At 44.1% G+C, this 144,179-nt stretch overlaps 2 protein-coding genes across 5 annotated transcripts in view; both read left to right on the top strand.

Moving 5' to 3' along the window:
- The window catches only part of CDC34 (cell division cycle 34, ubiqiutin conjugating enzyme), a 17,670-nt gene extending 2,838 nt beyond the window's left edge, over positions 1 to 14,832 (top strand). Inside the window, exons 3-5 of one of the 2 annotated variants that reach the window (XM_068234063.1) lie at positions 5,346 to 5,443; positions 6,891 to 7,025; positions 14,548 to 14,832. In XM_068234063.1, coding sequence (XP_068090164.1) covers positions 5,346 to 5,443; positions 6,891 to 7,025; positions 14,548 to 14,758 — 444 coding nt within the window. In that variant the 3' untranslated portion in view covers positions 14,759 to 14,832. The remainder of the gene's footprint in view (positions 1 to 5,345; positions 5,444 to 6,890; positions 7,026 to 14,547) is intronic. The other variant, XM_068234064.1, reaches the window with a different exon arrangement.
- A 45,384-nt stretch (positions 14,833 to 60,216) lies between these two features.
- BSG (basigin (Ok blood group)) lies at positions 60,217 to 116,345 on the top strand. 3 transcript variants are annotated; one of them, XM_068234061.1, is made up of 10 exons: positions 60,217 to 60,426; positions 85,531 to 85,878; positions 89,166 to 89,319; positions 93,743 to 93,837; positions 95,968 to 96,104; positions 105,065 to 105,350; positions 105,574 to 105,591; positions 105,748 to 105,772; positions 107,039 to 107,100; positions 115,627 to 116,345. In XM_068234061.1, exons 1-9 carry the CDS (start codon positions 60,354 to 60,356, stop codon positions 107,091 to 107,093), a joined length of 1,191 nt encoding a protein of 396 aa, XP_068090162.1. In that variant the 5' UTR covers positions 60,217 to 60,353; the 3' UTR covers positions 107,094 to 107,100; positions 115,627 to 116,345. The 3 variants fall into 3 exon arrangements, with proteins under 3 accessions (XP_068090162.1, XP_068090161.1, XP_068090163.1); XM_068234060.1 differs by having other exon boundaries at positions 105,568 to 105,591; XM_068234062.1 differs by lacking the exon at positions 105,574 to 105,591.
- The last annotated feature ends 27,834 nt before the right edge of the window (positions 116,346 to 144,179 follow it).

Raw genomic sequence — 144,179 nt, 5'->3', positions numbered from 1 at the left:
AGGAGCTGCGCATCAAAATGAAACTAGGGAGCTGTAGGGAACCGGAGGATCGTTTGGTGAGGGTGCTGGCACAGGGCAGCTGCAGGGGGCTGGTAGAAGCCCCAGGTAAATTATTTATTTTTTTGTTTAGGTTCACTTTAACTCTAACTTTTTTTGATAATTTTTTCTTTAACTTGTAAGAATTATTTACAAAAACACTAATGAACTCTTCTTCACCATGCAGGCTGGCCTGTGAGCAGGGGGTACCTAGGAGTATGGGGGTACCTTTCTGGGAGGGTGAAAATCTTCCCTCTCTATACAAATCGGCCTTGTACAATATAAAAAACAGGGGTCTCTTCCTCATGTCTAATTCCCAGGAGGAGGTAGAGGCAATAGTTTTGAAAGATTTATTTAACATTAATCGGGCCCCTAGATATATGCCACCTCCTGGGGAAATGAGTAAGGATGGTCTATGTCTATGAGATGCATATAATTCCGTGTTGATGCAGAATTATGCAACTTTCTAAGGCAAATTTATGTAGCTTGCAAAATGGACCAATCAAATTATGTTATTGGAAAACAGAGTTATAAATACACTATCAGTTTAAAGATTGTAGTGCAGACTGAGGCCTGTTACAGACTACATGCGATTCCGATTAGAGATTTTGACGTGATTTTACATGCGATTTGCGATTTTTAATCGGTACTGCATTTTTCTGCATTTTTCTTCTTGTGTTGATAGCACAAAGAGAAAATAGGAAATCGGACTTGCGGTTTGCAGTGTGCAAGAGGCCTCAGGCCATGGGCATACCAATAGGGGATGCAGCCCATGCGCCCCCTCACCTCGGGCTTTCCCCTCTGTGCTTTCCTCCAGCTTCAATAGCTATACAAGTGCAGCGGAGCTGCAGGCAGCGGCAGGCGTCAGTCACTAGAGCGAGAAGCGTCCGGACGCACGGAAGGTATGTTTGCCTGCCGCTGCCCGCCGCTCCGCTGCACTTGTATAGCTATTGAAGCTGGAGAGGAGCGCAGAGGGGAAAGCCCGAGGTGAGGGAGGGGGGGACCTTCCCCCCCCCCCCCTCCCCGCCCAGTGTGGCCATAGCTTTCCCCTCATGCTGCGACCCCTCCAGCCCCCCAAAACAGCCACGAGTGGGCCCCGGGGGGAGGGGGGCCCGCTCACAACTTCTGCAGGGGGGCCCGGGGGCTCTTAGTTACGCCCCTGCCTCAAGCTGATTGCACCAGCATGCAACTACGTGCGCCCACTGACAGGATACTTTGGACAGACGTTCTTTGATAAAAACTTGATCTACCAAGACAGTCTTTCAGGATAGCATTGTGTTTCTATTACTTTCACTGCTGCATTGGCAGACTTGCTACCTTGTGCACAAGGACATGTCCACAGGATAAATAAGGACCTGTAGGGCTTATGTATAAAAGGCCAAAGTTTTACACATTCTTGGGTTATTTTTCACCACTGCTTGGCCCAATTTGTAAACTTAGCAAATGCTAAATATTCCTTATTACGTCAACTTTGCAATAGTCATAAAATGTGTTTTTCATGAGAACATTTGTAGAAAATAAGTTGAATTATCCATTTTGAGCTACTGAGGAACAAGGTCTGTTATATGATCAGTTCACACTAATTTTCCCCCAAATGGGATCGATACACTGAACCAAACATAGAGATTTTGGAAGGCACATTGTGCTTCTCTGGTGTTGTAGGGCTGGAAACACAAGATTTGCAGAAAAATGTAAGTTAGATCCGTTACTATATTGGGTAATGTTGGAATCCAGCAAGGGATTCTGGGTCCCCTTGAAAATTGCAGTCAAATTTGGGTGCAGTTCTGGAGTGTTTTCTTGCACTTATTACCTATTTACATAGTTACATGGTTAGTTTGGTTAAAATGTATCCATCAAGTTGCACCAAAAAAAATAAAAAATGTAAATGATCTTTACAACACTGACCTGCACACTCGCATATCAGGGTTTAACCAGAAGAAAGCGAAACCCCCTACAAGGCTTTGGCCAATTAGCCTTAAAAAGAAAAAAAAATGTCTTCCTGACTCCAGATGGCAGTCCTTGGATCAACACTGCCCATAATTGCCTATTAATTTTGCCCTATCGTCTTCTGTGTCGCTGTACAGAGTACAATACAGACAATAGTGCTCAACATAATTACATAAATGGTTCACATACTGTACAACATCAGGAAACACAGGCACAAAATGCAAACCGTTCATGTGTGTAATGATAAAATCCAGCAATACTGGTACAAGTTCATCTGATAGAATAAGTTGCACAAAAGTCATCTTAGACTTGGCTCAAAATACTGTGAGTGAATCATGTGATCCCCAGCTTGGCTGAGGTGAAGGTCCATAGGTTTAAGATTACCCTAACAAACCCCTCAGGAAAATGCAGGCTCTTTTGCCTGTCTGCTTTTTCTCTACTTTTTTTTCACTTCTGTTGATAGTTTTCTTCACTTGTCCCTCTGGTTTTCTTTTCTCTGCTCTAGTAATCTTTCTCTTTTGTGTCTACAGTGTTCAACATACCGTACTTTGTGCACATAATTATACCCTTAAGCTAGCCATACATCTAGCAATTCTGATTCAATCGAGAAAGCGTGCGACTTTATTAAGGAATCAACTTCAGTATGGTTGATCTAAAGTCGATCGACTAGTGACCCACACACTACAAACGATATCCTATGTGATTCACCTTCACATTTGATCTGACCAATGTTCTGTCTCAATGCTCTGAATGCAAAAAACAATTCAGTGTCTGTTGAGTGACATGTGAACAGTAGCCGATTCCTGTGCGATTGACTGATATCTTGCATCCTGCTCAATCGTCTAAGCTGGTCGATTCTACATGAAATCAGCCGCTTTTCATCAATTGTTAATTCTGGAACACACTCGATTCTCTCTCAATTCTATAAAATAATCGAATGGTCAATCGTACAGCCAAATCGCTAGATGTATGGTCACCTTTCGTGAAGTGCTGATAACCTCTTTAGAGGGAACCTCAAGTGAACTAAAGGCATTCACTTTAACTTACCCAGGGCTTATTCCAGCCTCCTGTAGTACTGTAGTTCCCTCGCTGTCCTCCCGGTCTGCTGCATTCCACTGCTGTGCCCTCTGAAAGCTGTCTGACTCCTGAGTCCTGTCACAGGCTACTGCGCATGTGCAGCCGCAATCGGGCCCCCGTGGCCGTGAGCGTTCTGTGCATGTGCAGTGGCATGCTCTTGGAACTGTGGGGGAGATTTATCAACACATTACCAACAGTTTTTTCTTCTTAATCTGTTCTAACCAGCAGGGAGAACAGTTCTGCATGATAAGAACCTTCTTAAATCCTAGGTAATAGTGGCAATTTAGTTAAGAAATGAGCAAATCCATCCCTATACTGGCGCAGATTAAGAAGTGCTTGATAGCAGTTCTACAGATGTAGAACTGCAGGCTAGACATGATTGCAGAGTGCAGGATAGATATTTGTGTGGTGCTCCTCCCCCCTGCTGAATTCCTCCTCAGAGCCTGCTGCTATCAATACAGCAGGTGTGTGGGTTACCTCAGCAACAGCAATTCCCCCTCACACAATGCACTGTCTGAGAGACCTTCCTATCTCCTCCTATTTTACAACAGTTTTAGAAGGAATCTGCACTATCTAATGATTTCTTAAGATGCCTGAGACAGTTCGGCATGGATTTCTAAAAACCTACCAATATTTTGTCTCAGACACTCTTGATAAATCTGGCCCTCTGTATGTACAGAACGCTCCTGGCCACAGGAGTGCGATTGAGGCCGTGGCCATGCTTGTACAGTACCCCACAAAAGGGCTTGGTCAGCCAGTTTTCAGAGGGGCACAGCAGCAGAACTTAGTGAATCGGGAGGACAGCGAGGTACCTGGAGGACTATAGAGGGCTGGAAGAAGCCCCGGGTAAGTTAAACTGCATTTGATTCACGTAAGGTTCTCTTTAAACACTGTGTACAGAGAACAGGCTGCTGCTAAGTTTAGCAGCTAAGCATTTCTGCAGTATCAACAGAAGCAGCAGAATAAGTTGTATGTTGGGGTAGAAACAAAATCAGTACTGTAATAATTCATGCATAAAGAAAAAGGACACAATACTGCACCAATTTGACATTAATATTACATCTTAATGAAGAACTAGCCAATAAAGGTAAATAAAACTATTTAAAAACAATTGCTAAGCTTCAAACAATGCCTCTAATTGTAATTACTAGAAAAGTCACAAGGTAACCCAGTATCATCGGCCCCCACACAATTCTATGTCATGCAGAACGAGGATGAGCCCTATAAACATAAAAGAGAATACTTCATTATGATATTTACAATCATTGTTTGGGGCAGTATTGAGTCCTTTTTCATTATGTGTAAAGTTATCCCATATAAGCATAATTGTACAGGTTGGTGCCCTTTTACGTTAAGACAAAATCAGTAGTTGATGTACACTGCATTATTGATCTGGGCCTTATATGTTCAGATTGATTATTTATTTATTGTATTTATAAAGCGCCAACATATTACGCAGCGCTGGACTTTAGTTTAGGTTACAGACAATATTTAGGGGTAACATACAGCAATAAGACAAAACATGAATACATGCAAACCAGATCATGCAGCACAGTATGAGTACAAGGTAATGCTTAGTCAGTCACTGGATGGGAGCATGGAGATTAGGCAAGTTAGGTTCACTCAGATCCATAGGATGGGTATACGGTAATGGAGGTGCGTGATAAGATAGGAGAAATGGACCCATATACAATTCACTTTTTCTCCTGAGTTTTCTCCAAGGTGACATTTTTTAACTTGCCAACAAAATGCCTTTCAAGCCACCAGAAAGCAAAAAAATACTCAGAATGAACTTGATAGTACTTTTTTTTTTTAGCTACTTTTTGGTAGTTTTCTGCTGAAAGTGATGGAAAGTTAATTGAACTAGAAGGTGAAAAAATATCTCATAGGAGAAAACTCAGGTGCAAAAGTGAATTGCATATGGGCCATAAGGAGGAGGACCATGCCTGAAGGCTTCCAATCTAGAGGGAGAGGTGGGGACACGAAAGGTAGGGGACCAGAGTCCAGCTGCCGGTTTAGAGCACGAGGGGGGATAGGCCAGAGTAAAAAGGTGAGTTTTGAAGGCCTTCTTGAAGATGTTGACGGAGGGGAAACCCTAATGGGGTGCAGGGGGGGGAGGTAATTGATCAATGTAAGTATGTGGCTGGTTTATTACAGAAAGGTGTTGTAATAGTTTACAGTTCTATCAAAGCACATAAAGATGTTTTTCTTACTTGACTTGACTTTTGACTTCTTAGAGAGATATGTGTTACTAGTTTAATGGGGCAATATTTCTTTCTGAATAGAATGGAGATGTGTGTATTTCGATTTTGCATCCTCCAATAGATGACCCCCAAAGTGGAGAACTTCCTTCTGAGCGTTGGAACCCTACTCAGAATGTGCGGTAAGACATTAACATTCTTTCTAGCGCTGAAATGTTGGTGGTGCTGACTCTACTCACCAGGTTGTCTGGTATTTTGGCTTTGACTTTCTTTTTACTGAGCTTCTCTTGAGCTGGAGAACATTGGAGAACATACACCGTCCTTCAAATCTGGCCTGGAATTATTCAAACATATCAGTTTATTAGGTTGTCACAGTCTACAACCATCACCTGGGTCATAATGACCATAGCAGGGTTTGTTGAAAGGTTAACGGATTGGTGTGGGAAATGTAGCAAGTACTTATTGTGAATGAATCCTGCTGCCCTACATTATTATTTATTTATTTTTTTAAGTTCTGGCTGTGAATGGGTGAGCTCAGCTGCAATTCCACAAAGGCTAATTCATCAGTAACCTTTCATCAGTCCTTCTTATGATGCAATATGACAAGCTGAGGGTTACACAGGCTTTTAAAGCCTCAGTTAAGGTATATATTGTTATATACATTTTATAGAAATATTTTTAATTCATTCATAAAAAGTAGTTTTTGCTAAATAAAAAAGTATCTTCTGCACCATTTCATGGGCCCTCATCTCCTCTTTAGCAACTTCCAGCTGCCTGCTCAATTCCATTCTTTGCATGGAAGCGGAGAGGATTGTCAGAATACTTCTGTTCAAAAATGGGTGATATCCAGTAGAGAAAAGTTCCAGATGTACTTCAGCTGTGAGAAATATGCATAGTGTGTGGCTGAAGAGGCTGTCAAACCAACACAGTGCAAATACAGTATAAAATAATAAACTGTCTGTAAAACTTCATCATGGTGGTATACAGGCCTCCTATATTCTTGTAGTCACCATCACCCAAAGGGATAAAAGAGACTTACCAGCTCCAAACAACCCACATTATAAGGTTGGGGGGGGATGTGGAGAAACGGAGCGGAAGCGGCTGCGGCAATGGAGTGGTGTGAACAGGCCCAACAGAACGGTAGGGGAACGAAAACTGATCTGTTTCCACGGATCCGTTTACCTCAAAACGCAAGTGTGAACTGGGCCTTATGCATATTGCTTATATTGACTGTTTTATATACCAGTGGAATATCTAAAAGGTTTCTCAATTTGATTACTTTATAAACATTGCTAGCTGGAAGTTATGGTATATAACAGCTATTTTATTTATTTATGCAGACGCTTGATTCGTGGTATTTGGTAGAACTTAAGAGAGTAACTGACTGATTTAAACAATTTTTTTAAGTACATTTAGGTGTCTTTCTTTGTCTCCTTTTATAAATGATATTTAGTTTTATTTTGTTCTTTGGGAAAGAAGAACTAAATTGCAGAAGTCCTATTGTGCTGCAAGCTTCATTTATGTTGTAAAATTAGAAATGAATTGTTTCTATTTACAGTTGTTTTGTACTGGTCTCGTATTGCTTTATATAGAGAGCAGAATTCATCTTGTGCTCCTATATTTTCACAGTACAATCCTACTCAGCGTGATATCTCTATTGAATGAACCAAACACTTTCTCTCCGGCTAACGTGGATGCCTCTGTTATGTACCGAAGATGGAAAGAAAGCAAGGGGCATGATAAAGAGTACACAGACATTATTCGGTGAGGCAACACAGCCTATGCACAGATTTTGTGTATTATAATTTTATCTCAAATCTGTTTTTCAAGGTTTTATATTCAGATATGAAAAACATAAAATAATTACAGGGTTAATTAACACAGTGAATATAAACATCTGCGTAACATACATCTTTTCTATACAGATCTCTTTGTAACTGAATGACATTCAGTTTTATCTTGAAAAGTTCAGTCAGCATTTTTTGGCAGCTTTCTGGAGACAGTGGAAAGAGTGTACAGTTAGGTGGTAAAGATGCCCAGAATTCTCTATTCTCTGTTTGATTGGCTCCTACGTTTTTACAGACCTGTAAGTAAAATGTATTGCTCAGCCTCCCTGGTTTGCTATCATGACACATTTACACCAAATGATGGAGGGATCACATCTGTGGGGTTGTTGGCATACCTAGGCATTATTTGAAAACAGTTACTCGCATCTCAATAACAACTGAGCCATGCAAGCCAACTTTCTCATTCATTCACTGTGAAGCACTTAAAGGACAACCGAAGTGACATGATGAGATAGACTTGTATGTACAGTGCCAGAGTTAAATATCAGGTATGTTAGTAACAGTTTCTGTCCGGTGCATCACAGAATTGTATTTGCTTTAGCCCAAGTGAATGGGCAGCGCCTTAACCATAGTTTGCTGTTTGCGCAAATGGCGCATTCAGACCCTAATTTTTCATGTTGTTTCAGCAGACCCAGGGAGCAGCATGCTGCTTCCAGGGTCGCTTACCGCCATATCTCCATGTTCCCCTGCGAGGAGTAAAGCTGCTGGAAGATGTCAAATGCTTTGTTACATGCTAACACGCTGGCAGATGCCCATGTGAACGTAATATCCGGGAGCGGATACCATCTGGGCCAGGTGCCTTGTCTATTTTGATCTTATTTAATCGTTCCTGCACACCTTCCTGTGTTAGGCAAATAATGCTGAATGAGGTAGATTGGGAACAACCCAGGGCCATATCATGAGCTAAAGGCATCACCTTGGTAAAGACAGAAGCAAAACAAGCATTTAAAATTTCTGCTTTAGCTCGGTCCTTGACAATTAACTTTCCCATCTGATTTTGTAAAAGTCCTATAATCTCTACCTTCTTTCTTTTCAAGGTTATATATTGGTATAACTTTTTTCGAGATTTGACTTTATATAACTAGTCACTTTTTTACGCTTCCAGTTTCTCAAGCCTGATTTTTTTTTTTTTTTTTTTTTTTTTTTTTTGCCATTTTTGTTACATTCCCTATAATTCTTTAGAGCAGATGCAGTCCCCTCATTCTTTAGGGCACTAAAGGCATTCCTTTTACACTTAATCATGTTCAAATCAGTATTATTTATCTACACTGGCCTTTTTTACATTTTTACTTCCATAAGGTATGTACATTCAACAATAGTCATTAAGAATCTATTTGAAAGTTTACCATTTTCTAATATGCAGCGTCGCACCGCGTTACTCATCCTCACTGCAAGGGCCATGCAAGTCTTTAGAGATTTGCACACTTCATGCAATGCAATGGCATGCGCAACGCCAGTATACAAATTGCCTCATTGCCGACACAAAGGCTGCAGTGCTTTACCGCATGATCCGTGCCTACCGCACGGATTATGCAGTAATGCAAGTCAGTGGGCAAAGCAGTAAGTGTGCACGATGGGAGTGCGTTGCAACGCGGCGTAAGGAATGCTGGAGACGTACTTCCTGCCCAGCAGGGAGTATGTCAGTAGCCGGGGGTTGGCGCTGTGCATATGACACACTACCGTGCATGGTCATATGAAAAAAAAAGTCCTAGTTTAAAAACTTCCACTATTTTTGTCATTGGTATCAATGTGTACAAAGACATCTGGGTCCTCACCAGTCCCACCCATCAATTTGCCTATGCAATCTGCCATTCAAGCAAACTGGAGACAACATACAGTACGGCATGCTTGTCTCTTAGAGTCCCCTACCACTAACACCTGCCTGGCCTTAGCTGCACTCCTATTCTCATTCTCCTTGCAGTAGTCAGTCCCCTGGTTGCTAGTGGACATATACTGCTGCAGTCTTGCTATCAGGCTCGGATTTACCTCAGAGGAGCCTATAGGCACAGATGTCCTGGCACCTTAGACTTTGCCTTCTAGGAATCTACAAACTCCCACTGAACCGCACCGTAAGTATGCTGGCTGTCCCAGCTGTCACTTGTCCCTTCCTCCCTAGGTATCTACAGGTGCTACTTAGTATTAGGCAGCCAGACATACCCTCAACATTAAGTAGCTAGAGTTGCCCCAAAGAATTAAGTAGCTAAAGGAACACCGATATTAAGGAGCTAGAGGTGTCCCCAAGTATTAGGTGGCTAGAGGTGCCCCTGACTGAAGGGAGATCTCATCAGTTGAATGCCGAGAGCAGGTTGAGTAATTTCTTATTTACTATCTCATCAGGATTCTGCATAGGGAAGGAGGGAGGCACTCGGGGAGGGGAGTGGGACTACCTTTCCATCATCAGGTGCCTGTAGGCACGTGCCTACCGTGCCTTATGGTAAATCCGGCCCTGCTTGCTACTCCAAAATAAGCATCCCCAGCATCATGCAACATACATATTTGTTAGGATGTGCCAACTCAGGACTAGCCTCCCTTAATCTTTTTACCCTTCTGCTTCTTACTGTGACCCAGGAACCAACTTTGCTATTCTGTCCACGCTGCACTCCATCCTCCTCTTCACTGATCCCTGCCAATACCTGTTCAGGGATAACAAGGCTCATCTCCATGTTGTCAATGGATCTCAGTCTTTTAAGCTGCTCATTTAGCTCCCTGGTCAGGGTTTCTAATTCAACAACTCGCACACATCGAGGACAACAGTACACACCCTTGTTTGTTCTAGGTATGTGTACATTGCACAAGATGTATGCTGACCTGCAAGATGGGGCCATGCTAAAACCTAAAGCGATTTGATTGAAAAAAATGTAAATAAAATGTTGCTGTAAAATAACCAAAGAGGCAAGGGCACTTACCTATTGCAGGTCTTTCAATGCCTGTTTTTAAACACCTATGTACAGTATCTTGCCACTTAATGAGCAAGCTCAGAGACTGAGTCCTAAAGCTGACTACATGGCTCCTGGTTCAGGTAATCCCTCCCCCCTGGTTATTCCCTGTCTGCTAATCAAACGAGAGAAAAAAAAAATCAACAAGGAAAAACATATATGTAAAATCACTTGCAGCTCTTGCTGTATTAGATGTCAGGTAAACGGCCAGACGCAATTCACCAGATATCACAAACCGCAGTACACAATTTAGCAGCAATATATAATCAGTGCTCATAGCTCACCAGAGGTCAAGTGAAACCAGCCTTCCACCAGAATAAAGCATGTTAGGGCACATTTAATTGTATTTTCAGTTGTAATAACAATCAATTCTTGATTGGATATGTGGGTTATCAATGCAAATCTCCTTCTTCGCCCCCCTCCATGTACAAGCGTGGATGCACTGCACCTGCGCCAGTAGGGTTTGCGCCTGCACAGTAGGATGAAGCTGCTTGTGCACAGCGTTATACTTCATGCTACTGTGCAGGGGCAAGCCCTACTGCCATACACGTGGCCATGAGCAACATATTCAACAGTATTGTTGAATATGCTCAAAGCGCCCCAGCACAAAAGCTGAGGGGTGCGAGAAGATACAGGAACCTCTGGACTATACAGAGGCTTCCCTCTACTGAGATAAGTTTGTTCTTTTTTCGTTCATATATGCTTTAACTTTATCAACCCTGGCTGGTGGATGCTGAAGTATATGATCAATGTTTACGCAGCCTCATCTTGCACTGTGCAGGTGAAATTAGCCACTTCATGCCATGGGCTGAAGGGTTCAAATGCACGTGCTTTGGCTCTCCCATGCCGCACATGCACTTTAGCGGAATAGCATGACTTTTAGAAATGTCCTATTTGCACTAAATTTTCAAGTGGAAATTACCACGAAACACTCATTAGACAGCTAAGACAACGTCTACTTGCAATGTGCAAGAGGCATGCACCGAACAAAACATTGGATCGAACCATAGCCATCAACCCTAGTGTGAACACTGCCATGGGTTTTTGCTGTTGTCCCCCCAACATTAGTATTGCTAGATAAGGGACAGGAACAACAGCGTGGGTGTTCCATGCCAGCATCAGCCTCTAACTGCAGTATGAACCTAGCCTAAAGGTTTTATCAGTTTTAAAAGTACCATAGAGGCAAATTTATCACAGTATATGCATGAGAGCTAGAATGACATGTGACATTATTATTAAGCATTGATATAGTACTGGAAACTTCTGCAGCACTTTATAAAGTGCATAGTGATAAGACTAGCTGTCTTTCAGAGGAGAATACAATCTAATCCTTACCATATTTATTATCTAATGTTTCTACCATGGTGTAAGCACAGAGAAAACCCACACTAACATTGGGAGAACTTACAAGCTCCATGCAGATAGTGTCCTGGCCGATATCCAGGCTATAATGATTAATTCAGTAATGAAAGCTTTTCAGGGAAAACAACCAAAAGCCCTACAAAAACATGTCATTACATACAGCTTAGCATATAGACTACTTAAATTGGTTCTTCGATAAATAAAATATCATTTCACTGAAGAGGACTCTAAACAGCCATAAAAGCTTGAAATAGGATCTAAAAATGTTTGTACGTATTTCATAATGTGGTTATTTTCTTGTTTCCTTTAAAGGATGCATGAGGCCTTTTAAAGGCTTAACCCTTGATATAAAAAAGATCTGCACGGCAGCCAGTTATTTGGCATTGTTTTATAGGAAATAAACATGGCATCCACCATGTTCCTCTCACTACATAGTCACTTAAATTCCCTGCATGTCAGGGATTTTTGTGGTAATGTACTTTGACGTTAAGAGATCTTGAAAGAGATGTGTCCATTTTCTGTCTGTCTTCTGTGGCCATTTGAAAAGCTTTTCTATTTCAAAAAGCTCAGCTGCTAGATGGCTAAGAGACACCATTCATCAGAGTTAAAGCTGGCCATACACTGGCCCGATTTGCCGCCGTTTCGACAGCAGATTCGATCACTGGGATCGAATCTGCTGCCAATCGTTCGCGCTACACGCCGAATTTCGATCCATTTCGTCCGATCCCGTCGATCGCTCCGTGCGGAAAATTACCGTTGATCGCCCGCGGGTAGAGCGCGTCGCTAGCGGCGTTCGAGTGCCCGATGACGCAATAGAGCGGCAATACATTACCTGCTCCGCCGGAGCGACTACCCCCGGTCACCGCTGCTCCGTGTCCGCGCTGGTCTCCGGCATGCTTCAGTTCCTCCTGCCCGGCAGGAATTTTAAACAGTAGAGGGCGCTCTACTGTTTAAACTTCCTGCCGGGCAGGAAGAAGTAAAGCATGCTGGACCTGGAGACCAGAGCGGAGAAGACAGCGGAGACCTGGGGACTGGAGTCGTGCCGGCGGAGCAGGTAATGTATGCGGGCGGGGGGAGCGGCGGCAGCACCACCACCACAACAGATTGTGATCGGTTTCAGGCTGAAATCTGTTTGCAGTAAAGGTAGCCATACGATCCTTCTCTGATCAGATTCGATCAGAGAAGGATCTATCTGTTGGTCGAATCTGATGGCAAATGGACCAGTGTATAGCTACCTTAAGAGTCTGTTTTTACTCTGAATTCACTTTGTGGAATCCTTCCCCACTGCTATGTCACTGGGAAAGGCTGTCCAGTTAAATGTCCATGTAATAGAGACACAGAGGGCAGCCTTATACAAGCTTACCCCTTCTCTATACTCTCCAAAGCTGAAGAATGCTGCAGTTGCACAGTACAATTACACTGTAGACAAGGTAATTAGTGGACTGATTCTTATGAATTGATGACACGTATGTGTTCTCTTTGGCTGTGCTGTCCGTTTTCTTTAACTCCCATATGCAGCTGCCGGTATTTTATGTGGAGGGCTGGAGCACACGTTGCTATTGTCTCCAGCCTCTAGAGAAGCCCAGCCATTAGATAGCTGAAGAGGTGTTTCAGTTCACACACAAAACTCCATTTTGCACTCAGCTAGCTGGATGGAATAGCAGGAGAGGACATTATTTGTGATTTTTCTTACAGCCCAGCTACTCTGTGAAAGTTTTGAGGTTTGCATTCTGCCTCCTTTTAAATATTATAATAATAATAATAATAATAATAATGAAAGACTGCCTTAAAGGATACATGAGCCAAATTAAATGGAAGCACAACTGCAGGTGGCGTATGTGTGTGCTTGCACATGCATAGAAGCTACTGAAGGGACCACAGAAGAGTGGCTGACGGCGGAAATGCGGCAAGAGACACAAAGGCTTCTAGGGGCTGGAGGAAGCCCCAGGTAAGTAAATCTGTAGTATTTAATTTGCCTCATGTATCCTTATTAGTAAACCTGAACTGAGAGAGATATGGAGGCTGCGATATGTATTTCCTTTTAAACAATGTACATTGCCTAGCTGTCCTACTAATCCTCTGCCTCTTAATACTCATAGCCACAGCCCCTGAACAAGCATGCAGATCAGGTGTTTCTGACTGAAGTTTGACTGGATTAGCCACATGCTTCTTTCAGGTGTGTGATTCAGACACTACTGGTGCCAAAGAAATAAGCAGGGCTGCCAGACAACTGGTATTATTTAAAGTGAACCCGAGGTGAGAGTTATATGGAGGCTGCCATATTTATTTCCTTACCAGTTGCCTGGCTGTCCTGCTGATCGTCTGCCTCTAATACTTTTAGCTATAGCAAGCATGCAGCAGATCAGGTGTTTCTGACAATATTGTCAGAACTGGCGAGATTCGCTGCATGCTTGTTTCTGATGTTATTTAGACACTACTGCAACCAAACAGATCAGCAGGGCTGCCAGACAACTGGAATTCTTTAACCACTTGAGGACCACAGTGGTAAACCCCCCTAAAGACCAGGCTGTATTTTTCATAATTGGCCACTGCAGCTTTATGGCCAAGCTGCAGGGCCGCACAACACAGCATAGGAGTGAATTCCCCCCCCCCCCCCCCCCCCCCCCCTTTTCTCCCCACCAACAGAGCTCTCTTGTGTTTATTTTTTTTAAATAAATATTTATGTTCATATTTTTTAAATATTTTTTACTATTTGTTTCCTCCTCCCCCCCAGGGGGACAGCCGTGCCACATGGCCGCCCCCAGTGTCACACGGCTGATCGCAGCGCTGTACTGTGTAAATAGACTGCGTTCACGCTCGGAGACTGAAAACGGGGTGGAGCGGAGGTCCGAGCCCGAGAAGGAGATTCACGCTCCAGGACTTGATGCCAATTGGTGTAATGCGGGCCTGGGGCTGCCTCGGCGGCCATGCTCATTGGCGTGGCGCGGTCTTGGAGTAGTTAAAAAGAAATAAATATGTCAGCCTCCATATCCCTCTCACTTCAGATGCCCATTAACAATGCACTTCCTGCAGTGTTATAATTGTTTGCCTCAAGTTTCTAATGAGTGCCTCTTACTAAATGTAAAGTGCTGCATAACTTGTTGGTAAGAGATAACTATACTGTAATAATGTCATTGACAGGAAGCAAGTTCTCAATACAAAAGCAGACGCAGAGATGGATGGTGTAAAGGTTCCTACTACTCTGGCGGAATACTGTGTGAAAACAAAGGTAGCAGCTCCAGATGAGGGATCTGACCTTTTATATGATGACTACTATGAGGATGATGATATGGAGGAAGAGGCTGATAGTTGTTATGAAGACCAGGATGATTCTGGCAATGAAGAATCTTGACCCTTTCCTACTGGTTCTTCAGTGCCTATCTCTACTTCCCCCTTTCCTTACCAATAAAATGGACAGTAAACATTCTTCAGTCTTTTCTGCTACCAGATTGGAAGAATTTCATGGAAGTGACCTTTCTAGCCAACAGTCAGCTGATGTGTGTGGTGCTTGAGAAAGGAGGGACTCCTGAAGTGCCAGGAATGAATGATGTCCTTGTATTTGCAGTGCAGGTTTTTGCCATTTGAGGGCACCAGAGTGCTTTGCAAGTCATGCTGCTAAACTAACCCTTCCACATTACTCATGCTGTTTTAGTTTGAAGTGTAGGGCTGCAGTGGGGTCATAAGGGAGGGTGTGGGATTTGCTTACACTGAGTTACTTATTGTTTTCATTTTGGGGGCTGGTATAAGGGCAAGATTTTTGTTTGAAGATGATTTTACTGATCTAGATTAGTCACACGCACTGTTTTTACCTTTTTTAGTTGAGTTGCATTTGTTAGACTCGTTTATACCTTTGATTTACTATTGTTTGTGAGGGGGGGGTTGTTTTTCCAACTTTCCTGCTTCATTTAAAAAATAAATATTTAATAAAAGAAAACAAAACTATCTATGGGCTAGACTATATTCTCCTTCCAATAGTTATGGTGCAGAAATTGATTCTGCTAGTGAGGGTGTCTGATGCTACTTGCCCTTATAGGACTAAAACTGCGTATTTCACACTGTGACTGATCCAGTCATAGAATCTGTCACTGATCCAGCACATGTCATGATATCTTTATAGAAATGGCGACATATGTAGATTTGCACACCCAAAAGTTGAAGAAAATAAAGAGTGCAGTGTAGATCTTCTTGTTTTAACACAGTACGATAGAGTGAATGAGCCCGAGTTTAAGCAAAGGAGGGTCACATGTATGGGGTTGATTCCAGAGAGCAGGGCCTAATAACATGTTTCCAAAAGTCACCTGAGTACTCCACAGGGCAAGTTTGGATAACTCTCTGGAGCCAGGTAACTGTAGTGCCTGAAAGATCAGCTGATTCTGAACATTTAAGTCCTTCTCCGACACTTAAAATAGTCCTACTAGCTACTACATTGAACACTCTGGCTTCTGAATAAAGATTGATGCACCTTTGGGAGTTGGTGTTGGTGTTTGAGGCTACTTACACACCGAGATGTTGCGTTTCAGGGGACGTTATGGTCGCATAACGTGCCTCTAACGCAAGGTATGGTGGTGTTGAAGTTGGACCTCAGATTGAGCTGCATTATGCAGCTCTCAAAGCAGCCGCTCCAGGTTAGTGATAGGAAGTCCGGATCTTTTTAAGGATTCGGATCATTTGAATCGGATCATTGAAAAGATCCGGATCTTTGAACCGAATCATTTGAATCATTTTACTAGGGAAGCAGACTGGTTGAAATGACTAGCAGGACAGGACTTTCCCTGCACTGTACATTCTGTATGTTCCTGTTTCTTCCAGACAGACATCCACTGTGAACCGAATCTTTCATTGTGATGATCCGGATGATTCGACTCACAAAAAAGATCCGGATCAAATGATCCTGACAACACTACAGTCCTACCACAAGTCTCTGCAGTGCAGTGAATATTAATTAGCCATGTGGCTGGCTGCGGAGGAGGAGGGGAGACCTCCTCCTCCAACATTACTGAGCATGTGCAAGCAGTCTAACGCTGCTTAGCCTAGTATAACGTACAGCATGCAGCACTTTGTTTAAACGTGCTGCGTTACTATATAACGCAAAGTGGGCACTGTGAACAGCAAAATTGATTTTACAGTGCTGTGAGTTAGGCTGCGTTACTGGCTGCTGTAACATGGGACTTTAATGTCCCACTGTGAAACCAGCCTGAAAGAACAAATGCTAGCATGCAGCATGCTTTTGTGGTGCAGGTCTGACTCAATAGGCATGCAAGTCATGGGTTTCCAATGATAGTAAATCAATGTTTGTCAGTTCCTGTACTTATTGCTTGCAGAAGTTAGGGCATTGGCCCTTTATAGCTGGACTGACAACGGCAGCTGGATAAAGCACAAATTGCCAAATCAAGATCCCAGTGTAGATCTAGCCAAAGATCAGGAAACATTTCATAAATCAGCAAAATTTCATAAGCCATATACAAACCTATGGTCAGGGCAAAGAAGAAAGGTTCATATGTCCACAAATGGGGCAATAGCAATGTGCAGTCAGCACACCAGAGAATGAGTTACAGTCCACAGATTTACTACATAGTGCAAAAATTCAAAGAACTTGCCAATTGTTTCCAAGCCAAGGCAGGTTCCTTTTGATTTATTTTGGTGTGCTGGCTGCACTAGCTTTTGCTGACTGGCATTTGGATGAGCCTAGATCCAGTAGCCCAGAATCCATGCAGAGTTGTGTAGTTCACCCTCTGCATTTGTTCTGCTTCTAATGCTGTATGGAGCAAATAGAAAAATAGTTCAGCGACCCCTCCAGGAGCTTATCAACGATGTTCAAAAATCTAGGAAATGGCAGTATCAGAGACTTAGGAAATTGCACTGAAAGCACTAAGTAACATACCTATTACGGAAAACTGAGGTGGTGTGCACATCCTGTAACTGGCAGTGAGAGAGCCGGAATAAGACTAGGTTACAGGTTACACATGAGCTTCCCTGTAAAACCGTATAGTGAAGCAGAGGAGGGAGATCTGTGACACTTGTAGCTACTTCTCATTGCTAGATCTTTTTACACACTGCTCTGCTTTTTGTTAATGCTGTAATAGTTATCATCCGGAAACTCTGTTGTTGTGCCACTTCCTAAGCCCCTCTCCTATGTTTGGAAATTATTTTGATAAGTATTCTTAATAACAAATACAGAAGCTCAGACTAGGACATGACAGCACCTGACTTTCCAGGGAAAAGTTGCATTTTAAAGTGCTTTGGGTTTTGGGGTTCTCACAAAGTTCTAAGAGAGAGCTGCAGGTACTTGCACAATTATGAAGTTTATAAGATTCTATATAAGTATAGGTCTGCATACTAAGGGGACAACCATTTGACTTAAAGAGGAGCTGTCAGCCATACTATCTCAGAAAAAAACCCATATATACGTAGATAAATACTTGCTCTACTTACATAATGTATGTATTGCACTGTCCACATTTTGATTTTAGTGAAAAGAGAAAATACTTCTTAGCATTTCCCATTTTAAGTGTGGCTATTTTGAAGCCAATCCTGGAGTCCTTTCCTCCCTTACTATCCTCTGCCTGATTGTGTATGCATTGCCCGCCCTTCACTATAGAAAGTGGATTGTCTTAGCATGAGAAATATTGGCCAATCAGAGAGGAACAGATGTGTGGGAGGGGAAAACAGGAGGGAAAGAGGCTTCAGCCAATCAGGCTGCATTAGCTAAGTTTGAAGGGAAGTAGAGCAGCAAAAAAGGACAACCCAGCATGCCCTGCAACTTCCTTTGTGTACCAAATTTTGTGTGTACCAAATAAGAGTAAGGTAAACTGGGAAATGATCATTTTATCAACAAAAAAAAGTAATAAAGATTTTAACTTTTGGATTGCCTGGTTAGCATCCTTATTACTTGTTTACCAGATAAAAATAAAGAATTGATTTTTGATTTTATGCCCGACAGTTACACTTTAAAGTGGATCTGTGGTGATGTGTGACATGATGAGATAAACATGTATATGTACAATGCCAAGCATACAAATAAATAGGCTGTGTTCCTTTTTTTTCAGCCTGAAAGTGTTACACATTCAGGTATGCAACTGACAATAAGGACTTACAGCCATATAACTCTTTACTGGCAGAGAACAACTTCTGAGTGCAGTAGATAGATAAAAATAGGTCAGTAGTTCATATTTTTACTATGGGACATGGAAAGTCTGTGTCATTGAGCAGAGACAATAAACAGTTATGTCTACTTTTTACGTTCTTAAAGAGACTTCGTAACAAAAATTGCATCCTGTTTTTTATCATCCTACACGTTCCAAAAGCTATTCTAATGTGTTCTGGCTAACTGCAGCACTTTCTACTAACACAGTCTCTGTAATAAATCAATGTATCTTTCCCCTGTCAGACTTGTCGGCCTGTGTCTGGAAGGCTGCCAAGTTCTTCAGTGTTGTGGTTCTGCTATGAACTCCCCTTTATGCACACTGCCTGTGTGTTATTTAGGATTAGAGCAGCTTCTCTCTTCTCTCTCTTATCTTTTACAAGCTGGATAAATCGTCCTCTGAGCTGGCTGGGCTTTCACATACTGAGGAATTACAAGCAAGGGCAAAGCTGTTTGCAGGAAGAAAAGAGCAGCCTGAAACTTCAGTGCATGGGGGAAAGAAACACACAAATGATCTCTTGAGATTCAAAAGGAAGGCTGTATACAGCCTGCTTGTGTATGGATGTATTTTCTATGTGTGGACATGCTGTACATCAACCTACTTCCTGTTTTGGTGGCCATTTTGTTTGTGTACAAACAAACTTTTAAAAACTGTTTTAAACCACTTTTAATGCGGCGAGGAGCGGCGAAATTGTGACAGAGGGTAATAGGAGATGTCCCCTAACGCACTGGTATGTTTACTTTTGAGCGATTTTTAACAATACAGATTCTCTTTAAAGATAAAACTTTGGGATTTCTAAAACAAAAAGTCATTTTTTTAGGTGTAGGATGATATATACAGTTGTTGAGCTCATCAGTTTTGTTTTACCTCCATTCCCTTTAAAGAGAATCTGTACTCTAAAATTCTTACAATTAAAAGCATACCATTCTATTCATTATGTTCTCCTGGGCCCCTTTGTGCTGTTTCTGCCACTCCCTGCTGCGATCCTGGCTTGTAATTGCCAGTTTTAGGTAGTGTTTACAAACAAAAGACATTGCTGTTACCAGAATGTGGAATGTGATAGGCTCAGATGAGCTCAGTCTGTGACTCGCACAGAGCCTGCAGGGGGTGTGGAGAGGGTGTATAGCTCCTATCCTATCACAAGCAGAGCTGCACATTCCAGCCTGAGTGCCTGAGCCCGACAAAGCCGTCAGAAGAAAGAAGATTAGATTATATAACAGAGATAATACAGCCACTGTGCAACTAGGAAAGGCTGCAGTAAGACAGAACACATTAGAAAAGGTATAGGAACTTATAGGATAGAAGAAATAAGGCTGAAAATTTTGTTACAGAGTCTCTTTAAATGTGTGGTTGTCAGCTGCACAATGTAAATTACACTTTTATAAAAATGTACTTTCATTACATATTTTATGCATACTGACAGTGCTTACTTACTATGCCTGCCAAGTGTAAATGCTTTCACTCCCTACGGTACACGGGGCCTGTTCACACTATGCATTGCGTTTTACATTTGTAATTAATGCCTACCAATGCACAACCCATAGCTTTGAACATGACCGTTCATACTAATACAATTTTGACACTGCGTGCTTGCTTTGTGTGTACTCGGTACAACAGTGACTTAAGGTATATTATAAAACATGCACTTGATAAGACATGCATGTGTTTTGCAACATGCATAATGTGAGTGGACCATCAGATACAGATCTAAATCTTTGCATAAATTGTAAGATTTTTCAGAATGTTGGAAAGTAAGATGGCAATGATGAGCTGAGCAGGTTGGTATGGGCAGGACCTTTATTTCAGAAAACAGAACATTTTCCGAAATGACATCATGGGCACATTGCTTATCCACAAATATCTGGCCTCTGGCTATTAACATAAAAATCCTATCTACAGTTTGTAGCAACCAGGCTTTTCTTTGTTTAGACAAAGAAAGCATCTGGAATATTGTAACGTCAAAACAGAACAGCACACACCTAATAATTTCACTGTATTTGATGGGTAAAGTGCAAGGCTTTATGAAATACAGCATGCCATTACTTTTTCGTACCAGAGTCCATAAGTTGTTCTTGGAAATTCTACCACTGATTTTAGAATGTCCAGCAATAGTCGTCCAGCAAGTCTTCCACAGTGCCAATTACTAACCGCTGATGACAAGTCACATAATCATTCAAAGTGACCTCTCCTGCACTTGTTGGTAAATGTTACAATGATTCTCTCTAATGCTGAAATGTATGATTACACTGCACAGATGTCCTGCTGTAGCTTAACCAAGCATGTATCTTACTAGTCCAAATACTAAAGTACACCTTTCGCTAAAGAAAAACTTTTTTCTTTTTTTAAAATAAGACAGAAGACTGAATACATAAGGGTCTAGCTTGCTATTGCTGAAAACCATGCGCCAAAAGTACTAGCTGATTGGAGAGTTACGTCCACTTCCTCTTTATTGTGGTTTCATCATATTAAAGCAAAAATCATCTTGATAGAGTTCTGCCTCAGCACTGAAAGTCCATGCATGTTTGGCTTCGTACAGCTGTATGTATTTTCTTATGTAGAGGGGAAGCAGGAGGCTCCCCATAGAACCTAGGGAACAAAGCAACTGACTAAAATATCCACTGTGGCCAATAGCTTGTTGCATGTGTTTCCATGGTCTTTCACACTGGGGATCACAAAATTCTATCGATTATCACCAGCGATTTTTTTTTTTCCGTGGTAAACGCATATTTTTAACTGTACACTTTCGTGATTTTTGAGTGATCGCAATTCACAATTTTTTTACATTGTGATCGCTCAAAAATCATGAAAATGCGATGCATGCACCACGTTTGCATTTAGAGATCACGGTCATATATTTTACATTACCACTTTTTTTATATTTTAACATAGTTTCATCTATCATTGGGCGCCTCTCCCTCCCCCCCCCCCCCCCCCGCTTCCCTGTGCTTTTCACCCTCCTTTGGAGGAGTGTACCTTTGTACCCAGTGGCTCTGCCACTGACAGGTCCAAGAGTGCGACCAGATCCAGTTCCAGCTGGTCCCCCGAGTGGTGTCGTGTTTATAAATCTCTACTTGCATACAATGGTTGGTTGCCCCCTGTGCAACCTTCCTTTGTGAGTACCACAACCTTTTTGTACATTTGCCATTGAACTTGTGACGTACTGCATCATATGGGCTCCCGTTGTTTCTGTCTTCTTCTTTTTTTAGGGTGTGTCGATCACCCCCTACCACAGTTTCCTCAACTTACAAATTCAATATACAAGCAATCTCACTGAAACGGCATGAAAGTTGGGGACGCCTGTCTGTGTAATCAAACAAATTGGCTAATCTGGCAGATGTGTTTAATTTCCACAGATCTAAAATAAAGACATGTATAGTGTTCTCCTCAGATTTTTTTGCCAGCAGGGTGGCAAGAAAAAGTAGCCGGGTGAGGCACAATGAGAGAATGAAGGGCTGGCCCTTGTTTGCGCAACTCCAAAACTAGCTGGAGCACCTGGCTAAAAGAGCCTGGGGAGAACTCAGGTGTAAAATATGAACTTCCTCTACATTCTAAAACTCTTAGCAATGAATAGGTGCTAACATGAAGATCATAACTGCATGAAATTCCAATTTATAGGGACAAAGCTTTCAGGATACAAAAGAGTAAATGTAAATGTTGAGCAACCATTTTAGGGATCATCATCCTGGTATGTTTTAACATTTAAACATATTAAAAATTGACTTGGGGCAAGAATAACTGTGTGAAAATCCAAACCGTTTTGCTGCGTACAGTTGATGTAAACAGACATTGCATAAGTTGAAGTCGGCTCTGCTCATGAGTCAGCATGTTAATCATATGCATGTGCTTATCATCACCAAACAGTAGTGTAGATATGTATCCACAATGCCTATTGTGTACAGAATTACCTAGCACCCTAGCCTGTAGCTACATACACTTCCACACTACAGTGTAGCCAAACTGCACAGTCTTCTCAAACATCTAACCAGGGGTAAAGGAAGTTTATAGAAAATGTATAGTTCTGTGTTTGAATCTAGCAAATCGATTTTCTAAGGGTCTATTGAGGTGGAGAACATTGGCTATCATAAGAATTCCAGCAAACCTAGTCAAGTTTTTTTTTTATGTATTATCTGCTACTATTTTCTTAAAATATCTGCCATTAACCACTTGCCGACCGCACGCTTATACCGTGCGTCGGCAAAGTGGCAGCTGCAGGACCAGCGACGCAGTACTGCGTCGCCAGCTGCAGGCTGATTAATCAGGAAGCAGCCGCTCGCGTGAGCGGCTGCTTCCTGTCAAATCACGGCGGGGGGCTCCGTGAATAGCCTGCGGGCCGCCGATGGCGGCTCGCAGGCTAAATGTAAACACAAGCGGAAATAATCCGCTTTGTTTACATTTGTACGGCGCTGCTGCGCAGCAGCGCCGTAAGGCAGATCGGCGATCCCCGGCCAATCAGCGGCCGGGGATCGCCGCCATGTGACAGGGGACGTCCTGTCACTGGCTGCACAGGACGGATAGCGTCCTGTGCAGCCCCGATCTCCGGGGGGGAGCAGGTAGGAGAGGGAGGGGGGAATTTCGCCGCGGAGGGGGGCTTTGAGGTGCCCCCCCCCCCCGCCAGCCACACGCAGGCAGAAGAGATCAGACCCCCCCTGCACATCATCCCCATAGGGGGGAAAAAAGGGGGGCAATCTGATCTCTCTGCCTGCACCCTGATCTGTGCTGGGGGCTGTAGAGCCCACCCAGCACAGATCACTAAAAACAGCGCTGGTCCTTAAAGAGAAACTCCAACCAAGAATTGAACTTTATCACAATCAGTAGCTGATACCCCCTTTTACATGAGAAATAGAATGATTTTCACAAACAGACCATCAGGGGGCGCTGTGTGACTAATTTTGTGCTGAAACCCCTCCCACAAGAGGCTCTGAATACCGCGGTACTCTGGGCAAACTGCCACAATGTAACAATGTTCACAGACAGGAAATGGCTGTTTAAAGCTGTCTGTAACAGCCAGAGCAGCTAGAAACAGCTACATAACTTGCCCACAGTAACAATGTCACCATGTAATACATGTCAGAATGTGAATCTGGGAGAGGAAAGATTTTACAATGAGCAAACACTGACTAAATCATTTATACATAATTATTGTAAAAATGAAGCACATTTTTTTAGTACATTATTTTCACTGGAGTTCCTCTTTAAGGGGGGGTAAAGGGTGGGTCATCAAGTGGTTAAAGCCCTAGCTCACCCTCATTTTTGATGCAATTAATAAAAAAAAAATGGAAAAGCATTTCATTTTGCAGTACAAATATCCTAAGTTGAGGCAGCCTGCTGTCAGTTGTGGCCATGGAGACCACTGGCAGCCCGCAGCTCCCAGACAATAGTGCATGCATGATGAGACAGAGGAGATGGTGAGTGTGAGGGTAAAGCAAATGGAGCACGAAGACAGAGAAACCTGAAATAGAGATAAGAGGCCAGACAAAGCAGAGAAAGACAGGAGGAGGAGATGAGGTGAAGGCTAAGCAGATAAAGTAGTGAGAGTGCTAAAGAGGTGTGACTGAGGGAAATGGAGATGGAGTAGAGAGCATGAGACAGAGAGACGTATGGTATATGCAAGCCCGGATTTACATCACAGGATGTCTTGGCACCCTAGACTTCGCCCTCCATGAACCTACAAACCTCAGCAAAAAAAACGCACTGCAAATGTGCTGGCTGCCCCAGCTGTTACTTCTCCCTTACTTTCTTTGCCCATCATAGGTAGTTACAGGTACCCCTAAGTATTAGGTAGCTAGAGGTGCCCCTGACTGAAGGGACAGGGCTGCAGAGAGACCATTAGTGGGGGGAGGCTGGGGTGGGGCCCAGAGAATTCTAGGGCCCTGACGGGGGTTCTACGTTGAAGGACATGAAGGCACCTATCCGACACTTGGCCAGAGCTGCAAGCTCTGAGGGGATGCTTGCTGATATAATCATGTTATTCAATAGCAGCACTGTATTTCTGTTTGTCACATAGAGTCCTCTTGACCACCCCTCCTTGTGAATGCATCTTCTCATAATTATTCACTTCAGTCTTCACCCTCCTGGAAACAGTGCTGACTGCAAGAGTAATGCTGCATACACACTTGAGATAAAAGTCTTTGGAAAAGGCAAGATCACAGACCAATTTTACCCCATTCCATGTAGTATGAGAGCCATACTCTACACAGTCTATTCTATGGAACTGCACTCCCCATCAGATAAAATCTTTGCAGGATGCTGCACACAAAGATGCCCGTACACATTCAAAAGATCATTATCTGCAAAAGATTTTTTCCTGCAATAGATCCATTCCTGCAAAATGCATTCATAGTCTATGAGATCTGCAGATCCTCATACACACCTTGTTTAACAGACTTCATCTGCATATCTGGCAATCATCTGCAGATCTGAAAATCCATCCTGGTGGATCTGATCTGCAGATGATTGCCTGTTAAACAAGGTGTGTATGAGGATCTGCAGATCTCATAGACTATGAATGCATTTTGCAGGAATGGATCTATTGCAGGAAAAGATCTTTTGCAGATAATTATCTCTTGCATGTGTACGGGCATCTTTGTGTGCAGCATCCTGCAAAGATTTTATCTGATGGGGAGTTCAGCTCAATAGAATAGACTGTGTAGAGTATGGCTCTCATACTACATGGAATGGGGTATAATTGGTCTGTGATCTTGCCTTTTCCAAAGACTTTTATCTCAAGTGTGTATGCAGCATAAGTTACCATCTTGGAACTCCTGTTCACATTTGTTCATAAGTTTATCTTAGTATGGAGTTTTTTGGTCGCTTTCAGCCACTTACACACTCCTAGGAGTTCTGGTTCACCATAACCTTGCTGGGCAATCTGTAACATTTGTACATGTGATTCTAGTATTGTGTAGAAATTGACAATAGAATGGTGACCAAGCTATCCAGAGCAGAGAAAGCTGTAACCGATCTCCTTGCTGTTTACAGCTCTGAACCAAGCTGATAACCAGAGTTTTGCTACAAGAAATTCATCAGGACAGGGAGACAGTGAGGAATAATGCCTGTGTGTGAGGTATGCATGTAGTATGTCTTTGTATTTAGTGTGCTCTAGTCTAGACAGTATGTACAGATGGCTGTGTTGGTTTTGGATCTGAGAGCTCATGCACACTTATAATGCACATATGAATGCATTGTTCCTCAGGTATTTTGTCACTGTCCCAGCTCCTCAGCCCAGAAACACAAGAGATTAGCATGTCATCTGTAAAAATGCATCCTGTAATGTAGTTTATATGAAAGCTTCATATACCCATGCACATCACAGAGCATGTGAAGTACATGACAGTTAGCTGGTGTGTGTGTGTGCAATATACACACACACTCTATTTCCAGTGCATGGACACGCTCATTTTATACCACGGTCATCAGCTACACTGGAAGTTGGTCTGACACCTGCATAGCACCCTCAATAAAAAAAATCCTGGAGCCATCCCTGGTGTAAACACTTTGTAGGTGATTGCAGCTGCATTTTCCAGTGATTACGCTAGGTCATATACTATGTATATGAGTGCAAACACTCACAAAATGCTGCATGTCCTGCGATTACGATTTCCAAAATTGCAAATGCTCTAGTGGGCTCAACACCATAGCCTGGTATTAGCAAAGCTTTTTTTACAAAGGCCGGCGAGTCTCAAAACTCTAAAATCGTTCCAAAAAGCATTTTAGCATGCTCAAGGCCTTACAGATTAAAGATGAAAAGTGGGCACAAGAGTGCCCATGTGTTTAGGCATTTAACCACTTGAGGACCACAGTGCTAAACCCCCCCTTAAGACCAGGCTATTTTTTTCAAAATAGGCCATTGCAGCTTAAAGGCCAAGCCGCAGGGCCGGACAACACAGCACACTAGTGATTCCCCCCTTTCTCCCCACCAACAGAGCTTTCTGTTGGTGGGATCTGATCGCCCCCCAGTTGTTTCTTTTTTTTTTTTTTTTTTTTTTTTACAAATATTTATTGTATTTTTTTAAAAAATACATTTACGTTTTTTCCCCCCCTCCCTCTGCCTTTCTCCCAACCCCCGCCAGCCAATCATAGCGATCAGCTGTGATAGGCTTCAGCCTATGAGAGCCGATCACTCTCCTGTGCCCCAGGGGGACAGCCGTGTCACATGGCTGTCCCCAGTACAGCGCTGCTGCAGATCGCAGCGCTGTACTAACTAAAAAGCCGTCTAACAGTTTCCGAGCGGCTATCACTACTGGGAGACTGAAGATGCACGCACAGCCTGTGTGCGATCTCCTGCTAACTGAAGCCCCAGGACTTTACACCAATCGGCTTTAGGCGGTGCTGAGGCTGCCGCTGCGGCCAAGCCCATCGCCCTGGACGCGGTCGGCAAGCAGTTAAAGAGCAGTTTTCTGCAGACTGCGATCTGGCATAAGGGGGCCCAGTAGGTTTTCCCAGTATGGGGCCCAGAAATTTTTGAAGGCGGCCCTGTGAAGGGAGATTTGGTCAGTGGGGAATGCCAAGAACAGAGTGAGCACATTGTGATAGGGACTTAATTTAAATGGTGTAATTACCGGGACAAATGGGCAAATAAACTACGTGGGTTTTAACTAGGGTAGCATGTATTGTTTTAAAGCTGTAATGGCCAAAAACTGAGAAATAATGAATTTTTTTCACAAAAAAAATGTAAATTCCCATTAAAATGCATTTAGAAAAAAATATTTTTTAGCAAAGTGTACCACCCAAAGAAAACCTAATTGGTGGCGAAAAAACCAAGATATAAATCAATTAATTGTGATAAGTAGTAATAAAGTTATTGGCGAGTGAATGGGAGGTGAAAGGTGCATAAGGTGAAAAATGACTGAAGGCTGAAGTGGTTAATTTAAGTTTTGTGATAAACGGTAATAAATAGCCAAACAAAATTTGTGTTTTTTATTACGTTAGTGCTTTTTATTTTTTGTTCTTCCCCAAAAAAATTTTATTCAGAATAAAGCATAGAAAAATGTTAGAGTGCTTTTTATTTTTAAACTGGAATCTGTAAAACTGAGAAATAATGTTTTGTTTTTTTCAATTTTCCCCTCTTTTTTTCATTAAAAAACATAGAGAACAAAATTGTTCAAGGGAAAAAGTGCCATAGGATGAAAGCCTAGTTAGTCTTGAAAAAAAGATATATACAGGATCTTCTCAAAAAATTAGCATATTGTGATAAAGTTCATTATTTTCTGTAATGTACTGATAAACATTAGACTTTCATATATTTTAGATTTATTACACACAACTGAAGTAGTTCAAGCCTTTTATTGTTTTAATATTGATGATTTTGGCATACAGCTCATGAAAACCCAAAATTCCTATCTAAAAAATTTAGCATATTTCATCCGACCAATAAAAGAAAAGTGTTTTTAAAACAAAAAAAGTCAACCTTCAAATAATTATGTTCAGTTATGCACTCTATACTTGGTAGGGAATCCTTTTGTATAAATGACTGCGTCAATGCGGTGTGGCATGGGGGCAATCAGCCTGTGGCACTGCTCAGGTGTTATGGAGGCCCAGGATGCTTCGATAGCAGCCTTAAGCTCATCCAGAGTGTTGGGTCTTGCGTCTCTCAACTTTCTCTTCACAATATCACACAGATCTATGGGGTTCAGGTCAGGAGAGTTGGCAGGCCAATTGAGCACAGTAATAGCATGGTCAGTAAACCATTTACCAGTGGTTTGGGCACTGTGAGCAGGTGCCAGGTCATGCTGAAAAATAAAATCTTCATCTCTATAAAGCCCTGAAGGCTGCCTCAACTGAGAGACATATATAGACAGAGAAAGGTGGTAAATAAAGCTGAAGGATTGGCAGTAAGATGACTTGCAGATTGAATAGTCTGTGTGGATCTATGTGGGGCCCAAAAGAAGTGTGTTAAACACCAGGTTTGTATGAACTGTGATCTATAAATGTTACATAAACATTTCTGGCTCACAAATGTAAGCCTCAGACCTTGACTGCTTGTTCAGGTCTCAGGTGGTTGGAGGTTATATATTTGGTACTCATTACAGCAGCCAGACACCAAAATGCACAGTCGGCCAGTGAGTTCTGCAGCAGGGACTGCAGACATTCCATTTGTAGAGCATGTCAAGCTAGCAATGTTTGTATGAGATTTGACCCATAAATCCCTTTCACTCAAGGTGAAAGAGGTAAAAGCTTTACAGGGTATATATATCATACACAATTGTCCTAAAGGTAGCCATACACTGGTCGATTTGCCATCAGATCGACCAACCGATAGATCCCTCTCTGATCGCATCTGATCAGAGAGGGATCATATGGCTGCCTGGCTGCCTTTACTGCAAACAGATTGTGAATTGATTTCAGCATGAAATCGATTCACCATCTGTGAAGCTGCCGCTGTCGCCCCCCCCCCCCCCCAGCTATACATTACCTGCTCCGCCGGCGCGAGCCACTCGGTCTCCGCTGTCTTCTTCTCCGCGCTGGGCTACAAGTCCGGCTGGCTTCACTGAACTTCCTGTCCCAGCAGGAAGCTATGATTAAGGAGCCGTTGCTCCAATACGCGTGAGCTTTTCTTGGTCTTTTTGATATATCCCACCATCTGGTGTAGCGGGATTTTCCTGGACTCTCTGGACATTTTGGCTTCAACTTCCCTGCTCCCATATGGGTTACATACGTGAGTGTAGCAGCCTGTTTACCAGCTCTATTTGAGTACCCCCTACTCCTACTGTCTGCATAGGTGGTCAATCTGACAGGTATACAGGGCAGGCTGCACTTGATTCAGCCCTGTATCACACCACAATATGTATATAGGATGTATATTCAGCCCTGTATCTGACCCCTATATGTATATAGGATAGGCATTTATATGTGTACCCAGAGACAGCTACACCACACTCATATCTGACGTTTAGAGTTATGGAGGATGAGCAAAGACCCCAGAAGTGTTACATACTGCCCTTATTTTGATAAGTTTTTTATTATTTATTTTTTGCTGACAGAGGAGTCTGCACAGAGACCATCCATTATTTTAGCTGTATCTGTACCGATAGGGCCTGTCTTGCTTAGGACAATTGTATATGGCATTTTTTTCCCTTGTACCTCTTCGGAAAGTTCATAATCGGTATATATATATTAACTTTTCAGTTTTCGCCTTCTTTCACTAGTAATGTGATTTAAATTTGGTTTTGTATGATGGTTCCTTTTGTGGTAATTATGTTTATGAATGCACGTAGCTACATTTTTCCCTTTCATCCTTTGTATGCTTGCAGTGAGTACAAGTCATCTGGGATTCACAAACAGATCCTCTTCTGTGTGACAGTATGGGTCAGTTCCCTGCACTGGCCAGGAGCCAATTAGGAGGCCTCATAAAAGCACACAAGTATGCCCTATTTGCACTGGAGGGAAGAGAGGGGTTTCTGATTCAAGTAAAATATTTAGGTTATAAACTGGAAGCAAAGGGCTTGTTAAAAATTACACAGGGAGTTGATCAGTGATCACAAGTCTAAAGTGATGATAAAACAACGTGAAGACTACAGAACCTGTTTATAAAGAGGTCAAGTTGAAATTTAACAGATTTCCCATCTTTATTTTAGCCCTCTTTAGCTATTTTAGTGCTTTAAAAATGGTATGAATATTTACTTAAGGTTTTTGATGGTTTATCTAACCAGTGTTACAGGATTATATCTGTTCTCCAGATTGTATGGTTTCCTGTCATTTTTCTCAGGGAAACCATCTAAACCAAGCATGAAGCAGTAGACGTTACAGTTTAGAAGATGAACATCCAACTAGCAGTAAGGCTGACTTTATTGCATTTAAATTTTAAGTTTGCTTCGGTAGTTCAGTCTTCTTATTCAAGGAACTATTGTGTTTTACCTAAAATCAAGCTAATGTAATTGTCCAAATACAAACGGGAGGTGTGAAAAGTGGTCTCCTTGCTAATTTAAAGCTCAGCTTATTCCTTTGAGTACTGACAGGCTCCGACCCCAAATCGTTTTGTTTTTGGCGGGAATTCTGCTGTGATCCCTGTGATTGGCTCAGAGTGATCACAGAGTCAGGAGCTAAATGAAATCGGTTCCTGACTGGTGTACAGAGCTCAGCTGAGCGAGTGAACTGCAGCAGCGGCAAAGTGATGGAAACGGCGAGAGCGTTTGAAATCTTCACCCTGGAAGGAATAAAGGGCAGTAAACGGTGTAGATTTCAATTACCTCGGTCTGGAAGCAGTTACAGAGGAACTTTCCTGAATATAACTTAATGAATACAATTGCTTAATTTTTACAGTATGACTTTATAAATTGTAATATGAAAGAGAAGAGTGAGTCCAGCACTACGGTGCAATTGAAGCATTTAATTGGCAGTGGCACAAGTGCAAGTATAAATGCAAAAATGTAAGCTGTGCTAACAGTGAAAGTATCCTACCAGTAAGAGTAAGGTGAATGGCAGTGGGTGTTGGGCACAAATCGGCAGCCTAATGGCCATTTAGCATGACGGTGCTTCTTCTGAGGCTTTCCCACCACTTTCATTTGCACTTGCCCCGCATCGTTCCTTAGTTATGGGGTGTTGAATGAGGGGTGTCCACTCCGTTTAAGTGATATTCCCCACTCAGGGCCGGGCCGAGGAAGAGGCGAGAGTGTAGGAGGGGGGCGCACAACTCACTCAGATATCATTCCCCTATTGTGTTTGAAGCAAATAAATATACGAAAAGGGGATTCATGGCAGTGACTGCTAGTCAGATAACAAGAAATTAAGGTGTTGAGAGCCCTGGGGCGCCTCTTAGTCTAACAATTTGTGTGTGATGACTGGGGTGGGAGGGATGGAGGGGCGCACTTTGGTGTCTCAGCCTTGGGTGGCGGAGGACCTTGTCCCGTCTCTTTACTGGAATCATTGTCCCCTTACTCGCTCGCTTGACAGCAGGCTTGGTCCCTTGCCTCAACTTCTTTTTATTCTAACTCTATATCTCTATATCCACTTGGATAGTGTATTGTACACCAGGACCCTCACCTGCTTGCTGGGCTTCGGGCTGGAAACTATGGTTGCCAGATTAGTGCTGCTGTCAGCCAGGCACAGCAGACACCCCTTGTTCAAAACCCACCCATTTCAGGAACAGTGGCACAGGGCATAGTGCAGATGAAAGCCAAGATTCTCGTCCTTCCAACAGTTTAAATTTCCAAAAGGGATTAAATATATTTTAAACGAGTGACAATTAAATTCAGTATACGGTATAATACCTAAGTACCAATCTTTCCTCACTGTGATTTACATTCTTAAATTTGCCTGGCCTCCACATGAACCAAGTGCCTATATGCAAAACAGCCATTGTGACCAGCCACTAATTCCTCACATTCTTTATCACAGGTAGTGACATGTTTACTGCTAGCAAGGAGCATCATTGTGGGATGATTGTTTATTATTAAGCAGCAGAAGCACACCCAGGGACCTCTGGGGCAGAATGTTGTGACATCATCGCCTATGCTATAACATACATACAGGAAGTGTTTCTGATGCTAAAACCAGGACATTTAACATAAAACTGGGTATCTTGAATAATATATTACATTTTACTATATGTCATTGCAGTGCCTTTTTAAAAATTGATAAGTAAATATAAACATGGCATAGAAACTGAGCACTGGACAAAATACCCTTTTCATAAGTAAAATCTGGTTAAAGCTGCAGTACAGCTTGGGGTCTTGAATCTGTATGGATATGTGTACAGCTGCTGGGATGTGCAGCTACAAACCTGATTTCTATATGTGAAAATGTAAAGTAATACTAATAATTTGCACTAAAGAACATCCACCACCAAAACATAACAACTTCAATTTTGTGTTTAGTAGCGCTTTAACTTAATTACTAATTACATTGCCAGGGTGCCAGGAAACTCGATGATGCAGTTGTTCATTGTTAGCATTTCCAGTCTGAAGTTGTGAATTGTTCCAAAAGCACGTGTACTGTTAATGTGAAAAGTAGTATTGATGAACAGAGGCCTATCTAGAGGGGTGCATGTCTGCTCCTGTGCCACCATGTTTTCCCTTGTGCTGCATCGCCACACATAGATGTGTGAGCAGGTCAACACACCATACAATAGCTAAGATGAAACAGGGCAGCATCGCTACAACCACTCCAGTCCTTGGTCGGGAGCAAGCCATATGTATCGTAGAAGAGAAGAATCCTGCTGCACTGGCCATGGATTAAAAGTCCAATTTTTATTAAGCAATGTAGAGAAACAGCATAAAACAGCTCACATGTATCAGAGCTAACTCATGGCTCCTTAATCATAGCTCAAATCATAGCATTGGTTAAGGAGCCATGAGTTAGCTTTGATACGCGTGAGCTGTTTTATGCTGTTTGTCTACATTGCTTAAAGAAAACCTGAACTGAAAATGAAAAGTCAAAATAAGCATACACAAGTCATACTTACCTCCCATGTAGTCTACTCCTCGGTGTCTTTCTCCTCTCCTGTGTCCTGTTTGTTCACTGTGATCAAGGGAATTTTCCGTCCTCCATTTTGAAAATGGCCATTACCCCATAACAGCTTCCTGGTCAGCACACAGTTAAACTGTAACATCGCCCACTTGAGCCATAGGGAAACATGGACATTACCTGGTACATCAGTTTTCCTCTCAGCTATAACTGACAGCAACTGATATTTTACTGACAGCAACTGATATATTTCAGATCTGACAAAATATTGTCAGAACTGGAAGGGATCATTGTCAGAAGAAAATGGAGCGCTTCTGAGAGGAACTGATGGCAAGGTAACTATGTAATGTTCATATGAAGTTACCTCATGTGTTTATTTTAAATATTTTTACTCAGTACAGGTTCTCTTTAATAAAAAATTGGACTTTTAATCCACGGCCGGTGCGGCAGGATTCTTCTCTTCTACGACACCATACAATCATGACATCCAACAATAAAAGTACAAATACATACAGTTGATGTGTACTGGTACATGTTGATGAAATAAAATACAACAGAAACAGGAAACACTAGAGGGAAGTCCATCCTTGCAAGTTTACAATCTAGAGGCTAGTTTTTTTGGCAGATAGAGGGCTCGATAGAAAATATTTAATCTGATTTCAATCGTTTTTCTGATCAATTTTCTCATAGAAGTGAATGGAAATCGATCAGAAAAACGATCGGAAAATCGATCGGCCAGTAAATCTGCCAAAAAAACTCATTGTGTATTCCCAGCATAAGGGATGAAATGAAGGGGCTAGCAGTTAAGGCGGTGAGCCTCAAATTCTAGCTATAACAAAGCTGAAGAAGGGTGCGTTTGAAGAATTCCAGGCTTGGAGCATATGGAGAGACTGTAGAAGCTAGTTCTGAATATGAGGAGTGGAAGGGGGAACCAAGCTAGGAAGTGCAGCATCGCCATGTAGGAGCCTGGAGTCCTGGAGCAGAGCGCCAGAGCTGTGTTAGCAAGTGGGGGAAGTGCTGCGACAGACCCACGGTCAGCAGTATGGGAAGCGCCACATTGGCGTGCAGGAGCCTGGAGCCCTATAGCCAGAGTAGTGCATTGGAGCCGTGATCAGCAGATGCAGGAAGTTCAGCAACGGAGCAATGATCAACATGGTGAAGCAGGCAATTCAGTTCAAAGTGGAAGCAGGCAATTTTGTGCGACAAAAGGTCCTGGTTTCAAATTTTTTCAGGTGGACTGTGGGGGATGACCAATTTATTACATACTTATGAGGCTGTGGAAGGTGGGGTGTAGGTGCAAATCTTTCAGATACCCACAGCCTGAATTGTGAAGATATTTGAATGTTATTACGCCAGCCTGGAAGAGAATTCTCCATTATATGGGTTACCAGTGGAGTAATTGGAAAAATTGGGAGACCAAAAACCATATCCTCAATAGTGTGCCAGAACACCAATAATATGACCATATAAGTACAAGGATATATAGTAAAGAAATATTTTTGAAGAGACAAAAAAGTTTCAAGATGATCTTACATTTTAATGTATCAAAAAGCTCTTTTGCAAAAACAGAGTTCACAAATCTTCAAACAAATTCATCTTTGTAAACAACATCCCATTATCAAGTACCAAAAACATATGTTGAAATATGTAATAGTTTAAAAAGGCGACAACGTCGACTTGTTTAGGAGTAACCTTCTTCAGGCCTTCACAAACAATTGTAATCTGTAATATACAGGACAAAAATTGGGACGGGTACCATCTGGACAAAATCAAGCCAGGAAACACCACTTAGACTAACATTGGACACAGCACACAGGCAAGATGTACCAGGATGTACTCCTGGTACATCTTGCCTGTGTGCTGTGTCCAATGTTAGTCTAAGTGGTGTTTCCTGGCTTGATTTTGTACATATTGCCTGTGTGCTGTGTCCAATGTTAGTCTAAGTGGTGTTTCCTGGCTTGATTTTGTCCAGATGGTACCCGTCCCAATTTTTGTCCTGTATTATATATTACAGATTACAATTGTTTGGGAAGGCCTGAAGAAAGTTACTCCTAAACAAGTCGACGTTGTCGCCTTTTTAAACAATTGCATATTTCAACATATGTTTTTGGTACTTGATAATGGGATGTTGTTTACAAAGATGAATTTGTTTGAAGATTTGTGAACTCTGTTTTTACAAAAGAGCTTTTTGATACATTAAAATGTAAGATCATCTTAAAACTTTTTTGTCTCTTCAAAAATATTTCTTTACTATATATCCTTGTACTTATATGGTTACCAGTGGAGAAAGCAAAGAATCCATGTTATGTGGCAATGGTGGGGTTAGTTGCCTGGCAACAGTGTTATGTACTGCAGGTGTTGCAGGTCTTTATTTGGAAGACCTACCTAAAGATTATTGTAATAGCTCAGCCGTAATATGGTGAAATTGTGAATTAGCGTTGGCAGATTTTGTGGGGGACGACGTACTAAATTTTTGCAATGTTTTTAGGTGACAGCTGGACAATTTCACAATAGCAGACATTTGATTTCCGAAGTTTATTTTCCAATCAATTACGAGTAATACAGCTATCTTGCACACATAACCTGTCTAGATCTCAGCTCCCTATCATTAGTGGTGCTAACAGATAGAGGGGCTGTTTTGCTTGGTACAAACCTCCAGTGACAAGAAGTTCAGCATTGTCAGCACTTTGTTTCAACCAGTTATTATTTATCCACTCCTGCAGCTCAACTAAGCAAGATAGAAACTCACCAGTCATGGAAAGAAAATGGAGAACACAAAACTGCTCAAAGTGGCTATTACAGAATACAGTAAAGCTGCACTTTGTGGAAAATCCTGTCAGCCTTGACAGAGCTCTGTGCTGCACATGAAATGGCTGTTGACATGGGCTTCTTTTAAGTCTGTTTCTGTGTGGTGGTTTGTTGGTGAAATAAAGCTACCACAACAGCTTTGAGCGATTAATGTTCTTCCTTTCATTAGTGGAATACTGTGGCACACTGTTTCCATTGCGTGAGAATCTGACATTCTTTTAAATGGCAGAAATCCCAATTATTTGTAGTCTTTCTTATTTCTGGGCTGACTCAGCAGATTGTGTGGTTGGGTAAGTCCTCATCTGAGGCCTAGTTTACAAGCACTGTTTTGAGAACAGAAAATTGTGATGTTTAAAGTGAATCTGAACTGGCCAGGGAACAAAACGTTAGATACTTACCTGGTTAGAGGGAATAGTCCAGAGCAGTTATTCTCAACAGGGGTCTCCGCGAGAACCCTTCAGGGGTTTGGTTTTAAATTGACACTTCTGTTGGACACAACAGTCCCACTTTCCCATTGTCCCGCATATGTCTGCAGCAGTGGAAGGATTACATCATGCTGCTACGAGTGATGCGGCGGATGGATCGGTAAAGAGCCGCATCAGCTGAAGCTAGGTCTATAGTTATGGTACGTGCGGGAGTTCAAGGAGAATCCCAGCTTCAAGGAGGAGGAAAGGACTTCAGATGGTAAGTATGGGTTGTTTTTTTCCATGCACTGACACCAATGACCAAAGCAGCCACAGAAAGGGGGGACAAAGCAGCACACAAACGGACAAAGCAGCCACAGAAAGGGGGGACAAAGCAGCACACAAACGGACAAAGCAGCCACAGAAAGGGGGGAGAAAGTAGCACACAAATGGACAAAACAGCCACAGAAAGGGGGGGGGCAAAGCAGCACCAAACGGACAAAGCAGCTACAGAAACGGGGGACGAAGCAGCCACAGAAAGGGGGGACAAAGCAGCACACAAATAGACAAAGCAGCACACAATCAGACAAAGCAGCACACAATCAGACAAAGCAACACACAAACAGGACAAAGAAGCCACACAAATGCGGGGGACATAGTAGCCACAACAATTGGGTACATAGTAGCCACAGAAACGGAGGGCAAAGCAGTCCCACAAACTAGGGGGACATAGCAGCCAAACAAACAGAGGGGACAAAGCAGCCACACAAATGGGGGCCACACTTGTTAATGAGAGGGCACATGGGAGCCATAACTGCTAACAAGGGGGACAAAGTGTTGCATACTGTTGGCACTGTATCGGTACAGTTTTTAAGAGTCTTCACTGATTTGACGCTGCAATCATGATAACTGTATTTTAATGTATTTATTTTTTGCTGGTCTTTTGGCTCCAGTAGGGGACTGTGCACCACAACCTACTAGTGCTGAACCAAGATATGTTCTTGTGGCTGCGTGCGCTACTTGCATGTCCTCAAGACGGCTCCATGCTACTAAGCAGGCATGAGTGTATTCAAACAGGCACAGTACAGCCGCGCCCGTTCTCAAAGGGAAGCACAGCCACAAACCGGTCAGTGGCAGTGGTGTGGAGGATGCACTATCGAGTGGCTTCCCTCTACCTAGGAAAGCATCTAACTTTTTGTTACCCGGCCAGTGCATATTTGCTATAACAGAAATCACCAGGATCTGTTATGGGGTTCACTCCATATGGTGGCATAAGACCTTATTTAGTCTCCTCATGACCACTGACAGATGGCTTGCAAATAATTTCAAGGCATTTTAAAAACTGTCTGTTTCCTTAAAGAGAACCCGAGGCAGCGTGGTGGGGAAGGGGGGGGAGGGGCAGATGGGACACAGAGGCATGTTCCCTGCCTCATGATATGTCTCTGTGTCCCTCCCCCTCCGCAGATCTCTGCGTCCCCCCCCCCCACCACCGTGCTATAACCCCCCTCCGAAATTGGTGGCAATAATTGTTGCTAATCTCGAGGGAAAGGAGGAAAGGGATTCCCTGCTCAAAACACCCACTGGGGGCAGTCTTGCAGGCTTTCCACAGCTGCCATTGGGCATCTGTCTCTTCCTGGCCATGCCCCCTGCCGCTCCTCTGCCTCACTGCACACTGGGAGAGAATCTCTCTCTCCTCCAGCGTCGTGACCCCAGAGGTCATGAAAGTGAAAGTGACTGCATGCAGGCCAACGGAGCTACCTGATCCGCCCAGCCCCCCAGATCAGGTAGCATAGTCTTTTTTTTCTCAGGCTCTCTTTAAAGTGAAATTCCACAGTCATTAATTAAAACTATCTTTCTAAGTTATTTGAGTTGTGGCAACAGCTATCCATTCCTACAGCAGCAGATTTGTCACTAAAAAGGATGAGATTGTTGTTACCACAATTCTAAACTTTTCAAGCTGCTTCCAGTACCACATTATCAACTCCTGTGCTAGAGAGTTATAAAAGATATGTTGCTGCTATTAAAATCTATGTGTGTGACCTTGCAATTATTATTATTTTGTATTATTATTATTTTTTTAAGTTTATGATTTGTGCCTTGCTGATTACGGCCTCTTTCACACCAAGACGTTGCGTTTTAGGGGACGTTAAGGTCGCATAACGTGCCCCTAACGCAACGCGTGGTGGTGTTGAAGTTGGACATCAGATTGAACCGCGTTATGCGGCTCTCAAAGCAGCCGCTGCAGGATAGTGATGGGAAGTCCAGATCTTTTTAAGGATTCGGATCATTCGAATCGGATCATTGAAAAAAATCCGGATCTTTGAACCGAATCATTTGAATCATTTTACTAGGGAAGCAGACTGGGGGTGAAATGACTAGCAGGACAAGACTTTCCCTGCACTGTACATTCTGTATGTTCCTGTTTCTTCCAGACAGACATCTACTGGGAACAGAATCTTTTATTGTGATGATCCGGATGATTTGACTCACAAAAAAGATCCGGATCAAATTAACGATTTGTTCATGATACGGACAACACTACGAGTCCCACCACGAGTCACCACAGTGCAGTAAATATTAATTAGCCATGTGGCTAGTCACTGAGCATGTGCAAACAATCTAACCCAGCTCTATAGGGGTATAACGTACAGCATGCTGCACTTTCATTTAACGTGTAGCGTTATAACCTAACGCAACGTGTGCACTGTGAACAGCACATTGATTTTACAGTGCTGTGAGTTAGTCTGCGTTACTGGCTGATGCAACGTGGGACTTTTACATCCCACTGTGAAACCAGCCTAAAGCTACTATCCAGACAATACAACTACGGAGTTTAGGAACAGGACCTCTTTCCTAAAAATGTTCTATGTATAAAAACCTTGTAAGCCAATAAACAAACATAAAATTCCTTATACATTGTCTGTACTGTAAAGCATTTCCTTCTACAGTCACTCACAGTGGTGTTCGGTTCACTTGTTAAAGCCTCCTACGGCCCTGCTATTCATAACAAAATGTAACTGCTCGTGAGTCTGTATTTCAATCCCTTGTTGACAATTTTTAAATTTTCCATGTACAGTTCTGATTTGCCACGGTTATCAAACTAGGTCTACACAAATACTTTTTTAATTGCAGAAACTGAAAGAAAATATTCTAAATATAAATGGCTATTAATTATTGTTATTCGTTATTTATAAAATGCTAGCTTATAAAGCAATGCTGCACAATAGATAGGGCAGACATTACAACATTAACCTCCTTGCCGGTTATCCCGAACTCAGTTCGGGGTAACCTACGCAGGAGGATTGCTCAGGCCCCGCTGGGCCGATTTGCATAATTTTTTTTTTTGTTACAAGCAGCTAGCACTTTGCTAGCTGCTTATAACTTCCGCTCACCGCCGATCCGCCGCGCCGAGCCGCTCCCCCACCGCCCCAGACCCCTGCGCTGCCTGGCCAATCAGTGCCAGGCAGCGTTGAGGGGCGGATCGGGATTCCCCATGACGTCCCGACGTCCATGACGTCATCCCGCCCCGTCGCCATGGCGACCGGGGAAGCCCTGCAGGAAATCCCGTTCTCAACGGGATTTCCTGCATACTCTGATCGCCGAAGGCGATCGGAGTGGGTGGGGGGGATGCCGCCGCTCAGCGGCTATCATGTAGCGAGCCCTCGGCTCGCTACATGATGTAAAAAAAAAAAAAACTCCTGCGCTGCCTCCTTGCCGGAGGAATTGAACCGGCAAGGAGGTTAAAGGAAACATCCAAGAAAATGTAAAAAAAAAAAAAAAATCAACTTACCTCTTCCTACCAGCTTCCTCCAGCCCCTTGCCGCCGTCCGGCGCTCTCACTGCAGCTCCGCTCCCAGCCGGTGGCCCAGGCATCCACTGACCCAGGCATCTGAGAGCTGCTCGCAATCGCGCTGTCATCTTGAGTGTACTGCGCAGGCGAAGTAGTTCTGTATCTGCACAGAACACTCCAGATGATGTCAGCACGACACCGAGCGGCAGTGGCGTAGCTAAGCAGCTGTGGGCCCCGGTGCAAGTTTTACAATGGGGCCCCCCAAGCACTCTATACATAACAATTGATACGGTGCACCAAAACCTACCAATGGCAACTACAGTGTCTGAGGTGCAAGAAGGAGATAGGGAACAGTGTGTTAATGATTACCACTATTCATAGCACCTATAGAAGTGATTATTATGAGGACAAGACCAACAGAAAGCTAATACTGCAGTTGAGGGAGGGCCCTTTCGGGGCCCCTCTGGCTCAAGGGCCCCGATGCGGTCGCTACCTCTGCACCCCCTATTGCTACGCCCCTGCCGAGCGGCTTTTGCGCAGGCGCAATGGATGCCAACCTGGCGAGGCTGGCATCTGCACCAGAGTGGACCGGGAGCCTCCAGAGCTCTGGCGAGGGAAAAGGCAGCTGCAAGGGGCTGGAAGAATCCCCAGGTAAGTTGATCTTTTTTTTTTTCATTTCCTCGGACATTCCCTTTAATGGAATACCTAAGTGAAAGTAAACTGAGGAGATAAACAATTACAGTGAGATGCAAAAGTTTGAGCAACCTTAATCGTCATGATTTTCCTGTATAAATCGTTGACTGTTACGATAAAAAATGTCAGTTAAAGATATCATATAGGAGACACACACAGTGATATTTCAGAAGTGAAATGAAGTTTATTGGATTTACAGAAAGTGCGCAATAATTGTTTAAATAACATTGGGCAGGTGCATACATTTGGGCACTGTTGTCATTTTATTGATTACAAAACCTTTAGAACTAATTATTGGAACTCAAATTGGTTTGGTAAGCTTAGTGACCCTTGACCTACATACACAGGTGAATCCAATTATGAGAGAGTATTTAAGGGGGGTCAATTGTAAGTTTCCCTCCTCTTTTAAATTTCTCTGAAGAGTAGCAATATGGGGGTCTCATAACAACTCTCAAATGACCTGAAGACAAAGATTGTTCACCATCATGGTTTAGGGTAAGGATACAGAAACCTGTCTCAAGAGGTTTCAGCTGTATGTTTCCACACGTAGGAACATATTGAGGAAATGGAAGACCACAGGCTCAGTTCAAGTTAAGGCTCAAAGTGGCAGACCAAGAAATATCTCGGATAGACAGAAGCGACGAATGGTGAGAACAGTCAGAGTCAACCCACAGACCAGCACCAAAGACCTACAACATCATCTTGCTGCAGATGGAGTCACTGTGCATCGTTCAACTATTCGACGCACTTTACGCAAGGAGATGCAGTTTGTGAGAGGGATGCAGAGGAAGCCTTTTCTCTGCCCACAGCACAAACAGAGCCACTTGAGGTATGCTAAAGCACATGTGGACAAGCCAGCTTCATTTTGGAATAAGGTGCTGTAGACTGATGAAACTAAAATTAAGTTATTTGGGCATAACAAGGGGCGTTATGCATGGAGGAAAAAGAACACGGCATTCCAAGAAAAACACTTGCTACTTACAGTAAAATATGGTGGTAGTTCCATCATGCCGTGGGGCTGTTTGGCAAGTGCAGGGACTGCGAATCTTGTCAGAGTTGAGGGACGATTGGATTCCACTCAGTATCAGCAGATTTTGGAGACCAATGTCCAGGAATCAGTAACAAAGCTGAAGCTGCGCCAGGGCTGGATCTTTCAACAAGACAACAACCCTAAACACTGCTCAAAATCCACTAAGGCATTCATGCAGAGGAACAAGTACAACATTCTGGAATGGCCATCTCAGTCTCCAGACATGAATATAATTGAAAATCTGTGGTGTAAGTTAGAGAGAGCTGTCCATGCTCGGAAGCCTTCAAACCTGAATGGACTAGAGATGTTTTGTAAAGAAGAATGGTCCAAAATACTTTCAACCAAAATCCAGACTCTCATTGGAACCTACAGAACGCGTTTAGAGGCTGAAATTTCTGCAAAAGGAGGATCAACTAAATATTGATTTCATTTCTTTTTTGTGGTGCCCAAATTTATGCACCTGTCTAATTTTGTATAAACAATTATTGCGCACTTTCTGTAAATCCAATGAACTTCATTTCACTTCTCAAATATCACTGTGTGTGTCTCCTATATGATATATTTAACTGACATTTTTTTATCATAACAACCAACGATTTATACAGGAAAATCATGACGATTAACAAGGTTGCCCAAACTTTCGCATCCCACTGTATATTTATCCTCCTACTCCTAAGAATTACTTTTTTTAGATATCCCCCAGTTTTATTTTATGTTCACATCTACTTTTTAAGTTTTTAATGGTTCATGGTTTCTGCTCAATGACACAATGTTTGATGTATGTCAGAGCTAAAATCTATGAACAATTGATGTTTTCTTTCTCTTCCCTGCTCGCACAAGTTGTTTTCTGCAAGGAAAGAGTTTTATGGCTGTAGGGTCTGATGCACTAACCAGCGGTAATATTGCCATGCCTAACAATATTACTGGTACTACCGCAGCAGTGCACTGTGAATTACCCTATTAGCGTGACCCGCGTTACTTGAGTAATGCGCGTATTGCTACAGTAACACGTGTTACTAACTTGCTTGAATAGGATCTGAAGTGAAAATTGCAGGGTGTATACCACATGACCAAATATCAATAATACTGCAGACTTCAACTAATGCAGCAGACTGGAAAAGGTGCAAGTAAAAGTGAGGTCATAGCTAATGAGTGACTTCTACTATCCAGACACCAACTGGGATATTAAAGCTATCATTCTAGAACAAGCTGCTGCTTTTTGGAAACTACAAGACAATGACTTGCATCAAATGGTAACGGAACCAACCAGAGTAAATGCACTACTAGAGTTGGTCATTTCAAATAGACCAAATAACGCATCAAGAACATTTGGGGAATAGTGATCATAATATGATAGTGTTTAATCTGGTGGCTGACAGGCTGAGGAGCAGTGGAGCAACTAAAACCATGAATTTTAGAAAGGCAAAGTTTAAACAGCTCCAGGGCTGGTTCTAGCTACAATGGGGCCAAGGCAAAAATAACTTGGGGGTTGCCCCCCTTGCAACCAAATCTCCCCCGTGGTCCCTGACCCATCTGCCACGCCAAATCCAATCCCCCCCTTTCCCCATTACACAATATCATTAGGCAAAACATTTTTGGGCTTTCCATTATTTACCTTCCTTTTCCTATACGGAGTGTACACAGCATCCCTGCACTCATGGGTCTCCATAGCTGAAGGGGAGGAAGGGCACCTTCGGGGGCCCCACAGGCTCTGGGGCCCTGGGGCAACTGCCTCCTTTGCCTCTATGGAAGCGCCGGCCCTGAACAGCTCAGGGATACACAAAGTTTGGTGGATTGGAGGATAGTATACTACAAGGTGAGAGCCCTGAAGAGAAACTGCAAACCTATGTTAGTTACCTGCACAGTAGCACTGACCCGATCAGGCTCAGCTATTTCCGCCTGAGCCCATTGGAAAGCCAGGACTGCGTCTGCGCAGATGGTAAATATTGATATGTGTAGGTTCGAGGGCTGCCAGCTCTGGATCACCAAGGCTTAGCAGGACAGGGGAAGCCTCATTAAAATCCTGAGGCTTCCCTCTCCTTAGGTAAGTACCCCCAGGGAAAGTTTTCTTTAATACAGATTCCCTTTAAGAGACCGGGCCCAGATGGCATCCATCCTTGGGTATTATGGGAATAACGTTCAGGTATTTACAAACCGCTTTATCTTATCTTTTGTGACTCTCTTTCAAGTGGACAGCTCACATTTTCCCATTTTTTTAAGAAGGGAAAAAAATCAGATCCAGAATACAATACTTTAGACCTATACGTTTAACATCAGTTGTATTTGAGGGTTTCCTAGGGCTGGGTTTCTCAACACATGGTACACCTCCCCGAAGGATTACAAGGGACCATTGCTGATGTATGCACTATCTGTACTATACAGATACAGTGTGGGGGTATGCAGGAGGTGGAACCAGCAAATTAGCAGCAGCATACTTTTATAGTGTGCTACTGCTATATGGTAGCCAGCCAGGACAAGATAGCACTGGATGGTGTGGTGGGGGGGGGGGGGGAGCAGAGCTCTAATTATACCTGCTTCCAGTGGTAGGTAGAGATGGCCCAAACCTCCGATTTTCGGTTCGCGCACCTCCCGCGAAATTTCAGTTTGTGCAAACTTTCAAGAACCGCAATAGACTTCAATGGGGAGGCGAGCTTGGAAAACTAGAAAAATTTATGCTGGCCACAAAAGTGATGGAAAAGATGTTTCAAGGGGTCTAACACCTGGAGGGGGGAATGGCGGAGTGGGATACACGCCAAAAGTCCCCGTGGAAAAATCTGGATTTGACGCAAAGCAGCGTTTTAAGGGCCGAAATTATATTGAATGATAAATTGCAGGCCTAGAGTGCTTTAAAACATCTTGCATGTGTATACATCAATCAGGGAGTGTAATTAGAGTACTGCTTCACACTGACACCAAACTCACTGTGTAACGCACCGCAAACAGCTGTTTGTGTAGTGACGGCCGTGCTGGACTGGTGCGCACCATGGCCAGAGTGCAAGCCATGGCGGTTTTCAAGCCTATATGGTCGCCGGGCTGAGGTAGCTGAATGACAGAACAGTGACTGTCCAGCTGACCAAATTTGCAACGACCTTATTATCTTGGGTGTGCTCCCCCCTGAGACACTCATATAGCCGGCGGTCATTGCTTCATTGTGATACGCAAGCCCCTTCACCGCGGCAAGGTAATGATTATGAAGGGAAATTGGCACATGTACATGCCTTTTGTTTTGTTGTTGCAGCCCGCAGTGCAGCCAGAAAAATTAGGCAGGCATATACATGCACCAGAAAAATTATTATAGCGGCCGCTGCTAGCAACCAGTATAAGATACATTTTACAAAGTCCTAGCAATTCAAGTCCGAGTTAATCCATAGGTAGGCTTTCATTGGCGGGATGGCAAGATGGAAGGGGCGAGTCTGAGGTGGGGGGGGGGTGAGAGGGAGTTCCATAAGGTAGGGGCGGCTCTTGAGAAGCCCTGTAGTTGCTCATGAGAGTGAGAAATGCCAGGACAGTTAAGCTGAGGTCATTGGATGAGGAGGAGGCAGGCGGGCAGGGCCGGCCCGCCCATGAGGCGGGCTGAGGCGGGTTCCTCAGGCGGCAGGAAGTGGAGGGGCGGCAGCAGGAGGCATAAAGCGGAAGTGACTGGCCTGGTTTTTGCCGCCTTAGGGAGCGACTGCTCAGACTGGAGCAGAGCTGGCGCTACAAGTAAGGGAAAGGGGTGAATTGCCCCGGGGCCCCCTTTGCCAAGCAAAGATGATGTCTGCGCAGCCTGATGCCTGTCTGACCCGGCGGGTAACGCCGCCAGATACTTGGCTGACATGCCGCTTGCGTGTGGTCTGCCCGGGTGCCGGTGGCTGTGCTGGCAGTGGCAGTGAAGTGATTGAGCCGGGAGGAGGGAGAGACTGGGACCATAAATACGTCTTTACTGTTTCCTTCCTTCTAGCAGTGGCGTTTGGTCTCCATGGTCTCCTTCCTCCTCCTAGCTCGCTCTCGTAGTTACATACATGCCGCGCTGCTGCCAGGCATAGCTGCACTCCACCTCCTTGATGTAACGCAGGCATGGACGTCAGTGTGTGGACGACTATGCCTGCGACTCGCTGCGAGAAAAGAAGAGGACAGTGATATTAATGCTGGCTGCTCTGGCGGGATTAGTAATGTGCGTCTGAGCCTGACTGAGCTGTGCTGCTGGTAAGTCAGTCAGGCAATTGGTTGCAGGTCACTCTCAGGGATGCTCAGCTTTCCACATATATATATATATATATATATATATATATATATATATATATATATATATATATATATATATATATATATATATATATATATATAGTCCTTCTCCAAGTTTGATGTCCCCAACTGTATCCCATTTATTTTGTATGGTGCTAGACCATTAGTACGTCCAAAATGCATGACTTTACATTTGTCAACATTGAATTTCATCTGCCATTTATGTGCCCATATAGCCATCCTATCCAGATCCTGTTGCAATATGACACTATCTTCCTGAGAGTTGATGATTCTGCACAATTTTGTATCATCTGCAAAAATAGCAACATTGCTCACTACTGCATCCACTAGGTCATTAATAAATAAATTAAAGAGCACTGGACCCAGTACAGACCCCTGTGGGACCCCACTGCTAACAGTCTCCCATTTTGAGTATGATTCATTGACCACAACTCTTTGTTTTCTGTTCATTAGCCAGTTCCCTATCCAAGCACACAGACTCTTCCCCAGTCCTTGCATCCTCAACTTTTGCACCAGACTTTTGTGGGAAACAGTGTCGAAGGCCTTTGCAAAGTCCAAGTATATCACATCTACAGCATTCCCAATATCCATATTAGCATTCACTACCTCATAAAAGCTGAGCATGTTAGTCAAACAGGACCTGTCTTTAGTAAACCCATGTTGATGCTGAGAAATAAGATTATTTTCTACTATGAAGTCATGTATAGTATCTCTTAGTAACCCCTCAAATAGTTTGCATACAACTGATGTTAAGCTTAAAGGTCTATAATTTCCTGGATCTGATTTTTTGCCCTTCTTAAATAATGGGAAAACGTGGGCTGTACGCCAATCCACTGGGACTCTGCCAGTTGAAAGAGAGTCACAAAAGATAAGATAAAGGGATTTATCTATAACTGAACTTAATTCCCTTAGGACCCGAGGATGCATGCCATCCGGGCCAGGTGCCTTGTCTATTTTTAATTTATTTAGTCTTGCCTTTACTTCTTCCTGTGTTAAGTATTTAATATTACAGTTTGAAGATTGAGACTCTTCTGCCTCTGTAATTTGCAACAGTGCTGTTTCCTTTGTGAAGACAGAAGCAAAGAAAGCATTTAATAACTCTGCCTTACCGTGGTCATCCACCATTGAGTTCCCACCCTCATCCTTTAGGAGTCCTATACAGTCAACCTTTCTTTTTTTAGAGTTGATGTACTTGTAAAACTTTTTTGGGTTAGATTTGATATCCCTAGCGATTTGATTTTCAGCTTCGATCTTTGCCAGCCTAATTTCTTTTTTACAATTTTTATTGCACTCCTTATAATTGCTGAGTGCAGCCTCGGTCCCCTCCTGTTTTAGGACCTTATAGGCATTCTTTTTCCTCTTCATTTTATTTCTAACCTTTCTATTCATCCATAGAGGCCTTTTTTTATTCCTAGACATTTTGTTTCCATATGGGATATACATACTACAATATTGATTGAGAATACGTTTAAAAGCTTGCCATTTCCCTTCAGTGTCCTCCCCTTGTAGTACATTATCCCAGTTCACCAAACTTAGTGCCTGCCTAATTTGATTGAACTTTGCTTTTCTAAAATTCATAGTTTTAGTGGTCCCGCTGCCCCGTGGCCTATCAGTCACCAGATCAAACGTTATCATGTTGTGACCACTATTTACCAAATGTTCTTGAACCTGCACATTTGATACATTATCTGGTCTATTAGAAATGATCAGATCCAGTAACTCATTTCCCCTAGTTGGTTCCGTTACCATTTGAGTCAAGTAATTGTCCTGTAGTGCTGCCAGAAATCTGCTGCTTTTACCAGAATGGGTAGCCTCAATACCCCAGTCAATGTCTGGAAAGTTGAAGTCGCCCATAACTATGACCTCATTTTTACTTGCAGCTTTTTCAATTTGCTGTAGTAATCGCAGTTCTGCAGCCAGGGATGCTCGGATGTGCCTCATCCACGATTTCGGCAATCCGCGTGGTTGCAAAAAAAAATCCGCATTCGGCCCCGCCGCATGCGGATTTTCGTCCGCGTCCAGGCAACCACGCGGATTTTCTGCCGTGAATGGCGTAATCACGCGTGGATTCCCGCCCGGAGGCGGATTTTCTTTTAACGTTAATAACAAAGCCCCCATACATGCTACAATCCCCCAAATTGCATGGATTATCGAGGTGATAAGGGGCAACATAACTTCAACATAAAAAATTCCCCAAAAATTTTTTTTTCTAGAGAAAATGGATTTTAAAGTGAAATCAACACTTTAAATGGGGCTATTAATTGGTAATAAGTGGTTTTAAAAAGGGATATACGCGTTAAGCAGTCAAAGAGGTGAAGGCGAGTTCCAATGGCACTTGGCGGCGAAGGTACCGCTGGAGGAGGATGAGTGGCTGACGCCAAAATGCCCCAGAGAGGTTTTTGTAATTTTTTTTTTGTTTTTTTTGCAGCAATTAGCAATGACATCGCAGCAGAGTTGTCAGTGGACACGGGCAGTGTGAACGCAGAGTGCAGTGGTGGTAGCGACTGAGTCAGGAGAAGGACTATGCGGGCGGTCAGTTCAGCAGCACAGAAGGACCACGGCAACATACTGGTAGTAGTAGTAGCAGCACAGCGTCATAGTGCTGGCCAAAAAATTTAATGCACCCGGTGACCCGGGCAGTGTGAACGCAGACAGAGTACATTGGTGGAAGCGACTGAGTCAGGTCCTCGCCATTGTCCCATAACGCATGCCTGTCCTCTTCCTGTGCCATGTCGTTGTCCTCCTCAAACCGCCATCCACTTACAACGCCTGCTGCACTCTGCTTCTCCTCCTCCTTCTCATTCAGGTTAGGGACCTCCAACTCTTCCACTACCTGCTGTGAGCCCTCCTCTGAGCTGGACTGTGCTGCCATCTGCTCCTGTTCTTCCAACTGCCTCAGGGCTTCATCCCCACGCTCAATTAAATTGTCCATTGCCTGCTCCAGTAGACAAACCAAGGGCACCCACTGGCACACAGAGGCCCGCTCCTCACTGACCATCTTGGTTGCCTCCAGGAAGGGACTCAGCACCAGGCATACTTGCTGCATCAGTGTCCACTGAGTGGCAGTAATCATGGGGACTTGCTGGTTGCTGGGGACACTTGGGTCTAGCATGTAGGCCCTAAGAGCCAGCCTGTGCTGACACAGCCGCTCCAACATGGCCAGAGTCGAATTCCAGCGAACTGGCATGTCGATGATCATCCGGTGTTGTGGCCTTCCATACTGCTGCTGTAAGGTGGACAAGAGTGCAGAGGCAGTGGCTGACAGGCGGAAAAAGCGTACCACCGCCCGGGCATCCTGCAGCAGCTCGCTCATCCCCTGGTAGGTGCGCAAGAAGCGCTGCACCACAAGATTGAGCACGTGGGCCAAGCAGGGGATGTGCTGGAGGTTTCCCTGCTGCACTGCTGCCACCAGGTTGGCCCCGTTATCGGCTGCCACATACCCCACTTCCAGGCCTCTGGGGGTCAGCCACCTCCGCTCCTGCTTCCTGACTGCGGCCAGGACGTTGGTGGCCGTAAGCCTCTCCTTCCCCAGGGTCACCAATTTTAAAAGGGCTTGGCAGTGCCGAGGCTTGGCGCTGCTGCTGCCGAGGCGGGCTTGCTTTCCGGGTGCAGAGGGAGTGTCGTGACAGGACCCTTCTGCATCCCCCCTGATCCCGCGTGGTGGCACCACTAGCTGGGCTGATGCGCTCTTGTCCTCCCTCCCTTCCATCAGTGTCACCCAGTGGGCCGTAAAGGACAGGTAGTGACCTGTCCCAAATCTGCTACTCCACGAGTCCATGGTCATGTGGACCCGCTTGCCCACAGAGTAGTCCAGGGAACGGGCCACGTTTTCCACCGCAAACTTGTGGAGTGCTGGGATCGCGCTCCTGCTGAAATAGTGGCGACTGGGGACTTGCCACTCGGGGATGCCAAATTGGAGCAGCGTCCGCATGGCGCTCCCCTCCTGCACCAGGGAGTAGGGAAGCAGCTGTGATGCCATGGCCCGGGCCAGCAAGCCATTTAGTTTGCGGATCCGCCTGTGGCTTGGAGGCAGAGGCTTGGTCAGACCCTGAAAGGTGTCGCTCAGCAGGGTCTGACGACGCTGGGATGCAGGGGAGACAGAGGAGAGAGACGAACACTGGCTGCCAGCCTCAATGTCTGTGTCCTGAGTAGCCGAGGTGGAAGAGCGCTTGCGTGCTACTACTGCTGCTGCTGTGGGGGATTCACGCCCCTGAGGGAGGGATGATGCTGCTGCGCTGGTGGGCCTTCTGCTCTCAGGAACCCCTGCCAGCAGTGCCTGCTTCCTCTTAAAGTCCGCATACTCGCGGCAGTGGCGGCTTCTCAGGTGGCCCTGGAGGGATGAGGTACCCATCTTGCTCAGACTTTTCCCACGGCTCAATCTTTTGCTGCATAACCTACACACCGCATACCTTTTGTCATCAGTACATTCCTCAAAGCAATCCCACACTGGTGACTTTAAGGCCCCCACTAGCAGAGGGTGCAGCGGAACAATGTGTGGTAGTAGTTGCCGGGGGTTGCATGGTGGTGGTGCCGGCTGAAGCAGTGTCCTGTCTACTTCCTCCACGCCCACTGCTGCCGATGCCCCTGCCCCTGCCTGACATATGGCGATATCCTTGCCTAGGCCGAGGTGACTCGTCATCCTGCTCTGCCTCTGACCATTCTTCCACGGACTCAGCAGGCTGCACATAGTTAGGGTCCACAACGTCGTCATCATCAGCAGCAGCATCATAATCCAGCTCTTCCTCTGACTCCCCCGCCTCCTCTTCTGTCCCTACATCCCCAGACACAGACCCCTCTTCTTCATCACCAGAACTCAACAACGCTTGTGATTGTGGCCCGATCTCAATCTCTGCCACATCAGTCCCCAGTAAGTCCTGAGCTTCTTGCATCAGCAGGTTCCCAGAAGCCGGACTGAGGGACAGAACGCTGTCATCCTGGGAGGGCTGCTGACCAGTGGGTGCTGGGGTGGATGTCACAACAAGCGTGGGACGTTGGCTGCTGCTGCTGCTGCTTGGAGTGGTGCTCACAGTAGAGGTCTGGGAGGAAGTCATGATGTCCATGAGTACGTCAGGTTCCATTTGCTCAACCACCACACGGGGACCAGAAACTTTAAAATATTTGGACAATGGCGTCCGCTGACTCGGCCCAGGCTTTGCTGCCCCCCTTTCTGCTGCATCACGACCACGTACAGCTGGGCGTCCTCTCCCTGGACGTGGAGCAGTCCCAGAAGTGGCTGAGGCAATTGAACTCCCTTTCCTCTCACCCCGCGAAACCCTGCCAGACATGTTGCTAGTAATGAATCACTGGATGCAGTGGGCACAGTACAAGGTCACTGAAGGATGCACCAGGCACAGTACAACGGCACTGAAGGATGCAGTGGGCACAGTACAAGGTCACTGAAGGATGCAGTGGGCACAGCAGTGGGCACTGGATATACAACTAGGTCACTGAAGGATGCAGTGGGCACAGTACAAGGTCACTGAAGGATGCAGTGGGCACAGCAGTGGGCACTGGATATACAACTAGGTCACTGAAGGATGCAGTGGGCACAGTACAAGGTCACTGAAGGATGCAGTGGGCACAGTACAAGGTCACTGAAGGATGCAGTGGGCACAGCAGTGGGCACTGGATATACAACTAGGTCACTGAAGGATGCAGTGGGCACAGTACAAGGTCACTGAAGGATGCAGTGGGCACAGCAGTGGGCACTGGATATACAACTAGGTCACTGAAGGATGCAGTGGGCACAGTACAAGGTCACTGAAGGATGCAGTGGGCACAGCAGTGGGCACTGGATATACAACTAGGTCACTGAAGGATGCAGTGGGCACAGTACAAGGTCACTGAAGGATGCAGTGGGCACAGCAGTGGGCACTGGATATACAACTAGGTCACTGAAGGATGCAGTGGGCACAGTACAAGGTCACTGAAGGATGCAGTGGGCACAGCAGTGGGCACTGAATATACAACTAGGTCACTGAAGGATGCAGTGGGCACAGTACAAGGTCACTGAAGGATGCAGTGGGCACAGCAGTGGGCACTGGATATACAACTAGGTCACTGAAGGATGCAGTGGGCACAGTACAAGGTCACTGAAGGATGCAGTGGGCACAGCAGTGGGCACTGGATATACAACTAGGTCACTGAAGGATGCAGTAGGCACAGTACAAGGTCACTGAAGGATGCAGTGGGCACAGCAGTGGGCACTGGATATACAACTAGGTCACTGAAGGATGCAGTGGGCACACAAGGACTGGTTGAACTCTTTATACTGGTTGAACTCTTTATACTGGTTGAACTCGATGGACGTATGTCTTTTTTCAACCAAAATAACTATGTAACTATGTAACTATGTAACACTGTGTAATGAGATGCTCATATGCCAGCAAGCGAGCAGTGGGCACTGGGCACGGCACAAGGTCACTGACAGAATGAATGACCAGCGCTGGCAGAGAGTGGTGGCGCCGGCGGTGTGACTGGCTGCCTGCAAATAGTGTATAACTGTCACTGGAATATGCAAGTGAACACTGCAGCTGCACTAACCTGCCTGCCTGCACTACACACAGATAATCCCCACTCCCACTACACTGACTACACTGCAGCACTGAACCTGCCTGCACTACACACAGTTAAATAATCACTAGACTCCCACACTCCCACTACACTACACTGACTACAACTAACTACAGCAATCACTCACTGACTAGCTAACTGTGTACAGTATAAGAGCAGTGTTAGCAAAAAAAACGCTTTGTTTTTAACACAATAAATGCACTTGCTCAAACAACAATGGCCTGGAGATAATCCTCTCAGCACCACAGTCTAGCAAGGACAGAGCTTTTCCATCATGGCCGCCGCTTTATATTCAGGAGGGGAGGGCATAGCTCCCCTCCTGTGATTGGTTGCTAGGGCCTGGCTGGGGCACTCTGATTGGCCTGCAATGTGTCACTTCCGCATAGTTTGACGCATTTCCGCAAACCACGACTTCAGCACCGGGTTTCACGAGCGTGAATGCGGATTTCTGTCCGCATTCACGCGAAGCCGAAGTAGACTTTATATTTAGCACTTTATATTTTTACCACCACATTTACCAATTTTGTTTACCTGAAATGGGCTACTTGAAGTTTTACCAACCTCCTTAATCTTTACACTGTCCCCACCCCCCATAATGTTAGGCTCCCACTGTCTTTTTACCTTATCTTGTCTACATATTGAGACTTTATCCTCCTGCCTCCCCCCAGATCCTAGTTTAAAATCTCCTCCAACCGTTTAGCCATCTTCTCCCCCAATGCAGCTGCACCCTCCCCATTAAGGTGCAGCCCATCCCTGCTGTAGAACCTGTAGCCGACTGCAAAGTCTGCCCAGTTCTCCAGGAACCCAAACCCTTCCTTCCTACTGGTCAGTATAGAGGAAAGACAAAAAGAAAAAACCCGCAGGGTACCAGGAGCCCTTATGGTGTATTATCCTCAGATAAGGAGATAAAATTTAAGAGTTAATATACTCACAAGTGTAGGTTGCTAAAGGCAACCACTTGTACCGGCGTGTAGGGAAGTCCCGTCCCCACTCGGTCTTTATGATCGTTGGTCGCTGCTCCTTAGAAAAAGGCTTCGCTTCTCGAAGGTCACGAAGAACCCCACGAGTGGGGTGATACAAGATCGTTTTCCGAAGGGGGTAGGAGGCGCCTGTATAGTGTATTAGGTGTACTCTTTATACCAAGAGACTCCACTTGATAAAAGGTTAAGAAGGTTTATTTTAGCACAAAAGACAACGCGTTTCGCGGTCCAAGCCGCTTCCTCAGGTCAATAACAGGTGCTTTTAAAACAAATAAATGAAATCAATAGAAATACATAAAACATGCGACATAAAAACAAACATGTAGTAATAAAATAATATGTGTAGCGGTTATAAACACAAACCATTAGCATCTATGGGGACCAGCCCTTAGTCATGGCAGTTATGCATACAAAAACACAAGTATTGATAATAATAATGATAAAATAAACTACTTCATGAAATAGATATACAAAACTGTAATGGGTGTGGTGGACGGTGGTAGAGGAAGAGGGTGTGTGTATGATGGGATCCATGTTTATAGAGGAAAGGAAGTATAACTAGTATACTCAGTGGTACAGACAGAAGTGGGGAGATGCCGGAGGGGGGATGGGGAGGAGGGGGGGTTATATAGATGGGGGGGGGGGTTAGTGGAAAGGGGAACAGATAATGTAGGCTGGGGCCTGGAGGGGGGGGAAGGGGGATGGACTATATGCCGGTGGAGGTATGGGAGATCATTACCTAGTAATGGGAGGGGTCCAACTACGGAGAGTATGTATGCCACATAAAGTGTGGGGGAACAGTTACTGGTATAGGGAGGGGTCCAACTGGAAGAGGTAGTAACTGTGGACATATATAAACAACAGGGGTAACAGGATCCAGGTAGATTAAGAGGGGGGACCCGGGAGGAGTGTCGGAGGAAGCGGGAGGTTACATAAAACCTGCCTGATATGTACTCTACTGGTGGGTAGCATATAGGTCTCCGTGTGAGGATGTATAAGATGGAGTAAAGGTATCAATTGTGGTCCGCGGAGAATGTGGGGTCTAGATCGGGCCCTGTGTAGGTACTCGGAGGGTCTCTTACCTTAGGTTGAGTCTGGATAGCCAGAGCGCCAAGCCGAGGGTTCGGCTGAAGGACCTTTAAATATCGTAGTATAGGAAGTGCGGATGGCCAGGCGGGGGGCGTGGAAAGTGTAGAGACCTATCGGATCGGGCGGGGGGCGTGGTCTGAGTCCGTACCTAAAGCCGATAGGTGTGACGGCTAGAGGATGGAGCGCAAAGCGTGTCAGGTCTAGCTTACGAGGGGAGAGGAAGGGGCTGTAGGAAGAGCGGCTCTACGTCAGAGCTGGAGGCGGGCGCATGCGCTCAAATCAGGGGGCGCCATGTTGATTCATGGCATGATGGGCAAAGTGAAATGGGACACAGTGTGAAATATATGGAGGGGGGGGGGGGTAATAACAAACATGTGGTAATAAAATATTATTTTATTACTACATGTTTGTTTTTATGTCGCATGTTTTATGTATTTCTATTGATTTCATTTATTTGTTTTAAAAGCACCTGTTATTGACCTGAGGAAGCGGCTTGGACCGCGAAACGCGTTGTCTTTTGTGCTAAAATAAACCTTCTTAACCTTTTATCAAGTGGAGTCTCTTGGTATAAAGAGTACACTTAATACACTATACGGGCGCCTCCTACCCCCTTCGGAAAACGACCTTCCTTCCTACACCAATTTCTCAGCCACTTATTTAACTCCCTAAGCTCCCTCTGTCTCTCAGATGTAGCACGTGGCACTGGCAGTATTTCAGAGAACACCACCTTGGAGGTCCTTGCTTTAAGTTTATCTCCAAGTACCTGAAAATCATTTTGGAGGACCTTCCATCTCCCACTAACTTTGTCATTGGTGCCAATGTGTACCATGACAGCCGGGTCTTCCCCAGCCCCACCCAATAATCTGTCAATTCTTTCCGCTACATGCCGAACCCGAGCACCCGGGAGGCAACAGACTGTACGGCATTCACGGTTTCTTTGACAGATTACCCTGTCTGTGTGCCTAATAATTGAATCCCCTACCACCAGTACCTGTCTAGCCTTAGCTGCACTCCTATTCCCTTTCTCGTTACAGCAGTCTGCCCCTTGGTTGCTAAGGAGCACATCCTGCTGCAGCATTGCTACTCCAGAATCATCCTCCCCAATATTACGCAAACAAGCATACTTATTAGTGAGGGACAACTCGGGACTAGCCTCCCTGCCACTTTTTCCCCTACCCCTTTTAACTGTGACCCAACTAGCGGCTGCCTCTGCTTCTTGCTCCGGCTTTACTCCACCCACCTCATCTTCACCAATTCCATCCAGTGTCTGGATCGTGAGATCCAAGCTCATCTCCATGTTGTGTATGCGTCTCAGTGTTGCGAGATGCTTATTTAGCTCTGCGACTTCCGCCTCTAACTGAGCAACATGCACACACCCAGGGCAACAGTAAACACCCTCAATCCGCTGATCAAGGCATGCATACATGTCACAGGATGTACACTGTACTGCATTGTCCAACATGATGACTATTGTGTGGGGAAAAATTATTTAAGGTAAACTATGGTGGTAAAAGATAAAACGGGAGAGTGAGTGAAGTTCGGGATAGAGTGCAGCTGGTGTGGAAGAGGGGGAGGGGTGGAGGAGGAGAGGAGGGGCAGTGAGTAATATTGTTATATTAAGGGAACACCCCGGATTCTGAAGAATTGGCAGCAGGAGGAATCCTCCTCCACAAGTTAGTTAGGACATTTGGTCAGTGGCGCCCTTTATCTGTTTATTTTGAAAGTTACAGCAATGTTTTGCACAAAACTTTGTGCATTATGCAAATTCACTATCATATGCATTAAATAATGAGAGGCTGAATGTGGCTTTAAAGTAACAGGTTTTTTTTCAATTTTATTTTGATTGTCCACTAGCACAAGACTTAGTGAAGGACCTCACACCATTGTTTCAGTTCTTTCACACCCTGTAATTGCCTTCATAATAGGTAACAGGGAGTTTTCACAGAAGACCTTGCAGACTGCAAAAATGTATTTTACTCTCTTACTGAATTACTTTTAAGGAAAAGGCTACTCTACATCTTTTCTTGGTTTTTAGGCCCCCTCTGAACCAGTTTCCTATGACCACTGTAAGATTCGGAGCATTCAGCTAACGTTCTGTGTCAAATGGCACCAAATGGAAGATGTGAGTTGAAATCTCCCCAATGGGGTCACGGACAACAATATGCACCCAAAAAGGGGTTCAAACTTTCCCTTCAGAACTCAAAACTTTCCCTTCAGAGCTCAAAACTAAAACAAGGCTTTAGTTACTCCTTAATAAAATCTAGCATGTGTACAGTGACCCCCTACTCTCCCCAATGCATCAGCGAGAGACCTGGTCTGCCAGATTATCTCGCCCAAGCGCAGTTTGATTCTAGTTTACAATCCTAACCCATCCTTCTCTATTGTGTGCCAGCCTCTCCATATTACTAGAACTTGTTGCTAGCATTGCATCTGTACAGTTTTGACCATGAACTAATAGTCCGAGGAATTGAGTCCCGATCCCTGCAGGCGATAGTAATCTAAAGTGAGATTCTTTCTGAAGTATTGGAACCCAGTACTTGAGAGGATAGCAAGGAGCACAGAGCATAAATGTGTGCAGATTATTGGTCAGTAAGTAATGCTGGTATGCATAACGTTACAAAGACCCAGAACCTCCAGGGTTTCATGTAAACGACCAAAGGTAACTGAATAGCCCTCAACATTTGAAAACAATCACATTCACAAAGCAAAACTATATTACAGTAAAGTAACAGCTATCTGGAACTCAACTAACCAGAAGTCTACCAACCAAAACAAATCACTGGCAGTACTCAGTGATGAAGGCCAACTTCTTAGGCTGTTTGTTTGCCCAAGGACTGAGTTCCACAGCTCCCCCAAGGTTAATATACTTTCAAATACAGGTAGTCCCCGACTTAAATGCCCGACTTACGAACGACCTGCCGATGCAAACAGCATGGATTCTGTGTTTCCATGGGAACAAGTCAAAGTTTAAACTTGTATAAGCAGTTACAGAGGGCAGAGGTGGCACAGAGGGGGACACTGGAGGAACAGAGGAGCACAGAGGAGGTACAGGGGACACAGATGGCACAATGTTCCGACTCAAAAACAGATTCAGGTTAAGAAGGAACCTACGGTCCCTATCTCGTTTGGTAATCGGGGACTACCTGTACTTTGTTTAAACATTTTATACAGAGGTCATTGTATGTATACATATTGGTGTATAGTTCTGTATTAACAAGGTCTATTTTAACACTAAGGCCCATATGCAATTAACTTTTTCTCCCTAGTTTTCTCCTAGGTGATATTTCTTTTAAATTGTTGATAAATGCAAAACAAACAAAAAAATACACAAAATAATTTTGATAGTACTTTTTCACCTAGTTATTTAATACTTTTTCAGTTGCAAAGTGCTGAAACGTTATTTTAAATAGAAGATGAACAATTATCTCCTAGGTGAAAACTCAGGAAAAAAGGTTAATTGCATATGGGCCTGAGTCTCTAACAACCAGAAAGCATACATATCCTGCATCAGCCGATCCCTGTCGGCACAGGACAATCGAGACTCTGGCCCATATGCAATTAACTTTTTCTCCTGAGTTATCTCTTAGGAGATAATTTTCATGTTCTTTTTAAAATAACTTTAAAGCATTTTACAATTGAAAAAGTACCCCAAAGTTGCTGAAAAAGTACCATCAAAATTATTTTGAGTATTTTCTTGCTTACTGGTGGTTTAAAATGCATTTTATGACACGGTGTGAAAATATCACCTTGGAGAAAACTTTGGAAACTAATGCTACATACACATTTGAGATAAAAGTCTTTGGAAAAGGCAAGATCACAGACCAATTTTACCCCCTTCCATGTAGTATGAGAGCCATACTCTACACAGTCTATTCTATGGAGCTGAACTCCCCATCAGACAGAAATCATTGCAAGATGCTGCACACACAGATGCCCGTACACACTCAAAAGATCATTATCTGCAAAAGATCTGATCCTGCAAAAAATCCATTCCTGCAAAATGCATTCATAGTCTATGATATCTGCAGATCCTCATACTCACCTTGTTTAACAGACAATCATCTGCGGATCATCTGCAGATCAGATCCACCAGGATGGATTTTCAGATCTGCAGATGATTGCCAGATATGCAGATGAAGTGTACGGGCATCTGTGTGTGCAGCATCTTGCAAAGATTTTTATCTGATGGGGAGTTCAGCTCCATAGCATAGACTGTGTAGAGTATGGCTCTCATACTACATGGAATGGGGTAAAATTGGTCTGTGATCTTGCCTTTTCCAAATACTTTTATCTCAAGTGTGTATGTAGCATTAGTGAATTGCATATGGGCCTCTATGTATATATTTAGTTGGCACCTACATAAAAAGCAAGTGGTTCTAGATCCTCTTGTCACTCCTCTAGAATGCCTCACCATACAGAATCGTAGGAATTGATGCACGGAACGTGGAGCAAATCCACTGAAAAACTGTAAGGGCCATAAGCGGGAATCGCGTGATTACCGCTAATCGCAAAACACTAGCGTTTTTAAAAACGCTTGTGCTATTGTAGCCCATGGTACCCTGACCAGACGTTCCGTTTTACCTTTGACACGTCCCAGGTTCAGGGTCCCCTGTCCCAGGCTGCAGTGTATCCCAGGTTATGTCCCACATTTGGCTGCCTAATGCCCTACGATATTATTATTATGTATTTACATAGCACCGGCATCTAAGGAAGCACTTTACAGAGAATGTAGTCATGTCCATGGCGGTGCTCACAATCTAATTCCGGCCATAATCAAAGTCTAATGTCCCGCCATATCATTATTATGTGTTTATGTAGCACTTGCATCTTCTGTAGACTGACACCCATGATGCAAATCTCCCATTTCACTACATCATTGAGGGAACACTGGTTTCTTATGCGTTTGGGGAACATTGCCTAATTACCTTTAGGATCAATTTGTCTATCTGTGTTTTGGGAGGAAACTCTGGCCCACTGCTTCAGTTACATTACAGTTCGCTCCTCCCACACCATGTCATGGACACGCCCATTTTCCACCACGTTCATGGACATGCCCCTTTTCCCATCCCAGGTTGAACCTAGAAAAATCTGGTCACTACCTATGGCAGCGTTCTCACTGCCGCAATCGCGCGCGTTTTGCGATTATCGCAAACGCATTACCTGCAGCATTTTGCTGGCGATTCTGGAGCTATCGCAGTTAGTATGTATAGAACCGCTAATTGCGATCGCTCGAAAAACTCGAATTTGTCCAGTGATTTTTCCATGTTAAATCGTGGAAAAATCACCTGCGGAAACCGCTAAAGCAAATCGCTAGTGTCAAGCAATTGTAGGTGTGAATTGGCCCCAAGTTGAATTAATGAAAACGTATCAGCTATATATGAGCATTAATCACGCTGCCACATTCTATGCCCCCCACCTGACCCTCCACTGATTCTCCCCCTCCGCCATCGCCCAGCTCTCCCAATACCTATTGTCTACCTGCCCTACCCTTCCCCCGTTTATTTACTAGCTAACTACTATGAAGCTGCGCAACACAGGAACAGGCTGCAGGCAGCCATCCAGACCCAGCGGGCACCGCACGAACACGCTGTGTGCACTGTGCACAGCTTACTTACTAGAGATCTCTGCAGAGCGCAAGCGCAGTGTCGCGCCCCCCCTGACATCAGCAATCAGCTGACCCGCAGCTCGGTCTCAGTTGGCTGCCAGTCGGTGAGGAGAAAGGACGTTGTTGCCGGTGATCAGATAGTGACTACTACTGCAGCTGCTGCCAGGGGAGCCGGTGAAGGCCGCGTCATGGAAGGGTTGGGGCTGCTTGTGGTGCCCGCTGTGCTTCTCTTACTATGCGGGAGAGGCACAGAGAGCTCAGGTAAACCTCCTCAGCCGTGTACACCATGTGGGGGTCAAATAGAGGGTAACGGAGTGGGGACGCCGGTGCTGTATAGGTGAGATGCGGGTGGCGAGCAGAACCTCATCAGGGTGGGGAGAGGACAACGCTGTTCTGGTGACCTACTGCCCTTCTGTTTGTCTATTTGTAAATAAAAATAGAAAAAAAATCATTTTGAAATGGTAAGCCAACATGTAGAGGGGGCTTTTGGGCCTGGCTACTAAGGAGATTACTATACCATTAATTTAAGGGAATGTATGAGTCTGACATTTACCTAATGGTTTATGTAAACATGGCTGTTTACAGTCTACAAAGCATCTATAGACTGATTTCTGTGGCTTAATATTTGCATCCTGAAAGCCTATTCAGCATATAGGAACTGTTTGTTTTGTCATAAGTCTAAAGGTGGCCACACACGATACAATAAAATGATCCGATTTTACAGCAATTTGATGAAAACGATCGTATCTCTCGAAAAAATCGAAAGCTTTTTTTTTCATTCGAGTGAAAAATCCGATCGGAATTCCCGTTTTTTTCGATTTAAATCGATCCAGAATGCCAGATATTTCTGTTCAATTTCTCTAAAGATTGTATGGTGTGTTGGATTGTAAAAGTCTATTAATATACACACCCTAGCAATTTTCTCAGTTTCCAATCATTTTTATCATAATTGGGGAAAAATTGAACATAGGTGTGTGGTACATTGGTCATATTTTTGAAATGTTACAGTCAGTCAGAAAAATTGATTACAATTCTTAAATTGAACAGATATTTTAAAAATTGTATGGTGTGTGTGGCCACCTTAAGGCTCAACACACACCATACAATCTTGGTTGTTCAATCTTACCACTTTCATGTAGTATAAGAGCTTATCCAATCAATCATTCAAGGTATTTTCAATCTGTTGGCCCTTATACTACATAGATTTGGTAAATCTGTACAACCAAGATTGTATGGTGTGTGTGTTGAGCTTTAGACTTCGCTCTACATCTAATGACAGACTACAACTGTACAGGAATTGTGTACAAGGTTCACCAGAAAACTATATTCCTACTTGTTAAACTATAATTGTGCCTGCTAATGCTACACTTTTTTTTTTCTGTCTAATTTTACCAAAACTGTAGTAGAAGGGTAAACCGGGTGAATATATTTTACACTAATTATATTGCAATGTTATTTTATCTCGCAATTCAATTTCATTGCAGACATTTGCTGAATGAATGTCTTCTTTCCTCCAGCCTAATCGTGATTTGAGTATGTGTTGTCTTTGAACTAGAGGAATATATTTTTAGACTCTCCTCAGTTCTCTAAACGGCTCACATAAGTGATCATTACCTGTGTTTTGATAAATGCTTTATACTGATTAACCTAGTTAGTCAATTTGGTTAATAGAGCTGTGAAAAGTGAAGTCAATGGACCTGATGGAAATTATCGATTCGACTTGAAATCTGTACCAGGCATTAGAGAGCATCAGAAAGTGCTGTTTTATGAACAAACCTTATGCAGTGGAAGGACAGAAGCAGAAAGATAAGACAGGCCAGATGCACAACATTTATATTGCGCTTATCTCCTGGCAGGCTCAGCTCGAGCTACATGGGTGTCCAGGATCATAAGGGAGCCTTGCCCAGTACTCCTTACTGTTTTTCGTAATGGTTCGAGCAAGGAATGAAAGCCTTGTCAAAGGGCTCAAATCCCACATTAATGGCAACAGCCTTACCAGTACGCTATCCAGCTGGCCCCACGGAAGCTATCTGCTGTGATAGCCAGGGCTTTATCTGCACAGAGTTTTGTATGTTCTCCCCGTGTCTGTGTGGGTTTCCTTGCACATCACAAAACATACAGATAAGTTACTTGGCTTTTGAAACTGAATTGGGGTTAAATCTATAGCCTTTACCTTACCTTTCCTCCAGCCTCCTGTAATCTGCAAGGTCCCTTTGCCTTCTGAGTCACCTCTGTTCTGCTGGCGGCTCTGTTACATGTAAGGACCCGATCATGTCTTGAACACGCTCCTGTCGTAGGAGCATTATGGGCATGTGCAGCTCATTCTTTTGAGAATCACACGTGCGAAGAATTGTCCCGTAACAGGACAGAGCAGCGCAGTCTCATTAAAATCACAAATTGGGCTCTATTCATAAAAAAATTGTGGCGAAAAAACTCCTGGAGGGAAAATACTGCAGCAGTATTTTACTCTTCTGGGTGGTCATTCAAAAAAATCTTGCCAGCTGCGATGCAAGAGCGGAGATCTCCCGCTGAAAGCTGGCGGTAAGCTGTCGGAAGGCATGCGGAAACACTTCAGCCGGCAGAGTCCCTCCGTGCACTGCTCTCTCTGGGAGGTCTGTCCCATTCACTTGTATGTAAATCAGAGGAAGCGGTATTTCCCGTCCACATACCGCTTCCTCTAAACTTTATAAATGGCCATTTTGTTACTTTTTTCTAGATAAATCTAGAAAAACACTGGAGAAGGCGGAAATTTCTCGCTCTGCTGGGGGATTGTAGATTTTCATGCGGGAACAGCTTTTATGAATGCCCACTTTGCTAAATGGACGGGAAAATCCGCTGTTTTGAGCGGAAAACTTGCGGTAAGGTTTTATGAATAGAGCCCATTGAGTGCTTAGCCACTCGTAAGTACTCTTGAGCCCATGCCTGATTATTATGCTAAAGGCTCATTCACACTATGCAATGTATGCACATAGATTTTATGCACGCGTTTCCAGTCACATGGCATGCATGGCAGAGAATTTTTTTATAGCACAAATTTTGGTGGGTGTGACATGTAAATGGTATGCACCATGCAATAATGTGTTCCCAGACATGCTACATTACAACAACAAAACACTTGTAAAGTGCTTTTCTCCTGTAGGACCCAAAGCACATAAGCTTGTCTCAGAAAAGCACATTGTGGTGCGTACAGGGGGGAAATGTTATGTGATCATAAATGCTATACTATATGTGAAAGAGAAACCAGAGAGCCCAATATAGTGTAGTAGGTCTTAAAAATGGTTATAATGAAAGAGTACAAAATTATACTCACAAACCAGGGTTACCTCCAGGCAACCACTGTATAGGCAGGTGAGGAGATCCTGTCCTCACTCAGGATTAAGACGTTGCTCTCTGTAGAAAGGAGAAAAAGGGGTATCCCCTTTTCGTCATAAATGCTAAACAGGTAGTTTTTCAGTTGATTTAAATGTGTTCAGGGTTGGAGCTTTCTTTATTACATTTGGTGAGGCATTTCACAGGGTGGGGCAGCATGACAGAAAGCACTGTCTCCAAAGGCTTTTAGATGAACTCTGGGGGTGGTCAAATTATTGGATCCTTTTGATCTGAGGATGTGGGAGGTGTGACACAGTTGCAACAAATCCTTCAGGTATCCTGGGCCAGGTCATGTAGGGATTTGAATGTTCGCATTCCAATTTTGAAAAGGCTTCTCCATGTTATGGGTAGCCAGTGTAGTGAGAAAAGGATTGGTGTTATGTGGCAATGCCAGGGTTGGCTTTCAGTTTTGCGGCAGCATTCTGTACTAGCTGCGGGTGGGACATGCAACATGCTGGAACGCTCTGTATTGGGAATGGAAACGTGGAAGTTGGCAGAGTGCAGCTTAATCAGTATGCAAGTAGTGGATGTTACTGGATTGTATATTAAAATCTATAAAGAAGCTCCAGACCAGACTTGTACATTTTGTGTACTGGAGTAATAGGAGAGGAAGTCTAGTCAAAGGACGTGTTCAGCCAAACAAACACGTTACAATTTTCCAATAACCTCTAGCTAAGACTCTGCTTGAAATCTAAATGTAATAAAGTACAAATGCTTGGCTTTGTACTAAATCAAATAATAAAAGGATCTAAGGTTGTGGCTTTAAGGGCCCGTTCTCACTTGAGCAGGAATCACGCGATTCCCGCTCAAGGCAAACCGCTAGCAGTTTTTAAAAAAAAAAAAACGCTACAACATGTAACACATGGCAGTGTTCTCGTGTTTGCAGTTAGCGTTAATCACAAACGTGTTACATGCAGCGGTTTGACGCTAATCGCTCCAAAACCGCCGCAGTGGGCAGTGGTTTTTCCGCGTAATCGTGGGAAAATCACTTGCGGTAATCGCCGGCGTTTGGCAGTTCTTAGATGTGAACGGACCCTTAGTAAGAGGGCTTTTCGGTCTTTTAACCCCCTTTACTTTCCTAGTGGTTTTGGGTCACCCTGAGCTGCTTGGGTATTCTGTTATAAGGTTGTGGCTGAAATCCAATGGAGGATGGCTGGAATCCAGTGTAAAGAAGCTGCATTATAGCACTCTGCTATAAATATACAAGTAAATCAATTGGGCCACAGCTTGAGGCTGCACAGATGTTTCACCAACCTACAGAATAGATACACATTCTGTTGCTATAGTAGGGAGCTGGGGGGCGGGAAGGCAGCACAGATCATGATGGGGATGAAAGAAACAATAGCCTCGGCCTGCACTTGGATGAGATGATCCTGTAGGCCGAATCTCTCGTTGATGCATCGGTGTTGCCATGCACACACTAGGTACTCAGCAGAGGCAATCTCTGCATTAGTACCATCTAGTGTGTGTGTATAAAGCCTAGTACACATGCGGTTTTCCATAAGATCGGGTAATCTGATAGAAAGTTGCATCATGTGTAGATGCCCAACCTGCTCTTGATCGATAATGCAATTTGATTTTCCATTAACTACCCAAAGTCAACCAGTTATCAATAGGGGATCTGATCGGACTGATATGAAATGATCGTATTGATCTGATGGAAAATTGCATTGTGTGTACTAGGCTTTAGAGCTGAATCCTGTTGGGTTGTTCTGGGAAACTGTTTTTACTTTTACTCAAAATTACTTTATGCTTCAGCCCCTGAGAGTAGTATTCTGTTCAGGAGTAGTGTTTCTGTTGGGAGCATCTGACATTGGCTGGGTTATACAATTATTGATCTGTGTATGAGCAGGCAGGATCTCTAGATGAAAGATTTCAAGCCTGGTGTTCAAACCACTTGCACAATGCACTGTGTGGTATAGTATATTAAAGGACCACTATCATGAAAAAAAGTAGGCAGTTAAAATGTGACAGAGCCGACAGGTTTTGGGCCAGTCCATCTCATGGGGAATTCTCAGGGTTTTCTTTGTTTTCAACAGCATTACCTGAACAGCAGTTTAACAGCCAAAATCGTAAGGATACCAGCCAGCCTCCCTAATCACCTGCACACTATTTTGGTTCTGTCAGATTTAAACTACCTACTTTTTTTTGCGATACTGGTCCTTTAACCACTTAAGCCCAACTGGACGAACATTCTCGTCCAGTTGGGTTGTGCGCACCGGCAGTTAGCCCAGCGATCAATGAAAGGGATTATAGATCCCCTTCATTGATCGAAGCCCCCCACAGAAAAGCCGACAGCGTCTCACCAGAGTTTCAAAAAGTTCCCCGTCTTCATTCTTCGTCCTGGAAGCGTACGATCACGCTTCCAGGACTTTTTCACTGTGGCCATCTTGTGGTCAAATAGTAAAACTACACAGATGCATTTTTTAATAAATACATTTTTTTTATATTTATAATTAGCTGTTTACCTCGAACACCAAAAATTACCCATACAATTTTTAATACAAAAAAATTACAAAAAAAAACAGTTTCCTAAGGGTCTGAACTTTTTAAATATGCAAGTCAAAGGAGTATATTAATAAAAAAAAAAATTAAATGATGGGCTTGTAAATGGTGATGGACGCAAATTGAAAAAATGCACCTTTATTTCCAAATAAAATATCGGCGCCATACATTGTGATAGGGACATAATTTAAATAGTGTAATAAGCGGGGCAAATAAAATACATGGGTTTTAATTACAGTAGCATGTATTCATTTCAAACTATGACCAAAAACTGAAAAATATTTTTTTTTCCATTTCTTTCTTAAAGAAAACCTGAACTGAAAATGAAAAGTCAAAATAAGCATACACAAGTGATACTTACCTTCCATGTAGTCTACTCCTCGGTGTCTTTCTCCTGTCCCGCGTCCTGTTTGTTCACTGAGATCAAGGGAATTTACCGTCCTCCATTTTGAAAATGCCCATAACAGCTTTCTGGTCAGCACACCGTTAAACTGTAACATCGCCCACTTGAGCCATAGGGAAACATGGACATTACCTCGTACATCAGTTTTCCTCTCAGCTATAACTGACAGCAACAGATATATTTCAGATCTGACAAAATGTTGTCAGAACTGGAAGGGATTATTGTCAGAAGAAAATGGTGAGCTTCTGAGAGGAACTGATGGCAAGGTAACTATGCAATGTTCATTTGAAGTTAGATCACGTGTTTATTTTAAATATTTTTACTCAGTACAGGTTCCCTTTAATATTCCTGTTAAAATGATTTAGAATAAAATCTTAGCAAGCTGTATCACCCAAAGAAGGCCTAATTGATGGTGGAAAAAAACAAGATATAGACCAATTCATTGTGATGAGTAGTGATAGTTATTGGAAAATGAATGGGAGGTGAAAGTTGCTCAGATGCAAAAAAATAAACAACCCATCGGGCTTAAGTGGTTAAATACATTTGATCATAGCAGCCAGGTCTGAGGAGTTGGAGCAATTTTGGGGTACCTGGAATGGGGGGAAAAAAGTAACAACTCCCTAATAAAGTTACCAGGGCTGAGGAGTCAGAGCAATTTTAGGTACCTGGAGTCTGTGGTTTCATAAACTCAGGAGTCAGAATATTTATGTACAGAATCCACAGTCCTGGAGAAAACAAAATAGTCTGGCTCTGCTTTTTCACGATTATAAAATCAATGTGCTTCATTTGTAAGGCGTCAGTTCTTCCAGTGAAGGTAAACCTGCACAATAAGTGAAAACCGGTGACCAGGGCTGTGGAGTTGGTACAAAAATTATCAGACTCCTCAGTTTATGAAACCTCTGACTCGGGTACCCAAAATTGCTCTGACTCTACAGCCCTGATGGTGACAAAGTTGGTTTGTGGTGGGTGTGGAGCACAGATGAGCAAGACAGCAGTTTCGCACCAGTGGGCGCTTCTTCTAAGGCTGTGTCATCAGTCCGCCACACTTCCAGGGTATATAAACCTGTACTGCGTCAGCACTACATTCTTGCTGCCTGGTCACAAGATGCAGCCTCCTGCATTCTAGCTCATTACTTTAAACTGTAATTAACAAAGATATGATCTATTTCTCAGATAAGGCATCATAAATAACTTCTACAGTAATAACAATGCTTAGTCCACAAAATGAAATAAAGCAATCAAAAAACAAGTTTTGAGCTGCTGCAATAAAGCAGTCAATATGTTTTTAAAGTCGGATGTAACGTATTTTTCAGACTATAAGACTAGATTTAGAGGTCAAAAATCAAAGGAAGAAAAATGCTACTATGGTACAGAGGTATCTTGTGGACCTCTTCCCCACAAGCTTGTCTTTATCCAAGCTACATTACACTATTGTCAGCGCTTGCCACGCATGATGTTACTACCACCACAATTTGGCTGCATTGAAATCATAGCCGAATTGCACTAGTAGGTGGCAGACAGGAGACTGAACTGCTCAGCAAGCGTGCAGTTCAGCCTCCCATCTGAAAGAGGCTTTGGGCCCTGTTTCCACTACATATGTTGCGATGTGATCACCGCAAGCAAAAAAAATTCATGTCAATTACTTCATAGACTCAAACTTACCTATGCGATCTGGCATGATGCGACATTGGGGAAATTATGCATAGCATGCTGCAGTTTTCCGCAGCATGCATCAGTTCCCCTATTGCTGCCGACAGGATGTCGCATGACGCCGCAACTGGTTAGATGTGTGACAACTGGAAGTTCCCGCAGGAGGGGGGTGCCAGGCAATGTGGCAATCGCCTCACATACTAAACGCTAATGGAAACGGGCCCTTACATGTACCTGCAGTTAGATTGCCTAGGGCCTGATTGATGTTCTTTGTTCCTGCCGGTATCCTTACAAAGGACTAGTTTAGATACGTATCTATTTAACAGCTACTCTACAGTAATAACCTACAGCAAGCTTTTTTTCCAAAAAAAAGATGCCATCTTAAAGAGACACTGAAGCGAAAAAAAATATGATATAATGAATTGGTTGTGTACTATGAATAATTACTAGAAGATTAGCAGCAAAGAAAATTATTCTCATATTTTTATTTTCAGGTATATAGTGTTTTTTCTAACATTGCATCACTCTATAATATGTGCAGATTATACAACACTCCGCATTCAAAATGAGTCTTTCAGAGCAGTCTGTGAAGTAATTAACTCTCCTCTAGCAGAGGAAAAGTAAACAGTTCAATTACAGTTGAGATAATAAAAGTCAGATAACAGCCCTCTCCATGACCAAGTTAGTCGGAGAGCTTAATAGCTTTTTTGCATAGAGATAACTGTAGTTTCTCAACTCTTCCTGTACTGGAAACAATTAGACTGATGTATCTGATCTTAAAGAGAAACTCCGACCAAGAATTGAACTTTATCCCAATCAGTAGCTGATACCCACTTTTACATGAAAAATATAATGATTTTCACAAACAGACCATCAGGGGGCGCTGTATGACTGATTTTGTGTTGAAACCCCTCCCACAAGAGGCTCTGGTACCGTACGGTACTCTGGGCAAACTGCCACAATGTAACAATGACACACACAGGAAATTTGTTTATAGCTGTCTGTTAAAGCCAGAACAGCTACATAATCTGCCCACAGTAACAATGTCACCATGTAATACATGTCAGAATGTGAATCTGGGAGAGGAAAGATTTTACAATGAGCAAACTCTGACTAAATCATGTATACATAATTATTGTAAAAATTAAGCACCTTTTTATATTAAATTATTTTCACTGGAGTTCCTCTTTAATGTTTTTTTCTTAGCTGTACTACACATACAAATCATAATATCATCATTTTTTTTTTTTCGCTTCAGTGTCTCTTTAAAGGGGACCTTAACAGAGAGGGATATAGAGGTTTCCTTTTAACCAATACCAGTTGCTTGGCAGTCCTGCTGATCCCTTTGGCTGCAGTAGTGGCTGAATCGCACACCTGAAAAAAAGCATGCAGCAAATGCAGTTTGACTTCAGTCTGAGCACTTGATCTGTATGCTTATTGAGGGGCTGTGGCTAAAAGTATTAGAGACACAGGGTCAGCAGGAGTCAGGCAACTGGTATTTTAAAAGGAAAAATCCATCTCCTTCTCAGTTTAGATTTCCTTTAAAGAGTAAAGGGGCCCATACACTGAGCCGATTTTCTGGCCGACCGATCGATCCAGATCGATCGATCGATTGATCGATTGAAAATCGGTTGGCCAATCGACCGATCGATGGCCGATTTCGATGGATTTCTGTCGAACTGGCAGGATGGAAAATTTAGGTCGATCTGATGAGATTGCTTATCAGTTTGCATTGGCCTTAATGGAAATCTGATGGCAAAAAAATGCCATCAGATCGAATTTCAATAGATTTCAAACTGAAATCTATTGGAATTCTATCCTGGTAAAAAATGTTCTAAAAACGCATCAGATAGATCATCAGATGCTTTTCTTATCTATCTGCTGTCAATCTGACGAGTGTATGGGCACCTTAACTGTCAGGCTGCAGAAGCTAATTTAAACCTCTATTCTCCTGTGTTAAACAGTTTAGACGGAAGCCAAAAAGGCAATAGTGAAGATAAAAATCTCTTTCATTTGATGTGTGCTTATCAGCAAAGCTGTTAGACCCAAGCTAGGACGCAAGCCGCATACCATACTGCAAAGCATTCTGGGGCCCTCCCCTCGGCTGCTAAGAAGTTACAGGATCAAGTTTCAGCAGCTTGTAACTCAGTCCAGCGCACAGCACTGATAAATTGATAAATCTCTGGGCAGAGTACACTGCAGGAGTCCGCTATTGTTCCTAGCCACATGGCTAATTAATATTCACTGCACACTAGTGTTATTCAGTAAGAGCTTTTCTGTGATCAGGAAGCAGGCAGGACATGACGACACATTTGGCTTCATAGGAGACAGACAAACATGGAACCTGCCATGAGCTGTCAGGAGCATCAATCTCTGCATATACTATATACAAATTCTGTGAAGTACAAACGTGGACAGTGAAATGCATATGTAATGTAAGTACAGCCAGTATTTAGCTACTGATATGTGTTTATTTTCTCTGAGACCTTATACCTAACAGCTCCTCTTTAATATAACTAACGTTTCTAAGCTTTGGCTGAGATGAAATGCTTTTTATGTTACATACTTTCAGTCAAGATTGTTATATGCATATTAGAGCAGTCTGAGTCAAGGAGTTGGGAGAATGATAAACTGAGGAGTTGGAGAATTTTTGTACAGACTCCACAGCCCTGATAGCAGCAATATACCTTTTTAGATATTGGTTCTGGTTGTACATTTCACCTCTATTTAAAGCAATTAAAACTTGGTACAGTAAGCTTCCCGGTCTAATAATTCTGTTTGGTTTTTCTGCCTTGAGATTGAGCATGTGATTCTGCGGTGGTTTCCCGTTCAAAATCCCTACAATAGCCGTCATTCTTGTGTGACCATAATTACAGAATGAATGCTAATTTAATTAAAAAAAAAAATACATGGCATGTCCCTGTAGACAGGGCTAACTGAACACTGTGTAGTGGTTGCATGACTCTGAACACTTTGTTAAAGGGAAACTGCATAACATTTTATTGGATTGGGTTTTGAATTTTTCCCTGAAGTGTTTCTCACACTAAAAGAAAACCAGAGAAAATACCTTATATACTTGTGTATAAGCCTAATTTCTCCGCACAAAAAAAGTACTGAGAATTCAAGATACCCCCCCCCCCCCCCCCGCCCGGCTTATATGCGAGTCACCAACTTGCTGTGTCTGTGTTCAGTCCCACCTGTTCCTGTGTCCTGGAGTAATAAGAAGCTTAGAGAGGAGTGTAGCAGTGATCCTCAGCTCATGACTGGCGTGCAGGAACAGAGCTGATGCTGTCGCCTGAAGGGTCAGGCCAGAGCAGAGATGGCACAGCCTAGCATATGCTTCCTGCTGTATCGAAAGACCTGTCAGTTAGCTGTGTAAACACCAATTGGCTGGGCAAAGCAAGTAGGCAGGACAGCTCTCTGCCTTGCATGTTGCATAGGGGTGGTTGTTACATTTCATATAAGGGTGGTTGTTGCATTTCATATGTGGATTATTGCTGTTGGGAGGGGGCAGTCTGATTATCGAAACTCAGGAGCTGCTGCATTTCCTACCCTGGGCTTATATGCAAGCCAATCATTTTCTTTTTCCTGATATGTGGAGTAAGGCCTAGTCCACACCAAGTCCGGAAACGTATCCGTGGCTGCGTTTTTCAACCCTGATGAAAAACGGAGTCCCGGATACTAATGTTAAAAATAGCAGCCATCCTCACCCAAGAATAAAACGGATCCGTCTGCGGGCACCCGTTTTCAAAACCTGAACGGAAGGTCTGGATCTGCTGCATTTTCACGGACCACGGATACACGGATGGATAGTGAAAAGCATTGAGAAAACGCATCTCCATCTCCACAGGCAAAATGGCAACAAAAACTGATGAGAAAACGGAAAGCCTGAACTTTATTATTGGCCCAAAAAATCCTCCCACTATCTTCCTAATGATAGACGTTTTCTGTCCGTTTAAAACTGAACGGAAACTGATGCAAAACTGATGCACTTTGATCAGTTTTCGGTCTGGTGGTACTTCCCCTGATCTTCCCCTGATCCCGGACTGCAATGTCCGTCCTGTAACCGTGCCTAGTGTGGACCTAGCCTAAAAGTTTGGGGATCGGCTTATACACTAGTATATACGGTAGTATTAAGTTATACATACCTGGGGCTTCCTCCAGCCCCATGTGCAAGGATCGCTCCCACGCCGCCGTCCTCACTCTCCTCCCTCTTCTGTACCGGGTCCCACAACTTCCAGTCTGCGCAAGTGCAGTGCACGCTTTCTCTCTTCGTCTGTGCAGTACTATCCTCCGCTGGAGAGAGACTGAGTGAGCGCACAGCTCTTGCTCAGACTGGCTTCGACTTGCTGAAGTTCGGGACCCAGTACAGAAGACTGAGGACAGCGGCGTGGGGGTTTATTCGGGTGGGGCTGGAGGAGGAAGCCCCATGTATGTATAAGTCTTTTAATATAATTTTCCTCTGGTACACTTTAAGAAGTTTAGGTGCAGGCGTTTGTTTCCCAGAATGTCTTTCTAGACCGTCATGTTAGACTGGGCTGTTTTGTTCCATCTTTAACAGTCAGTAATGTTAGTTATGCAAATGCTTTAGTAAAGCAGCCCATACACTCAGCCGATTTTCTGGCCGACCGATCGATCCCGATCAATCGATTGCAAATCGGTTGGCCAATCGACCGATCGACGGCCGATTTCGATCGATTTCGATGGATTTCCATCGAACTTGCAGGGTGGAAAATTTAGGTCGATCTGATGAGATTGCTTATCAGTTTGCATTGGCCTTAATGGAAATTTGATGGCAAACAAATGCCATCAGATCGAATTTCAATAGATTTCAAACTGAAATCTATTGGAATTCTATCCTGGTAAAAAATGTTCTAAAAACGCATCAGATAGATCATCAGATGCATTTCTTATCTATCTGCTGCCAATCTGACAAGTGTATGGGCACCTTAACACATGCGTTACAGTACTCTAAAATAAAAATAAGAAAAAACACCCTTCTTTGAGATGTAGCAATCCCATGGTTTTGATGACCCCTACCTAACCCCTACCCTATTCAAGGAACATCACCCAGAAACTACACCTGATTTATATCACTTTGGTCTATTGTACCTGAAATGTCCTTACTGCATGGATTAGTTTTTAGTTGTTTTTTTTACCTGAAACTGTGCCAAAAGGCGCAGGAAAATTTAGGTGCACCATAGACCATAATGTGAATTACAGCTATAGCTGTACTCAGGCAGTAATTTGGGTGCCGTCAAACGACAGAGCTGGTAGCCAAATTAAAACTTTCCCCTGAACCCATGGCAGGCTGGAGGGGGAATAGTAATTACAGGACCAGAGTGAGCCCACAGGACCAGAGTGAGCAGTTTTTCAGCTTCACCCTGCGCCAAAATTTGGTCTTTACCTGATCCAGGAACTAATCAATTAGGTAGACGTGACCAATGCACCACCTTGCCCTCAGAATCTGGGATCTTTATTCCCTGTTCCAGTGGCTTACTCTTCCCATGTGACACATCTCCATGGGTTCAAGTTAGAGCCCTTGCTGTCACAGCAGCAGCAAGTTCTGAGAACTCTCCCCTGTGAAAACACATGGTCAGGTGACAATCCCTGAATGTGCTTCCTTGAGCTGCTCTGCTTGGAGAGTTGTCAAAATTAGCCATGTTAGAATTTTATTAGTGTGTGTGTGTGTGTGTGTGTGTGTGTGTGTGTGTGTGTGTGTGTGTGTGTGTGTGTGTGTGTGTGTGTGTGTTATCATATTTATTTATTTTTATTTCTTCCGTCCCTCCCATCCCCCAGGCAGCCAATAACGGCGATCGGCTGTCATAGGCTTCAGCCTATGAGAGCCGATCGCTCTCTTGTCCCCCAGGGGGACAGCCGTGTCACATGGCTGTCCCCAGTACAACGCTGCTGCAGATCGCAGCGCTGTACAATACAATTAAGCGGCTCCTGAGCGGCGACGGCTGCTCGGAGACTGAAGGCGCAGCCTGCGCGCGATCTCCTTCAAACGCAAGCCCCAGGACTTTACGCCAATCGGCGTTAGACGGTCCTGGGGCTGCCGCCGTGGCCATGCCCATCGGCGTGACGCGGTCGGCAAGTGGTTAAATATAAGCATTATTAAAATTAAGTAGTAGCTGCATGTGATGTCCTTACCCACAGGGCAGTGCATCCAAGGCTGAATTTTAATTAGGCCTATGACTAATGTTACTGAGTGGGTGGGATGTCACCTTTTCAGCTAGATTTCCATTGGCTGCGGTACTTTTTCCCCTTCTGAGACCTGAGTTTTCTCCGACAAACCTGCCATCAGCTTTACACTGGTGGTGAGTTCATTTCCACCCTACAGTACCTCTTTAAAGAGAATCCTATTAGCACACAGACTGAGTCTGCATATAATGCCCAGCCTCTGTTGCTATATTATATCCCCCCAGCCCCCCCCCCAATGCTCTGCCTCCCAAAGTAAACTAAGTATTCACTAAGTGCTTTTGAAAATAAAGTTCTGTCAGATTTCTACTACTTACTGTAAGTGACAGCAACATAGGAGGGAAGTAGTTTATGGCTCATTTTACTCTGGAAGAAATGTACTTCTTATCTGTATATGTTTACATATATTTTAAATTTTTAAGATTTTCGCGACAGAGGTCCTTTAAAATTAACCTGAACTGAGGAAAATTATCCTATGTAATAAAACCCCTTTATGCGTCCTCCTGTGTCCGTGCTTCCTGACCTGACAGTTTGCTGTATGTGAGCCTCATTGCATTGTGGGACAGAACAGATTTTTTTCAACTGCCAAGCAAGCAACATCTACCTGCGCTCCCACTGTATGCTTCGGACAGCAGTTGGATATGGGTGAGCGAGACAAGTCTGTGCGCACCTTTTTTCGGGGGGTGGGGGGGGGGGGGGGTGAGGGTAGAGGGCAAGGTCTCATGCCCATCTTTTTAACTGGCGGGCCTTTTTACTAGTTTAAAATAAATACATGATGTACCTGCAAATGAATATTACATACTTGCCTTGCTCTGTTTGCTCTGTCTGTAGTCAGACTTGTCTCTCCGGAAGCTGAAAGCCTTTGGGCCCTTTTTCGCTATCAGTTGTCAGTTATAACAGAAAGGACAACTGATGTGCAAGGTAATGTCCATGTTTCCCTAGGGTTCAATCAATATTACCGGTTAACTGAGTGCTGGCGCGAAAGCTGTTACAGGGTTGTCGCCATTTTTAAAAGGGAGGATGGTGAATTCCATCGACAAACCGGATGAGGGAGGAGACAGAGAGATTGATTAGTAGACTACTTGGGGGGTAAGAATGACCGATATATGTTTTTTTTTTTTTTTTTTTTTTTATTTTAGTTCAGGTTTGCTTTAAGGATCTTGGTGAAGAGATGATATATGCCTTTTCAAGCTCTAGTATTGCAAGGAAATACGCCAATGCTTTCCCGTTTGGACCAAGGAGAAGGGGGCTCAAATCCAGTTTTTTGCTTCTATAGAAAACCTTCCCAGATCTGTTACCTTCTAATGACAAATTCCCCGCCCTCCCATGCCTCTCCATGTATCAGTGAGCGCCACTGTCAGCCCCAAGTGTAAATGTCAAATGCCTGTGCAGTGTAAAATCTCATCTCTCACTGTCACAACTCCCCAGCCTCATCTTCTGTCACCCCTTGTGGCAGCAGACGCATGTGTAAAGTCTCACGTGCCATGCACGACAGCAGACATGGGGGTGACGATGTTGACGGTCGCAATGGCAGCTGGACAGGTGAGATTTTACACTAAAACTTGCGAAAAAGCCTCTCCTTGACATTTTCACACATCTCCTTGTTATGACCTTGGCCTCCTGCCCTACTGGTGCGTTACATCCAGCAAGTGCCTAACACCACCATGAAAGGCTCAGATGCTGCTACATAAATCTGTGCTGTTTAACAGGTACAAATGTGACATGCATTCTTGTAACGAAGACCATGGAGCAGAGCCAAGAGATTTCTTATGGTAAGTATGCATTTTATTTTTTTTATAAGGTGCAGAGAAACAGAGGCCACTTTTCCATAATACTTGCTATAAATCAGCAAAACCTTCCTTTCTCCCCCTTACATTTGTGCTAAGCAACCTATGTTGGCTTGCTCAAGGCTGTTTAGCAGTTCAGCTAAAGGCTGCAATGTGCAGCTCTTATAAACAACTGTACAAGTATGCAGGAGACAGATTAGCTAGTGAGTATTGGCTGCTTGTAGCATTTGTGAAGGTGACCTTGGGCTGCGCTAGTGAGTCATGACATGGTAACCACCCCTGCTTGCATACTACAATGTGTGTCACTTGTCCTTTCTGTCTGCAAGTTGTGCACAGCAGGGAAGGTTTACGTAAGCTTAACGAAGGAAAATATGTTGGCGTATGGATTCTAGTTGTTATGGGCAGCTGACGTGTATTTCAGATCTGCCTCAGGGAAACCGGACAAACTGATGAGGCTTGTAAATGTGACAATAAATAAGTAGAGAATTATACAGTTACCAATTATTGTCCTTATTCAAAACGTCTGTCTTAAATAAGCCACTGCAATGTGATTGCAGAGATTGCTGTAATGCAGCCGGACACACTGCTTGCTCTGTTAGCTGCTATGAAACACAGCCCATGATAACTGCTTGACCTGTTTTTCTACTAACTGAATGCACATGGTGGAATTCGTAGACAGTAAATAATTATCCGATAAGAAATGTAGCTGATGTGGTGCCTACTCTGCGCTCTAGCATCCTGTTTGTGGCCTCCAGCTAACCAGCTAATGGGCTACATGCACATGGGTGAACTGTACATTGTAGCACACATAACCTAACTGCTTGGAAGGGAATCATTATCAGGAGCAGCAAGTGTATTTTCAGCCTCTTCTTTGGAGTGTCCCATTTCTCAATTTAGAGGCTTGTATCTTTGCTAAGGTCAAGGGTGTGATCTTTTTTAGCAGACGTAAAGGTCAACAGCTGATGGTTTAGAAATGTCTACTACACATGGTTGCTTGAAGAATATTTCAACTTTGAGATTTGTATAGTTTGACCTGTTTGCAATTCAGAATTAGAAACCTTCCAGCCTGTATGTGCATGCTGTGGCTATTACTGTTTCCCTGTTGGAATAATTTTTTTACCCCCACCACTGCTGAGGCTGCCATAACCCCCATACACAAGAAATCCCCATTCTAGTACACAATTTCTCGTCTCCTCTCCTGCATCCTGTTTTTCCACGGTATTCAATGGAATTCTCCAACCTTAATTTTAAAAATGGCCTTGTAGCAGCTTTCTGGTCCGTACTCAGTTAACCTGTAATATTGCAAAGAGATAAAAACAGGGAACACCAAGAGCCCCAATAGTGTAAAACATACTGGATAAGGTGGCAATAAATTTGTATTGCTAGATACTCACAAGTCAGGGTCACCAGCTGGTAACCACTGTAAAGGCAGGTGGGGAGATTGTCCTGACCCCACTCAGGATTAAGAAGTCTCTCTCTGTAGACATGAAAAAGGGTAGCAACCCTCCACCAAGGGTAGACTCGAAATTCTATATAATGAACAGAGGCGCCAAAAGTATAAAATTAGATTAAATGAGCTTAAAAACCAACTTAATTGGAAAAAAATGGAGGAAGTTGTGGTCTTACCTCCCTCAAGCAGACACAACGACTGCGATTCATACAAACACATTAGAATCTCCCAAACAATTGCAACGCGTTTTGCAGACTCAATCCCGCTTCATCAGGCAATACAGGGAGTATCAAGCGATCTGCACAAGGATTCAAGTTAAGCGCCTCTGCTTGAGGGAGGTAAGACCACCACTTACTCCATTTTTTCCAATTAAATTGGTTTTTAAGCTCATTTCATCTAATTTTATACTTTTGGCGCCTATGTTCATTATACACAACCTGTAATATTGCCCACTTGAGCTATAGGGAAAATGGACATTACCTTGCACATCAGTCACCCTTTCATTTAAAACTGCCAATAGATGATGTTGTGGAGAAGTACCCTATGGCTTTGAGCTTCTGGAGAGATAAGTATGATTAGATCTAGTCAGAACTGGGAGGAATCATTGTTAGAAGAAAATGATGAGCTTCTGAGAGGAATTGACTGCAAGTTAAGCATCTAAACATTTGCAGGTACCTCATGTGTTGTTGTTTTTTTAAAATACTTTTACTATGTTCAGGTTCACTTTAATGTGAATTGGCTGCGTAATTGTAGGTGATGTAGAGCTGCTCGCCTGACCTCTTCCTCATTAGTCCCCAATCAGGGCAGCTCTCCATTTAAAAAAACCTGCCAAGACTCCTGGTCATATGACTGCTAAATCTTTACAATATAACTAATAGTTGCCACTAGTGTCATAATATACTGTTGAAGAAATTGTGATGTACAGGAGGTATGCTGCGAGGTTCTAGGCAGGGCTGCTCATCAGGATTCCGGATAACCCGGATATACAAACTTTTTTCCACTATCCGATTCGGATTCCAGATTTTTTTAAAAATCCGCCTAGCTATCTGCGGATATTTGGGCACATAACGCGGCTATCTGGAATACCGTAACTAAGGAGATAACATCCTGGAGCCAATCAGAGGCACCCAAATCACAGAAAGGAACACTGGCCAGCCCCCCTGTACAATGAGGGCGGCTGCCATGAGACATATCGTCTTAGCTTGCTGAATGCTCACTGAGAGACATGCTCCAGTGCTGGTGGGCTAGCAAGGGCTGTACACAGTTATAAACCTAAAGCTATTCAGTGATTAACCCCTTCACTACTATCACTACACTATTGTTAAATCGTTAATTACCCGTATATACTCGCATATAAGCCGACCCGCATATAAGCCGACCCCCCCAACTTTTCCCTGAAAAACCAGGGAAAAATGATTGACCCCCATATAAGCCGGGGGTAGGAAATGCTGGATTGGTGCAGCCCCCCAGTGTGTCCCAGTATAGCTAGTATAGTGCCCAGTATAGGTAGGTAGTGCCCAGTATAGGTAGGTAGTGCCCAGTATAGGTAGGTAGTGCCCAGTATAGGTAGGTAGTGCCCAGTATAGCTAGTATAGTGCCCAGTATAGCTAGTATAGTGCCCAGTATAGCTAGTATAGTGCCCAGTATAGCTAGTATAGTGCCCAGTATAGCTAGTATAGTGCCCAGTATAGCTAGTATAGTGCCCAGTATAGCTAGTATAGTGCCCAGTATAGCTAGTATAGTGCCCAGTATAGCTAGTATAGTGCCCAGTATAGCTAGTATAGTGCCCAGTATAGCTAGTATAGTGCCCAGTATAGCCAGTATAGTGCCCAGTATAGCTAGTATAGTGCCCAGTATAGCCAGTATAGTGCCCAGTATAGCCAGTATAGTGCCCAGTATAGCCAGTATAGTGCCCAGTATAGCCAGTATAGTGCCCAGTATAGCGCCCAGTATGGGTAGGTAGTGCCTCAGTTTAGCTAGTATAGTGCCCAGTTTAGCCAGTATAGTGCCCAGCATAGGTAGGTAGTGCTCCCCGCTCCCCCCGCGGCCGCCGCTGCTATTACCTGCTTAGGCAGCGGCCGCTTCCTAATCCGCGTTCCTCTTCCGAACTTTCAGTGTGTATCACAGCAGCGCGCCTGGCGCTGCTGCTGTGACGATGCAGAGTGCAGGAAAGAGCGCGGCTCCCTATAGCGGCGATCTGTAACGCCGTTACCAAGGGAGCCGCTCTTTCCTGCCCCCTGCATCGTCACAGCAGCAGCGCCGGGCACGCTGCTGTGATACACGCTGAAAGTTCAGAAGAGGAACGTGGATTAGGAAGCGGCCGCTGCCTAAGCAGGTAATAGCAGCGGCGTCCGCGGGGGGGGGGGGGGGGGGGAAGCGGGGCGCGGACCACCCACCACTAGACCACCAGGGAAGACTCGCATACAAGCCGACCCCCCAACTTTTGGGGGTCAAAAATTCGGCTTGTATGCGAGTATATACGGTAGCTTGATTGATGTCGTATGACAGTGTGTGCTCCAGTGCTGCTGGCCTAGCAGTGATAAACCGAAAGCTGTTCAGTGATTAATCCCTTCACTATCACTAAACTATTGTTAAATCGTGTGTGTGTGTGTGTGTGTGTGTGTGTGTGTACAGACCAGGCCAGCTGCTGCCTGCTGGCCAGCTATTAGCCTTAGGGTTAGGTTAGGGATTAGGGGATAGGATTACTGTTATTGTGTAGTTAGTACTGTTGTACTGCAGTCATTGCTAGTAGTTATAGTAGTACTACTGTGTTAGCTTTCTACAGAACTGCTGTGCTGTGAGCAGTGGCAGTGTGACAGTTAGTGTGCAGTAGTGTCTTCTCCTCTGCTGTCTGACTGTCACGTGGCACTTGTCACGTCCGGCATGCTCCTGGCACACATTACACCTGCTGCATTGCCCTGCTCTTGCTGCCTGTGCAGCTCCCACTGCCAGGCCAGGGTGCCACAGGCCACTGATACCACCTATATTTAACCCAAAACACAATTGCTGTGTAATTTTTAGAGTTTCTTGGCTGAAAATTGTCATGTCCCAGTTGGACTTTGGACACAATGTGGGCTGCACGACCGCTGTCTGGAACCTAGGCCTAATGTTAATTGACAGCCATTTTTTTGGGGGGAAGAAGGGATTTTAAGCCCCCACATCAATTAGTGCTCCCCTTTATAAAATGATGCTACATGCCTCATATACCCTAAAAAAAAGTTTTTAAAGGCCACTTCTGGCTTTTCTATCCGGATATCCGAATTTGCCCGGATATGCCGGATACTAGGGTCGGATATCCGCTTCGGATTGGAAAACTTTGAAATCTGATATCCGACCCGGATCGGATATCTGAGTATCTGATCCGGATTTTGAAAAGGGGTATCCGAGCAGCACTGGTTCTAGGGACCAGCTGTTGCTGCAATGGGTCCATGGTTCAATTTTGGGCCAGGACAGGATCTGAATGTAGTTTGTCTAGTCTCCATGTGCCTGTGTGGGTTCCCTCTGGGCCTTCTAATTTACTCCCTCGTTTGAAAACCAGTTAATTGGCTTCTCCACAAATAGACCTTAGTACACACCTGTGACTAATGTCATGGATCAGGACAGATTCCCTAGGGCTACTGTACACACGCCTGATTATTGGCTACTTCAGTCGACTTTGAATGTGTGTACGTAGCATTAAACGGATTGTTACCTGCTTGTCACTCTGCCCAACTCAGCAGTACAGATCTCAGGATATTTTACCTGCTTGATTGGATGAAAACTGAGGTTTATCAATAAATAATATGATCATACATTGATGAGAGCCTTAAGTGAGCAAGATATTTTCCTTCGGGCAGTGAAAGCACAAACACTGCTCTTATTGTGTTGTCGTTGCTTAGCAATCTGGTATGTTGGACCTGTAAACAAGGTTGTGGGACCAGGGTTGTGGAGTCGGTACAAAAGTCATCCAACTCTGACTTTATGAAACCACTGACTCCGACTCCAGGTACCCAAAATAGCTCAGACTCCTCGACTCCTTAGTCTAATACTTACCAGGGCTACGGATTTGGTACAAAAATCATCCAACTCCTCAGTTTATTAAACCTCCGACTCCTCAACTCCACAGCCCTGTGTGGGACGCCTGTACACACAATAGATTCTTGACTGACACCTCGCAGAATGAACATCTTGTCTGTTTGGTTTTGTTTTTCTAGCACGTGTACAAGCCTTAAGATTCATTGGCCCTTTTTTTCAAATCACCTTTCCTTTTTTTTTTTTTTTTTTTCTCTTCATAAATTATTCTTTTCATCTCAATTTTTCAGCACTTTGCAAACTACCAAAAAGTAGGGGAGAAAAGGCAATATCTAAATATTTTATAGATTTTCTTGCTCCCTAGTGGCTTAAAAGGCATTTTATTTAGGAGAAAATTCATTGAATAGGGGCCCGTGTGGTTTTATCAAATCTGTTTTGTACAGAGTATGCCAAAGTGTCCTTTCACTAGTGTTGGTATCCAAATTCCGGGTCCTGCATTCAGAAACCTGAATTATGCCAAACGCTGCATTTCCGCTCCCGAGTGACTAGCGGTGTGAACTGCACGTGAGTGACCTTCCCGTAACCCTGTCCACTCACTAGCTTGGGTGCTGAAACTCGATGTTTGGCATTATTCGGGTTTCCAAACACAGGGTCTCGAATTTGGATACCAACACCTTTCATGTTGTGTTGTGATACCTTTGCAATGGTGCCAAAAACTCCCTATACAGTAAGATGAAAGTATGCATAACAGCTGCTGTAAATGCGCACCTTGCCTAATAAACACATCGCATGGTGTACACTGCACCCAATGTGAAAGCACCATAAGAATATACCAGTAACTTCATGGCATTGTGATGTAATATTGTCTGGACACAATGTGAAATGACCACTCATCTACAATGCCAACAGTTACAATTTTGTAGTGTCTCAGCCCTAGCAAGATGCATTGCTGTTTACTCAAGGGGTGGGTGAACCCCAGCACCCAGGTAACCAATAAGCCCAAACATTTCAGCTGTTACCTAACTTGAGGTTATTTAGTGTCTTGAGTAGAACTGGTTTCACAAGAAACCTCCACTAGCTCCTGAATTTTATATTTGTCCACCCCCACTAATTTCGTGCAAAAGTGATCAGCTTATACTGTATGTTATGCAGGTCCTTTCATTCAAATTTTATTCCAGCATTTGCTTTGACTTAAATGTAATGCTTGTGTGTAGTAAAGATGTGGCAGGCTTTTTTTTACTGTTCCTGCCTGGCTGCCAACATTTGATAACCTTTCAGCTTTGTACTTTGAAAATGGAACATTTGTTGCCTGATCTCATGAATTTATTTTCATGTCTGTGCACAGTAATAAGTGCTTCTGTATATTGGATGCACGTAATGCTGTCATGTTAATCCTAAACATGTCCAGTTACTGCCTAGTCATAGATGACTCAGTCTCTTGGCTCTCATGCTATTAAAGTGGTTTACGGGCACCTAAACTCTGCTAGCTCTCTTTTATATAAAAAGTCTACATTGCTGCCAGAATAGTATTGAATCCCGAGTAAATATATTCTTTGTGTGCAGAGGAAGGTTCATTTTCAGAATAAGGGAAAGCTGGTCCTTGCCACATTTTACTATATTTTGGATACTGTATATAGTTTCCCTTCTGATGTGATGGAAAATATTGCTCAATTGTCATTTGGAAATGCTGAGTAATAGAAAGGAGGGACCGGCAGGCAGTCAGAGGTTTTCCAAATGCCGCTCGCAGAAGTTAAAAACCCTGAGGTTAATCATTGTCTGTTTTTACTAAAAAGGAAATGCTGAAGTAAATATTCTCACAATGTCTTGCTGAAGTAAATATTCTCACAATGTCTTGTGATGTTTTATGTACTATAATCTTGTTAGTTGTTCCATATCCGATTTAGCTGTGTGTGCCCAATTAGCTCACAAAGAACAGTTAACATTAACGTTTTGTGCCTAAATTGTATAAAGGCTTTTGTAAAGTCAGAATCCGTGCAATATGCTTAGCTGTGCTGTTATATACATTTGCCATATTATTTATTTATTTTTCTATCCTCCTCCCTCTGAATTAAAATTGATGGTGGAACAGCAATGACGGGCAGTTTTCTAGCCTTCTTAACCCTCCTGGCGGTCTAATTATTTCCGCCAGGAGGCAGCACAGCAGCTTTTTTTTGTTTTGTTTTTTTAAATCATGTAGCGAGCCCAGGGCTCGCTACATGATAGCCGCTGCTCAGCGGCATCCCCCGCCCGCTTAGATCAGGAAATCGGGATTTCCTGGAGGGCTTCCCCCGTCGCCATGTCGACGGGGCGGGATGACGTCAGCGACGTGGGATGACGTCAGCGACATGAACCTTCCTGGCGGGGTTACCGCCAGGAAGGTTCATGGGTTATCTTCCCTTAACTTCTACAGACTTGATATTAAAGAGACACTGAAGCGAAAAAAAAATTATGATATAATGAATTGGTTGTGTAGTATGGATAATTACTAGAACATTGGTAGCAAAATTCTCATTTTTATTTTCAGTTTTCACAGCTGAGTAAGAGAATCAGAATGATCTTCACAGGCAGTGAACGTTTGACCTGTCCTGAACTGTTCTCTGCAAAAGAAAGAAACAATACAGTTGAGATAAAAACCATCAGAAGTCAGAGCTGTCTGTGACTTGAGCTCAATGGCTATTTGCATAGATAACTGGAGTTTCTTAAAGCGATATAAAACCCTGAGATAATCAATAAAAACATGTTTTCCTACTTTTTATTTGCCATACGGTTAGCATATTTGCTTTTGTGCATAAGTATAATTCAATTAGAAATTATATGTTCCTAAAGTACACTTACGGTTATTTACTCTGAGAGCTGACTTTGCATTTTATTTATAACTGCTTTATTCATCCTCTAACTTAATCAGAAAGCATTTATGCTTGTCTGCCTTTGTTCAGGGGACCCTGCAGTGTGAGAGAAGGCTCTGTTTACATTTCTCACTTGATACAATTAAACACAAGATAAAATTATGTAAAGTCTGGAAGCGGCCAGCTCTGCTGGAAGGGAAGCTTCTAAAGCCTGTGTTAACCCTTTGAATGCAGTTCTCGTAAAAAAAAATGCTGGTTGTATATATTATGCTGTAAATAATCTGAGCAAAGTAGAAATGCTGGGTTTCATTCCGCTTTAACTCTTCCTGTACTGGAAACAAATATTAGACTTGTGTCTCTTCTTCTAATGCTTTATTTCTTAGCTGTACTATGCAACCAATTCATTATCATAATTTTTTTCACTTCAGTGTCTCTTTAAATGACATGGTAGTTTATGGTCAGATCATGTGATAGCCTATGCTTGTGGATGTGTTCTTTTCCTCAGTCAGTCATCATTATGCGGGTATTTCTCTGCATTTGAACCCTGTAGGAAATACATGCATGCTCACCTGTCTCAGCCTGCCCCTGGCTTGAGTATCTGTACAGGCATTGCAGGGTAAATTGGAAGAACGTAATCTCAGATATCTGTGCTCCGCATAACCTGGCATCATCACTGTGCCTTTTTCCTTTATTAATCTGCTCCAATGTGCTGAACAGTGTGTGGGCACAAAATGCAGTTCTCTCTCACTAAAAAGCACATGTTTGACGCAGAATCTCAAGGCTCCACAATGTACTCATTTGTAACCTGTATCATTTTTATCAGTGTACCGGCAAATCCTTTAATTTGGAAGCTTAAAATTAAATGCCTACTTTTTTAGATAATAAAGCTTTGATATTTAATAATCTCATTAATGTTGTGTGCAGTAGTGATTAGTCATGGAGATTTCTCTTAACTAGTTAACAGTATGAAAGTATATAGTATTGAGTTGCCACAGAATCGCCCACCCAGCAACTACAGTGCTAAACTGTTTTGACCAAATGGCAAGTTTAGGACTGTGAAGTTTCCAGTATTTGGACCAAGTACGGTTACTGTTTAAACATAACATTCTCTCTTTCTTTTAACTTTCCACCCATGCCCCACAGCTGGGTTCATAAAGTCTCCATTCTCAGAGGTCAGACTATCAGGAGAATCTGTGGAGCTGCACTGTGAAGCCATTGGTCGCCCCATACCTGAAATACAGTGGTGGTTTGAGGCCGACTATAATAATGAAAGCTTCTCACAGCTGTGGGATGGAGCCCGTGAAGAACGTGTGCAGATGAACACAACCTATGTCTTCCATGCAACAAGCACGCTTTATCTTTTCAACCTCGCTCCAGAAGACTCTGGGACCTATGAATGCCGTGCCAGCAATGATCCAGATCGTAACCATTTAACAAAGACTCCACGCATCAAGTGGATTCGTTCCCAAGCCAATGTTATTGTCCTAGATCGTGAGTGAGCCACTAATTGGTGAAGTTTTCCTGTGAAAATCCTAAAGACCTGCTCCCTTCGTGTCCACAATTCTTCCTACTAGAATCCTAGTTTAGAAACTTCCCTGCTGGTGCTTGGCATTGGTGTTTTGGCCAGTTTTTCCCTAGTGCCGGACCAGTCACCAGTCCCCCAGTGTGATCCATCTTCTTTCCTTTTGTGAGGATTAATTATTTTTCATACATGAAATGGTACATTGTCTTCCTTCTCGTAAAGCCTTTCCCTTTCCTGTTTAGTGATCCCCTAGGTTCAAAAGAAAGTAACAATGAGTCTGTCAGAATGTTTTTATTCCTAGTTCAAAAGATGCAAAAGTGGATACGTCTGACCCGTTGTGCAACAAGGACTCCAACATGGAACTGTACACTTGGGAATCCAGCATCGTGATGCGCTGATATCCTCTGCTTGCAATTTCAGAAATGTGCATGTCTTCCGCTGCTTTAGTTTTAGCTTTGTGTCAACAACCCCTCCTTCCCCTCTTCATCCTTTGGAAAGTGGCCTAGTTGCCCTTGTAACCTTGCGTTAGGTGTCCCTGGTTTATCCTCAGTAAGCAATACCTACTAGTTTGTGTGTTTAGCAACCAGTTACAAAAGCAATGTATTTTGATGCTGTAACCTATTAACAGTGCTGCGTTTAATAATTGAAGGATGCACTGTAGGGGGTCCATGCATAATGTTTTTTTTCCCTCTCTCTATCTTGACTCTGTAGACCTTATTTATTTTTTGTAACTTCAGAAGTACCGGTATTTATTAGAAATTGACAAGACCTCTATAGAAATATGCACATTCATCCTAAAGTAAATGTACTGGCATAGGATGTGCTGTGGATAGTATTAGCTAATGGTCCACTACATTTTATGAAGCTAACCAGCCTGTCTGAGTGTATTTAATAGACCTAGTCCATCCCTCCGACAAAGCTCAGATCATTCTGATTCTCTTACTCAGCTGATTAGTTTGTGGTTCAGCGTGGCAATTGTTAGCCAGCAAATCACCCAAAAATGTTTTTGCCTCAGGGTACGTTTCCACTACTGCAACGCGATTTCTGCTGGAAAATCGCGGCAACGAATCCACGTGTTTGCGGTTTCGTTGCAGCTTCTATGCAGATTTTCACACGGAATCGCTCGCGGTTTTCACAACGTGATTTTAACCATGTCAATGCCGGAAAGCATTGACATGGGTTTTTCAGCGAAAACGCACGCTGAAACGACGGGAAAACTGCAACACTAATACACTTACGGTTTTCCTATTTAGTTACATTACCGACGATTCGCGTGCAAATTCTGATGGTTCTGCCGTGCAGATTTTTCCTGCACGACAAACTGCACAGGATCCGCACAAGTGAAAACAGTCCCATTATTTTTAATGGGTTATGCGAATCTGCATGCAGATTTGCTGTAGTGGAAACGGACCCTCAAGTCAAGTACCCATGTGAAGATCGATGAGCACTGACAACGATCGTTCACCAGTCCAACTTCTCAGTTAGAGAAACTATAACACAAACTATCATTTCTGCAGTTAAAACCACTGTGAAATGTACACAGATGTCAGTGATCTAGCATGACAGTTGCGATCGTCTCATGTCGTTAAACAAAAATTTGTTTTCACACACTGTGCACGTTTCTCATTTACAGTCCCTTGTGCCAAATTGCACATGTTGTGATAGACTAATGTGCATGATGTGCTGGCAAATGACATGCACATTGCCTGCATGCCACAAGTATGAACCCTTCAGGTCTTTCTCACACTACATCCATTGCAGTGAATGCAGTTATAATTTAATGGCACCTACACATTAGCGTGTTTACTGCATGTGATTCAGATGGAATTTCTTGCAGTGCAAATTGTTGCAATGTAAGCATATGTATGTGGACTGTATGCTTGGTAAAGTGCAATGCGACACTTCAACTGCATTGAGATCCTATCTTTCAGGAAACGTGTGTAGTAGGGCTAGTGCACACCAAGAGCGCTTTGCTTTGAAAAGCAGTTGGCTAACGTAACACTGAGGTTGCTACCACCGCAGCGTGTGACTTTTTTTTTTTTAAATTGCAAACACGCTGATTGTAGCACTTTTTTTGTGCAATTCAACATAAATGAATGTGCAAAAACGCTAATTCATTCAGGGCTCAGCCACACTATAAGCACTTTTCTGAGCGCTTGTGATTAACGCTTTCTGAGCGCTCTTTAAAAAACGCTCCCATTCACTTTCATTAAAATTGCTGTAAAAATCATCGCAATTTTTCACGTATGAGTCTGTGGTGATTTTTTTCATTACGCTAATCCAATCACAAAGCGCTTATAGTATGGCTGAGCCCTCAGAAATTGAACTGAGAAATCACTTTGTGAAATTGCAGTTCACTGAGCGCTAGTGATTGCAATTTTGGTGTGCCCTACGCATAAAGGTGGCCACACACCATACCATTTTTTTTTTTTTATTTATTTATTTTTTTATTTTTTTTCAATTGAAGAATAGCAATCAATTTTTCTGACTGTAACAATTCAAAAATCTGACCAATGTACCACACACCTATTTTTTTCCCCAATCATGAATAAAATTGAAAGCTTGGAAAAAAATGATTGGCACTGTACATTGACAATCCATCACACACCATACAATTCTTGATAAAGTTGATCTGAAATTTCCAACATGTCCAATCTCCAAAAATCTGAGAAAACTGGAAATTCTATCGGATGTGTCGCTCGAAAACAAAAAAAAGCTCTTGATTTTTCAGAATCGATCGGAATTGTTGAACTGGTGAAAACAATTGTATGGTGTGGCCACCTTCAGCAGATAATTTTTCGCTGCGTTGAGCAGAATGACCTGTAGTCTTGATGTGGCTTTGTAGGACTCAGTAGAATAAGTCCGTCATGAAAACTAGTAAATTCTGAACTCCTACTTATGGCTGGTTACATGGTAAAACAGACATGGGTCACATGGACTTTGTTGAAAGTGCTTGTAGGACGGATATTTAAGAGGCACCACTACCTGATGGTAGTTTTATTTTACACTTCAGTGTTATCTACTTCAGGTCATGAAAAAGATGTAGTTAGAATACTTTGTTTTGGGTTATGGATTCGCTACGGCCAGAGGATCAGTTTTATAGACCGTTAATATTTCCTGGCCACGGTTTGGAATTGCTGCAAATATATCCATCTCTCTCTCAGCAGGTTTCCTTTAGTACCGATGCATTCCATCCAGTTTGAGTGGAGACCTAAGTTTCTCCAGGGATTCTGACTGCATGCGTTTGTTTTCACAGATCCAGTTATTATAGCAATAGCAGATGGAAGTGCTGAAGAGTTGCTCACCTGCAATTTGACAGACCCTACTTTTCCCATTGCTGGTCGACAGTGGCTTAAGGGGACTAAGGTAGTCCAAGAAGATAAAGAAACTTCCCAGATTACTGTTCATAAGTAAGTATTCTATTACATCAGACAAATTTGTGCGAGTGCCTACTCAAAAAAGAAATGTGGCCAGTGAGGACATGTTGTTAAATAGGAAGCATGAATTTAATTTGTTTAACCTAGGATATTTTACTGTCTTGTAGCCTTGATGTGATTCCGATATTTTACACAGAAAATTATCTCAAAGCAGCTTATGTTTAGTAATACTGGTTCCAATATCCATTGATCTATGTCCCTGGTGTTCCTGACTGAAGTCTGACTAGATTAGCCATATGCTTGTTTCAGGTGTGTCAGACACTACTGATGGCACATAGATCAGCAGGATGCCAGGCAACTGGTATTGTTTAAAAGGAAATAAATATGGTAGTCTTCATATCCCTCTCAGTTCAGGAGTACTTCCTTCTATACCTCCAGTATAGGTAGCCAGATGACCCCTCCCCTCTTTCCCTCCAGTATAGGTAGCCGGGTGACCCCTCCCCTCTGGTATAGGAAGCCTGATGACAGATGACTCCCTTAATCCCTCCTTTTCCCACCCCCCTTTAAGTATAGGTAGCCAGCTCACATTCACACCGCAGCAGCCATCAGCTAGTCTCCAGTGCAGAAGCTTCCTCTTCCTTTCAATCTCCAATGCTGCCCAAGTCCATAGCCGCTGGCCACAAACATGCACAGAGAGCAAGGTGGCTGCTGCACAGGCGGCTAGCAGCAGAGTACCTTGGACAGGGCTTGCCTGATCTCCCTGCATTGCAGTATATGCAAGCTTGCAAATGCTGCAGCAGTTTAGCCTGCTGCTTTGGTTCCCTTGCTCCTGTGGTGCCCTAGGCCACGGACTAGGTGGCCTTGGCCTAAATCCAGCCCTGCCTGCAAATACCTCAGAGATTTGTGTGACATAATATTTTGCCGCTTGTTTGTTCACCTAGACTACTTTGCCAGTGGATGCTGGTGGTTTAGTATGTGGCAGATTTAGGAGCTCTTTAAAGGCAATGTATAAAAATAAGCTTTGCAATGAAGACCCTTACCCGGAGATAAAATATATAAAAGAGGACTAGATATAGCTGTAATTCACTTTCCCCACTTTATGGTACGAATGGTGAGCAGAGTAGTTCAGTTTATGAAGCAGTCAGGCCATGGAATAGGAAGAGTGGTCTGATTGTGCATACTTCTTCAACTGCTTTTATGTCTATAGCCCCTTCTAAAGCTTGAATGCTCAATGTGGTCTAAATTGTGTGCTGGTGCAGGTTTATACAAATGCTATGCAGCTTGATTTTTCTGTGTGAAGGGAGAAATTCTCCTCACAGTTAAGATATTGTGGGGGACAGCCTACAAAACAGTCAATTGAATTCCAATGCAGAGCATGCAGGAAATAGCAGAGTGTCTGGCAGTCCTCTGAGGTACATTGACTATCATTAACATTGATCCCTGATGGTCTATGGAAGAGTGCATAAGCCAGCTGGCACTATTACTTGAACTGGTGCGCCTGAACTGTTGGCTTTGCTAATGCAGTGGACTATAAAACTTCCTCTGTTTTTTATAATTGCCTGAAATTATTAAATAGTGAAACGGCACCACATGTTTTCACACTGGCACCTTTAATTACACTGACTGTAGAAATGCATGTGTGTAACAGTGCATTCTCACAATGCACAAAAGCGCAATGTGTTAGTGTAAAAGTCAGACTTTGCTTTATATGCAACGTCTTATGCTTTAGTGCAGGGCTTCCCAATCTTGTTTCCAAGTACCACCAGCAACATGCACTGTTGTGGATACTTGAGGACAGGGTTGGGAAACCCTGCTCTAGTGTATCAAACTGTCTACTGCATTGTACATAGTGTAAATTAGCCATCCCATCCTTGTATTTGAACACACACTGAGTTTTGCAGCTTCTGCTTACCCGCATACTCTTGTAAATGACCCCATCTACATTGATCACATGACTGCTTAGTGCTGTCATACTTTTTTAACCTTTCCACTCTTGTCACCCTGGTGAGATGTGTGAGGAGAAAACGTGCAAGCCTCTACCACCTCAGGGAGAGAGTTGAGTGTAGCTAATCAAAGCCTCTAGTTAGTTCACCAGTTAGTGAGAGCTGCTTGACTTATCCACAGATCTCATATTTTATGATAAGCAGAGTTCAACGGCTTGCTTTCAGGTTATGCTGGGTACACACTATGAGATTTTCTGGCCGATTTACTGTCAGATCGATTATTTCCAACATGTTCGATTTGCTTTTCGATCATTTTCCGAGCATTTTCCGATTTTCCTATTAAAGTGCACGGAAATCGATCGGAAACTGCTCGGAAAACGATCGAAAAGCAAATCGAACATGTTGGAAATAATCGATCTGACAGTAAATCGGCCAGAAAATCTCTGTGTACCCAATTATAGAGAGGTGAAATCTGCACCCAAGTGCCCCCAGTATTACTATCTGAGCCTTGTGTTTGTAAATTTGCTTCATTCTGTTGTGGAATAAAAGTGTTTCATGTCAGGCATGGGGACATTTTTTGTATTTGTGCAGTCATCTTCTGTACACATTTACATCAATGTCATGCTGACAAGTTAACACTGAGCCCTTTCAGATGTAGATGTGCCAGCAAACCACCCTGCTTCTTGCGTTAGACTCTTAGCTAAGCAGTTCTTTAGTGTGTGTGTATAAGAGGGTTTGTCTGTTTTATAGAATTAAATAAGGGGTAGCTTGTATGCTTGCTGGTATTTGCTAGCCTTTCAGATTTTTGAGCTTTGGACTTTAATCACTTCATCTTCAGATTCTTAAGCTACGTACAAACTTGACTATTATCTCTAGACTACCCAGCAAAACCCATTCAAGCATGCACAGCTTTTCGCTTAGCTGCTTATACTAAGTGGATGGGGAGGCCTCCCACTCTGGGGGAATACTGTAACAATCACCCAAAAGTGCAGCCAGTTCTATACCCCTGTTCAGGGAGTATTCCTGAATAGATACAATCCAGTTCAGGTGACTGAGGTTTTACATACCCTGTAGCAAAAAGGATATGGAGGCTTCCATATTTATTTCCTTTTAAGCAATACAAGTTGCATGGATGTCCTGCTGATCCTCTGCCACTAATACTTTTAGCCATAAACCCTGAACAAGCATGCAGCAGATCAGGTGTTTCTGACCTTGTCAGACCTGACTGGATTAGCTGCATGCTTATTTCTGGTGTTATTCAGACACTACTGCAGCCAAATAGACCAACAGGACTGTCAGGCAACTGGTATGGTTTAAAATGAAATAAATATGGTGGCCTCCATACCCCTCACTACAGTTATCCTTTAAGTACCCTTTAACGTCTGCTAAAACCAAGCCATATTGCCCGTTTAATAATGTAACTGTAAATCTCCACCGCTCCCCCGCCTCCTCCATAGCTCCGGAGTTATGGAGGTGGCAGGGGAGCGGCAGAGACTGATGGGCAATTGTAAACAGTCGGCTGGTGACACGCTGCGTGTCGACAGCACGGCTGTGATTTATGGGAGGGGCAGAGCAGAACGCAGGGGGGCCCTGGAGGGACGATATATAGCAACAGAGGCTGGTGATTATAAGCACAGCCAGCCTCTGTCTACTATTAGGATTCTTAGAACCCACCTCGGGTTCTCTTTAACCTCCGGAGCGTTCTAAGCTCGTCCAGAGATGCCGGAGGGTGTCGCTCAGGCCCTGCTGGGCCGATTTACTCCAAATAAAAAGGAGCACTTTGCCAGCCGCGTGTGCTACCTGATCGCCGCCGCAGCGGCGAAAGAGGGTCCCCCCCCAGCTGCTCGAGCCCAGCGCAGCCGGACCAAACCGTTCCGGCCAGCGCTAAGGGCTGGATCGGAGGTGGCTGACGTCGGCTGACGTCCATGACGTCACTCCGCTCGTCGCCATGGCGACGTGGAAAGCAAAACAAGAAGGGCCGCTCATCGCGGCCCTTCTTGTTAGTTCTGATCGCCGGAGGCAATCGGAAATACAGATTAGGAGCGCCCTCTAGTGGGCTTTCATGCAGCCAACTTTCAGTTGGCTGCATGAAATAGTTTTGTTTTTTTTGTTTTTTTATTAAAAACCCGTCCGGTCACCAGCCTGGCGATCTTAATAGAATGCCAGGCAGGTTAAGTGACAGCAACATCGTAAGAAAAGCAATTGGTACTTATCCGTTAGCCGGGCGCATCCTCTAGGAGGCGATAATTACTATTCCCCCTCCAGGCCGGCATGGATAGTAGGGAAAGATGTAACTCTGCTGGAGTTCTATTGCCACCTAGAGGATGCGCCCGGCTAACGAAAAAGTGCCAAGCAATTTATAATGCATTTTACTCTGGGTCAAATGCACCAAAGCTTTTAGAATGGGGGGGGGGGGGGGGGGGTAGTAGGGTTGGTTGGAACAATTAATTACTCCTGTACTTAGGATTTAAGATCCCTTTGCGTTTAACAATATCATTTTGTGTTCTCCCTAGCATTACTGAGACTAGTGCTGACACCTCTGGACAGTACACCTGCAAGTTCTTGACTTCTGGAGTGAACTCTGTAGACGCAATGATCAATGTGACAGGTACCCAGAACAATTTATATTTAAAAATGTTTTTAAATGAACGTAGCAAATCTTTTAACCTTTAGACTGCCCCAGCATATTTTTTGTAAACTACATGCCAGTGCCAGCTATGTTTTGCATTGTATTAAATATCGTTCCCAAATATACATATTCCAAAGGCTACATTTAGTGAGTAGGAATTGTCATGGAGTTGAAATTTTAGATAACTGAAAATGATGCCGATTATTATGACCTAGAATTATGTTAATACGGTAATTATAAAAATCTAAACTGTAAATGGACTAATCAGATCTTGCAGTGAACGCTTTTGATTGATCCATTTTCAAGCTACATAGGTTTGCAGAAATATTTGCATAATTGTGCATCAACTTAGAAATATTTGCATCATTCAAGTAAAGTAAAAAGTTGTCACTGGGCCAAAAATCTGCACTAAATGCCTTAGATTTCCGTGACAAAGGATTATGGGGAAACAAAATTACTAAAGATGGTGGCAGGTGAAATTAGTTTGCCGAGAAAACGCCTTAAAGAGTAACGGTCGGGCATAAAATAATTTTATTTTTTTTTATCTGGCAAACAAGTAATAAGGACGCTAACCAGGCAATCCAAAAGTTAAAATCACTATTACTTTTCTTGTTTATAAATGATCATTCTGCAGTTTACCTGACTTTTATTTAGTACACACAAAATGTGGTACACGAAAAGGAAGTTGCAGGGCATGCTGGGATGTCCTTTTTTGCTTCTGTACTTCCCCCTCAGACTTAACTAATGCAGCCTGATTGGCTGAAGCCTCTTTCCCTCCTGTTTTCCCCTCCCACACCACTGTTCCCCTCTGGCCAATATTTCCCATGCTGAGACAACGCACTTTCAGTAGTGAAGCGCGGGCAAATCTGGCAGAGGATAGTAAGGGAGGAAATTACATCAGAATTGGCTTCAAAATAGCCACAGTTAAGATTTTTTTTTTTCTTACTGTATAAAAGTCACAAATAAAAATGTGGACAGTGCAAAACATATATGTTGTATAAGTAGAGCAAGTATTCCTCTGTGTTGTTTTTTTCTGAGATGGTATGGCTGACAGCTCATCTTTAAGACCTACGTTGCGTATGGTAGCGAGCATTTTCAAATGCCTGCAGAAGTCCGTGGCAGTTTAACGGCTAGGATGACCAGCACTGGACCAACTATGAGGCCACATTCTTTGACATTCCACTATACTGCTGGGCTACTTAACGCCCATAGGCGTCAGCAGGTTTTAAGTGGGTTACCATGGAAACGGCCGCTCGATCGAGCGGCCTTTCCATGTCAGTTCACGGAGGGTGTCTCCGTGAACAGCCGGAGAGCCGCCGATCGCGGCTCGCCGGCAAAATGTAAACACGCGGGTAAGAAATCTCCGCTGTTTACATCATACGGCGCTGCTGAAGCCTATCCTTCAATGCGCAGGACGGATATCCGTCCTGCGCAGCCCATGGAGGGAGAGGGAGGGACGGGAAGGCAGGGAGGGGCGAAAACGCTGCTGAGGGGGGCTTTGAAGAACCACCCCGCAGATCACAAATGGCGATCAGACCCCCCCAGCAGGACATCTCCCTAGTGGGGAAAAAAAAAAGGGGGGGGGGGGGAGTCTGATCACCAAGGCTCAATCCTGATCGATGCTGCAGGCTGGAGAGCCCACGCAGCACCGATCACTGCAGAAAGTCCTGGTCCTTAAGGGGTTAAATCTTCTAATGTAAGCAGCACAGTGGCTATATAATGGTTTTCCTGGCTGTAAAGGGTAGTAATTCTGCTCTTGCTGCTATGCTATGCAGGATCCCTCAGTGTCTGATAACAAGTAAGCAAACCTCTTACCTTTCCTTGCTTCATTTCCTACATCCTCATCTGGCGCAGGAGGAATATGTGAGAAATAGTTCCTCGTTGCAAGACAAGGGTATTCTACGAGACGTGTACTGTGGTAATTCTGATATGTTTTATATAAAGTGTCATCTTTGAATATTGGTCAGCTGTTAGCGATTCATTGGACTGTATTGGCTGCTATAACCTGCTTTTTGGTTAGAGGAAAATATGTAAGCATAAGCCCAACCGCATCTTGTAGTATAAATGCATGTTCATGATATTCTGTTAATAAAGCATGTCTCTTTTTAGTGTCACCCCATGTTGTGGCCTACAAGAAATCAGAACATGGTAATGAAGGAGACACAGGTGTGCTGACCTGTAAAAGCAACTCCTTTCCCTATGTTGAGCAATGGACATGGTACAAAATACCTAAAGATCCAGGTCAGGTATGTAAAAAAAAAAGCTCCGAATTGCGTTTTTTCCAGATTCTTTGGCTGTGTTAATCAGTAGCTTGTGAACGGTTTTTGCACACTGGTATTTCCATGGCTTGCATATTCCTGAAGGCTGCTGTGCTGTAGTGTGTATGACCTTGTGAGATAGGGAGACGCTGTAAGTAGTAAAACACCCACCTGGTATCTGAACACATGTTACTAGGCTAACATGCAATAGCTTAGCTTGTCAAGGGGATATGTAGCTTTAAAGGGGCACTATGGTGAAAAATTGTTTTACAGTCACTGTACTATGCATAGCTGTTTGTAGAGCATAGTAGTTAACATGTAGTGAGTCACAGGAGTTTTTTCTAAAAAACACTGACATCAGCATGTTATACATTTGCAGTCACGTCGGCAGAAGTACCTTTCCGACGCGACTCAGCCTGATCCATGTAGTTGTAGGAGGCATCTTTCCCTGTTGCTGTAACTGACTCCCCTCTCTGCAGCGCTGGAAGGTTTGTTCTAAATTTCAACTGCACGATCGTGCAGTTATACTGTTCCCCCATGCGCCATAAAGAGTAGCAGCTTTTCTGCTGTGCGGGGAGTGGAACGCACCCTCCCTCTTAGGTGGAACGCAACTGCGTGTGAGGAGGACTGTGGAGGAACGCATCATCATTACTGATGACGCTGCCTGGCAAGGACCCCTGTAGCGAAGCTGGCATAGAAACGGACACCTGATGTCCGTTTCTATGGCTACCAGGCTTCGCTCTGTGAAGTGCGCAGACAGAGCAGCAGCGGATTGTAGAGCAGACACAAGCGCTGTAGCTGTGTCCTGCTAATTGTACAGTAGTTTGTTTTGTGGTGAATTGTTTTTTTTTTTTTACCCAATCGTTTTTTCAGTATTTTTTTTCTAAAGCAAATTACAGGTAGTTATTTAGCAGAGTAATAAAAAAATAAATTAAAAAAAAAAAAAAAATGATTAACTACCTGCAATTTGCTTTAGAAAAAAAATACTGAAACGATTGGGTAAAAAAAAAAAATTCACCACAAAAAAAACAATAACTACTACTGTACAATTAGTGGGACACAGCTACAGCGCTTGTGTCTGCTCTACAATCCGCCGCTGCTCTGTCTTGCGCACTTCAGAGCGAAGCCTGGTAGCCATAGAAACGGACAACATTAGGTGTCCGTTTCTATGCCAGCTTCGCTACAGGGGTCCTTGCCGGGCAGCGTCATCAGTAATGATGATGCGTTCCTCCACAGTCCTCCTCACACGCAGTTGCGTCCCACCTGAGAGGGAGGGTGCGTTCCACTCCCCACACAGCAGAAAAGCTGCTACTCTTTATGGCGCATGGGGGAACAGTATAACTGCACGATCGTGCAGTTGAAATTTAGAACAAACCTTCCAGCGCTGCAGAGAGGGGAGTCAATTACAGCAACAGGGAAAGATGCCTTCTACAGCTACATGGATCAGGCTGAGTCGCGTCGGAAAGGTACTTCTGCCGACGTGACTGCAAATGTATAACATGCTGATGTCAGTGTTTTTTAGAAAAAACTCCTGTGACTCACTACATGTTAACTACTATGCTCTACAAACAGCTATGCATAGTACAGTGACTGTAAAACATAATTTTTCGCCATAGTGCCCCTTTAAACTTCAGGCAGTGTTTTTTTGTTTTGTGGTCAGTAACTGCTGTTTGGTGTTTGAAAATACTGTTGGCAGTAATTCACAGTAAAGTAGCTTTCTCCAGCTGTGAACAATTCTAGTGATCACACACCTTTAACCCCATGGACAGGATGGCTCTGAGGAAAGCCACCTACCTACCTGTTTACTTTGGTAATGTAGTTCTACTTCTGGCAGATATCTAGCAGGGCTGCCTTTCCTCCTGCACATAGCTACCTAAACAATACACCGGAATGAGCTTGTGAAAGCACCAGGCACTGGAATAAAGGTTTGCCATCTTACAGTAGAAGTGGAACACCTCTCGCATGAAGAATGGATAAATATATGCTTGTTTCATTACAACAGCTTGAAGCCCTTTATTCAGGATCATAGATTTCTATGACCAGTCAGTACAACTGAGCCTCATGTGAGACTTGAAAGACTGAACTGTACCTCTTCTTTACATGCCTTTCCTATTAAAATACGTGATTAGAAAAATTACAGGTGCATACTTTTTTTGCCAGGTAACTTGGCAGAACTATGCCTTGGTAAACAGCTGACCAGTTTTGAGCATGTAGGAACGCCCTTCTTCCCTGAATTGAGAAGACTCATAAGCCAGCAATACAGAGTTGGGAGAAACAATGTGTATATAGATCTATCTACTGTAGACCAGTGCTTGTCAACGTTATTACAGCATGTACCCATTTATGAGACAGGGTTTGCTGAGTACCCCATATTGTGAACAATATAGTATCAATTACCCCTTGATACATATATATTTGTTAGGAGTGCTCATTTTTGCAAGTACGTTATTTAAAAACATTCCTATATGCTTTTAACTAACTAAAAATGCTTATTAAGGCTTATTTATGCATATTTTACATCATCTTCTAGTAACATCAAAGCTGAGCGCCGCCTTTTCTAAAATTGAAGTTGTTGCATTCAGAAAGTACAAATGTTAAGTGTAAATTATAGCATTACCTTTTGGCTACTAAACGTTCTAATTTAAAAAGCTTCTCTATACCCATGCAATCTACAGCAGGCTGTGCCAGCATAATGGCTGGCACAAGCTCCCACTCATCTCTTGCATAAAATAGGTGGGTGCTGAACTGTACAGTTATTTCTATTCTATCTGTCATTGCCTCTGTAACCATCCTTCCCCACCATATATTTTCTACTGTAATGCCTAAAACTGTAGTGTGGCATCTATTCTTCCTTCTAAGTAGACTCTGTTAATAAGGGAAATCATTCAGTAGTGACCTTGTAAATCCCAGAGTGCATGGAGACAGTTGTAGCCCTGTAAGTCACGCACACTTGACTTGTGAAAATATTTTGTCCATCCCGTTGCTTCTATATACTGTTTGTTAATCTTTGCCTTTTAAAATGTTGCTTGCTTCAATTATGGATTTAGTTGCAATTCAGCCAGTAAATAGAATGAGAGAAGTGCAAGGCTTTTTTTTTTTTTTTTTTTTTTTAATGGCATTATTGAAAATTAGTAGTGGTTCAAGTCAGAACAGTGCAACATATAATGTAGCAGACAGTGTAAAAACAAAATACGTAAGCAGTACATATCAATAATGTAGCATATATTTTAGCAGTTATGCATAGGATAAACTTAAAACATGAGATAAAAAATTCAGAAGATCTACATAGATACAGCAAGAGGAATTCACAAATTTAGTCCAAATAATATGTTAATTGCAATTCACGAGTTGGGGTATGCCAACCAGTGATCCCATATTGTACATTATTGCATTTGCTGGGACAACCCCTGTTGATGGAAAAACCTTTTTTTTTAAAGGGAGGGAGCTCTTAGGCCTCTTTCACATTACAACGCGTGCAGGAGAACAGCTCCTACACGCATTGAACAGGCTGCGGTGTGTCCTCGGGAATCTGCGGTGCAACGCTGAGTAGCGACGGTAGTAATTAACCCGAGGAAACGCAGATTCCTGACATTAAAATGCTCCCGGGTGCGTTGTACCGCAACACATCGAAAACGCAGCGTCGATTGAGAAAGGTAAAATGAAAGTCTATCGACTTTCATTTTACCTTGGTCAACGCAAGCTATCATAGTTGCGTTGAAACGCTGAAAACGAGCTGTAGTGTGAAAGGGGCCTTAACGTTTGACTTTACAGCCGCTCAATGTGGGACGAATGGGCTACAGCCATCTAAGTAATACATTGTTTGGCTGCAAAGTTTCTACAGTGAAGGCTTTGCTGAACCTCGGTTGGGCTTCATCAGCAGAGTTAAAGAGTAATGTAAAATCAATTTTCTATTTCAGGGAGTAGCATACCTAAAAAAGGTTGCTAACACAGCAATGCAAATGTTTAAAATCATTCATTTTTTTCCCTAAGGTTTTTCCTAAAGTGACAGGCATGCTGAATCGGCCTGATTGGCTGAAGCCTGTCACTCACCTCTCTGTGCTGCGATTGGCCGCCTGGTCACCCCTTGTCTGCGGTGGTCACAGCCGCTGATAGAGCGCATGGGGGGGCAGAGGCTATCTCCTGTCACTGTTCTCTGCCCCCCTCCTCCAGTGGCATGTCTGCCCTCCCCCCCCCCCCGCCCTTCCTGCCCTTCTGCCGCCTACCACAGTATTCTCCCTCTTTCCCGAACTGAACTTTGGGGAAGAATAAAGGGGGTGCACAGAGACTCCCGGAATAATGGTTCCAGGCGCTGCAGTTTCCTTCTATACTCTCTGCACTACCACGGGCAGTAGTGCAGAGAATAGATGGGAGTGGCAGCGCTTGGATCCATTATTAGGCGAATCTGTGCCTGTTGCATTTATCCTCCCCGCTGTGCTCATAGTTAGTGCGGGGAGGAGAGGGATGTGGGGGGGGTGGAAGAATCTATCCGGAGGAAGCAAGATGGCCCCTGCCATCAAAAGAATGCACCTTTATTTACAATATAAAAATAAATGGAAGGAAAACGAGGACACTACAATATATCTTGTGTAAGTAGAGCAAGTATTGGTGGGGGGCACATGTTATACATGTTGTTGCTAATAGTTTCTCTTTAAAGAGAACCTGTAACCAAAAAAAGGTCCCCTGGGGGTTACTCACCTCGGGAGGGTGAAGCCTCATGGTCCCAATGAGGCTTCCCCTACCCCTGTAGCTGCAGGCAATCCAGCGCTGGCTCCCCCGAAGTGTCCGGCAATCCTCCCTCGACAAGCGTGATTGATTTACCTTTCCTGGCTTCAACGGGGGCGCTGTTGCGGCTTCCCAGACGGAGATAGGTGGAAATAGCCGATCTCTGTCAGGGCAACTCTGCTGCGCAGGAGGCCTGCCGACATCGATGGGCTATTTACGCCTATCTCCGAGCAGAGAGCCTATACAGCGCTGGAGCCGGGAAGGTAAATATTTTCATCCCCGCTGTTCGGGGAGCTTTATTGCTGCCGCCATGGGACCAAGGACTGGGAAGCCTCAATAGGATCTGGAGGCTTCCCCCACCTGAGGTGAGTACTTCCGAGGGGAGGCTTTTTTTTTTGTTTTTTTTTTTTGTTTTTTTGTTACAGGTTTTCTTTAAAGGACTTACGAGCTGAGTCATATAAAAAAAAGTTAATTACCTTTGGTGAATATCAGACCTCAGGGCAGACGATCACTGGCCCCCTTGCTGTTTACAGATGCTCCATTTGCATAATCCACTTATCATTAGCGGCCCCGACCCGGCCCAGGGTCGCCTTAGCTCACAACGCTAAGAATCGCCGCTTTAAAAGTCCTCTGCCAGTGCCTGCGCAGTTCGCATAGCCAGTACTGCGGCTGCGCAGGCTTTCAGCCCTGGGAGCGGCACATCGTAGCTCCGTATACACTGTAATACGTCATGTGGGCGTCACCACATGACCGCCCACATGACTGACTGCCCTTCACTAGCCGCGCCCCCTCAGTCAGCACAGAATATCAGCGCTGAGCGAGGGAGGACGTTACCTAGCTACAGGATTTGTTTACTGTAGATTTGCAGAGTAAGTTATTTTATGCAAATCTGCAGTAAACAAATCCTGTAGCTAGGTAACGTCCTCCCTCGCTCAGCGCTGGTATTCTGTGCTGACTGAGGGGGCGCGGCTAGTGAAGGTCAGTCAGTCATGTGGTGACGCCCACATGACGTATTACAGTGTATACGGAGCTACGATGTGCCGCTCCCAGGGCTGAAAGCCTGCGCAGCTGCAGTACTGGCTATGCGAACTGCGCAGGCACTGGCAGAGGACTTTTAAAGCGGTGATTCTTAGCGTTGTGAGCTAGGGCGACCCTGGGCCGGGTCGGGGCCGCTAATAAGTGGATTATGCTAATAGAGAATCTGTAAACAGCAAGGTGCCAGTGATGGCCTGCCCTGAGGTCTGATATTCACCTAAGGTAATTAACTTTTTTTATGACTCAGGTCGTAAGTCCTTTAAGTATGCAAAATTGAACATCAAGGGAAACGGGAGCCAATGGTATCATGTAAGAAGTTTACCACTTGTATTGAAGTCAGCAACTCGAGGGGGCTTTGCCATAGTAGATGAACGGTAGGGTTTGAAAGGGAGCATTTAGGGCATTGATTAGAGGGTTAGAAGCAAATTTAGAAATGAGATGGTGCAAGATGGCTTTGGTGTATTATATAAAGCTGGGTCGCTCGCTCTCATGTACAGAGTGACACTTGTTGGGAAGTGAGCAAACACTCCTCCCACTCTTCAGCATCCAGCTGAACTCCTCACGGTACCAATATATTCATTGTGTTTTCAGCCTCAGGTTCAGCTTAATGTCCTATTAACCGGGATTAAAATAAACCCATGTAGAGTCGGAGTGGGCTGTCATTTATGGATTCCATAATCTGAGAGGTACCAGTGTGCGGGAGACGTGAGGGCCTGTTTAGAATCCATTTAGGTCACAATTTTGTGTACAAAGCTTAAATGAATTGTGAGGTGAGACTTCGCTATTGCAGCTTTACTTACCTGGGACTTCTTCCAGCCTCTAGAAGCTTGTCTGGTCCCTCACAGCAACTCCCTACTGCTTGAGGGTCCTGCTGTCAGCCTTCTAAGTATCTCAGACCAGATAGGCCGGTGTCTTGTGCGAATGCAGTTTGCCCGGGACCCTTCTGCACATATTTAATGTTACTGCGCAAGTGCAGAATGCTCCTGGGGGCAGGAGCGCTTTGGGTCAGAGAGGCTGACAGAGGGACCTTCAAGCAAGACGGACTTGCTGAAAGGTACCAGACAGGCAGGCTTCTAGTGGCTGTAAGAAGGCCCAGGTAAGTAAAGCTACATAGTAAAGTCTCACCTCATAACTTCTTTAAAAGGGAACCTAAGCTGAGAAGGATGTGGATTTTTCCTTTTAACCACTTCCCAACTGAGGGTTTTTACCCCTTGACCACCAGAGCAATTTTCACCTTTCAGCGCTCCTTCCATTCATTCGTCTATAACTTATCGCAATGAAATGAACTATATCGGTTTTTTCGCCACCAATTAGGCTTTCTTTAGGTGGTATATTATGCCAAGAATCTTTTATTCTAAATGTGTTTTAATGGGAAAATAGGAAAAAAATGTGGGAAAAAAATTATTTTTCAGTTTTCGGCCTTTATAGTTTTCAAATAATGCATGCTACTGTAATTAAAACCCATGAAATGTATTTGCCCATTTGTCCCGGTTATAAAACAGTTTACATTATGTCCCTATCACAATGTTTGGCGCCAATATTTTAATTGGAAATAAAGGTGCATTTTTTTCAGTTTTGCGTCCATCCCTAATTACAAGCCCATAGTTTATAAAGTAACAGTGTTATACCCTCTTGACATAAATATTTAAAAAGTTCAGTCCCTAAGGTAACTATTTTTTTTTTTTTTTTTTTATTGTAATTTTTTTTATTTTTTTTAATTACAAAAAAATAAATTGGGGAGTGTGAGAGGTATGGAGTTCATTTTTAGTGTAAAATGTTTTAGGGTGTAGTTTTACTATTTGGCCACAAGGTGGCAACAGTAACTTTTTGTTTAATGCGACCTGCAAGCGTCCCTTGCAGGAAGTACTAGGAGGCTGAGAGTTTTTGTTTTTTTTTCCCACAATGATCGCAATGCTGCTTAGCAGATAAGCCGCTCGATCATTGCGGGGCTTAGATCAACGAACGGGAATGGATTTTCCCGTTCATTGATCTCCGGGCGAGCGGCCGGCGGCGTGTTTACGAGCGGGAGTGCACGCTAGAGCGAGCGCGGGCAGCGGCGGGAGCGCGGAAAGTACGGATTTCTCCATCCCTGGGGGTTAAAGGATGGAAAATGGACGGAGAAATTCGTACGCGTGGGGGTAAAGTGGTTAAAATAATACCAGTTGCCTGACTCTCCTGCTTATCCTGTGTCTCTAATAATTTTAGCCATAGACCCTGAACAAGCATGCAGATCAGGTGCTCTGACTGAAGTCAGACTGGATTAGCTGCATGTTTGTATCAGGTGTGTGATTTAGCCACTTCTGCAGCCATAGAGATCAGCAGGGCTGCCAGGCAACTGGTATTGTTTTTTAGAAGGAAACCTCCATATCTCTCTGTTATGGTTCCCTTTAAAGGAAACCTGTAAGGACTATAAAAAAAAATGTAAAGTGAGGAAAATGTGTGTGGTACATTGGTCAGACTTGAATTGAAAAGATCTTTAAAAAATATGGTGTGGCCACCTCAAAGGATACACCTGTAATATAAAGAGTTCAGCTTACCTTGGGCTTCTACCGTGCCCCCTGCAGATGTCCTGTGCCCATGCTGGGACAAAACTACCTCCAGTCCCCCGCTGCAGCTCAGTTTTGATAACGCCGGCTTGCAAGTTAACGACTGTGCGTCCTCGTCCACGCTCCCCGTCGCTGGGACACGCAGGTGCAGTACGAGTGTTACCGTACAAGTTCTCTCGACACAAGATGTCTGCAGGGGGCTGGTAGAAGCCCCAGATGACTTAGGGCCCGTTCTCACCTGAGCAGGAATCGCGCGATTCCCGCTCACGGCAAACCGCTAGCGGTTCTGCAAGAACCCCTACACAATGTAGCGAGTGGCAGTGTTCTCACTGCCGCGGTTGCGGTTAGCGATAACTGCAACCGCGCTGCATGCAGCGGTTTGCCACCGATGAGCGTTCCGCGATCACTCCAAAACCGCCGCAGTGTCCAGTGATTTTTCCGCGCTAATCGCGGGAAAATCACTCCCGCAAAACGCTGGCGGTAATCACCGGCGTTCTGAGGTTGCAAGTGTGAACGGGCCCTTAAACTTTTTTTTTTAAGTCCTTACAGGTTTCCTTTACCTAAAAGTCAGATGTATTTTTAATAAAAGTTCAGTCCTTTCTATACAAAGAATAAGTCTTTAAAAATGATTCTCTGCATTGACAGCCTGCTCCCCAGCCCATTGTGAATGGAACAGAACGTTATATCATAAAGTCCAGCGGAAATAAAACTGAGCTTCGCATCCACCAACTGGAGATTGAACTCGATGAGGCTGATTATGTGTGCAATGGAACAAACTCATTGGGTGTAAGTGGTGCAGTCGTTAATCTACGTGTACGCAGCCGTCTTGCTGCCCTCTGGCCCTTCCTTGGCATCGTCGCTGAAGTTCTGATTCTTGTAACCATCATTTTCATCTATGAAAAGAGGAGAAAGCCAGATGATGTACCCGAAGGTAAATAAAATGGGTGACTTTTTACCTTTTTGTCATATTTTTTGTATGTTCGCGGTACTGTATGTATGTTTGTCTTTTTGTCTCAGTCTCCTACTTTCTGAAAACTTTTTTATGTAGAGTTGGGTGGCTTTCCAGTTTAATAATCCAGTTTGTGCAGATTGTGCTAGTGTTATGTTGTCTGCGTCAGTGTTGTGAAATCCTTGTTTCTCTTTCTGAGCTTCAGGACATATGAATTGTTATGGTAAGATGGAACTTGAATTTCCTTACAGCTTTGTGTAGGACTTTCTGCAAAAGTTAGGCTTATTAATCTGTGCCGAATTAGAACTTGTGCACTATACTGAACATGGACAATCTCTGCACTGTATCCTCTAATTTTCCTTTTATTTCTTTTCTGTAGATGATGATGGTGGATCTGCTCCTCTGTAAGTACTATCCTTTGTTATATAAATTTAAACAGTTTCCGTAGTAGGCGCCTAAAGGTGGAACATGTTTTGCTTATGACAAACCTGTTATGAAAGATCTTCAAAACTGTCAATTTTGTGCAAAATATGTTTGAGTTACATGCTGTATTTGATATTTGTCACATTACTGATTACATCACTTGTGACCTACAAATGGAAATGGAGTGGGTGTCATTAAATTTTGGTTACTTCAGAGGTTCATACTAACTTAAGATGCCAGGAGACATGAAAATCCTTGCCTGATAATTTATTCTAAGACGGATAAATAGCTGCACTAGCTTACCAAAACCTTGCAGTTGACTATTTGTCATGAATGGGATTTTTTTTCTTCCTCTAAAGATGTGGCACTTTATGCTGTATTAATGAGAATCTGAAGCAAGAATTAAAAACAAAAAACAGATACTCACCTAAGGAGAGGGAAGGCTTTGAGTCATATAGAGCCTTCTCGTTCCTCCTACGGTGCCCACATTCCAGCACAGGATCCCCAGTTTGCAGTCTCCGACTGATGGGTCAGGAGACCGCTCACTTCCGCTGCTGCTGGAGGCTTCCGCAATCTTCTGGAGCCTGATGCTCCCGAAGATGGCCGCTCCATATGAGCACATATTCTCACGCACATGCTCATGCACAGTACAGCGTAGCCATCTTTGAATGTACTTGGGCTTCCAAAGCGGCAGAAGTATGTATTCTCCCCCTCATCGGTCGTGGACTAAGTGGGGATCCAGCGCTGGAATGTGGCTACCGTATGAGGAATGGAAAGGCTCTATAGGACCCAGAGCACTTCCTCTTAGGTGAGTGTCTGTTTTGTTTTTTGCTTCACTTTGTTTGCTTCAGATTCTCTTTAAAGGGGAACTGAAGAGAGAGGTATATGGAGGCTGTCATGTTTATTTCCTTTTAATCAATACCAGTTGCCTGGCAGCCCTGCTGGTCTATTTCTCTGCAGTAGTATCTGATTAAAACCAGAAACAAGCATGCAGCTAGTCTTGTCAGATCAGACTTATAAGTCTGAACCACTGAAACACCCGATCTGCTGCATGCTTGTTTAGGGGCTATGGCTAATAGTATTAGAGGCAGAGGATCAGCAGGGCTGCCAGGCAACTGGTATTGTCTAAAAGGAAATAAACATGACAGCCTCCATATACCTCTCTCTTCAGTTCCCCTTTCATGAAACGTTAACTTGGTTACTCTCTAATCCAACTCTCCGCTAATCCTATTTTGTGGTTTTTCTAGGAAAAGTAATGCTGGTGCAAATAATGACACTGTGCGGCAGAGGAATTCCAGTTGAGCTGCAGGTAATTTATGACTCGTTCTTACAGGGGCGTAAGATCTGCCCATGCCCCTCCCCTCTTTTTCTTCCACAGTTGTGACCAGTAAAGCACTCACACCACAGTCCCCCACTTTGCATAATAGCATTGTGGAGAATTAGATCTTCCTATTCCACCGCTGTGTAGGGTCTCCTTTGCTCTTCCCTGCCACATTCTGCCTGTCTGGGTGTTTTTTTTTTTTTTTTGTTTTTTTTTTCTCCCTGCGAAGATGGTGGCAGAATTGTAACAGTCTAGAAAAATGTCACTAACCAGATACACTGCCATGCTTCACAACCTTCAGCAAGTTCCTGTTTTACAGTCCAACTTAAGTGTGAGATGTCTTCAAAGCATTACTTTTCATTCATTTCACAGGTCAAAAAACACTGTATTGTCTCAACACTGGTATTGCTACTTGGGATGTGGTGACGGTGTGACCTGATGATATTGGGTTATGTTATGATCTCTGTTCACAATAATATCTTGACATAAAATTGAAGACTTGTGATGTGGATGAAGATTTATTTTTTGAGGCATCTCAGCAGGGGCGCCTCTAGCCATTTTGTCACTCCAGGCAAGAAAACCTGTGGCGCCGCCCCCACCCGTGGTGCCTCCCCATGACAATAATCTTAAAGTACCCCTGACCCAGACCTTGGTCCCGATATTTTTAATATTGATTACGTTATTGGTGCGGTGCGACGAGCACACAACACCATCCTCCCCCCTCCTGTGCCCCCTGTAGACCCCATTCTGCTCAGTCGTAATCTTCTACTGAGCAGAACGTCGAATATGGACGGGGAGGAAGTGGCAGTTCCTCGTCCCCTCTGCCCATCCATAATGCAGCCCCTCCACCTGGCGCTCTAGTTCCGCTCATGAACCACTGCAAACAGGGGGCCACAGAGCTGCGCTGTGTGCAGACTTGTGATTATTGAGGTCGGATATCCTTCCAACCTCAATCACCACAAGACCGCACACAGCGCAGCTCCCCTGCGTGCTGTGTGCAGCAGATCATAACGGGAACTGAAGCGGCAGGTGGAGGGGGCTGAGTTGAGGACTAGCACAGGGAGGAAGAACTGCCACTTCCTCCCTGCCCATATGTGATGTCAGAACGGGGGCCGCAGGGAGTGCTGGAGGTGGGAGGATGATGCTGTTTGCTAGTCACACAGCACCAGGGAGGAAAACATATTAAAAATTCTGACGTCAGGGGTACATTAATGCTGCAATGTTTCACCATAAAATAATCCTAATGCAGCAATGTTTCACCATAAAATAATCCTAATGCAGCAATGTTTCACCATAAAATAATCCTAATGCAGCAATGTTTCATCAGAAAATAATCATAATTCTGCAATGTTTCATCAGAAAATACCGTATATACTCGCAAGCAAGCCGAATTTTTGACCCCCCAAAAGTGGGCCAAAAGTTGGGGGGTCGGCTTGCTTGCGAGTCATGTGTGGGTGGGTGGGTGGATAGGTGCTGTCCCTCCCCGCTCCCCCCGCGGCCACCGCTGCTATTACCTTAGGCGGCGCCGCTGCCTCTATCCCCGTCCTCCTCCGGTAACTCATTCACAGCAGCGCGCCCCCCGCTGCTGTGATGACGCAGGAAACCATAGAGAGCGGTTCCCATAGTAACGGCATCACGCTACAGGAAGCCGCTCTCTATGGTTTCCTCGTCATCACAGCAGCGAGAGGCGCGCTGCTGTGAATGAGTTACTACCGGAGGAGGACGGGGATAGAGGAAGCGGCGCCGCCTGAGGTAATAGCAGCAGCGGCGGCCGCAGGGGGAGCGGGGAGGGACAGCACCTACCCACCCATACTGGGGCATTATGCTAGCTATATGGGGCACTATACTAGCTATAATGGGGGCACTATACTAGCTATACTGGGGGCACTATACTAGCTATACTGGGGGCACTATACTAGCTATACTGGGGGCACTATACTAGCTATACTGGGGGCACTATACTGGGGGCACTATACTAGCTATACTGGGGGCACTATACTAGCTATAATGGGGCACTATACTAGCTATAATGGGGCACTATACTAGCTATACTGGGGGCACTATACTAGCTATACTGGGGGCACTATACTAGCTATACTGGGGGCACTATACTAGCTATACTGGGGGCACTATACTAGCTATACTGGGGGCACTATACTAGCTATACTGGGGGCACTATACTAGCTATACTGGGGGCACTATACTAGCTATACTGGGGGCACTATACTAGCTATAATGGGGCACTATACTAGCTATACTGGGGGCACTATACTAGCTATACTGGGGGCACTATACTAGCTATACTGGGGGCACTATACTAGCTATACTGGGGGCACTATACTAGCTATACTGGGGGCACTATACTAGCTATACTGAGCACTATACTAGCTAAACTGGGGCACTTCACTAGCTATACTGAGCACTATACTAGCTATACTGAGCACTATACTAGCTATACTGAGCACTATACTAGCTATACTGAGCACTATACTAGCTATACTGGGGCATTTTACTAGCTATACTGAGCACTACCTACCTATACTGAGCACTATACTAGCTAAACTGGGGCACTTCACTAGCTATAATGAGCACTATACTAGCTATACTGAGCACTATACTAGCTATAATGAGCACTATACTAGCTATACTGGGGCATTTTACTTGCTATACTGAGCACTACCTACCTATACTGGGCACTATACTAGCTATACTGGGACATACTGGGGGGATCACGCGGCCAGCGTTTCCTACCCCCGGCTTACATGAGGGTCAATCATTTTTTCCTGTTTTTTGGGGTAAAAGTGGGGGGGTCGGCTTACATGCGGGTCGGCTTGCTTGCGAGTATATACGGTAATCTAAATGCAGCAAGCTTTTACCAGAAAATAATCCTAATGTGCAGTATACGTTACCTGTCTGTGTCCGCCAATGGCTCTGTCTCCGCATTGCCTCACATACACATGCCCCGCCTGGTTACCAGCGTATATGTGGGTGCCTGTGTGATGTCACATACACACCCACATATACACCGGCAACCACGTAGGGCACATGTATGTGAGGCAGAGCAGAGACAGACACTGCCAGGTAACCTATACTGCACAGGGAACCTGGGGACACAATTTACATTAGGGGATAGCGTCGGACGGTCAGATGCGGCATCACAAGACCAATTCCTGATCAGTTTCAGCATGAAATTGATCAGGATTCAGCCAGTGGTGTATGGGAGATGACCTCTCTCTGATCAAATTAATTCAGAGAGAAATCTGTCTCTTGGTTGATCTACCTATCATGGCTAGATGTATGGGCACCCAGAGCAAAGTCCTAGTTAGTTGGGCAGCACGGTGGCGTAGTGGGTAGCGCTCTCGCCTTGCAGCGCTGGGTCCCCGGTTCGAATCCCAGCCAGGTCAACATCTGCAAGGAGTTTGTATGTTCTCCCCGTGTCTGTGTGGGTTTCCTCCGGGTACTCCGGTTTCCTCCCACATCCCAAAAACATACAGATAAGTTAATTGGCTTCCCCCTAAAATTGGCCATAGCTTACGATACATACATAGACATAGGACTATGGTAGGGATTAGATTGTGAGCTCCTCAGTGAGACAGTTAAGTGACAAGACAATATACTCTGTACAGCACTGCGGAAGATGTTGGTGCTATATAAATACTAAATAATAATAATAATAGTTGCTCTAAGAGGCATAGCAACGGGGTGCAGAGGTAGTGACCGCATTGGGGCCCTTGGGCCAGAGGGGCCCTGAAGGGTCCACTCGCTATCACAGTATTAGCTCTCTGTTGGTCCTGTGCTGGCAATAATCACTTCTATAGATGCTTTGAATAATAGTGATCACTAGCAAGCTTCTTGCACCTCTGACACTGTAGTAGCCATTGGCAGGTTTTGGTGTGCCTTATAAATTATGTATAGAGTGCTTGGGGAACCCATGTAAAACTTGCATCAGGGCCCACAGCTCCATAGCTACGTCACTGCTCTAACTTGTGTGCCCATGTTTACCTTCCCCCCACTGTTAGCATGTATGCTGCTTTTTATTGCTTCCCCTTCCCCCAGCAGGTGACGGTCAGTGAGGGTTTTTATCAGGAGTGAAGATCTCCTGGCAGTGGCAGCAGAGCTGATAAGAGCAGGCGATGTGCGAGTCTCCGGACAGGCAGCTGTGCACTATGAGCTGCTCAGAGCTGTGTATATCAGCATCGTATAAGCTCTCATGCTAAATGCTGATATACACAGCTCTGGGCTCACACAGTGCACAGCTGCCTTGTCCTCCTGTCTCTTCCTCGGCACTTATCAGCATTGCTGCGCTGATTCCGGTCTCCCCCCTGCAGCTCACCCTCACCTCTGCCTGCTCATCACACAGGGGGGGAAAGGAGAAGCATGGATGGGTCAGACAGCGGCAAGCCTAGGTCCCCGAACTTCTGGCTGGCGGAGGGCGGAGTTAGAGGCGATGGCACACGCTGCAGTAAACAAATCGTGCGGCTGCTGCTAGGGAGAGGGGCAGGACAGAGGATTAGGAGGAGGTGGAGTGGGTGGGACTCTAGTGAGAGGTTCCTGGCTAAAAGTCTATTGCTGGGCCTGGGCGGGGGCGTGCATACAGGAGGCAAAGTACGATCGGACACAAGCGCAGCTGATTGCAATAGCGGCGATTAGCTGCAGTCTCCCCCCGCAGCAGCGCGCCCCCCCCCCCCCCCCCCTTCATGCCGCTCCAAGCAGCTGCCTTTAGTGCCAGTGGCTTTAGGCGCCCCTGCATATCAGGCTTGAGGTTGACTGAGACAGGAATTGCTGAGAGTTGGGAAGTGTGGCATTCTATGCGTGTTTAAGCGGAAATGAAAATTAAAGTGTTTCACTTACCTGGGGTTTCTGCCAGCCCCTTGTAGCCATCCTGTCCCGCGCCAGTCCTCCACAATCCTCCGTTCTCCCGCCGCCAGATGGTTTTGGTTTGATCGACTTGTAAGTCGATGGGCCACTAAGCCTGTACAGCCCTGCCACGCGTAGCCTTGTTCACGTCTGCAATATTGCGGATGGGAACGCGAGCAGAACTGCGCAGTGGCCAGTCGGCAACACCAGAACTAGCTGGCAGTGGGAGAACGGATGATTGTGGAGGACTGGCGCGGGACAGGACGGCTGCAAGGGGCTAGCAGAAAACCCCCAGGTAAGTGAAACTCTTACTTTAGGAGAGTCATGCTTGAGGGAAGTTTCTGTTTTCAAGAACCTGAAAAGTAAATAGTGCTGCATCTATACTTATCTGGGGCTCCCTTGCTGTCCTCTGTGGCTTCTCTGTTCTCCCATGGGCGCCTCTGGTATCTTTTAGCATTGGTTCCGCTGAGTATGTGCGACCTGGCTGTGCACGGGCTCCCCCTCATGCGTCTATGCTCTAAAACGTCAAGCTTGAAGAATGAAGCCTGGTTTTGTTTTGGGGGGGGGGGGGGGGTTATGTGGTTTTAAACCAAATATGAAATTTTGTTTCATACCACTTTGAGTGCAGTATCTAGAAAAGGATCATTTCCAGTACTTTAGGATGGGGAATAATATAGGCAGTTTTGGTAACTAATCCAAAAACTACTTTACAAACTTGTAGAGGAATTGTCCCCGTCTCTACTCTGATCCAGCATGCAAGATGGATATAAAGAAAAAAAAAAATGTTTATATTGTGCTTTTCTCTTGGTGGACTCAAAGCACCAGAGCTGCAGCCACTAGGACGCGCTCTATAAGCGGTAGCAGTGTTAGGGAGTCTTGCCCAAGGTCTCCTACTGAATAGGTGATTGCTTACTGAGCAGGAAGAGCTGCGACTTGAACCCTAGTCTCCTGTGTTAGAGGCAGAGCCCTTAACCAGTAACCGGGGATGTGCTCACGAGTAGTTACGAGTAGTTAGCTACTCGAAATTTGTGATTCTAATGAGGCCTAATTGCCTCAGGTGTGTATGGGAGATGGGGGGGGGGTTAATTACCCAGCTGCCAGCCGCTTCTATGCGTATCACAGCCTCGCACGCTTCCAATGGGACACCTTCCATGACTCAGTACCGCGCACTTCCTACTTCCGGCCGAAGGAGGAAGTGCGCGGTACTGAGTCGTGAAACGTGTCTCATTGCACGCGGGCGAGGCAGGCAGCTGGGTAATTAACCCGCTGTCTCCCAGCCGCACACCTGAGGCAATTAAGCCTCATTTGAATCACGAATTCGAGTAGTTAGCTACTCGTAATTACTCGTGAGCACATCCCTGCCAGTAATTATCCAGCCACTATCCAGTATATAGTGGAACTATACAATAGTACAACAGACTTTTTCACTGTGTGACGCAACACGTGGATAACATGCGGTGCGGCTTTCCCGTTATGTTGCATCCCTGCTTTTACAGGGAACGAGACTCCCACTGTGAACCTGGCCTTAGGCTTCTTTTTATCTGCTGCTATTTTGTTTGCATCTTTCCTAGTTGCCTATATTAGACAGTTGGTGAATGCTCTGTGTATGCAAAGGAATTCTAACGTGCGATCACCATTTGACATTTTACTAAAAAATTGCTCATTTACCACAAATATTTAAACTGTCCTTAGAACCAATATACTATGGAACCCGTATTGATGTTCAAGGGGCATCTGGAAAGTAACAGCAGCTTTCATTTAATTCATTAAGGAATATCATAATCCCTTCCATATAATATACCCCTCAATCATGGGAAAAAATTGGCATCAAGCCCATGCAGAGCTAGATTACCTTACAGAGAAGCCTGATGCTGCTTGTTGTTTTCAGGGCCCCTCCCGTTTCTTTTCCCCAGTTCTCCTCTTCAACTAGTTCCGTCTGTTGCAGAGGCTCTCACTTTTTCCCAGCAGCGACTGTTGGTTCAGAGATGTACGGTACGTGTGCGAGTTCCAAACCATGTGTTCAGCAAAAAGTGCTAGTCCACAAGTGCTTTCTTTCACTGCGCAGGTGCAGTTCAGAATATGCACATCTTTCGGTGGCTTTTAGCATCGTTCATCTTTTTACTCTTGCAGTTGAACATGGGAGCACGGCAGTAGGCAACACTGGAAGCAACCGGTTGCCTGAAAGGTTAGATTAACCTGACAGATGCAAGTTAAATTACGCGGAATACCTTGCATGTCTGATAAAAGTAAATGACTGTTACTTTCTGGATGACCCTCGTAGTTTTATAAACTCACATATGCTTGGTTCACGCATAAAAATTGTAAATCTCTACAATTTGCCCTGGAATACTTTCTCCTGAAAGACTAAACTGTTGTTGGACTGGAGAGAAAAGGCAGCACAACAAAGCATTTGAGTCAACCCCCCAATGTTTCTCTTTGGTTTAAGTGTATCTGCTGTATACACAGAGCAAGCGTCTCCCAATTTTTACTTGTGTAAAATGCCAGCATTCAGCCACAGTTCATGTCGCCTTCTGGTGCTGGCAATTCCACAATGTCTGATATTGGGCCCACATATTATTTAAAGACTCTGAAATCTCCAAAAAATCAGGTTTTTACTTTAAAAACCTCTAATATAATTGCCCCTCCTAAAACGCTGCATCCCCGCGGCTGAAAACTCAATTTATCATTCCCAACTCCCTGTGGCACATCGCAGACTCCTTCCGCATAGAGGCAGAGATTTGAGCTGCAGCTCTGCCTCTACACGCATCCATCAGCGTGGATCGCCGCCCCTCTCAGTGAAAGAAGACTGAGAGGGGTGGGAAGAGGCGGCGATCCACGCTGATGGAGGCAGAGCAACATCCCAAAGCATTGCCTCCACTGGCAGCAAAATCCACAACCAGGAAAGTCGTGGATTTTTGCCCAGGCAGTTCGGGGTGATTAAGTTCTCAGCCATAGGATGCAGCGTTTTAGGAGGAGCAATTATGTTAGAGGTTTTTAAAGTAAAAACCACTTTTTTTTTTGGGGGGGGGGGGGGCTTCAGAGTCTTTAATGGAAGTCTGTAAAAGTTCCTGGCTGTTGGCATACTTAGAGGAACTTCTGCCTAAACAAACATATGGTCATTAAGTTACATTAGTTTTGTTAATTAGAATAGATAGGTAATATAATCTCTTACTCACCCTGTTTTAAAAGAACAGGCAAATGTTTGTTTTTATGAGGGCAGCCATATTTTTGGTTGAAAGGAGGTGGCAGGGAGCATGAGACACAGTTCCAACTGTCCTGTGTGGTGATCACCCCTCCCAGTTGCTAGGAAACATGAATAACAGGAAATCCCATCATGCTTTGCACAGCATCAGGGGAAAAAAGCCCAGGCAGTTTTCTTTGATGGGTGGAGCTTAGCTAAAAATACAGCTAAAAATGATGCTTTGGTAAACAAAGTTCTGATGCTGTGAAACTGTTTAAGAAACACCAAGCCTTTTCAGTTCTGCTGAGTAGATTTTTAGTCCGGAGGTTCACTTTAACCTAGGTGACTGACTTTCCTAGAGATGGAAGCTCTGCAACTGCCATTTCTATTCCCACCAACTCCTCATTTGTATTAATCTTGTTTGTAAGAGCACAGCCACTCTTGAGTGGTCATTTTGTATTTCTTCTGTCTTGCAGGTGAATACTACACAAAGAACAAGCTCTGATGTTTTGCTGAATTCCCTGCCCTGTGATCTTCCAATTATGACAATTTTTTTTGTTTATGTACTTTTTGTTGTGTAATATCTAGTTGCCATTGGCTTGACACATAAGTACTATTGCTAAATGATGTACATGTGATTTATAGTTCTACTGACTGGGGCTGCTTCTTTCTAGAAAGGGATGTGTAGCATATGCCAAACCCTGGTGTCTGGGACACAATGTTCAGCGGGTTCATGCCTGTTGGAGAAATGTGGAGGCTTGGCCATGATGCTTGGTAAACACTCGTGTGGAGTAAATCCACAGATTGCTATTCTGATATTTCCCAGTTGTGTGCCTTTATTCCAGGTGTGTGATTTAGAGGATTGGCACTGCAGAGATCGGCAATCAATTGATGGCCTCCACATTTCTGTTTCTAGAACAGTTTTAATTTAATTCTACCTTTACTCTTCCACTGATCCTGTGGGCTTTCTGAGTTTTAATTTTTCAATGTCTATAAATATTATGGATTCATTTTGTACATGTTTGAAACTATTACAGAAGGCATGCAGTAATAAGGCTTGATTTTTTTTTTCCCTACTGTCGAGATTTTTTTTTTTTTTTTTTTTTTTTACGGTCAGATTATTGGACTAAAAAATTCATTGACACTGGATTATTTTGTCAGAACAGAAACCATGCCAATAAAGATTCCCCTTTTATTTGTTCTTGGTTCTTTCCTCAGAAGATAGAATTTGGTGCATTTTACATGTTTTCTCTAGATATTTGCGTCAGAATCCTCTCAATGGCTACATTAGTAAGAAAACTTTGGGTTAAAGTGAGTCTGTATTAAACCTGGTACAGTGCAACTAAAGGTAAGGCATAAGCCAGTTGCACAATGAGGCATTGTTGGCGTACATTTGAAATGGCCATGGCCAAATTTTTGGCACCGGGTGAAGCCAAAAGACTTCTCACCTTGCTTGCATTGCAGTGCGTATCCTGTAAGAAAAACAGGATTGCAGCAGAGAGATCGCTACCCACAGTGTGCTGACAGGCATCCATCAGTCCCAGGGAAGCCCACAGAAGCAGAAAAAGGGGAGCTGGCGGTGCAGAGCAGCTAGAAATCTCCCTGGCTTCATGGATGAGCCTGACACGTCCATACCAATATCCGCAAGTTTTAGCTGGACGAGCCAAGCTCGTCCATACCGCTGGGGAGAGTTATATGGAGGCTACCATATTTCCTTTTAAGCAATACCAGTTGCCTGGCTGCCCTGCTGGTCCTCTGCCTCTAATACTTTCAACCATAGACCCTGAACAAGCATGCAGTAGATCAGGGGTTTCTGACAATATTGTCGGAACTGACAAGATTAGCTGCATGCTTGTTTCTGGTGTAATTCAGTTCACTACTGCAGCCAAATAGATAAGCAGGGCTGCTAGACAACTAGTATTGTTTAACCTCCTTAGCGGTATGTCCGACACTGTCGGGCTTACCGCTCTGTGGCCCCAGGAGTCCCCATAATAAAATTATTGTTCCAAATGAGTGTAAATACTCCCCTGTTTGTAAATACTCCCCCTTTTACATGACAAATCTATTTATTTTCACAAACAGACCATCAGGGGGTGCTGTATGACTGATATTGTGGTGAAAGCCCTCCCACAAGAAACTCTTGAGTAGTACTCCTGGCAGTTTCCTGTCTGTGAACCTTATTGCATTGTGGGAAATAGCTGTTTACAGCTGTTTTCAACTGCCAAAATAGCATGCAGCAGCTACATCACTTGCCAACAGTAAAAATGTCACCATGTAATGTCAGAATGTAAATCAGAGATTTAAAAGATTTTACAATGGGCAAACACTGACTAAATCATTTATACATAATTATTGTAAAAATTAAGCACTTTTTTTATTACATTATTTTCACTGGAGTTCCTCTTTAAAGTACAACTGTAGCAAGGGTGCTATGGAGGCTGCTGCATTTATTTATTTCCTTTTAAGCAATACCAGTTTCCTAGTTATTCTGCTGACACTCTTCCTCTAATACATTTAGCCATAGACCCTGAACAAGCATAGGAAGATCAGGTGTATCTGACAAGATTAGCTGCATGCTCGTTTCTGGTGGTGTTCAGATACTACTGCAGCCAAATAGATCAGCAGGGCTGTCTGGCAACTGGTGTTTAAAGAGACACTGAAGCGAAAAAAAATAGGATATAATGAATTGGTTGTGTACTATGAATAATTTCTAGAAGATTAGCAGCAAAGAAAATATTTCATACTTTTATTTTCAGGTGTATATAGTGTTTTTTCTAACATTGCATGATTCTATAATATGTGCAGATTACACAACACTCAGCATTCAAAATTAATTCTTTCAGAGCAGTCTGTGAACTAATGACCTGTCCTCTGCTAGAGGAAAAGTAAATAGTTAACTAACAGTTGAGATAATAAAAGTCAGATAACAACCCTCTTCACGACTAACTTAGTCGGAGAGCTTAATGGCTTGTTTGCATAGAGATAACAACTGGAGTTTCTCAACTCTTCCTGTACTGGAAACAATTACACTGATGTATCCGATCGTAATGCTTTATTTCTTAGCTGTACTACACATACAAATCATAATATCATCATTTTTTTTTTTCGCTTCAGTGTCTTTAAGAGAAAATAAATATGGCACCCTCCATATTCTCACTACAGTTGTCCATTAAATTAAGATGTTACAGTGGATCTGAACTCTTGCACAGGACAGAAGGAAAACCTATAGAAATGAACACTGTATGTATTTAGAGTTTAGCCTAATTTCTTCATCTGTGACTAATCACAAGTTGTAATTTAATCTGTCAGCTGACTGCCACAGCAGAGTTAATTGGTAAATGTATGTTAACAATGAAAGCAGGAAGTAGACAAACTGCTGATTTATTGCAGGATTTGTATCAGCTGTAACAAAGAAATGGTTTTTCTTTAAAGCTCCGTCTACCCGAGGTGATCCGGCGGCTTGATTAGTCACCGGATCGCCTCTTCCGCGTACCCGCTCGCCTGCGCGTGTGTCGGATTCGATCCCCCGCTCGTCCCCGCCGGCACCGCTTATCTTCCGCCCGATTCCCTACCATTGGCCCCTAGTGGGGCACGAGCAGGGAATCGGCAGTGGCGAAATCTTTCCTGATTGATAAGTAACATTGCTGTTACATCGCTCCCTGTAGACGGAGCTTAAAGGTTCTTATATTGCAGCAGGGGTAGTCCAGATCTAATGGTCTAGGCAACTTGACTAAAGAATGAAGACTTCCATAACAATGAATGCGAGCTGAGCTGTCCAATGTGCTTCAGGATTGGGTAGTAATAGTCACCTTGGAGCAAGACAGTCCAGATTATTCTAGAAAAGTCCAATCACAGCCGTCTGCTGCTCTTCTCCAGTGTGGTCAGCAGGGTGCTGCTGCTTACTGCTTCCTATATCCACCAGCAAATCACAATCTACTCCTGCTCACATCACTTCGCTCTCTCTCCCCCAGCCTTTATGGCTACACACCATGCAATTTCCCATTAGATAGACGGGTCGAAGTGATTATTTCCGACAAGTCCGATCATTTTTCTGATTTTCCGATAACTTCTATACCAAAGCTATCGGAAATCAGATTGGACCGGTTTGGAAAGAATTGTTTCGACCGGTCTATCTAATGGGAAATTGCATGGTGTGTTCCAGGCATTCTATTTGCTTTGCTGCACTAGATAGGCCTGTGGGTGGAGACTAGAGGACTGGGTTTTCAGTCTTTCTGGAAGATGCACCCAACCACAGGCAGTGGGAAACTTCTAAGGCTCTGTTCACATCTAAAATTGCAAATGCAAGCAGTTTGCAATTTTGTGCATAATTTTTTTTTTTTTTTTGCTGCTTGCCTGCGCGCCACAATGTATGAAAGTCACTGAAAAGTTTCCCATTAGCGGATCTTCTCTTGCTGGGATTCTCATGCATTTTTTGGCACAGCTCATATGAATTGATAGGACTGAATCAGGAAAGGTGAGGTTCTCAAGTAGAACATTTCCCCCCCCCCCCCTCTTTCCCAATACATTCTGAGGCCTGGAACTCACTAGTTTTTTTTTTTTCTTGAGTGTTTAGGGAGTGCTTTCAATCGCTAGCTATTTCCATAAATGCTCTGCCTATGTAAACGAATGGGACCCATTCCACTAGAGTGATTGTGATTTAAGGAAATCACAATCGCAGGATATGCAGATTTTTGCGAGGGTTTCCATTCTAAAGGATTGTATTTGAGCAGGGAAAATAATTTGCAAAACGCTATCACAAATCGCTAGCATTTTGTGCTTTCTAGTGGGTTCCAGGCCTAAATGTTGAGCAGAAAAATTTGGTACAGTGTGGAGGGGTGCCTGCCTGTTGATAGTCTACAAAATTGTACATGATCTTTATAATATCCTATTTGGACTATTATTATATACTAACAGTAGTGTCCTGAGTGAGAAAAGGTTGGTGCAAGATGTTGTTGAGCTAGAGGTGATAGGAGCTGGTTAGAGCGTGAATGTGAGGAATAAATGAGGGAGGAGATCAGTTTTGTACCTGACACTGATCCCCTTCGGTACCATGCTTGCACCATGGAATTCTGTAATTATGCTGGCACATGTTATGAAATGCTTCTACAGTAGGTATAGAAATGAATCTCCCTCTACACAAATAGTTCCATTTTATTACTTTGCAGTTGGAAATAAAGACACACCCAGAGAACAAATTTTCTATTTACTCTATGCAAACTAGAACCGCCAAGTAAAAGATCCAAAAAAGTTTAAAAAAATAAGCAGAATCACTGAGATGATTAAAGGATTCACCCCTCCTAAAACACACTTAAAGGGAACCTGACGTATCTTTAAATAAAAAGAGAACCTCAAGTGAGAGGGATATGGGCACTGCCATATTTATTTCCTTTTAAACAATGCACATTGCCTGGCTGTCCTGCTGAGCCTCTACCTCTAATACTCCTTAAAGAGTAACTGTCAGGCTGAAAAGCTAATTTAAGCCTCTATTCTCCTGTGTTAAACAGTTTAGAAGGAAGTCAAAAAGGCAATACTGAAGTTAAAAATCTCTCTTAGGCCCAGTGCACACCAAAACCGCTAGCAGATCCGCAATACGCTAGCGGTTTTGGGAGCTGATTTCAGAGCGATTCTAGGTATGTTTAGAGAGGTTTTCTAAACATCCCTAGCGGTTTTGTGTAGCAGATTACACATATTGTTACAGTAAAAGCTGTTACAGAACAGCTACTGTAACAAAAATGCCTGGCAAACCGCTCTGAACTAGCGTTTTCAGAACGGTTTGCGGTTTTCCTATACTTTACATTGAGGACGAAATGCTTCCGAAAAACCGCAAACGCGCAGCAGGAGGCGTGTTTGCGGCTTGGCAAAAAACGCAAACCGCCGGTGTGCACCATCCAATTGCAATACATTAGACAAGCGCTTTTAGAGGCGGATGCGGCCGGCGGATTGCTCCAAAAACCGCTCTGTGTGCACTGGGCCTTACTGTGATGTGTGCTGACAGCAAGGCTCTGTATTCCCAAGCCCATAAAAAGGACGAGAGGACGCATACCATACAGCAAAGCATTCTGGGCCCCTCCCCTCGGCTGCTAGTGAGAAGTAGACTCAAGTTACAACAGCATGTCCAGCTAACAGCACTGATAAATCTCCAGGCAGAGTACACTGCAGGAGTCAGCTATTGTTCCTAGCCACATGGCTAATTAATATTCACTGCACAGTACTGTTATTCAGTACGAGCTTTTCTGTGAGTGGAATCGTCAGGAAGCAGGCAGGACATGAGGACACATTTGGCTTCATAGGAGACAGACAAACATGGAACCTGCCATGAGCATCATTCTCTGCAAATACTATATAAAAAATTATGTGAAGTACAAACGTGGACAGTGAAATGCATATGTAATGTAAGTACAGCCAATATTTAGCTACTGATATGTGTTTTTTTTCCTCGAAGACCTTATACCTAACAGCTCCTCTTTAAGGTGGCCACACACACACCATACGTTTTGTTTTAAATCCCTTTTCAATTCAAGAATTGCAAGCTGTTTTTCTGACTGATTGTAACATTGCAAAAATCTGACCAATGCACCACACACGTCAGTTTTTCCCCATATATGACAAAAAAAAAATGAAAACTTATTGAATAAAATGGGAAATTAGATCAAATTTCTTAAGCAAATGAAAAAACTTTAGATTTTTTTTTCAGAAGACCTGGTCCTTTTATTGTATGGTATGTGGCTGCCTTTTGCAATTGAACTCTGAACAAGCATGAAGATTAATTGATTCTTACAAAAATCTGACTAGATAACCACATGTTTGTTTCAGGTGTGATTCAGATACTACTGCACCTAATGAGATCAACAGGACTGCCAGGTAACTGATATTGTTAAAAAGGAAATATGGCAGCCTCTGTGTACCTCTCACTTCAGGTTTTCTTTAGGGCCCGTTACCACTACACGTGTTTCTATGTGGAAACTGCAACCAATTTGTGTCAATGGAGCAGTTTCCATTTATGTGAAATGACTGATACAATCCAGCAATGCTGGGGAATTTACTGATAGTGTGCTGCAGTTTTCCACAGCACGCATCCAATCCCCCAAAGCCGCTGACGGGAAGCCACATGAAGCCACATCCGGTTGTACGGATGACAACAGGTAGAACCCACTGGGGGCTACGAGGTGATTCAGTGATTGCTTTGCATCCAAAATGCCAATGGAAACGGGCACTTAAACTCAGGAGTAAATAATCCCATTCTCCAGTGCACACCAAAAAGCTCTAGCGTAATCGCAAACGTTTAGCACTTTTTGAAGTGAATTTCTAGGCATATGAAGGCCGGCACCATCCAGTATTCAAAGCTCAAATTTATAAAGCAGACATCATGATACAATGAACGACGGTTCGGGGGACAGTCCTGACAAGAGCTTGAGAAAGGAGGACTGTCCTCCGAAACGTAGTTCATTGTGTCATGTTGTCTGCTTTATAAATTTGAGCTATAAATACTGGCTGGTGCCGGTCTTCATCTTCTAATTGATTTACTGGGCCTGGAATGCTGCCGGACCTTTGACCAGGCACATCACCTTCATCTGGGCAGTGCTGTCCACCACACAGTTACATGTATAATACTCAATAGCTCATCGAAAATTACCACAGTAGGTACCATATGTTTGTTTTTCATTGCGCCACTGGAGTGGAATTTGCTGACTGAGCTATAGGGCTTACAGTCTGTGAAGGAGGGTATTAGGCGTTGCCTATCATTATACACAGCTATGCTTCCACCCCTTCCATAAGTTCTTGAAAAATTTGACTTTTGGCTAAAGTAATGCTATGTTCCTTCTTATCAACTGCCTCTCTCCCACCCCATTCACTCCCCTTAAAGTAAACCTGACATCGGGGAAGGGGGTAAAGTAGATTTTCACTTGCTTGGTGCTTTTTCTAGCCCATAATGGTATTTAATATGCCCAGTGGGAGTGTAACTGAGGAGGTATGCGGTCAGGACAGCGCATGCATCATAGTACATGACCCAGCCATGTTCTGGTCTTAGGGGTGACAAGTGACAGAAAAACGGAGAGGAGACAGAGGACACTGAGAGACCTAAAAAAATTATGGTGGGGGCTGAAAGAAGCCCCAGGTAAGTAGAAGTAAACTTGTTTTTTGTACCGGCTCAGGTGTACCTAAATTTTTTTCTTGCCATGGGCTGAAGGGTTCAGATGTGTGTGTGCCTGCATACACGTGTGCTTTGGCAGAATAGTGGTACTTTTATAAACACCCTACTTGCACTAAAGGTGCACAAATAGTTTATAATCATTCAGGGCCGGATTTCTGGAAAGGCCACAAAGGCCTGGGCCTTGGGTGGCTGCAGCCTAAGGGTAAGCACCTAGATATGAGATAGCGTTTGCTACATAAGAAAGAGTAGGCAGCACATGAAACAGGAAGCTGATATCCAAGGGAGCTATATATGAAAGAGATGAGCAACAGTACATGTATGTTACACATGGAAGAGGGGGATGCAATCGAAAGGGAAGCCTGAACACACTTGGACTAGGGGTTGAAAAAGTACAAATGCAGTCTTTTAAACATTCATTTTGCATGTAGTGATAAAGAGGATATGGGAGGATCATTATGGGGGAATGAGTAATGGACAGCACACAGACTTAGTGGATCCAGTATGAACATACCTCTGTGCTTTAACTTGGATAGGTCAAGTGTCCTTTAAAGGGGAACTGAAGAGAGAGGTATATGGAGGCTGTCATGTTTATTTCCTTTTAGACAATACCAGTTGCCTGGCAGCCCTGCTGATCCTCTGCCTCTAATACTATTAGCCATAGCCCCTGAACAAGCATGCAGCAGATCGGGTGTTTCAGTGGTTCAGACTTATAAGTCTGATCTGACAAGACTAGCTGCATGCTTGTTTCTGGTTTTAATCAGATACTACTGCAGAGAAATAGACCAGCAGGGCTGCCAGGCAACTGGTATTGATTAAAAGGAAATAAACATGATAGCCTCCATATACCTCTCTCTTCAGTTCCCCTTTAACAGCCCACACGGGTTTCACTTCAAATGGAGCTGAGTGTTCTGTGTTGCATTGGTGAAAAGTACTTTTGTATCAGGGGTGTCTAGGGCCTTCCAATTCTCTCAACTTATAATTAACTTCAATCACTTTCAATTTTGGGTGACATTCTCCCAGAAGGATTGTGGCTTCCACAGGTAAGTTATAGCAGACTGCAATCTGGGCTTTATGTTTCTGTGTCAGCAATGCAGTCCGCCTGGGTCTCCTGCCAAGAGTGTTCCTTTTCATTCAGATGGTGACACTGTTGTACCCTGTGCCTGCAAGTCTGAATTGATTTGTCACTTTACCGATACTCGGTCCCAACACTCTGGCGCCACTGCAGCCCACTTGCTCGGCTGTCCTAATGATTTTTTTTTATTCCTGATCCTGTGATCACAGCTCAAAAAAAAAAAGGGGTCTCTGGTCCTTAAAGGGCTAGAGATGGCAGGTAAGGAAAGGGTTAAATAGAAAAAATACAAATATTTTGGGGATATTTTAAAAACATCCGGAGAAATGTCAGGAAAAAATGCTAAAAATACATCCCAGGACATTGTAAATCACAGGTGTCTAACTCTAGTCCTTGAGGGTGGTCATATTTATGCCAGTGTTTAGGATGGACTGAGAAATGGAGGAATGTGTTCTGCTTCATGAACCACACCTTTCCTGATTCACTCCCATCAAATAATTTGAGCTGTGCCAAAAATGTGTGAGGACGCCCTGGAGTTCATCTTCTGTGCTGTAACTGTATTCGCTCAGCAGCATTGCCTGCTATTGTAGCAGCATTTCCTGCTGGACCATTGCAGATGGTTGGGAATCTAGCTTACTAAAATTACCACACAGTCCTCCCTGGCCTCACACTGTACATGCATGCAGCCAGTCTGCATAAGGCCTTTCTCAAGTTGCCAAATGGTGTGATTTGAACTAATGTGGAGAGAAGCACCTTAAAGCGGAACTGAAGATTTAAAAAAAATACAGTTTTACATGGGGTTTCTGCCAGCCTCCCCACCACAGCCGCCCTGTGCCCATGCCAATTCAAAACCATCCTCCGTTCCCCGCCGCAGCTCACTTTTCTTCATGACGACGTCCACTGTACCTGCACAGCCCTGGCCACGTGCATCCTCGTACGCGCTCCCGTGGCCAGGAGCGTCCTGAGCAGTACTATACAATGAGGACACGTGCACAGGTGTAGTACACAGCAACGGCCAGAAGTGAAAATGAGCCGTGGCGGGGGGACAGAGCATAGTTTGGTAACTTAGCAGAAGCTCCAGCTAAGTGAAACTTTTTTTTTTTAAATCTTCAGTTCCACTTTAAGGGCTGGCCTACACGGGCATATAATGTGTTCTCCAAATCTAAAATAACATCATCTGCAGATAACCCAATCAAGTCAGCACATGACCTGACGGAAAGTAGTAGTAGAGGAACAAAACTTAGGGGCTAGGGCTTCATTGGCAATAGCAGATAAAAAGGGCGACAGCAGACAGCCCTGGCGTGTGCCCTGTTGTAGGTTAAAGTACCGTGAGACCCGTCCATTGACACAAATTCTTGCCCTTGGATTCCTATACTGCTACACAGTGCAAAAGAACGCGTACAAGGCCACCCAGGGAGCTGCCCTGGGGAATTCCGATCACTGCCTAATTCAACTGATCCCCACCTACCGCAGGCTCCTGGAAACCACCAAGCCTATCATCAGGACTGTCAAAAAGTGGACAGAGGACGCAAAGCTGGAGCTGCAGGCATGCTTGGATTGCACGGACTGGTCGGCCCTGCAGGCACCCACCTTGGCGGAATGGACAGAGAATATGACCTCCTATATCAGCTACTGCGAAGAGTCGTGCATCCCAACTAAGACCTTCAAGTTCTTCCCTAACAATAAGCCCTGGTTCACCAGTAAACTGCATCGACTCCGGAAACTCGAGGAAGAGGCGCACAAGTCCGGCACCCCAGCTGAGTTCAGGGAGGCCAGAAATACCCTGAACCGGGAACTAAAAGCTGCAAGGAGGGCCTACTCCGACAAGCTGAAGCTCAGTCTCCAATCAAACAACTCCCGGGAGGTCTGGAAAGGTCTTAGGGCAGTTACCAACTTCAAATCCGCCCACCAACAGGCGATCCCTAGCATACAACTAGCCGAGGAACTCAATGAGTTTTATTGTAGGTTCGAGCACCTCACCACACCGAAGGATATCCCCCCCCCTCCACCCATCCCACGGGGGCATGACGATGCCTCAGCGTCTATTAAAGTCCAGGAAGAGTATGTACTGCGTCAACTCCGCAAACTCAACCGCAGGAAGGCTGCAGGCCCGGACGGCGTGTCATCAATGTGTCTAAAAACCTGTGCAGTCCAGCTAGCTCCCATCCTTACCTCCATCTACAATCGGTCCCTAGCTGAAGGCGAGGTTCCCCCTTGCTTCAAAAGGTCCACAATTATCCCAGTCCCCAAGAAAACAGGAAACACTGAACACAACAACTTTAGACCCGTAGCCCTCACTCCCATCATCATGAAGGTCCTTGAGCGACTAGTTCTTGCTGTCCTGAAGAGCTCCACTGATGCCCTCCTCGATCCTCATCAATTCGCGTATAGGGCGAACAGGTCAGTTGAGGATGCCATCAATGTCAGCCTGGCGTACATCACAGAGCATCTCGACAGACCTGGCTCCTATGCCAGAATCCTGCTCTTGGACTTTAGCTCGGCCTTCAACACCATTCGCCCGGACATTCTGCTCAACAACCTGGCGCAACTTGAGGTCGACCCATCCCTCTGCAGGTGGGTCGGGGACTTTCTCACGAACAGAACACAACACAACAAGTCAAGCTCGGTAACTGCTCCTCCAGCGTGAGAACCACCAACATAGGGGCGCCGCAGGGGTGTGTACTGTCCCCACTTCTGTTCTCCCTTTACACCAACAATTGCACCTCAACTGCTGACTCCGTTAAGATCATCAAATTCGCGGATGACACAACCATCATCGGTCTCATCAGCAGCAACAAAGAGCAGGCCTACCGCAGTGAGATTGAGAGGATCTGCAACTGGTGCAAGGAGAACAATCTCGTCCTCAATGCATCCAAGACTGTCGAACTAATTGTAGACTTCAGAAAACTCCCTCCCACCAGTTCTCATTGAGGAGACTGAAGTCTCCAGGGCTCCAAGTGTTCGGTTCCTGGGCACCACCATCACCAGTGACCTAAGATGGGGGCAAAATACCACCAGAATCCAGAAAAATGCCCAGCGGAGGCTATTTTTCCTACGCCAGGTGAAGAAATTTGGCATCCCACATGTTCTGCTCACCAGTTTCTACTCCGCAACAGTCGAGTCTATCCTCTGCTCCTCCATCATTGTCTGGTATACGGGGGCCAACGCTAGAGACAAGTACAAACTTCAGAGAGTAATTAGCGCTGCGGAAAAGATCATTGGCACGACCCTGCCCCCTCTCGATCTCCTCCACGCTGCCAGAATGATGAAAAGAGCCAGCAGGATCTCCCAAGACCTCTCCCACCCGGGAAGCCACTTCTTTGAGCCCCTCCAATCGGGCTACTGCTTCAGAGTAGTCCGCTCCAGAACCACGAGGCGTAGAAACACCTTTTTTCCCCAGGCAGTCCTAATCCTGAACACTCCCCCCGAACACTCCACCCACCTGGTCCCCTCAAGCTTAGCCCATGCACAACGCAGTTCTCCAGTCGCCAACACTGACTCTAGGCCCCGCCTGTAACTATGCACCAATGTTATGCTGATATACCTGTTAATGCATGTATTTATGTATGTATGTCTTATTTCTTTTTGCTCTCCGCCATTGCCATGTGTACCACAACCAATTCCGGGGGCGCCAACAGCGCACTCGGCGAATAAAAAGCGATTCTGATTCTATACAAAAACTTTCACTCAGCCGAGAAATTTAGGGCCAAAACCAAACCCCTCTAGACATGACAGGAGAAAAGTCTATTGAATCAAAGGCTTTCATGGTGTCAAGGGACATTAAAGCCCTATCCACAACTATGTTATGCTGGATCTGAGAGTGAATAAGCGCACAACATATATCGCATGAGGTGCTTTTACCCGGCATAAGGCCCGATTGGTTGGGGTGAATGATATCCAGAATGACCATATATTTTAAATGTTACAGTTTTTCATGATCGTGGTCCTTTAACCACTTCCCGACCGCCCACTACACAGGGGCGGCGGGGAAGTGGAGCCCTTCAGGACGGCCTCACCCACAGAGGCGGCGGTCCATTTAAGGGCATGGGCGGAGCGATCGCGTCATCCGTGACGCGATCCTCCGCCGGCGCCTGTCACCGCTCGCTCGCCGCAACATCCCGCCGGCTATACGGAAGCGCCGTCGGGATGTTAACCCCGCGATCGCCGCATACAAAGTGTATAATACACTTTGTAATGTTTACAAAGTGTATTATACAGGCTGCCTCCTGCCCTGGTGGTCCCAGTGTCCGAGGGACCACCAGGGCAGGCTGCAGCCACCCTAGTCTGCACCCAAGCACACTGATTTCTCCCCCCCCTGCCCCAGATCGCCCACAGCACCCATCAGACCCCCCCCTGCCCACCCCCCAGACCCCTGTTTGCACCCAATCACCCCCCTAATCACCCATCAATCACTCCCTGTCACTATCTGTCAACGCTATTTTTTTTTTATCCCCCCCCCTGCTCCCTGCCCCCTCCTGATCACCCCCCCACCCCTCAGATTCTCCCCAGACCCCCCCCCCCCCAGACCACCACCCCCCTGTTTACTGTATGCATCTATCCCCCTGATCACCTGTCAATCACCTGTCAATCACCCGTCAATCACCCGTCAATCACCCCCTGTCACTGCCACCCATCAATCAGCCCCTAACCTGCCCCTTGCGGGCAATCTGATCACCCCCCCACACCAATAGATCGCCCACAGATCCGACATCAGATCACCTCCCAAATCCATTGTTTACATCTATTCTCTCCTCTAAACACCCACTAATTACCCATCAATCACCCATCAATCACCCCCTATCACCACCTGTCACTTTTACCTATCAGATCAGACCCTAATCTGCCCCTTGCGGGCACCCAATCACCCGCCCACACGCTCAGATTGCCCTCTGACCCCCCCTTATCAATTCACCAGTGCATTAATTACATCTGTTCTTCCCTGTAATAACCCACTGATCACCTGTCAATCACCTGCCAATCACCTATCACCCATCAATCACCCCCTGTCACTGCCACCCATCAATCAGCCCCTAACCTGCCCCTTGCGGGCAATCTGATCACCCACCCACACCATTAGATCGCCCGCAAACCCGCCGTCAGATTACCTCCCAAATGTATCGTTTACATCTGTTATCTTCTCTAAACACCCACTAATTACCCATCAATCACCCATCAATCACCCCCTATCACCACCTGTCACTGTTACCTATCAGATCAGACCCTAATCTGCCCCTTGCGGGCACCCAATCACCCGCCCACACGCTCAGATTGCCCTCAGACCCCCCCCCCCCCCCCCCTTTATTAATTCGCCAGTGCATTAATTACATCTGTCCTTCCCTGTAATAACCCACTGATCACCTGTCAATCACCTGCCAATCACCTATCACCCATCAATCACCCCCTGTCACCCCCTGTCACTGCCACCCATCAATCAGCCCCTAACCTGCCCCTTGCGGGCAATCTGATCACCCACCCACACCAATAGATCGCCTGCAGATCCGACATCAGATCACCACCCAAGCGCAGTGTTTCCATCTATTCTCTCCTCTAAACACCCACTAATTACCCATCAATCACCCATCAATCACTCCCTATCACCACCTGTCACTGTTACCTATCAGATCAGACCCTAATCTGCCCCTTGCGGGCACCCAATCGCCCGCCTACACGCTCAGATTGCCCTCAGATCCCCCCTTATCAATTCGCCAGTGCAATATTTACATCTGTTCTCCCCTGTAATAACCCACTGATTACCTGTCAATCACCTATCAATCACCCATCAATCACCCCCTGTCACTGCCACCCATCAATCACCCCCTGTCACTGCCACCCATCAATCACCCGCTGTCACTGCCACCCATCAATCAGCCCCTAACCTGCCCCTTGCGGGCAAACTGATCACCCACCCACACCAATAGATCGCCCGCAGATCCGACATCAGATCACCACCCAAGCGCAGTGTTTCCATCTATTCTCTACCCTAAACACCCACTAATTACCCATCAATCACCCCCTGTCACTGCTACCTATCAGATTAGACCCCTATCTGCCCCTAGGGCACTCAATCACCCGCCCACACCCTCAGAATGCCCTCAGACCCCAGCCCTGATCACCTCGCCAGTGCATTGCTTGCATCTATTCCCCCCTCTAATCACACCTTGAGACACCCATCAATCACCTCCTGTCACCCCCTAGCACACCTACCCATCAGATCAGGCCCCAATTTGCCCCGTGTGGGCTCCTGATCACTCGGCCAAACCCTCAGACCCCCTTCCGATCACCTCCCCAGTGCATGGATTGCATCTATTTTCCCCTCTAACCACCCCCTGAGACACCCATCAATCACCTCCTGTCACCCCCCTAGCACTCCTATCCATCAGATCAGGCCCAATACAACCTGTCATCTAAAAGGCCACCCTGCTTATGACCGGTTCCACAAAATTCGCCCCCTCATAGACCACCTGTCATCAAAATTTGCAGATGCTTATACCCCTGAACAGTCATTTTGAGACATTTGGTTTCCAGACTACTCACGGTTTTGGGCCTGTAAAATGCCAGGGCGGTATAGGAACCCCACAAGTGACCCCATTTTAGAAAAAAAAGACACCCCAAGGTATTATGTTAGGTGTATGACGAGTTCATAGAAGATTTTATTTTTTGTCAAAAGTTAGCGGAAATTAATTTTTATTGTTTTTTTTTCACAAAGTGTCATTTTTCACTAACTTGTGACAAAAAATAAAATCTTCTATGAACTCGCCATATACCTAACGGAATACCTTGGGGTGTCTTCTTTCTAAAATGGGGTCACTTGTGGGGTTCCTATACTGCCCTGGCATTTTAGGGGCCCTAAACCGCAAGGAGTAGTCTAGAAAACAAATGCTTCAAAATGACCTGTGAATAGGACGTTGGGCCCCTTAGCGCACCTAGGCTGCAAAAAAGTGTCACACATGTGGTACCGCCATACTCAGGAAAAGTAGTATAATGTGTTTTGGGGTGTATTTTTACACATACCCATGCTGGGTGGGAGAAATTTCTATGTAAATGGACAATTGTGTGTAAAAAAATCAAACAATTGTCATTTACAGAGATATTTCTCCCACTTAGCATGGGTATGTGTAAAAATACACCCCAAAACGCATTATACTACTTCTCCTGAGTACAGCGGTACCACATGTGTGGCACTTTTTTACACCCTAAGTACGCTAAGGGGCCCAAAGTCCAATGAGTACCTTTAGGATTTCACAGGTCATTTTGCGACATTTGGTTTCAAGACTACTCCTCACGGTTTAGGGCCCCTAAAATGCCAGGGCAGTATAGGAACCCCACAAATGACCCCATTCTAGAAAGAAGACCCCCAAAGGTATTCCGTACGGAGTATGGTGAGTTCATAGAAGATTTTATTTTTTGTCACAAGTTAGCGGAAAATGACACTTTGTGAAAAAAAACTATTAAAATCAATTTCCGCTAACTTGTGACAAAAAAATAAAAACTTCTATGAACTCACCATACTCCTAACGGAATACCTTGGGGTGTCTTCTTTCTAAAATGGGGTCATTAGTGGGGTTCCTATACTGCCCTGGCATTTTAGGGGCCCTAAACCGTGAGGAGTAGTCTTGAAACAAAAATGACCTGTGAAATCCTAAAGGTACTCATTGGACTTTGGGCCCCTTAGTGCAGTTAGGGTGCAAAAAAGTGCCACACATGTGGTATCGCCGTACTCGGGAGAAGTAGTACAATGTGTTTTGGGGTGTATTTTTACACATACCCATGCTGGGTGGGAGAAATACCTCTGTAAATGACAATCTTTTGATTTTTTTACACACAATTGTCCATTTACAGAGGTATTTCTCCCACCCAGCATGGGTATGTGTAAAAATACACCCCAAAACACATTGTACTACTTCTCCCGAGTATGGCGATACCACATGTGTGGCACTTTTTTGCACCCTAACTGCGCTAAAGGGCCCAAAGTCCAATGAGTACCTTTAGGATTTCACAGGTCATTTTGAGAAATTTCGTTTCAAGACTACTCCTCACGGTTTAGGGCCCCTAAAATGCCAGGGCAGTATAGGAACCCCACAAATGACCCCATTTTAGAAAGAAGACACCCCAAGGTATTCCGTTAGGAGTATGGTGAGTTCATAGAAGATTTTATTTTTTGTCAAAAGTTAGCGGAAATTGATTTTAATTGTGTTTTTTCACAAAGTGTCATTTTCCGCTAACTTGTGACAAAAAATAAAATCTTCTATGAACTCGCCATACTCCTAACGGAATACCTTGGGGTGTCTTCTTTCTAAAATGGGGTCATTTGTGGGGTTCCTATACTGCCCTGGCATTTTAGGGGCCCTAAACCGTGAGGAGTAGTCTTGAAACGAAATTTCTCAAAATGACCTGTGAAATCCTAAAGGTACTCATTGGACTTTGGGCCCTTTAGCGCAGTTAGGGTGCAAAAAAGTGCCACACATGTGGTATCGCCGTACTCAGGAGAAGTAGTATAATGTGTTTTGTGGTGTATTTTTACACATACCCATGCTGAGTGGGAGAAATATCTCTGTAAATGGACAATTGTGTGTAAAAAAAATTAACAAATTGTCATTTACAGAGATATTTCTCCCACCCAGCATGGGTATGTGTAAAAATACACCCCAAAACACATTACACTACTTCTCCTGAGTACGGCAATACCACATGTGTGGCACTTTTTTGCAGCCTAACTGCGCTAAGGGGTCCAAAGTCCAATGAGCACCTTTAGGCTTTACAGGGGTGCTTACAATTTAGCACCCCCCAAAATGTCAGGACAGTAAACACACCCCACAAATGACCCCATTTTGGAAAGTAGACCCTTCAAGGTATTCAGAGAGGGGTATGGTGAGTCTGTGGCAGATTTCATTTTTTTTTGGTGCAAGTTAGAAGAAATGGAAACTTTTTTTTTTTTTTTTTTTTCCTCACAAAGTGTCATTTTCCGCTTACTTGTGACAAAAAATAATATCTTCTATGAACTCATTATGCCTCTCAGTGAATACTTTGGGATGTCTTCTTTCCAAAATGGGGTCATTTGGGGGGTATTTATACTATCCTGGAATTCTAGCCCCTCATGAAACATGACAGGGGGTCAGAAAAGTCATAGATGCTTGAAAATGGGAAAATTCACTTTTTGCACCATAGTTTGTAAACTCTATAACTTTTACCCAAACCAATAAATATACGCTAAATGGGTTTTTTTTTATCAAAACCATGTTTGTCCACATTTTTCGCGCTGCATGTATACAGAAATTTTACTTTATTTGAAAACTGTCAGCACAGAAAGTTAAAAAAATCATTTTTTTGCCAAAATTCATGTCTTTTTTGCTGAATATAATAAAAAGTAAAAATCGCAGGAGCAATTAAATAGCACCAAAAGAAAGCTTTATTAGTGACAAGAAAAGGAGCCAAAATTCATTTAGGTGGTAGGTTGTATGAGCGAGCAATAAACCGTGAAAGCTGCAGTGGTCTGAATGGAAAAAAAGTGGCCGGTCCTTAAGGGGTAGAAAGCCCTAGGTCCTCAAGTGGTTAAATAATTCTAGCTGGCTGCAAACGGAAATGAAAAATGACTCTTGATTACAAAATAACTCCGTATCACTGCTAAATCGCTTCTCAATCACTGTACAAATGACAATTGCAATACAAATTGCTAACACTAAATTCAAAATCGTGATTTGCAATTTCTAGTGGGCCCCAGCCCTTATACTTTGCCCTTATGTTTGCTCATGGAAACAGGGATCTGATTGGTTGACGTTACTGACAAATCAGAATTTTGCTGGAAAATGAAATTTTACTAAGTTTGCAGTCATTTCCACAGGCAAGCTGATCACAGGCTCATTGAAGATCTCAATACACTATTCTTCATTCAGCTGGCTCTGTTTTCCAAATTTTCTGGCTAAGTCATAAATATTATAACAGCTGCATCCCACTGTTGTAATATTACTAGGTCAATATTTTTATGTAATGTTTTCAACAGTGGGAAAGGCAGAAAGCAAAATAAGCATTCTAAAAAGGACAACATGAGGGAAATAACAAGTGGAAAATGAAGAATTCCATTAGCTCGCTTCAGGAAATACATGTTGAGTATAACATTATAAGAACCCTCTCATACATGCCTTGGAGAGTGATGTACACTGCTCAGCACAACAGGTGTACAGTACTGCTTGGCCCCCTTGAATGTAAGTGAATGGGTAGCAGCAGTGAGGAAACTGCAATCCAGTGTGCACTTCTCTGTAGCATGTTATGTGTGAGCAGGCCCTAATGTAGTAGGATTTAAGCCTGATGAAGGCAGCAAGGCCGAAAGCTTGCTTATTCTTATTCTTTTTAGTTAGCCAATAAATGGTATCATCCTGATTTAAAACTTCTTGCTTTTACTGATGGCGGTGGTGTGGGCATTCTTTTCTCTGATAGATGCTCCTTCAAGCCACTCACCCCCATTGCTTCTCTTTCTCCACCTTCCTTTGAAGTCCATGCAGTCCGTCTATACTCTCCCTCTAACCTCCAGATCGCAATAATCTACCGCCCTCCTGGCCCTGATTCCTTCTTCCTAGATTACTTCTCTGCATGGCTCCTCCAGTTCCTGTCCTCCGATATCCCTACCATCATTATGGGCGACTTTAACATTCATGTCGACACCAACAATTCTGCCGCCACTAAGCTTCTGTCACTTACTTCCTCCTACGGCCTGTCTCAGTGGTCCACTGCTCCAACTCACTCTAATGGTCATACACTTGAACTCATATTCACTTGTCTCTGTTCTATCACTGATTTCACTAATACTCCTCTCCCGCTCTCTGATCATAACTTACTAAACTTCTCTCTCTCTCCTCCTCTCTTTCTACCACCCTGCCTCAAGCATGCTCATATACACGCAGGAACTATCGCAACATAGACATGCAATCTGTCTCTGATGCCTTGGCACCTCTCCTCACACAACCATTCACTGACCCTGACTCAGCAGCTGCACACTATCACTGCTCAATCACGCAGGTCATGGATGCAGTCGCACCCCTCACCAATGTCCGCCCACACCGTGTCAGTCGCCAACCCTGGCTACTAAACAGCTAAAGGGGTGCTCTAGGGTAGCTGAACGCCGTTGGAGAAAAACTAATACTAATGAGGATTTCATTACTTACAAAAAAGAGTTGAACAAGTTTAAAACCGCTCTCTCTTCTGCAAAACAATTATACTTCTCCTCCCTCATATCCTCCCACTTGCACAATCCAAAGGGCCTGTTCAGTACTTTCAATTCCCTTCTCCGTCCACCCCCTCCTCCTCCTTCTTCATGCTTATCAGCTGAAGAATTTGCAACATACTTTACAGATAACATTGCAAAAATCTGTAGTGTGTTTTCCACGCAGACATCAAACTCCATCTCCACTCCTCTTGTTGACTGCTCTCTTTCCAGTTTCTCTCCACTCCCCGAACATTCGCTCTCTTCCCTTATCTCCAAATCCCATCTAACCACCTGTTCTTTGGATCCTATCCCATCACATCTCATTCCACAGCTATCCACATCCCTCATCCCTGCCCTAACATCGCTGTTTAATCTATCCCTCTCCACTGGAATTTTTCCATCCTCACTCAAGAGGGCTGTTGTAACACCACTACTTAAAAAACCATCTCTAGACCCCACCGAACTTGCTAACTACTGCCCAGTGTCACTTCTCCCATTTGCATCAAAATTACTTGAACGCCACATTCATGCTGAACTAAGTCAGTATTTATCTGCAAATTCCTTTCTTGATCAGTTCCAGTCTGGCTGCCGGCCAAACCACTCCACAGAAACAGTCCTCACCAAAGTAGCTAATGATCTCCTCACAGCTAAATCCAAAGGCTATTATTCCATACTCATCCTTCTAGATCTGTCATCAGCATTCGACACTGTTGACTACACTCTACTCCTACAGATCCTTTCATCTATAGGAATAAAGGACCTCGCTCTCTCCTGGATATCTTCCTACCTCTCTGGAAGGTCTTTCACTGTTTCTTATTCAGATCAGGCCTCCTCTTCACATCCTATGTCTGTATGGGTACCTCAAGGCTCTGTCCTCGGTCCCCTCCTCTTCTCCATCTACCTGCACGGTCTTGGTAACTTAATCAGCTCATTTGGTTTCCAATACCACCTATATGCAGATGATACACAACTGTACCTCTCGGCCCCAGAACTTAACTCCCTCCTAAGGCCTCGTTCACATCATTTAGTGCATCTGGCTGTGCGATCGGAACGCAACGCGTCCGATCGCACGCCATCTGCGCTCCTATGCGCTGCGCTGCAGATCCCATTCATTACAATGAATGGGATCTGCGCTGCGATTCACAAAAATGCGTGCAGTACGTGACAGTGCAATTGCGCTGCTACGCAGCACATTTGATGGGAACGGTAGAAGGGCTGTCTATGCCCTTCTACCGTTCTTGCGTGTCGCACACTATATGCGCTGCCAAAATGCGCACGGCAGCGCGTATAGTCTGAACGAGGCCTCACACGGGTTCCCGACTGCCTGTCCGCTATTTCCTCTTTCATGTCCTCTCGCTTCTTAAAACTTAATATGAATAAAACTGAACGAATAGTCTTTCCACCATCCCTGTCCACCCCTTTGCCTGATATTACAATAAATGTTAACAACACGTCTATAACATCAGTTCCCAAAGCAGGGTGCTTGGGGGTAATATTTGATTCTTTTCTCTCATTTACTCCTCACATTAACTCCCTAACCAGCTCCTGCCATTTCCAACTGAAAAACATAGCACGTATCCGACCTTTTCTCTCCCATGACACAACCAAAATGTTAGTACATGCTCTTATTATATCTCGATTGGACTATAGCAATATATTGCTTGGTGGACTTCCAACTAACCGACTGGCACCGCTCAATTCTGTACTGAACTCTGCCGCTCGACTCATTCATCTCTCCTCTCGCTCTTCCTCTGCTGACCCTCTCTGTCAAGCTCTTCACTGGCTACCAATTAATGAGAGGATTCTGTTCAAACTCTTAACCCTAACCTACAAAGCTCTCCACAATACTCTCCCCTGTACATCTCCTCACTAGTCTCCAGATACAAACCCAACCGCAAACCGCAATCTCAGATCTGCACACGAGCTTCTTCTATCCTCGTCTACAATTACCTCCTCACATTCACGTGTACAAGACTTCTCACGTGCCTCACCCCTCCTCTGGAATGCCCTTCCACAACACATCCGCCACTCTCCCACCTTTGAAATCCTTAAATGCTCCCTCAAAACCCACCTTTTCCGACAACCATATTCTCTAGCTTAGGCCATGCACCCACTAAATAACCTAATTACGCACTGCCAGTACATATACTGTATTCTTCCCCACCTCTTGTTTCCACCCCATTCCTTTAGATTGTAAGCTCGCAAGGGCAGGGCTCTCACCCTTTTGTGTCATGGAATGTTATTAATTTAATTGCTTGCACACTGTTAGACATTTATACATTTTAGTCATCATGTTAAATCAAATTGTAATCAGCAGTGCTATATCTTGTATCAGTGTTCATATTTGATGGATATCATTGTCTGTATCATTATGTATCCCTTGTTTGTTTTCTTACTTTGTACAGCGCCATGGAATATGTTGGCGCTTTATAAATAAATAATAATAACACGGTACAATACCCTACTGCTACTAATGTAGTATACATTCTCTTGACATCAGATACACCTGTGAGCACTGAATAAATGGGGGAGGATTGCACTAAAATTGGGAGAGAGGTGGTTTGGAAGCAACAGTATTGCATGAGGAAAGGGACAATAGGCCTGATACACAAACTTTAGGTAAAAACACCAGGGCAGTAGCGTGTGTTGCACAATTAGCACAACTCATGTTATCATGGCAATGTTTGGTATACGCTTCGGTTCTTATATATATTATATTGTTGTATATAGCAGATCTATTGGAACTATATGGCCCTCTACACACCCTTCGATTTGCCGATAAGACGGATTTGGTTACTCCCAGGATACACATAAAAACATTGTTTGCCATTGAGACTATTGATCGCAGGGTCACAGCACTTTGAGCCCCTAGGGAGAAAAACACTATAAAAATATTATTATTATTATTACTTGCATAAGTAGCATAACGCGTGTTACTATAGCAACTTGCCTGTTACCCAGGAAATGCGGGTTGCACTAGTTGCAAAACATGCGCTACTTTTCTGTCGTTAGTACTGGTGAAATTGCAGTGTGCTGCGCATGGTCACTTCACCAAAGGTTTGTGCAATCCAATGGAAGCTATCCAATGAACTTTACTCCTATGTTTTCTTCCAGGAGATATTTTTTTGATCTTACGGGGTGTGGTGGATGTCTGACTACCTATACGGGGCGGGAGGGGGGGCATCTAACTGCCTACACTGGGTCTGGGGGGGACATCTGACGACCTACACTGGGCTTGGGGGGACATCTGACTACCCATACTGGGATTGGGGGGACATCCGACTACCTACACTGGGCTTGGGAGGGCAATCTGACTACCTATACTGGGCTGGGGGGGGGGGGGCATTTGACTATCTACACTAGCCTGGGTGGGATATCTGACTACCTATACTGGGTGGGGATCTGTCTACCTATACTAGGCTGGGTGGCATGGGGTGTACATCTGACTGCCTGTACCTATACTGGACTGGGGCTCTGTCCAGAGGAGTAGCTGGGGAGGGGGGGGGGGGCAAGGTAGGTACATATGTCCCCAGGTGCAGCACTGTAAGGGTGCTCAGTGCAGCCACCGCACTACCATGTTGGTGAGAGGTGGCTCGCTGGCCGCCCAAAGTGCCCCTGCCTCTCTCACGCTCTGAGCAGAGGAGTGTAGATGCATTAACTACTTGAGGACCGTGGGCTTTACCCCCCTTAAGGACCGGCCACTTTTTTTCCATTCAGACCACTGCAGCTTTCACGGTTTATTGCTCGCTCATACAACCTACCACCTAAATGAATTTTGGCTCCTTTTCTTGTCACTAATAAAGCTTTCTTTTGGTGCTATTTGATTGCTCCTGCGATTTTTACTTTTTATTATATTCATCAAAAAAGACATGAATTTTGGCAAAAAAATGATTTTTTTTAACTTTCTGTGCTGACATTTTTCAAATAAAGTAAAATTTCTGTATACATGCAGCGCGAAAAATGTGGACAAACATGTTTTTGATTAAAAAAAAAACCCATTCAGTGTATATTTATTGGTTTGGGTAAAAGTTATAGCGTTTACAAACTATGGTGCAAAAAGTGAATTTTCCCATTTTCAAGCATCTATGACTTTTCTGACCACCTGACATGTTTCATGAGGGGCTAGAATTCCAGGATAGTACAAATACTGACCCCATTTTGGAAAGAAGACATCCCAAAGTATTCACTGAGAGGCATAGTGAGTTCATAGAAGATATTAATTTTTGTCACAAGTAAGCGGAAAATGACACTTTGTGACAAAAAAAAAAAAAGTTTCCATTTCTTCTAACTTGCTACAAAAAAAATGAAATCAGCCACGGACTCACCATGCCCCTCTCTGAATACCTTGAAGTGTCTACTTTCCAAAATGGGGTCATTTGTGGGGTGTGTTTACTGTCCTCGCCTTTTGGGGGGTGCTAATTTGTAAGCACCCCTGTAAAGCCTAAAGGTGCTCATTGGACTTTGAGCCCCTTAGCGCAGTTAGGCTGCAAAAACGTGCCACACATGTGGTATTGCCGTACTCAGGAGAAGTAGTATAATGTGTTTTGGGGTGTATTTTTACACATACCGATGCTGGGTGGGAGAAATATCTCTGTAAATGACAATTTTTTAATTTTTTTACACACAATTGTCCATTTACAGAGATCTTTCTCCCACTCAGCATGGGTATGTGTAAAAATACACCCCAAAACACATTATACTACTTCTCTTGAGTACGGCAATACCACATGTGTGGCACTTTTTTGCACCCTAACTGCGCTAAGGGGCCCAAAGTCCAATGAGTACCTTTAGGATTTCACAGGTCATTTTGAGAAATTTCGTTTCAAGACTACTCCTCACGGTTTAGGGCCCCTAAAATGCCAGGACAGTATAGGAACCCCACAAATGACCCCATTTTAGAAAGAAGACACCCCAAGGTATTCCGTTAGTAGTGCGGTGAGTTCATAGAAGATTTTATTTTTTGTCACAAGTTAGCGGAAAATGACACTTTGTGAAAAAAACCAATAAAAATCAATTTCCGCTAACTTGTGACAAAAAATAAAATCTTCTATGAACTCACCGTACTACTAACAGAATACCTTGGGGTGTCTTCTTTCTAAAATGGATTAATACTGTCCTGGCATTTTAGGGGCCCTAAACCGTGAGGAGTAGTCTTGAAACGAAATTTCTCAAAATGACCTGTGAAATCCTAAAGGTACTCATTGGACTTTGGGCCCCTTAGCGCAGTTAGGCTGCAAAAAAGTGCCAATCATGTGGTATCGCCGTACTCAGTAGAAGTACTATAATGTGTTTTGGGGTGTATTTTTACACATACCCATGCTGGGTGGGAGAAATAACTCTGTAAATGGACAATTGTGTGTAAAAAAATCAAAAGATTGTCATTTACAGAGGTATTTCTCCCACCCAGCATGGGTATGTGTAAAAATACACCCCAAAACACATGGGCGATCAGGGGCGGGGGGGGGGGAAGAAATCAGTGTGCTTGGGTGCGACATAGGGTGGCTGCAGCCTGCCCTGGTGGTCCCTCGGACATTGGGACCACCAGGGCAGGAGGCAGCCTGTATAATACACTTTGTAAACATTACAAAGTGTATTATACACTTTGTATGCGGCGATTGCGGGGTTAACATCCCGCCGGCGCTTCCGTATGGCCGGCGGGATGTTGCGGTGGGTGAGCGGTGACAGGCGCCGGCGGAGGATCGCGTCACGGATGACGTGATTGCTCCGCCCATGCCCCTACAAGGACCGCCGCCTTTGGGCATGAGCTGGTCCTTGCGGGGTCTACTTCCCGGCCGCCTCTGTGCGTTAGGCGGTCGGGAAGTGGTTAATAACAGCAGAAAATGGGGCCACCTCTAGTTATCTATAGGGGTTGAAGGGGGGCACATCTGGCTATCCTAACAGAGGAAGGGAGCACGTTTGGCTATCTAAATGGGGAAAGGGGGCACATCTGGCTATCTAAACATTTGTTCATCTGGCTCTACCCATGACCACACCCACATGCTGATGCATGACCACATCCATTTTGTCTAGAGGGGGATGCAAAAACTATCTGTGTCCCCAGGCGCTGAAAAACCTAGCTACACCTCTGCCATGAGATTAGGCTCCTTGTCATGAGCAGTAAACATCAGCTCCACCCCTATAAACACAAGGACTAATTTTTACTCCCATAGTTCTAGGGTTTCCTGTCCAAGCTCTATATCCACCCTGGGGAAAGAGGATTGCTACTGCACCTCCATGACTGTCAGGCTGAGGAAGATTATGACTACTCTACTGGCTGTCATGTGAAAGAGAGGCAGCAGGCAAAAGAGAAGGCATCCTCCATGTGATTTCCCACAGTGGTGAAGAGGAAGGAAGAAGACAGCGGCCCAGCTGGCTTACTTCAGCTGGCTGCAGCATGTCCAGTGGGTAGGCGGGGTGTGTTCTTATTATGTACACCATTAACTCCACTTTCTGAGATTTATTTTGATGGTAGATTTGTTGCAGCCAGACTCATAGCAGAAGGCAGTGAAAGACTAGCAACAAACCTATTATCATCCCCTCAGCAGCAATAGCTAACCCAACAGGGGCCAAGGTTTTGTATGGAGCCTCCTTGTTCCCTATACAGTGGGATGCGAAAGTTTGGGCAACCGTGTTAATCATCATGATTTTCCTGTATAAATCGTTGGTTGTTATGATAAAAAATGTCAGTTAAATATATCATATAGGAGACACACACAGTGATATTTCAGAAGTGAAATTAAGTTTATTGGATTTACAGAAAGTGCGCAATAATTGTAAACCAAAACTAGGCAGGTGCATAAATTTGGGCACCAAAAAAAGAAATGAAATCAATATTTAGTAGATCCTCCTTTTTTGCAGAAATTACAGCCTCTAAATGCTTCCTGTAGGTTCCAATGAGAGTCTGGATTCTCATTGAAGGTATTTTGGACCATTCCTTTTTACCAAACATCTCTAGTTCATTCAGGTTTGATGGCTTTTGAGCATGGGCAGCTGTCTTTAACTCACACCACAGATTTTCAATTATATTCAGATCTGGGGACTGAGATGGCCATTCCAGAACATTGTAGTTGTTCCTCTGCATGAATGCCTTAGTGGATTTTGAGCAATATTTAGGGTCGTTGTCTTGTTGAAAGATCTAGCCCCGGTGCAGCTTCAGCTTTGTCACTGATTCCTGGACATTGGTATCCAGAATCTGCTGATATTGAGTGGAATCCATGCGTCCCTCAAATTTGACAAGATTCCCAGTCCCATCACTGGCCGCACAGCCCCACAGCATGATGGAACCACCACCATATTCTACTGTAGATAGCAGGTGTTTTTCTTGGAATGCTGTGTTCGTTTTCCTCCATGTATAACCCCCCTTGTTATGCCCAAACAACTTGATTTTAGTTTCATCAGTCCACAGCTCCTTATTCCAAATTGAAGCTGTCTTGTCCAAATGTGCTTTAGCATACCTCAAGCGGCTCTGTTTGTGCTGTGGGTAGAGAAAAGGCTTCCTCTGTATCACTCTTGCATAAAGCATCACCTTGTGTAAAGTGTGCCGAATGGTTGAACGAAGCACAGTGACTCCATCTGCAGCAAGATGATGTTGTAGGTCTTTGGTGCTGGTCTGTGGGTTGACTCTCACTGTTCTCACTGTTCTCACTATTCATCACTTCTGTCTATCCGAGATTTTTCTTGGTCTCCCATTTTGAGCCTTAACTTAAACTGAGCCCGTGGTCTTCCATTTCCTCAATATGTTCCTAACTGTGGAAACAGACAGCTGAAATCTGTGAGACAGCTTTCTGTATCCTTCACCTAAACCATGATGGTGAACAATCTTTGTCTTCAGGTCATTTGAGAGTTGTTTTGAGACCCCCCCCCCCCCCATGTTGCTATTCTTCAGAGAAAATTAAAAGAGGAGGGAAACTTAAAATGGACCCCCTTAAATAATCTTTCTGATAATTGGATTCACCTGTGTATGTAGGTCAGGGGTCACTGAGTTTACCAAGCCAATTTGAGTTCCAATAATTAGTTCTAAGGGTTTTGGAATCAATAAAATGACAACAGTGCCCAAATGTATGCACCTGCCTAATTTTGTTTAAACAATTATTGCGCATTTTCTGTTTATCCAATACACTTCATTTCACTTCTCAAATATCACTGTGTGTGTCTCCTATATTTAACTGTCATTTTTTATTGTAACAACCAATGATTTATACAGGAAAATCATGACAATTAACAAGGTTGCCCAAGCTTTTGCATCCCACTGTATGTGGTTTATGCAGCTTGTATGCAGAAGTAATTTAGCTGCAGCATACTTATGTTTATTACTAAGGATGAACGAGAATGCCTCTGATCTTATTGCAAAAATGTTGAAAATACGATCGCTAAGCAAATTTTGTGGAAGCACTCACGCAACTCTGGCCACAATATGTTATACGCTATAGCAGCATAGAGGGTGATATAGTGGCTGCGAACGCGGAGAGTCACTCGTGTTCCCAGCCTGTCGGCGGCTGTCGCCGAACCCGAAGTAGCCGCCGGCGGGGACAGGAGGATCGGAACGAGGCTGCGAGGGCAACATACAGCTTCAGGGGGCTGAGGGATGCCCCAGGTGAGTAAAAATCATTTT

The sequence above is a fragment of the Hyperolius riggenbachi genome, chromosome 1, assembly GCF_040937935.1.
Source record: "Hyperolius riggenbachi isolate aHypRig1 chromosome 1, aHypRig1.pri, whole genome shotgun sequence".
Taxonomy (NCBI): Eukaryota; Metazoa; Chordata; class Amphibia; order Anura; family Hyperoliidae; genus Hyperolius; species Hyperolius riggenbachi.
Note: the sequence above shows the minus strand (reverse complement) of the source record. Positions and strands in the feature narration are given on the sequence as shown.

Bases quoted from the DNA above. Each gene is read 5' to 3' on its own strand.
- BSG (XM_068234060.1), top strand. From the start codon at position 60,354: ATGGAAGGGTTGGGGCTGCTTGTGGTGCCCGCTGTGCTTCTCTTACTA. The intron at 85,879-89,165 runs GTGAGTGAGCCA...TTGTTTTCACAG, and splicing joins CAATGTTATTGTCCTAGATC to ATCCAGTTATTATAGCAATA. The intron at 105,351-105,567 runs GTAAATAAAATG...TCTCTTTCTGAG, and splicing joins GCCAGATGATGTACCCGAAG to CTTCAGGACATATGAATTGT.